The sequence below is a fragment of the Chionomys nivalis genome, chromosome 12 (assembly GCF_950005125.1).
Source record: "Chionomys nivalis chromosome 12, mChiNiv1.1, whole genome shotgun sequence".
NCBI classification, from domain to species: Eukaryota; Metazoa; Chordata; class Mammalia; order Rodentia; family Cricetidae; genus Chionomys; species Chionomys nivalis.
In genome coordinates this window covers 72,177,517-72,321,695 of record NC_080097.1, presented here as the reverse complement: position 1 = coordinate 72,321,695, position 144,179 = coordinate 72,177,517, and the positions used below count along the sequence as shown (strand labels likewise).

Genomic DNA, 144,179 nt, shown 5'->3' with positions numbered 1-144,179 from the left:
ATGAGGAAATATTTAAATAAGAAAAGAAGAGAAGAGAGAGAAAGAGTGATATCCAACATCCTCAGCAAGTTGATAAATAAAATTCTGTGATGGAAGAAAACAAAAGGACCTCCAAATAGCTGTCACTGGGTGTGCTATAGAAGAAGAAAGTGCAATGAAATACTGTCCAGTTAGTTTGTTTAAATGACATTAATTCCAAAGGGAAGCAGAAAGCAAGCCCTGCTAGCCTGACTTAGAAAGAAGAGTTAGACAACTAGAGAAAATAGGTAGGTTTGTGCTTTGCCAAATAAAGAGCAATCAAGGAGGTAAAGACAGGTGCTTTTCCCTAACTCAAACCTTTCACCAACTTCTCAAGCCAGACCAGGCACCTGATCTGGAAACAAAGAAGGAGGTTGTTTTTATTAAACAGTCTTATCTCAAATCACCTGACTCCTTCACCTCCGGCTAATTTGGGTCAATCGTCTCTCTGAGTGACTATAAAATCCTTCTTTTCCTCCATAAACCATCTCATGAGGAAGTTTGAATTTTCTTTGTATTCCTGTGGTGGGGGTAGGGGTAGGGGGCAATGGAGAGAGCAGGGAAGCAAGTCCAGTTATGCCCAGAGATGGCGTTTTCAATCAAGATGCATGCCGCCAATCTTCAAGACCCAAGTTCGACCTCAGAGACCCACATGGTGGAAGCAGATAACCAACTCCTGAAACTCGTCCTCTGGCCTCACCCACCCACACACACATGCAGCAATAAAATACAATAAGTTGTGAGTACAGGGAAGCAAAGAAAATACAGAGATCTGCTCTTTACCCCTCCGGGGACTATTATATAATCTTTACTGTGTCTATGTCTCAGTTCTTTAGACTAAATTAGCCCCTGGCATCTTTCTGGTGATCTTGGGTTTGTGTCACTGCCGGGCAGGGATTTCTGTCATTTCTTAAGGTCACGGATGTATTTGGGAATCTAACAAAAGGACTGGATGGGTCCACATTTGTGGCTGTTCATGTATTCTAACAAATGACCCCTCAAGCCCTTCCTTGGGTCTCATGTTGAAGTGGGGAGCAGAAGCCGCTTCAGGGGAGTGCCCTAGAAGCTTAAGTGGTAATGTTGGACTCTAGTCTCCAAACACCAAGGAGGAGTCGCCCCCAGAGACCATCTCACACATCATAGGCAATGCAAAAGCATGAGGATTTTATTAATTCTGTCATGAAAGGGTCCCCCAGCATTCGGGAAGCCGAAGGACCCCGAATAGCTGGTACAGTCTACTTTTAAAGGGGCCACAGAAGCAAGGGGGATTGTTCTTTGGTTATTATGATTGGCTTATTTGAAAGGGCTATTACCAATAATTGACCGGAGAGCTGTTGCCAGATCAGGTGAGGTAAGAGGTCATTTTGACCCCGTTTCCCAGGCGACCGAATGAACCCATACGTATATGGGTAATTGTTCAGGAACTGAGTACGTGCATGTGTAGCTGTTAGGTCCTTGGTTCCCAGGGGAGGAGGGGAAGCACTATGGCACAGAGGCTGAGAGGATTCAGAATTGTCAAAATGGCTTCAGAATTGTCTTAAAGTCTTACAGTAACACCTAATATTAGGAATATTCCTGAGACGAGCCTCTCTGCAGAAGCAAATAACCCCAATCAGACTGAATCAAACTGAATTAAAAGATACCCAGGTTTAATTGAACATCTGCACTTTCGGTGGTCCAAGGGGAAACAGAAAGCCGACCAACATGACCACCGAAGAGGAAGAGGGAAGACCATGTGTTTATTTTCTGGGGAGCAGTTTAAATAGCCTGTGGTCTTGACCTTTCCCGGGGAGGGGTCAGGGTTTGGTGGGCTCAGGGGAGGGGGCTTCCAAAGATTGATGCCAGGGGCTGGGATTACACCTAACACTGCCCACTTTGTACTTTAAAGGGGGGACCTCTGTGCACTCCCAGGAGATGCTCGGAAATGACCAATGATTACATCCTAAGACCTTAAGCAGTGCTTCTCAACCTGTGGGTCACGACCCCACCAGGGTTCTATATCAGATACTTACAGTATGCTTCATAACAAAAGCAAAATTACACTCATGGAGTGGCAATGAAATCACTTTATGGTTGAGGGTCACCACAACATGAGGAACTGTATTAAAGGGTCACAGCAGGTTGCATGAATGGCTGGACACCCAGGAAGGTAGCACCAAGGTCTTGTGAGAGAGTGTGACTCTAAAGGATCTTTCACCAAGATAGAGGAAGCAGTAAGGTGGGACAAAAGATGAGCAACCAGACTAAAAGGCCCTTGTGGTCCGAGGGAAGCCAGCACAGGTTTCAGGGACGAGGAGTCCACCAAGCAAGATTCAGAAAGGGCAAGATGGGTAAACAAGGATCTGTTAGCACCGGCCAGGGCCAGCGCACACTGAAGGGAGGCATATTAGCGGCTGGCTTTCACCGTGCCTGACAATGACAGGGTCGGGTGGGTAGGGTGACATGGTCTGTGGAAGGAAGAATGAGCTAACAGAATCCAAGGGCTACTTCTGGGGCTTTCCATGCACCATGTCCTCCCCTCTGCTCTCTTTCTATGCATGTCTCCCTCATTCTGCTTAGCTCTGCTTTCCCCAGAGGCAGCCTTTCAGCCCCACCTCAGTCTGTTCCCCTAGGTGTGGATATTCCCGCTGGAGTTTATACAAAGGGAGCTCTTGGAGTCCTGGCAGCAGCACACCAGGGAAGCTGGTAGGACAAGAAAGGGATGTGGAGGCTCAGAGTTATGCAACATAGCCAGGATACACCGCTTATTGGAGGCCACCGCTTATTAGAGGTTTTCAATCACGAGTGGGAACTGGGCATGCTCTTATTCTGAGAGGACTGGCTTGAGGAGAATAATCAAGTCAGGGGTAGAAATATCCCTAGTTCTCCTGTTCTGTCCCCAACCGAAGAGGGACAGGATACGGTGCTTCGCTGTGGATGTGACCACAAGGGGGCAGTGGCGCCCCATGATGACGTGCCGCTGCCTGGCTTGAGGTCTATGGAGGTGAGCCTGGAGACTAGGCTTCAGGGGGAAATTCCTAGATGTCCCAACCTCCCTTGCCCCCTCTCAGACCCTGCCCATCCTCTCAGAGGTGCCTCAGCCTTGGCACGTGCCTGACTCCTTTTCCTTAGTTTCCTGAACTAGGCTTGATGCTGGAGGAATCGCCCCCATCCCTGGGTACCTCAAACACCACATTTAGCTCCAACTCAAAAGTCCTGGAGCCCTTCACCCCATTTAGCCTGGACCATGCTGTCTATTCCCGGGCACCGCGCACAAAGAGAGCTTCTCATCCACCGTTGTCCCTTTCTGGGAGCTAAAGATTTAAATCAGGAGAGAATGGACCCTACAGGGCTGCCCCCTGGGAACCCGCGAGGGAACAAAATAAGCACCAGTTTTCTCTCTCCTCCTCAGAGGTTCTGTTTTGTAAGCAGCTTCCTCTCCCTCCCCCCCCCCACTTTTTCTCTCCCTCCCTCCCCTCCTCTTCCTCCTTTAAGAGGGTCTTTGTTCTGAAGCCTAGAACTCACTATGTAGACCAGGCTGCCCTTGACTTTTTAAGGATTCTTCTGCTTCAGCATCCCCACGTGCTGGGGTTACATGCCTGCCACCCTGTCTGGTTATTTTGAGCTATTTCGGGTTTCCTTTGAAGAGAGCTCTTGGTGGATGACGCAGGGGAATCTTAAGCTCAAGGCCAACCTGGGCTACACATTGTCTTAGGGAAAACAAGCCGCTTTGAAGAAAGGGCTCCACCGCTTGGGGGGTAGGGGACAGTCTTTGAACTACTCCTCATAGCAGATAAAAATCTGAGAACGTCAGAGATTTGCCCGGCCACAAACTATGGGAAGGGCCCAGGTTACCCTGGAGCCCAGGTCTCCTGAGCACCTGGTCTACCCGATGACCCTACCCCCCACTCCCTTGGGCCTATGAAGTGAGGGAGAGGTTAGGAGAAGAAACTTGCAGCTGTTGAAAGCATAGCAGAACAGAGCCAAGGGGACAGCTCAGGAGCTAAAGGGATTGTGTTTCATCCCTAACAACCATGTACAAAAAGCCCAACTTGGTACAGGCTTGGAATCCCAGCACTGGGAAGGGAGAGACAGCCTAGTCTAGTTTGACTTCCTGGCTCAAAACTCAAACAAAATGCCTGAGGAACAGGATTGTATCTTGGCGCCCCCCCCCCCCAACAGAGAGAAAGAGAGAGAGAGAGAGAGAGAGAGAGAGAGAGAGAGAGAGAGAGAGAGAAGGAGGAGGAGGAGGAGGAGGAGGAGGAGGAGGAGGAGGAGGAGGAGGAGAGGAGAGGAGAGGAGAGGAGAGGAGAGGAGAGGAGAGGAGAGGAGAGGAGAGGAGAGGAGAGGAGAGGAGAGGAGAGGAGAGGAGAGGAGAGGAGAGAGGAGATAGAGCACCCTGACCCACCACAAAACAAAGCAGGGAATGAAGGAGGCACCAGCTGGGAAAAAATGGGAGTCTCAGAATCAAATCTATCCAAGGTACATGGGTTAACAAGGAGCCCCTAGGTTCAACCTTGCACTCTAGAGCAGAAAAGCAACACTATGCCCTAGAAGGTTCCACGGGAGCTGCAGCTTGAAGAAAGAGCTAACCTTTCTCACGTGGTTAGCTGGGAAAACCTGGGAAAGCGGGCTCATCACACGCTTATGGAATGCATATTCTCTGGGTGCTGTGGTTTCAGTGTGCCTCATTCCCAGGAGGGGCAGAACCTCGGGGATCCCCAGTGTGAAGGAGACAAGACCTGTCCTCAGGAGACCTCCGTGTGAAGATCAGCATCAACAGGGTGAGGGAGATACCTTACCTCTCTTCTGAGGGTCTCTGCAGGCCCTCTGCCTTCCTATACTCTTCTGTCTGTCTGCACTGACAGAATGGCAATATCGTCCATGCTAGGGATTAAACGTCGGGCCTCACACACCGAGCTGTAGGCCCAACTCCTGAAACAAGGTTTTTATTTTGAACCTGCAAATCATCCTTTCCCGGCCAGCCTCCCAAGTCCTGGGACACAAGTGTTGTCACCAGGCCTTGCTAGAAGGAAAGCTTCAATGCCCTCCTATCTTAATTAGTGCCAAAGGGCACAGCCTGCCAGCTCCAAGAACCCTTCCTGGGCAGTGAATCAGAGCTGAGGAAGGCTTTGAACTCATACTGCTAAGGGTGAGGCTCCAGACTGTATTTGAACTCAGGGGCTTTGACCCCCAGGGCACCCTCTGAGCCTTGGGGAGCAACAGCCTTCGGGAGTTGGTTTGCACTCTCGCCTGTGGTAACAGGGACTGTATGAGAGCACTGCCCTCGCAGTTGCTTCCTCCCAGACACAGACAGGTTCGGATTATTGGCCTGGCTGCTAAGGAAATTGGGCTCGAGGGGAACATGCATGGTGGCTGCAAACACTGGAGAGACTGGAAACAAGAAAACCAGAACTGACTACCCATATGTCCAAGCCCTCCCAGGGAGGCCAGACTGAGAAGCAGGGACCACTATCATCCCTTGCCAAGGAGAGCACGTGTCTAGATATCCTGCAGGAACTTGCTCATCGGCCTTGGCTGGGCTTCTGTATAGGGGAGGGCCAAGAGTATGAGCATGAGGGGACCCCAAATATGGTTCCAACCCCAAAGCATTTGAATTTGCACAAACATAGTCACTTCCTGTCTCAGGAATAGGAACACCATGGAAATCAGAGGCTGTGGCCTGGAACGCACCCTATCCAATGAGAAATAAACAAAGGGACAACTCCAGGGTACCAGCCCTCTTCCCTGCAGCCCAGGGAATCTAACACGTATACCCATAGAATCACAGAATGACAGGAGCACCTGTCCCTGAGTGACAGGTATCTGTGTCTATTGGAGCACATGCTTGCAGGACTGCCCTGGCTTGGCTGGTTGGCTTGGCCTGCACAATATGGATTTTTGGGCCACTGTTCTCCACTATTACAGGTGGGCCTGGTAAAGAAGAAGACAGGGTGCTGACGACGGGGAAGCCACAGCACATTCCTAGGAGCACAACTTTAGATTTGACTTTGCTTGGGGGACCTGCTTGCATTGTTCTCACCAGCCGGATATGAGACCATGTGGTAGAGTCATACTGTAGCTGTGACATAGGTAGCTCAGCTCTGGCCTGTCCTTTTCCATTGGCTGGGAGCCGAAAGTGGACGCCAGGGACTGGCGTGGAGCCTCTTGCCTTGGCCTTTCCCATGCCTGGATTATGTTTTGGCTAGACTTCCTGTGCAGCTCAGGCCAGTCCTGAGCCCTGGAGGAACAGGAGAAGGTATGTGAACCTTGGGACTACTCTGCATGTCTGATGGGCCAGCCAGGTGCTTATTCAGTGAGGGAAAAGTGGAAGAAAGGTGAGTTTCTGATGTTTTTGCTACCTTCTCCTTCTAGTGGTAGATGCCCACTCCAGATCTCAAAACACTAGAGAATTCTCGGGAGACACGAGGACATAGTGACATCAACACCAAGGACCCTTGATCTCACACACACACACACGCACACACACACACACACCATACAACCAGGAGGGCCCTGATGTACACGAGCCTAAAACCTACATTCACTTTTCTGATATAATCTTGCCATAGACAGATAGGTAAGGAGGTAGATAGACAAATAATAGATAGAGACTGAGACTTTGATTTGTTTTTATTGTTGTTGTTGTTTGTTTGTTTGTTTTTTTGAGACAGCATTTCTCTGTAGCTTTGAAACCTGTCCTACAACTAGCTCTTGTAGACCAGGCTGGCCTCAAACTCACAGAGATCTGTCTGCCTCTGCCCCCTAAGTGCTGGGATTAAAGATGTGTGCCACCACCACCCAGCTGAGACTTTGTATTTTAAAGTCAATAAAGTTAATTAACTTGGAAAAAGAAAATCTTAAAGCATGACTCTGATCCAAGGATGCTCTAGCTGCCACCAATACCAAGGTGGAGAGTCAGTCAGGAGAAGGAACGAGTGGCACCGGGAAGGAGTGGAGCAATGGAAGCAGTTGCAGTTTGCGATGTGCCATCTTGATATAGAGGCTGGCAGAACAGAACACCTGCCTCCCTGAACTAAGAAGCCAGGCTCTGGGGCCCCAGCTAGGGACCACCCTCAGAAAGTGTGTGGATAGAATGCTCTAGATGAAGGCAATCCGAGGCCTTCTGTGGCCAGTCTACTTGAAAGTTTGGTTCCTGGATACATTAGTTACTATTCTTGTTGCTGTAACCAAATACCTGGCTAGAAAGGAGGGAGGTTTCATTTTGACTCAGGGTTTGAGGGAATACAGTCTGGCATGGAGGGGAAGACATGGTGGCAGCAGCCTGTGTGATGGCAGGAGACACAGTTGGGCTCCTCATCTCCTCACAACTTAGTGGAATGTGAGCAGTCTCAGACAGGTTTAAATGAGGAGGGAAGACCCCCACCCTGGACTGCAAAATGGGTAGAACCATCCCACTGTCTTTAGTCTCAGAATAAATAAAAAGTCGAGAGTGAGCTGAGCACACACATGCATCTCTGTCCCTCCAAGAGCCTCCAGTCATGATAAACTATAGGCCCTCACATCACAAGCCAAAGTAAACCTTTCTTTTTAAGTGATTTTTGTCAGGTGTTTTATCATAGCAACAAGAAAAACAGCTGATGCATAGAGGCTTGTGGAGAAAACACCTTGTTGAAGGAGCTGCGGGCTGAGTTCCTGCCGCCCGGCTCCCAGCCACTGGCTAGCTTTACCCAAAATAACAACACACAAACTGTATTCATATAAACACTGCTTGGCCCATTTCTATTAATGTGTGTAGCACCACGAGGTGGTGACTTACCAGGGAGATTCTAGCCTACGTCCATCTTGGGTCGGAGCTTCATCGCATCTGCCCTGGAGAGCAGCAGCCTCACATCTGTCTGAGGCATCTTATCTCACTTCCTCTTCCTCCCAGCATTCTGTTCTGTTTACTCCACCCACCTATGTTCTAACCTATCAGGGCCAAATAGTTTCTTTATTAAAGGGCCAATGACCTTCCTCCATCAACACCTCACATTGCTCTCATAAAAAAGTTTGTCCATGGTTCCTTCTAAGATAGCTCAGTGGAGGTGAGGAGGCAGGGGTCTGTCCTGGAACTAGCTCTTGTAGACCAGGCTGGCCTCGAACTCACAGAGATCCACCTGCCTCTGCCTCCCAAGTGCTGGGATTAAAAGCATGCGCCACCATCGCCCAGCTGAGCCAGGGGTTTTCTAATCCGTACTGTTGCCACAAGACAAAGCTTTTGTTTTGTGTGGTCCAAGATGATTGCCCCTGCCATCATTATACCCTTTCTTTCTAAAGGCTCCATCCATATAATATACATGTCACTATCATTCCTATCTCCTTGGCCAAAATAGTGTCATGTGGTCATACCTAGCTGCAAGAGAGTCGAGGATAGGTGACTTAAAATTGAATTATTATTTAAGAAAAGGAATTTGAGGGATTGGGGATACAGCTCAGTGATAGAGTGCTTACCTGGTCTGTGCAATGCCTTGAGTTCCATCCCCAGTACTGGAACAAAATGGGGATGTTGGCGACTGGGGGAGCCTCATGGGTGACCCGAGGTTTGTAAGTAGACTTAAAACTGGGCCTTTCATAGTCTCTCCCACAGGGGCTGCGTTACACAGGCCCATGTTTCTACAGTGTATGGCACCTGCTCACAGGGGGTGGTCACCTAGCCTTTGAGACAAACTGACACCATCCTAAACAAAGGGTCAGGATATGCTAATGTCACTCGGATCCTTCTTTGTAATTTGGGAGGTCACCTGAGGAAGAGATGTTAATTCGGTCTACATGACAGAGCAGGCATACAGAGTAGTCATAGACAGCAAGATGTGACAAAATGGGCAGAGAAAGGTGTGGACATGACCACAGTCACTCTCCCACCTGCCTAGGAAGCAGAATGCTAAAGAATTTCCCCCGCAGTTTACGTTTTGGTATGAAAACTGTTTGGAGAATAAATGTGGGTGAATTTTCAGGGTATGAGCTCAGGATTTCATGAGGGATCACTGAAAACTCCCTCCCTATAAAGTCATATGAGTTGTGTCTTTATTCCCACACAGTGGTTCGAGAAATAATTTATGGCCCAGGCTGGTCCTGGACCCCAACACTCTCCCTCGGCCTTGGGCTGCTCTGTCTTCCTTCACCAACCTCATCAGACCCAGGCTCCACCCTGGTCCTGCTGACCTCAGGAAGTGGACTCAGCCTGTGGAGGCTTTGGTAGTATAGGGTTGCTGTGATGGAAAGTAAGTCTGGCGCTGGCTTCATCTCTCCCACACTCTGTGCTGGGTTCCCGCGAGCTTCCTAGCTGAGGCAACTTCCCTCTCACCCAGCTGGGGTTCTCCCCCTTCTGTGGCTCCTTGTATCCCCTTCACAGGGGTAGAGGCGAGTGGGGTGAGTGGTGGTCCTGCTGTGTGGTCTTTTTCCTGAACCAAGGCCAATCAGGTAAACAGCTGACATCAGCAAATGAAATAATTTAGGAACTCTTTCCCACCAGATAGACTGATCTTGCATAGGCCAAAACCAACAGCAGTCTGGAGACTGCGTCCCGCCCACTGTCTGGGCTGCTCACCCCAGGCTGCCGCTACCGGTGGTTCCCTCTCTGGGCCTCTACTTTCCACGCATGTTTTTCTGAGGATTAGGGATATGTGTGAAATAAGGGTTACAGGAAAGCAGCAGTTCTCAAATTGCTCACAACTGACACTTGGGCCTGGAGATTCTGTCTTGAATGGGACTGTTCTGGGCCAGACGTCACCTACCAGATGACAGTAGCACCCACTCTACCTAAACCTGAGGTAATCAATATCTTCTAGGAACTCAGAAACCACAGATGTGAATTGAAAAGGTCCTAAATTATCAAAGTAAAAAGTAAGGGACAGATGGGGAAGGTGTGGAAGTGGGGTGAACAGTATCACGTACTCAGACCCAAAAGACTGTACAACTATTGGGAGATTGGATAAATCTTCACTGGCTAACCTAAGGAACAGAGGTCATCAACAGAATTCTAGTGTTGAGGTCAAAATTGAGGCTCTGGGATGCCCAACCCTTGTTAGCCAAGCAGCAACTTTGAAGAAGCCAGTCCTAAAAAAAGAAGTCAGCAGACCAGGCTGCCCTAGCTTCTCCCAAGTCTCCTGGTATGCCACTTTCCTGTGGAGAAAAGAGAGAGTGTAGGGCCTCCACAAAGTTCCTCCAAGCTTCCTGTCATAGCTAGAGGCCAGGCTGTTACTGGAGATGCACTGAAACCGAGAGCCCCTCAGAAACAGCAAGCCAGTCCCCACCAGACAAGTGTGAAATTGTAGGGTGTGTAGGGTTTCAAACTGTGACAAGCACCTCAGAGAAACATGTTTTTAACTTTTTGCTTTTATGAGCACCTGGGATAGAAGCCAACACTTTGTACAAGCCAGGGAAACCCTCTACCATGGAACTACATTCCCAACCCAAAAGCCTCTCTCACTCACGTTTTCTCTGGATTTTTAAAACAATATTCTATTAAGGGTTGGAGAGATGGTTCAGCAGTGAAGATCATTTGTTGCTCTTACAGAGGACCTGAGTCCAGTTCCCAGCACCCACATGGTACTCACAACCACCTATAACTCCAGTTCCAAAGGATTCAGTACCCTCTTCTGGTCTTTTAGGGCACTAGGCAAACACATGATACATAAACACATAGGCAAGCAAAGCACCCATACATGTAAAATAAAAAAGAAATGAGTCTTTAGAAAAAAATTCATTACATTTTATCCATGTGTGTGATAAATAAACAGTGCAAAGAAACAATAGAAAGAATATAATAATTTCAAAAAAACTAAGGCATCTGCCAACCATTTGAGACCGGGTAAGATCCTGCTGTAAAAGAACCAGCTTCTGAGGAGAATATGGACACAGTTGGGGGAGCTGAACTTAGAGAGGAGGGAAAAGACATTAGTTATGCATCTCCACAGACATTTTAACAGTGGTGTGATCATGCAGCAGAATTCTTTAATGTTAAGACCTACAAATTAAAATAGATTTTCCCCCTTTTTGAAGGAATGGGGAGTGATTTGAATATGGATCCCTCTACACAGCCCTGACTATACTGGAACACACTATGGAGACCAGGCTGGCCTTGAACTCACAAAGATCTGCCTGCCTCTGCCTCCAAGTGTTGGGATTAAAGATGTGCACTCATGGCTTGAAGTAGTTTTTATTTTTATTTGTAAATAATAATTATATTTATTAGTGCATGTACATGAGTACATATGCCAGGACTCATGGCTGCAGGGCCAAGAACAACTTGGAGAAATTGATTCTCTCCTTCTACCTTTACATGGATTCCAGAAATCTCACAAATTTAAGTTTGAGTTTGAGAACAGACTGGTCTGCATAGTGAGTTCTAGGCCAGCCACAGCTGCACAGTGAGACCCTGTCTCAAAGGTGGTGGAGCATGGAGGGAGAGCACAGTTGGGCACATTCCTGATAGCTGTCCAGGCTTTGTCCTCTCTGCAGTGTCCACCTGCCTCTTGAACTGAATACATCATGAGTATACAATGCACACTGGATTTCAGCTTATCTTAGAATGGGTTCACTAGCAATTTTTGTAGTCAGTGCGCACAGAAAGTATATTGGGGACATGTACACAAACATACACTAAATAAATGTATAAAATCCGAAAAGACAGGCAAGAAGGCTCAGAGGGCACAGGACCTGCTGCGTGAGACCGACGGCCTGGGTTTCATCCCTCAGGACCCACGACAGGTGGAGAGAGTAATCCGGTGCCACAGAGCTGGCCTCTGACCTCATGAGCACTGGACCCCCATCATGTACACATACACAATATTCATTTTAAAATGTAGACAAAATTATTTTTAAAGTAAATAACATATTGTTACAATCAATTCCTTTCATGTGTGTGCGTGTGTGTTGTGCGATTTCCCTCTGTATGCCGTGAATACCACTGGTGAATTAAAAAACTGCATTTGGCCTGTTGATAGGGAAGAACTTAGGTAGGTGGGGAAAATGAAGCAGAATGCTGGGAAAAGGAGGGCAGAGTCAGAGAGAAGGCATGGAGCCACAGAGACAGATGCTGGGAACATTAGCCTGTGAGTCACTGACACGTGGCAACACATAGATTAATAGAAATGGGTTAAATTAATATGTAAAAGTTAGGCAATAAGAAACTAGAGGTAATGGGCCAAGCTGTGATTTAAATAATATGGATTCTGTGTGATTATTTCAGGTCTAAGCTAGCTGGGCGGCCAAGAACCAATAAGCAGTTCTCTCCTTCTACAAATTGACCTGCCAATGTGGTGGACAAAATCCATGTAAAACCTGAGAAAGCTTTAAAAAAAATCCTAGACACAAAAGAACAGAGTTATGCATGATTTGGTAGCAGCATTTTTTTGGGTGGACTGTTTGCTAGAAGCAAGCAGAGGCTTGGCTCCTTTAAGAGAGGCTTTCCTGACTCAATGATAGCAGAAAAGCCGAGCCATTTTGAAATGTCTGCTTTCTGGGTTGTGCTGCCAGTGCAAACTCTGACTCTTTCAGGAAGGAGTTCTGGCTACAGAGCATTTAAGTGGGGTTTGTGAGCAGACTGATGCAGCTTGCTTAGTGGTGACATGGACTGGCTGTGTGCCTGACAATGGGGCTGTGTGCATGGCTCTCAGAAGGGCTAATGATTCCACCATGCTGGACTGGGAAGTATCACATATACCATAATGGTGCAGTTTAAGTTTTAGACTGTGGAGCAAACAGAAAGTACATATATACCCTAGTGATGGCACAGCTTAAGTTTTAAGAAGCACTTAGCATTTTAAAAGGCTCTCTTAGACAGTAAACAATGACAGATATGCAAAAAAGACTAATCCAAATGAGCCATAGTATTGGATAAATGTACACAGACTTGGAAGAGAGAAGAAAAGGAGTAAAATAAAGTTAATGCTTTTTTAAAAAGGGGGAGAGTAAAGTCTTTAAAGAGACAAAGTATAGATAGTCATAGATTAAAAGGAGTAAAGAAAAATAAGCCATGTGAAAATGTAAAATTCACAGAGCATCTAGATTAAGTATATTATTGTGTTATCTTTAAATTTTTTGACTGTGAATGAGTTAAGTACAGAGAGACATTTCATTGTATGGGCTGCTAAGTTAAACCAGCATGTATATTATAAAGGTATCATGACTTCCAAATTTGAGTCTAAGGATATGTTGCATTGGAAAAGAGGTTCTTCTCTTATTTCCACAGAGGATGAGAACCTGTGAATTGCTTCCAGACTGGTGTAGTTTGATGAATCAAGATCCCCTAAAAGGTTGCCTTGAACATCCCTCAAAAATTACTTCACCCAAGCCGGGCGGTGGTGGCACACGCCTTTAATCCCAGCACTTGGGAGGCTGAGGCAGGTGGATCTCTGTGAGTTCGAGACCAGCCTGGTCTACAAGAGCTAGTTCCAGGACAGGCTCCAAAACCACAGAGAAACCCTGTCTCGAAAAAAGCAAAAAAAAAAAAAAAAAAAAATTACTTCACCCAATAAACAGCAGGAAGCAGTTTGGAGAATAACTATGCCCATATTCCCAAATATTGTCTATAAATGATTCTTTATATGTAAAGGGGGATATGCTGTAGGGATTTGCATTGGCATGGATCTTGGTTTATTGATGCAAATTTAAGGTCAATCTTGTTATATGTATATTTCTGCTCTTGATTAAGGTATTGTGATTATGTAGTTCATTTTTAAAATGTAATGTATAATTAAGAAATATAGGCTAATAGATAATTATCTATAATAGTAAAGCTTGTGGTCATGTTAGCTAGATTTTCTAGATGTACAGAGATGTATTTCAGATGGATAGGCATTCTTCAAACCTTTCAAAGACTACAAAATATGACATTTAAAATGTTTCAAGAGCTTAAGACTTTTCATGACAGTTAGACACATCTGTTCCTGGCAACACCAATTACTTCAAGAGGAAAATGGGCATTGAAGAGGCTCCTTATGGAATTGGTTAGCCATTTGGGCAAGAAACTGCTCTTGTCTGGACTGCTTGATGAACTGAACATGCAGGACCCACAGAGAAATGACTGCTGAACTTGCCTAAAGGTGAGATGGTCCTTTGGGGTTCCTGCTACACAGAAGAGTCTGCCAGACATTCTGTAGGACACATAAGAAAGTGACTGACAAACTGCCAATATAAGCGGAGCTGTCTTTGAAACTTCTTGCTTCATGGAAAAGTCTGCTGGATATTATGGGCCTGTAGGCTGAAGATTGATGCCCCAATGGTACAGAAGAACTTTGAGTGACTGTCCAGGCAGCAAGATGTCTCTGTCATTTCTAGAGATTTGGAAGCTGCTTATTATGCACTTCCTGTTTACAGAAGGTAATATATCCTTCTGGAGTCTTTGATGAAGTTGAAGAATTTATAATTATAGTTTTAAATATTGTGACTATAATTCTTACTTGATACCTGTTTTGTTATATGTAATTTTACTATATTTAAACAGAAAAGGGGAGGTGATATGGAATTTCCCTCTGTATGCTGTGAATACCATTGGTGAATAAAGAAACTGCCTTGGCCTGTTGATAGGGAAGAACTTAGGTAGGCAGGGAAAACTAAATGAAATGCTGGGAAAAAGAAGGGCAAAGTCAGAGAGAAGCCATGGATCCTCTGGAGACAGACACTAGGGACATTAGCGGTAAGCCACTGTCATGTGGTGATACACAGATTAATAGAAATGAGTTAAATTAATATGTAAGAGTTAGCCAATAGGAAGCTAGAGTTAATGGGCCAAGCAGTGATTTAAATCATATGGTTTCTGTGTGATTATTTCAGGGCCAAGCAGCCAGGAACAAAACAAGAGGCCTACCTCCAACACGTGTGGGTGGGTGTTTATGTGTTTGTGCACAGGTGCACACGCTTGTGTGTGCACATACACGTAGAGGCCAGAGGATGATAACTTCAGATGCTGTTCCTCAGCAACACCCCCACACACACCACCTTATTTTGAAACAAGGTTTCTCTTTGCCTGGTACTCCACAATTAGATGAATCCCAAGCATTCCCTTGTCTCACCTTTCTAGTGCTGGGACTCAAGTGTACACCATTATTCTCAGTCATTATTTTTATGTGAGTTCTGGGGCATCAAACTCAGGTCCTTGAACTTACATGGAAAGAGTATTTTACCAACCGAGCACCTCCCAAGTCCTTTAAGGTTATTATCTTCTGTTTCCATTTATCTTTCTAATGTGGCTGCTAGAATATTTTTTTAACTAAGAACCAGGGTATAACTGATTGGTAACACTCTTGCCTAGCATGCAAGAAGCCCTAAATTCAATTCCCAGCTCCATCAAAACATAACAGTAAGTTTCATAAATGGCTCATTTATGTAAATAGCACTGACCTAGATGGAGGGAAAATGATGGTAGATGTGCCACCTTTTTGAAAACTTTTATACAGAAAGGGGTGACAGGTATATGATTCTGAATGTAAAAATCTGCTAATTGAATCACCACAATAGCGAGGCTGGAGGATGCAGCACATGTGAAATCCAGGACTAACAGTGTCTCTGAACTTCACAGGTACATCAGAGGCTGGAAAACAAAAAGAAAAGGCTTCAGAACTCCAACATAATTAGATACCCAGCCAAACTATCACAAAGATTTAGGGTCAAGAACGAGAGAGAAGGCTCAAAGGTTTAAAGCCCTTGCCACTCATTGAGAGAATCCAAGTTCAGTTTCCGGCACCTGTATCACCAGCAAGAGAGAATAAGGCATTCTTTGTGAATGTCAAGTCACACATACACAGACCTAGGTATGTGTGCTCACGTGTGCATGCGCTCACACACACACAAGTAAAACAAATCTCAGCACTTGGGAGGCAGAGGCAGGCAATTCTCTGAGTTTGAGGCTAGCTTGGTCTATAGGGTGAGTTCCAGGACATCCAGGGATACTCAGAGAAACCTTGTCTTGAATAAAACAAAACAAACAATCAACAATAAAAAAAAAAGTAAAATAAATTTTGAGGCTAGAATGATGGATCAGAAGTTAAGAGCACTTACTGCTCTTCCTGAGGACCTGAGTTCCTTCAGTTCTCAGCACCCATGCCAGGTGATTCATAGCCACCTGTAACTCCAGCTCTAGTCTACAAACACACACACACAATGTAATTAAAAGCTAATTTTACCCCCTACATCATTGTTCAGAAAACTGTTTAAGGAAGAGAGAAAGAAAAACAAAAGCATTGTGTTTTGAAGACAGATTATAATGGAAGAAAGAGACAAAGGGAATTCCTAGTTAGTGGTAAAAGGATATTCTAGTGCAATCAATAAGACCCTGATAGTAACCAACCAGCCAAGAGCAGAAAGATCATAGAGGCTAGAAGAGGTGTTTATATGGAAAAAATGAACAGGACTGATAGATAATCATTTTGAGAGCTTTACAACTAGCAAGGACTTGGGGAGTGAATGAGTAGCAGGAACATACAGATCCAAGTAAGTAGAAAAACAAGGAGAAGAAAATGTCCTGGGAGAAGGAAGACAGTGGAACTTCAGAAGTTGTTTTTGTAATGTACATATTCATAATAATGTAAACACTGAACTATGATCTAACCGTAAATTAGCATCTTATTATATTGGCTAAAGAAGCTATGAGTGTATATATAGGATATAGAATAGGGCTATTCTATATTCTATTTGTTTTACCTTGTTTGTATTTTTTATTATACTGTTATTTATTTTGGGTGTTGTGTGCTGGTGTGTATGCACACCTGTGTGTGTGTGTATGTGTGTGTGTATCAGATGACAGCTTGTAGGAATCAGTTTTCTCCTCCCTCCATATGGGTCCTGAAGACTGAACTGAACTTAGGTCATCAGGCTTGTCAACAAAAACCTTTAATTAGGTTCTCACCAGCCCTAACTATATTTTCTTTTGTTTAAATAGTTTAATTGTTCTTTAAGAATTTCACACAATAAGCTTTGTTCATATTTACTCTCCTTCAACCACCTCATCCCAGATCCACCCCTTGACTTCTCGCCCAGTTTTGTGTCTTTTCCTCCCATCAATGTCAATTTGTGCTATCCAAATATCCTTGTTAAGTGTGACCCTCCACTGGAGCACGGCCAGCTTACCAGGGACTATACTCTTGAAGAAAACTGACCCTTCCCTTTCCCAGCGACTAAGAATTGTCAATAGCTCCTTGTCTGTGGATGGGATTTTGTGACAAACTTCCTTCTCCATGCTGGGGTGTGTCTTGGGTTTGCATGAACTTTGAGCATGCTGTCACAACTGCTGCATGTTCCCAAGAGCATCTGCACTGTTGTGTCTAGAAGACATTGTAGTTGTCCACCTCTTCTGACTCTTGCCCCCTTCCCTTCCTCTCTCCTGCAATAATCACTGTGCCTTTAGAGGAAAAGATGCATATATATATGTGTGTGTGTGTGTGTGTGTGTGTGTGTGTGTGTGTGTGTGTGTGTTTCGTTTAGGGCCGAGCATTCTGCAGTCTCTTATTCTCTGTGTCTTGGCCAGTTGGAGGTCACTATATCACCACCTACTGCAAATTGAAGCTTCTCAGATGAGGCCTAAGAGATGACTTAATCTATGACTATAATGAAGGTCATTAGGAGTTGGCTTAATATTGTAGTAATTTAGCAGAATAATCATAGTATGTTCTTCCCTAAGGTCTATGACCTGTCTACCCTGCGTGGTCAGCTCTAGAATGATGGTAGGTATGAACTTCATCTTATGGAGTGGGCCTTGGATCTAATTGGAAAGTAGTTGTGTATTTTTAATGTTGGGGAATGAACTTAGGGCTTCACAACACTAGGTAAGTGCTCTGTTACTGAGCTGTTGAAGGAGCTGCGGGCTGCATTCCTGCCACCCAACTCCTGGCCGTCTGGCTAGCTTATGCCCCGAAATAACAACACACAAACTGTATTCTTTTAAACACTGCCTGGCCCATTATATCTAGCCTCTTCTAGGCTAATTTCTCATGTATTAATTTAGCTCATTTCTAATAATCTGCGTAGCACCACTAGGTGCGCTTACCGGGAAAGATTCAGCATGTCTGACCTGGCGGCTGGCTGCATTGCATCTGGCTCTGAGAGGAGCTGCCCTGCATTTGAGCTCACTTCCTCTTTCTCCCAGCATTCTATTCTGTTTACTTCACCCAACTAAAGGCTGGCCAATCAAATGGGCCAAGGCAGTTTCTTTATTAGTTAACCAATGACCTTCCTCCATCACTGAGCTACATATTCAGTCTTGTCATAAGAAGAGAATCTATACTAACTAAAGTAGAATGACAAAAGAGAATTATAGGAAGGGCTGCAGAGAAGGTTCAATAATTAAGAGCACTTGCTACTCTTTCAGAGGTCCCAGGTTTGATTCCCAGCATGCGTATCACAACTGCATGTAACTTCAGATCTAATGTCCTCTTCTGAGCTCTACAGGTACCTACATGTATGTGGTATACATACCTGCACTCAGGCACACACACACATACATACATACACTAAATAAATAAATATTTAAAATTTATGGGAAATTTTTATAGAAGCTAGATGTTGCTTAGATGTTGCTTAGAAAAGTAAGGGGGAACTAGGAAGAAAAAACCCTTTGAAGCATAAAAGTGAGGAAAGCAGTTCCTATTTCCCATTGTGCAGCATAAACTGACTTTCTGAAAATGTTTATACCTATCACTTTGCTAAAATAAAAGTTGACTTTTAAAGATAAAAAAGAAAGTCCAGATCATACAGGGCAAGACTGGGAACCAGCAGTTATTCCAGTTGCCGCCTGCTGGAGAAACTCCATCCGGCCTTACCTCATGACTCACAGGCTCCCATTGTTCCATAACCCTGCCACTCTCCTGCTATGGGATGTGCATGTGCCCAGGTGGGAAGGGGGCAGCACGAACTCTCTGGTACCCTTTGTTTGCTGTGCTGCTCCACAGCAGTCCCCAGAGGTGCAGGCTTCCTTGCCAAGTGTCAGGCTTGGGGCACTGACTGCCAAGAAGGAGCAAAAACAATCTTAAAATACCCCCTCCCCACCCACTGTGGAAACTCGGATCACATGGTTGAGTGTGACCTTTGAGACCAACTTGTCAACATCTGCAATAGGTAAACATCTACTCTTAAGCTGAGTAATTTTAATGACAGAAGACTGAAAAGTGCACCAGGGTTCTTTACAATGATAAATTTGTGGTATTCCCTGTGGGGCAAGACCTTTGTGTATGCTAGGTCCTCTTGTGTGCATGGCACACACTTTATTGGGCCATCTCCCCAACCCCTTCCATGCCTTCTGCTCACTATAACTCAGTGGGGATTAAAAGACTCCCCCAAAGATCTCCAGCTACTAGCCAAAGTCTCTTAAACCACCACCAGCTTTAATCCCAGCACTCGGGAGGCAGAGACAGGCGGATCTCTGTGAGTTCGAGACCAGCCTGGTCTACAAGAGCTAGTTCCAGGACAGGCTCCAAAACCACAGAGAAACCCTGTCTCAAAAAACCAAAAAAAAAAAAAAAAAAACCACCACCAGGCTTGTGCCCAGGTCGTTGGTGACTGTCAGCAAGGGACTGAATACACGAAGGGGAGGAGCAAAGCGCAAACTTAGGAAACACCCCCCCCACCCCCCCCACCCCCCCGGACATCGCGGCATTCCTAGGCTATTTACCTTCCTTTGTCTGCACAGAACACTAGGATGCTTCCACAGACACCTAGAATTCAGCCTGCAATGCAATCAAACAGTGACATACATACCCAGGATCACTTCTGATGCTTTCCAGCGTAGCCCCATCATGGCATCTGCTTCTTGGAGAACCAGAACTAAAATGTAGCACTTCCAACAAGTCCTTAAAAATGCAGGATTTCGTGGGCTGTCAGGATGACTTGGCGGATCAGGCACTTGCAGCCAAGCCTGATGACTCCAGTCACCCTACTGTCCTCTGACATCCGCTCATCTGGCACATGTGTGTTGCCTCCCACATATACAAATAAATAAGTAAAATGTAAAGATCTCTGTCTTAGGGTTTCTATTGCTGTGAAGAAACACCATGACCATGGCAACTTTTATAAAAAAATTTTTTTTAATTGGGGTGACTAACATTTTCAGATGTTTAATCCGGTCTCATCATTGTGAAATATTGCAATGTGCAGGCAGACATGGTGATGGCTTTGTTTTGATCAGCAGACAACAGGAAGTGGTCTAAGATACTTGGCATGGCTTGAGCATATATGAGACCTTAAAGCCTGCCTCCACAGTGACACACTTCCTCCAAAAGGTCACACTCACTCTAACATGGCCACACCTCCTAATAGTGTCGCTCACTTTGGGGGCTATTTCCTTTCAAACCACCACAGTCTGTAATTCCAATTTCTCTCTCCACCTCCACCTCCCAACAGACAGACAGACAGACAGACACACACACACACACACAGAGGCATAATTTGCATCCTCTGGTAAAGAAAGTAAAAGAGATCTTTCCCCTAAGACCCCCTGTAAGGAGCCACAGCCTCTGGTTGAACTATAGCACCCTAGGTTTACCTGAGGATCCTCAATGAGTTTTGCACAAGCAAATTCTCTAAGGATCCAGTCCTGAGATGTATCCAAGTAGCTGTACCTACTAGGGACACAGATTTGCATGAGACTCCAGATGCGTGGACATGGCAAGCGGGTATGCAGCAGAATGCCTGCTACCATGCTGGTGGTACTATCTGGTTTGGGTGGAACAGAGGCTGCAGGATTCTGGGGTGGGGCTGAGGAGCCTGAGCTTTTGCTGTGGCCATGTCTGCCTAGGGCCATGATAACCTGTCATACCACAGCTATGAACCCCTTGGTGACTAATGTAAGTTGTTGGATGCCAACCAGAACGTCCTCCCTGGACTCATCAGGGAACACAGGTGTGTGGCACTGCCTTTTGCCTATCATAGCATTACTTGAGCCTGGTGGAAGAGAGGCAGCTGGGACAGTTTAATTACATATTTGCATAATTTAACTTAATTCTTTTGAGGCAGGATCTTGAAACATATATCCCAGGATGGTCTTGCATTCATCATACGTGTGTGTGTGTGTGTGTGTGTGTGTGATAAAGCTTTCTGCCTCAGCTTCCCACTGTCCAATCTTGGTAGTATTTTTTGTACTATGCTTGTGTGTATGTGTGTGTGAACACACACATATGTGTGCAAGTGTGCAAGCACAAGGGTATGTATGTGGAAACAGAGATCAACCCTAGCTATCTTTCCTCAGGTGCTAGCTACCTTGTTTTTTGAGACAAGGTCTCTCTCTGACCTGGAGCTCCTCCATTAGACCTGACTGAGATCCCAGAAATCTCCATTTCCCTGCCCTGGGATTACAAGGATGAGCCACAGTGTCTGGGTTTCTTTTTATTGGGGTGCTGGGGACCAAACTCTGATCCTGCCTTCTGAGCTCCCTCTCAGTCATGCGATGTAATTTTCTTTTGTTCTTTTTCTTTAAGCAGCTCGTTTGATTGCCAGCTTGTAAAAGTTCTATAAAGCAAGCCACTTGGCTCCTATGCGATAGCATAAGTGGACCTGTCTCCTGAGTTAGAGTCTTTCTCCAAAGAGTGAACTGTTGAGGGTAGAGAACTGAGCATCTAGAGAGACGGACAAAATCTGACCTTCCTCCTCAGGCGCCAGCATCAGGTGTCCTAGGCAACTTCCCTGAGACCAAAAAAACACAGGTTATATGCTCTGAGTTATGTGATGTCAACAACCCTGACAGAGCAGCTCAGCTGGCCAGAGCCACAGGTGAAGAAATCAGGGAATGGAGAGGTAAACACGGATGTCAGTGCAAAGCAGAAACACAAGACAGCTTGGCAGGGGTGAGGGAAACACAACAGCCCCAACCTCTGAGCCCTTTAGCCAGGTGTTCCCAGGACCTAGGTGATTCTGGGCTTTCTCCCACTGCTCCAGAATCAAGATCTTTCTAAGCCAGAGGCCAGAAAACCCCTGGTGTGACTGTGTGTGCATGGGCCTCTGTGTGTGTGTGTGTGTGTGTGTGTGTGTGTGTGTGTGTGTGTGGTGTGCATGGGCCTGTGTGTGTGGTCCACAGAGGCCAGAAGAGGGTGTCAGATTCCCCTTAGATCTGGAGTTATGTACAATCCTGAACCCCTTAGATCTGGAGTTATGTACAATCCTGAACCATTAAAAGTGGATGCTGGGATTTGAACTTGGGACCTCTAGAAGATCAGGAACTGAGCCAATTCTCCAGTCCCAAATCACCTTGGTTTTTAAGACAGGGTCTCTCACTGAACCTGGAGCTCATGGATTCATCTAGGGTGGCTGGCCATCTACCTGCCCAGCGCTGGGATGGCACGGACACATTGCTGAGTCAGACTTTTCTTGGACAGCCTACACTTTATGAACTGAGCCATCTCCATGAGTCCTCCTGGTGAGGAATGAGTTCTGCTCACTCCACTTCACTGGTCTTGCACAATATCTGGGCTGTGACTGAGATGTGCAGACAGGACACTGTCTCTGGGCACCCTTCTCTTGGAGCGGGTGAGCTGTGCCCCCCAGCAGGCTTTGTAGAGTAGCAGATACTACAAGCTCGGGGTTCTCGGGTGAGAACCAGGGCTCTGCTTCTTGCTGTGTGATGTCAAGCCTCAGTTCCCAGCTGAGGATGTTATTACCAACCATATACAGTGTGCTGGGTGTTCACCACCTAGATGTAGGGGCTCCCACGGTTGGAGTCAGCCTGGGCTTGGCAACTCTAATAGCTGAGGCAAAACCTCCTGCCCTCATTAGATCAGCTAAACAAAATAATAGTGAAAAGAAGAAGGGATTTTTTTTTAAAGTGATTTTATTCACTGGGAAGAGAAGCAAAAAGATCCAGTGACACCCCATCCCCCCACCAATCACCCCCCACCCGCCTTCGCATCCTGACATGAGGTTTGGATTTCAGTAGGTGGCAGGAGCTGTCTATTGTCACCTAGGCCTAAGGTGCTGCTCTGCCCATTCGCATTGCACCTTCTCCATCTCCCTGCACTGTGGTCTGACGAGTTGTAAATCTCTTCCCTTCAAACTGTTTGTGTTGTTCCTTCTTCCAGCATAAAATTACAGATAAAATCCCAGTTTCTTGAGGACTGTTGTTTCGATAGTCACTGGCAAGTATCTCTTTGAAATATCTTCATTCCTGCCAGCAAGGTAACATCCCTGTAGGGTTTGAATAAGAATGACCCTCGTAGTCTCTGCTTGGTCATCAGATAGTGACACTACTCAGAAGGAGTAGGGGTGTGGCCTTGCTGGAGGAAGTGTGTCACTGGGGCTCTGAGGTCTCAGAAGTCCACGGCCAGGCCCTCCTGTCTCTCTTTTTGTTTCCTGCAGATCTGAATGTAGACTTCTCAACTACTTCTCCAGCACCATGTCTGCCTGCGTGCTACCATGCTCTGTGCCACGACAATAGTGGACTAAATCTCTAAAGCAGTGGGCCAGCTCCAATTAAATGCTGTTGTAGCTCGGTAGATAAGAGTCCTTGCCTAACATACATAAAGCCCTGGGGTTCAATCCAGGCACCCTATAAACTGTGGTAGCATGTGGGAAGAGAGATAGAGGTAGGAGAATCAGCAGTTCAAGGTCACCCTTGTCTACAAAGGGAGCTCAAGGCCAGCCTTGGTTAGAGACCCTGTTTCAAAAAATAAAATAAAAATAAAGTTCTGTTTTCTTGGCTTGTTCTCATTTTCTCTTAGTTCTCTCTCTCTCTCTCTCTCTCTCTCTCTCTCTCCCTCCCTCCCTCCCTCCCTCCCTCCTTTCCTCTCCCTCTTTCCATGTGATGCTATCCACCTGAAGCCCTCACTAGAAGCCCATGTCATTACTATGCTCTGAGATTCCCAGAACTGAGGCGAACAAATCTCTTTTCTTTATAAAGATCTCTTTTCTTTATAAAGTACTCTATCTCAGCTGAGCAGTGATGGTGCATACCTTTAATCCCAGCACTCAGGAGGCAGAGGCAGACAGATCTCTGTGAGTTTGAGGTCAGCCTGGTCTACAGAGCTAGTTCCAGGACAGCCAGGGCTGTTACACAGAGAAACCCTGTCTCTAAAAACCCAAAAAAAAAAAAAAAAAAAAAAAAGAGTACTCTATCTGAGACATTTTGTTATAGCAACACAAAACAAACTCCAACAACCATCACTTATTCGCTCATAAGTCTTCAGTTTACAGCATAGCTGGCTAGGTTCCTTATGACATCACCCGGGCTGGGACGTTCAAGACGTCTCAGCTTGGCCAATCTTCTCACCACATGGTTGGAGGTAGGTTTCTTCATAGCTTGGGTCTCAGGTCTCAGGGTGCTTGAATTTCTTAAATTGTGATCACTCCTCCCCCACCCCTCCGCTACACCCAGCACAGAAGTGTCAGGCTTTCCTAACACACGTCCAAAAGTGACAGAAATCTCCTCTCTATTTTATAGATCAAAACAGCCCAGGTGGACTGGAGATGTCCCAGAACTGCAAGACAAACAAGCAAATAAAAGTTAGCCAGGTTTAAGGGGGCTCCTCTTGTTGGAGGAAGTAGCCAGTTTTCATTGCTAACAAGTTAGCAAGGGAAAGATATTTATTTGTCTGGGGCATCTGGCCAGTAAGCCTGCTCCATCCTTCACAGTGGAGGAAGGTAGGCAATCGTAGGTGAAAGAAGCCCTCCTGTCCAGAAAAATCAGCCTGAGGGGAATTCCTGCTGGGTCTTGACAGAGGTGCCCCAGCAGGATGGAGCTCAGGAAACCCAGTGTGCACCCAGACTGGGATGGCTCAGCAGTTTAGAGCCCTTGGGGAGGATCTGAGTTCTTTCTAGCACCATGTTGAATAATTGACTATTGCCTGGAACTCCAGCTCCAGGGGCTCCAACATTTTCCTCTGGCCTCCTTGGCCATCCACACAGGTATGCTATACACATACACACAGAGGGGCGGGGGCACATAAGTCAAACTTTAAAGTATTTTTTTTGTTTTTTGTTTGTTTTGTTTTGCTTTTTGAGACAGGGTTTTTACATAAAGCCTTTGTTGTCCTGGAACTCACTCTGTAGACCATACTGGTCTAGAACTCAAAGATTCACCTGCCTCTGCCTCCCAAGAGCTGGGATTAAAGGCGTGTACCACCTCCACCTGGCTCAAAATATTTGTTTTTAGTGTATCTCTATTGCCTCTTCTTCTTTCTCCATTATCACCCCACCTCTATTTCTGCTACTTCTGACCATCCCCCAGATCTTGCCTGAGGCCTTGCTCTCCTGGACCCCAAACCAAGACACCAGATTTCCTTGTTTGCAAAAATATCCTTCAGTCGGGCTGTAAAATACTGCACCTGTCTGCTTCAACTTGTTGAGCAATCCTACATAGGGATGGGTGTGAAAGGGTTTTATAAACCAGGAGGCCAGGCACAGTTGTGCATAGCCAGGGAAGGCAGGGGCATTCCGGAGACACACCAGAAGTGGGGTGGGTGGTGGTGGAACGGAGCTTCATTCCCATCATCTGGAAACACTGAAAAGTAAAGATGGGGTGATGCACAAGAGAGGTTTGGAGCAAACAGTGCTCTCAGGTATGCTGTGCCCTGGTCCTGCCTTCTAGACTCAGGTGACTTGGCAATCAGGCCACCTCATTCTGCCACAAGGTCTCTCAAGTTCATCCACCTGGCTTTGTTGAGACTTGCCCTCATGGAACAGGCTTTGTCCCTGCTTTGGCCTCTGCCCCAGGAACAGAGGGACTTGTGGGACATTCACCCTGAATTTTCCAAACACCAGAAAGCAGAGCCCATGTCCACATAGCCAGGCCCTGGTGGGAATGTGGACATGAGCAATCCAGGCCTGGCTACCCCCAGTGAGTGGCTCTCTGCCAGGGGAGAGGGCACAAGAGTAGGAGACAGGAAACTTGAACAGGTCACAGCAGTTTGATCAGAGCTGGTTTCCTGAGGGGCCATTACCACACAGGGAAAGACACCCAGTCCACACTCAGGGACGGGTAACTAGAGGCTATGGAAGTTTACGGCAGATAGCTCCATGAAGCACAGGCTGGTGGAGAAGTGGGTCGGTGAATAAGATGACACCCTGGAGAGTCAGACTAGCTAGCACTTAGGGCCTGGGTTGGTTGGACCTGGCTTTCAAAATTGGGAATCTGGGGGCAGCAAGACAGTTCAACAAACAGGCACTTGCTGTCAAGCCCTGAGTTCGATCCCCGAGGAAAACACATGACAGATTTGTGTCTTGTAAATTGTCCTCTGACTTCCACAAGTATTTCCCCAAATAAATGCTTTGCTTGTTTTGTTGGTTTTTCGAGACAGGGTTTCTCTGTAGCTTTGGAGCCTGTCCTGGAACTAGCTCTGTAGACCAGGCTGGCCTTGAACTCGGAGAGATCCACATTCCTCTGCCTCCGGAGTACGGGGATTAAATCAGGAACTTGTTATTCAAGCATAGAGAGCAGATGGGCAGGGCTGAGACCAAACATGAGGGTCCCCCAAACCATGGGGGTTCCCCAAAGAAAAGTTGTCTTTCCAGAGACCTCTCCTTGGGCAATCTGCCCAACCTGCCCACTGTCTCCCCAAGCAATCACCTTTGCCAGGCATTTCCAAGATGAGGTGACACCCAAGTAGGTTGTTCTCTCCTCTCTGCACCCTGGCATAGTGACTCTTCTGGGGTCTCACAGGAAGGCAAAAAGGCAGTTGAGACAGAACTCTCCACTCCTGGCCTCCCAGCTCCTCAGACTGAAGACTCCTTGGAAGTCAGAGCCTCAGTCACCTCCATCACAAGCTAAGGTGTTTTCCTTATCAGATCAGGGACTGCCAGAGGGTGGTGTGAGGGACAGGAACGCAAGCCTGGACAGGTGTTTTCTGCCACCTAACAGCTGTTTGAACTTAGGGAAGATTACTTTCTTCGGCTTCTTCATTTGTAAAATGAAGTTAATAATACGTTAGGCTTAAAAGGTGTAGATAAAAGAGATCTTGAAGCTTTCCAGCACAGTGGATGTTGGAAAACAAGTGTCTGTGGGGTGCTCAGCCACAAATGAGACATCTGTAGCATGACCCCTACCTCAAGGCTCAGGGAACACTGTGGAAGAGGGGGGAGAAAGATTTTAAGAGCCAGAGGTCAGGGAGAACTGGAACAAACAGTGTCCTTTAGACATGACAGGGCCATTACACGCATAAACTCAACAAGATGGCGGCCTGCACAAGACCCACACAAGATCAACCCAGTCAATATTCCAGCATGGATCGGGGTGGGGGCTCGCCAACCTCCATCACTGAGGAGCTATTGACATCTGATGACTACAAGGGGAGTGGCCCTTGGTAGGTACACCGTGCTCCAGTGGGTGGTCTCCCACCCAGATGCACAAATTGGACTCGGTGGGTTATTTTTTTAAATGAGGTTATACCGGGCTGTGGTGGTGTGCACACTTTTAATCCCAGCACTCAGGAGGTAGAGAAAGGTGGGTCTCTGTAAGTTCAAGGCAAGCCTGGGCTACAAAGAGAGTTCCAGGACAGCCAGGGCTACACAGAGAATCCCTGTCTCAAAAGAGGGGGGACAAAAATGAGGATATGAAGTAGGGAGGGGAGTGAGAAATGAATCTGGGACTAGTTCAGGGAAGGAATAGGGTAATATTCCTAAAGCAAATAATAAATATAATCAAAATATGCTGAATGCATGCATGAGATATTCAAAGGATTAATGAAATGCTGTGGTTTGTTTTTGTTTTCAGTTCTAGGAGCTGGAAAGAAGGCTCAGCAGTTATGAGAATGCTCTGCTCTTGTAGGGAACCTGAGTCCAGTTCCCAGCACCACATCAGGCCGCTCAAAGCCACAAGGGATGTGATGCCCTCTTCTGGCCTGCACAAATACCTGCACTCATATGCACATATTTACACAAGACACATATATTTAAAATTAGACACACATAATTTAAAATTAGAAAATAAATCTTAGAGAGGAAAACAAAGACTAGGAACTACCAAAACAAATGAGTATCAATACCCATCACACACTCAGAAAATGACCAGCAAGCAATATTCTCACTCCCTGGATGCAGGGCCATTTGTCCATCCCACCTAGCAGCGCTAAAAGTGCCTGTACCTCACCCAGTACAGAGCAGTTGACCAGTTAACAGTGACTGCAGAGCAGTGAGGGCAGCCATACTGATGGAGAGAAGGGAACTAACTATCTTATGCCAGGCAGAAAAGCTTCTGGAGGCAGCAGGGAAGCAGCCTGTTGAAATAGGAGAGACACCAAGGACTTCTACTGAGTCTGTGGGTCTCACTCATCTGAGACACTGGCCTAGGGGCTTCAGTGGGGGCTGTCCCTCCCAGCCTCAGCTCCTACAGGATGCCCATTCTGTCCATGACCACTCAGGAAGCTGGGGAGTGCAGGACTCTCCTGTAGCTGAGGTTCAGCCTCTCCTACTTGTTCAGAAAGCCCCAGATTAAGTTTGAGCACAGGAAGAACACAGCCTGACCCTCTAAAATGTATGTTCTGCAGTGTCTGTTTCAGCTCTGGCCCCGAAAGTCACTCCCTGAGTCCCAGTTCAACTTCTCAGGGCACAGTAACTGCTGCTGTTGGGGCAGAAGGGTTATGCTAGGTTTTAAATGGCAGCTGTCTGAGGATTTTGTGAAAAAACCCATGCAAAATATAGGGTTTTCATGTTATGGTGCCCTTATCTTAAGATCAAACCAGAAAGCCTTGGATCTATGCACCTGAGTGCATGTGAGTAGATTGGGGGTGACATGGGGAAGAGAATGGATAGGCAGACAGGAAGGATGGCTGTGAAGATGACTCAGGGGGTTAAAGTGTTGCAGTTGGCTGCATCTGTGAACCATGCTTTCGTTAAAGATGTTCCTTTCCGGATGCCCCTGCTTTGGCCTCCTGAGCACTGGGATTACAGGTATGAGCAACCATACCAGGCAGTTTTTGTTTCTTCAAGACAAGGTTTTTCTGTGAAGCCTTGGCTGTCCTGGAACTCACTCTGGAGACCAAGCTGGCCTTGGAACTTAAGAGATTCGCCTGCCTCTGAGTGCTGGGATTAAAGTCATATATGACCACCACCCAACTCTGGTGAATATTTTAAGATTTGTGTGTGTTTATGAAAGTGAGCATGTATGTACAGATTGGTCAGGACTTCTCCAGAGTAGTTCTCTTCTTCCATGTAAAACCACACCGGTTCCATTCTGTGCTCTACTCACTTGCCGCTACGGCCACTAGGCTGAAAAATTAAAATTATGCACACACACAGACAGATGGAGCCATGGGAACATCCTAGACACAAGAATGCCAAGAATGCCCACCTTAAGGTGCTCAGGGGCAGCTTATGTAGGGCTCTGGCCACGCCCCAGCACCCGGGATCTTTCATCTGCAGACTGCTCAGAGCAGAGGAAAACAAGTAGTTTACAAGAAATTCAGGGTCTGGGGGTCTGCAGTCCCCAACACTTCACCCTAATGTTTGAGGCAGGGTCTCACTATCTCTGCCACTGTGCTGTGCATAGGAGCTTCCATCGGATTCTCCAGCTCCCATCCCAATAGGATGCTAGGGTTGGAATTAGACTCCAGCCTTTAAAAGTTGGCTTTTTAAACTGTACTCTGGGGATCAAACTGCAGTCAGGGCCACTTGGTAAATGTTTCTACCTGTGAGTAATCTCTCTAGCTCATATTAAAAAACAAAAACAAAAACAAACAAACAAAAAAAAACCAAGGTGTCCATGCCCTGGCTATATGCACACTCCTTGAGTTGGGAAAGTCCTGATTCACCTCCTGGTGGTGGGAGGTTCTTTCAGTGATGTCAGACCTACCACAAACCTATGAGCCATCTTCTCATCCCATCACAATGGCTGTGGACAGGCCAGGAACTGTGCTGCCTGGGTTCAAAGCCAACCTCCCCATTTTTACTAATGTTTACACAACTGTGCCTCAGACACCTGTCTGCTTCCTGCTCCATTCACTTTTAGGACTGAACCACTGCAAGGTGAAGGTTTGTCCTTTGTGTTTTGTTGGTGTTAAATCTGGAAAGGTTATCTGGAAGCTAGTGAAGGGCAGACTTGGCCACCACCATCCTTACCTGTCCTGATGAGCCTTGTCAACTTGACACTATCTAAAAGGAGAGCTTCCACTGAGGAATTGCCTAGATCAGGCTGGCCTGTGGGCACAGCTGTGGAAGACATGAAGGAGAGCTCAACCCTCTGTAGGTAGAGCCATCCCTCGGTGGTCCTGGACTCTACAAGAAACCCAGGTAAGTGAAGTCAACAAATGATGTTCTTCCATGGCTCCTGCATCCAAGTTTTGAGCCCAGCTTCTCTTGATGATGGACTATGGCCTGGAAGTGTGTAAACCAAACTTTTTTTCAGATTGCTTTGGGGCAGGATATTTGTGACGGCAGCAGATAGAACAGATTATCTCCTTGCCTGTGGGCCATGCTCCTGACGCTCTCGTTGGAGTTCTTGATGGCCACACCCTTTGCTCTACTGCAATCCTTCTGACCTACTGACTGACATCAGATTGTCCTAGGTCTGACATGAGATTGTCCTGAGTCTTGCGGCCCATCCCACCCACCCCACCCTACCCTGCTCCCAGCCCCACACACCACACAGTAAGTGGGCTTGTTCATGTGTTTTATTGTAAAAATGTTAAAATAAATTACATCTGCCTTCACCACCAGGACATGTATACAGTGTGGTTAGTGTGGCTCCAGGACATTCAGCATAGGACACTTTTCACAGGAGCCAGGCTATCCCTCCCACCCTGAGGCCAGTGTGGCCTCACAACCGCTTAGAGAATAGTGGAGGTATGGACACACACCTCTCACTGACATCATGTATGGGGCTCTGGCCCTATATGCCCCTCGGTAGAATATACATGGCAAGGGAAGGGGCTGAGGCAGGTTATCATCTCCTGCCCAGCACCCAGTGACCTGCAGTGGTGTTGTCCACCCCCCAGCTCTGCATAAGGCCTTGACTGGCATTACCACAAAAGAACAAGCTGAGTTGGAAGGACAACAGAGTGCCCTCTACAGATATCCATCCCACTTGCAGGGACCCTGTTCTTTATTGGCTCTGAAGTCAATGACAGATTCTGGGTATAAAAAGAACAATTCATTAAGAAATATTAATAACAAAAACCATTTAGGCCAGAGCAGGCTAGCTGGAGGTTGAGCATCAAGGATTTATACAGCAGCTAGTTTCCAGACCTCACCAGGAATATCTGGTCCAGTAAAATTCACATTTTCTTTTTTCCCCAGCCCAAATGCGCACACACACAAACCCACTGGCACCCTGTACACACTACTACCACACAGTGGTTGAAGAAGGGAGCTCAATTCACAGTTCTGTAAGCCAAGATGTGGCCTCACCCCATAGGACCCACTAAAAGAGGGGTGAGGGGGAGAGGCAGTGAGGGAATCCTCAGGGAATGAGATGGTGGGTTGGGAGTGTGGGTGCCCAGACTGGGGCTGGGACTTGTACTTCCATCAGGCAGGAACTGAGGGACCTGGACTTCACGTCTAAACTCCCTGATCATGCCCAGAGTACTAGTTTCCATAGTCATCCATCTTTCTCCTGCACTCCCAGGATACAGCATTGCTGTTGCTCACAAAGGGAATCTGAGAAGGGACAAGGCTCTGGGACAGATAGAGGACCCCCACCACCAACACACAGATACAGCCTCTGCCCTGAGGTTTGCGGTAAAGGGCTTGCTGGGCAGAGCAGTGAGTGGATGAGCAGATGGGTCCTGCTCCTACCAAACCCCATCATACCTGTGCCTCCCCAGAAGACTCAAGAACTCCTACATGACAACTCTGGGTCTTACAAGCTCCTCCTTCCAAATGCCTAGCTCAGTGCCAGGCATGCAGGAGGTGCCCATTAATACTGGTGAACTCAGAGAACCGTGTGACAGTCAACCAAACAACGGGGGAGACTTAACCAACAGACATAGGACCTCCAGGGTGAGTGCTGCAGCCTCCATGCCTCCAGTCAGCAGATATGCCTACCTACAAGGCAGGCCCAGGACAGCAGCCTCCCCATGGGGGCTGTAGAACGGAGGCCTGTCCTGGGCCGACATCACATCCCATGGAAGCAAGCAACCAGCTGGAGAGGACAGAGGAAAAGCAGGGCCCTGGCTCCCCATCTCATTTCCAGGGCCCTCTCCCCAGGGATCTGGCCATCACAGGACAACCCAGGTGAGGGGAAGAAGCCACTGGAGAGCAGGTGGGGAGCCAGGCCTGCCTCACGTGCCTCTAGGGCTATCTGTCTTATTGTACTCGTTCATCAGCTGCTCATAAGGCACAGAGAGCTCTGACTCGGTGCTGGTGAAGGTGGACTCATCTGATGAAGGGAATTCACCCGTGCTCAAGGGTGCCTCAGCCACAGCCTCCTGTTGAGGCTGCTCCTTTGAGGCCAAATTGTCCTCCATGGAAGACTTGGAGGTCTCCTCATCTGAGAGGCCGGTTTCCTCATTTTCAAAGGTAATGTTGGCATTTTGGAAGATGAGCGGATGATAGTCCAGGGCTTCCCATGGCTCAGCCTCCTCGCTGATACGGTCCAGTTGGTTAATAAATACTTCAGAGCCTGGGTAGCCATCTTTGGGAGCCTGCGCTTCAGCCTCCACACCAACTGGCCTCGACACATGCCCTTTGCTTCTGAGAGTCTGAGATACCTCTTCTAAGCTGGGCACTCGGTTTTTGGAATAGACCACCAAAGGTACCAAGGATGCAGGGATGTCAGATAGTCCATCCCCTTGAGGTCCCAGCCCATGTCCAGATCCTGGAACCCTCTCCCCACTTGTTTTCATTGCCTTCTTCCCAATCTGTTTGATGAGGTCATTGTAGGTCTCCTCTTTTTTGGAGAGGAAGCTGAAGATGTTAACGTCTTTGGAGGCTGTACTTCCAGCCATCTGCAGGGCCTTCCGGGAGTGTGGGGAGCTCTCAAAAGATTCCTTTCGCCGCCGCCGCCTCTTCTTAATGGCTTTGTGCACTTCCACAAACATGCTGACCTTCCAGTTGACAAAGAGGGACAGCCAGGCCAATCCCAGGTAGATCCAAAGTTCCACAAAGTAGCGGTACAGGGCATGGTAGTTGGCACTGGGATTCACACCTGTGAAGACAGGAAGCCCAGAGTCAGCAGAAGCCTACCAAAATGGCTGACGCCGTGCTGTCCTAGTAAACCACACAGAGCACAGTGTCAAAGAAGAGACCTGGGGAGACAGTCCAGGAGGACCCGAGCTCAACATCAGAATCCACGTAAGGACAAGAGCACTGGTTGTCCTCTTAGAGGACCCATGTTCAATTCCCAGCACCAACATAGCTGCTTACAATCATTTGTAACTCTAGTTCCAGGGGCTCTGACACCCTCTTCCAGCCTCTTAAGGCATCAGGCACACAGACATACAGCAGGCAAAATCCCCCTGTATATTTAAAAAAAAAAAAAATTATTCATTTATTTGTTTTGTTTTGTTTTTTTTTTAAAGATCCACATGAAAGGCCAGGTGTAGGGGACCACAGCTGTGACACCAGGCAGGGCCCTGAGGCTAACCGGCCAATCACCAGTCTAATAGATGAGCTCCAGGCAAATGACATTCTGTCTCAAAAAACCCAAGGTTGGAGGGCTTCTGAGCAAATGACACCCAAGGCTGACTCTATACACTTGAGTGTGCACACAGGCATACGTGCACAACAGAGGCCTAGACTACGTCATCCACTTCCTTCCTGAAGGACTGTGGTTCCAGCACAGCCCAACTCTAAGCCCCAGTTTCTCTAATTGCAAAAAGTCGAAACTGAGGCTACTTTTGAGTTGAGGGGAGTTAAAGGGGCTCTTGGGGCGACTGTTAAATAACCAGCTCACGCGTATGCATTTTTCTGCTCCTCCCAGCCAGGGAGCGCATCTCAAGTCAGTTAAAAACAGAATGGAAACTCAGCATTGGGGGTGCTGGCAGCCTTAGATGGGGAGGGACTAACTGATTTACTGTGAATGATGCTGATGGTTGGGTCAAGATGACCTATGAAGCACTGACCTGGCAAGAACCACTCCAAACCGTCTTTACCCTCCTCCAAGGTGGAGTCAGCCTCCCTATCTCTGCCCTCGTCAGGGTAGCTCTTTGATTGATTGGCCTGGACTGGACGGCTCCACCATTCTGCATACTCCTCTGCAGCACCTTCACCTCACGGCCCCAGAGGTTCACCTTTCTTCTACAATTAGTCAGGATTCCCTTCATGGTCAGGTGACGTGGCTCAGTGGGTAAAAGTGCTTCCCCGAGGACCCGAGTTTGCACCCCAGGACACTTGGTAGAAGGAGAGAACCAACTCCTGAAACTGTCCCCTGACCACCACATGCGCCACAGTCTTTGTGACTTTTTATTTGCAGCTAGTTTGACCTGCATCCTGCCTTCTAAAGTGGGAAGTAACTTAACTGAAGAGCCTAGAAGAGGCAACCTCAACCTCCAGCCCTTATTAGGGTCTTTCCTGGAGCAGGAGCTAGAGTCCCCGACTGAGGAGGCACCCTGATCTGAAGGCAATCTTGCACAGGGCTTCTGATTACAAGTGGAGTCGGATAATGGCAACAATGCAGTCCCAACCTCCCATGGCTGATTTCTACCCTCAGCGCCCAGGAACCAAAGCAGATTCAAGTGTGTAACTTTTCTTACGGATCACTAAAGAAAGGAGGATGGGTCTAGTGTCTCACTGGAGCTCAGAAGTACGGCTAAAGGTACCACAGGCTCATCCTCAGCAGCCTCTGGGGCCCTGAACTAAACAATGATAGGGTTGTGCCTGTAACTTTGTGTTCAGACAGCAGGCGGGTCCCAGGAAGCTGGGATCAGAAGTGTTCACTGTAGCAAGCGTCTTGTTCCCTCCACCTACTCAGCTGCCCCCTCGCAGCATTCCACACAAAACGGGGCAGAGGCATGACCTCCACTTGCCCTCTGGGCAAAGCAGCTGGCGCGGTGACCTCGGTGACCTCTGGGAGCAGAGGTGGAGGTCAAGAGGGAGGGGCACAGACTGACATAATTAGGAATCAGGAGGCTGTACAGGACATAGGCACAAGGAACTGAGCATGGGTGGCTGGGACAGGCGCAAGCCCTCACACAAAGGGGACAAAGAACCTCTTCATTGCTTGTGGGGATTAAGCAGAGGAGGAGTGCAAGGCTGAGGGGGCAGGGCAGTGGGGAGAAGGCCTCCCTTGTCTGGGAGCCACCTTGGTTCAGCTGATGGTGTGTGTGTGGTTGCATACATGCAGAAGGCAAGAATCCAGCTGTGGCTTGTGTGTGTGTGCGCCCTCCGCTGGGGGGGCAGGGCAGGAGAGAGATAAAAGACTAACAACCAAGAGGAGAGGATACCCCAACAAAGGGCCGTCTTCAGACTGAAACTGGAGATGGTGATGTGGCAGAGGTGGGGGGAAGGAGGCAGGGACTCACCAGCCACAAAGTCCCCAAAGCCAATGGTGGAGATGGTGATGAAGGAATAGTAGAGGCCTTCGATGTAGTTCCAGTCTTCCGTCACCATGAACACAAAGGGCGGGATCACCAGGTGGACCAGGACGCCCCAAACGATGAAGATGGCCGTGCATGTGATCTGAGCCTTCCGCTGGTGGAGTGATGGGAAAGCAAGTCAGCCATGGGAAAGGACTCTAGGATCCCAGCTGGGACACAGAGCCCAAGGTGCTCCAGCAGATCCAACAGGACGGCCATCATCTGTACAGACACCTTCCTCCCCTTTACTGTGCATCTAGGGTTTGAGACATACCAGGCTCACTCCTCTCCTAGTAAGAAACTGGCCCAGCCTCTTGGCACGTCCCCCGAAGAACTTGCCCAGGGCACTGATCCACGTCAAGCACAGCGGCACCCCAAACAGACCATAGAAGACACAGAAGAGGCGCCCAGCTGGGGTCTTGGGAGCCACGTTGCCATAACCTGAGAGAAGATAGAGTCAAGTAAGGGACACATCACAGCCAAGATTATGGAACCATAGCTTGGTTCTTGTCTCCTCCGTGCATGCACCCACACACACACCAGCTTCAGAAGGACACACTCTTTAAGACAACCTGATCCTGTTCTAGCAACGTAGATATTTAAGCAATATTTCCCTTGATCAAGCTCTGACCCTGCTCATTTATACAACTATTTCTACACTAAAGGCTTTGTGTCTTCCATTATACTGGGTGCTCCCTGTGGACAGGCACTAGGCCCACTATCACTAGGTACTCCACTTGCTCTTTTGGTACTGTTATGCAAATGAGACAGAGATGGCCCGCCCTCAATGACTAGACAGACTCCAAAGATGGCCACTCCTAATCCCTGTGCCTTTATGCATATGCTCATGTCAAGCCAGAGAGGAAGAAATGATATGGCAGGTGAGGCTGGAAAAGCCCACTGCTACTCCCTGACTTTATGCACTTAGGAGATTCTTCCTTCCAGCTGCAGAGATACGTGCAGAGGCCCTATGTGTCCAGCCTCAGCCAACAGTCAAACAATGGGTAGGAGAAGACAGCATGGACTCCAGGCCGGCGGGCAGTCACTATTAGATTACCATCTACTGGAGAGCCCACACAAGAACTGTCAGCTGAAACTAGCCAACCCCCAAAAGGTGGAAGATTGTAACTGCTTTATGCCACTGACTTCTAGAGTGGCCAGCCACATAGTCAGATAATATTGGTGCTTTGGGCAGTGAGCAGTCTAGCTAACCTGTGTGGCTCTGGCCACCAGACCATGCCAATATTGCTACCTAAAGAGACCCAGCAGAATTCAGAATCCAAGTAAGGGCTGGGTGGGTGTGGTGGCCTGCCTATAACATCCCAACACACAGGTGGCAAAGACATTGGATCCCTGGAGCAAAGAAAATGGTGAACTTTTGGTTTGGTAGAGACCATGCTTAATACATAGAGAGCAATCCAAAGATGCCGATGTTAACCTTGGACTCCCACACATACATGTGTGCCCATGCAAATACACATACACTCTCACATGCATGCACACACTACTCATACATACATATGCAGAAATAATAAAAATACCAACTCCAAATCAGGACCTACGGAAGTAGTTGTACTGGTATAACCAATTACCCAGGACTTACTAAGTCCTTCCTAATCAGGACAGGGTAAAACTGTGTGTACTTGATGGCCAACATGGCTTCAGTCACCTAAGCTGGATTCCTCCGAGGTTCTGAGGAGTGAGGATGTGGATGTGGGTATACTGAAGGTCTAAGGGGACTCACCAATGGTGGTGATGACCGTGGCTGCAAAAATCATTGCATTAGGCCAGTTCCAGTTGTTGAAAGTCTGGTTACCTGTAATGGCCACACCCTGATCTGCAGCATCAGACACCACCTAAAAAAAAACAACAAAACACGGGGAAGGTCAGGGCTGAAATGATTTCTGGGTGCTAGAGAGGCAGCTCAGTGAGAGTCCTCCTTGCCTGGCATGCATGCATACTTTGAACTCCATTGATCCTTGCCTGGCATGCATACATACTCTGAGCTCCATTCCCAGCACAGCATAAACCTGGCACCATGGCACACACTTATAAAAGCTGATACTGAAAGGGAGCAGGAGGAGCCGGGCGGTGGTGGCGCACGCCTTTAATCCCAGCACTCGGGCAGAGGCACGCGGATCTCTGAGTTCGAGGCCAGCCTGGTCTACAGAGCGAGTCCCAGGACAGCCAGGGCTACACAGAGAAACCCTGTCTCAGAAAAACAAAAAAGGGGGAATGAACAATCAGGATCAAGACCATCCTTTGAAGTCAGCCTGGGCTACCTGAGACCCTGCCCCAAACCAACAGCAGCCACACACCTCAGAGTGTCTTCACTTAACGAATATCAAAGTTCCGAGCAGTGTCGTTGCTATACAGCTGAAGCATTTTATAGAGAGGACAAGGAAGGTTGAATGATCTACCCAGGTCCACGTAGCTAGGGAGAGGTGTGAACTAGGCACTTGGCTCCAAAATTTGACAGAAACATGTTTCCAAATCACCCACAAAGCTAAGAAAGCTTTTACCACAGGCTGCCAGGAAGAGGGCTTTTCAAAAGAGTTCCCTGGTGGTGCTGGTCCCAGGACTGAACTTCAAGAGCTCTGTACGCAATGCAGTTACCTTGGAAGACTCCTATACCTAAGTCCTCTATGGCCTGGGAAGAAACCTCCAACCGTTTTCCCTGTGGGACAGCCACTGAGTTCAGCTCAATATCTCTTGGCCAAGGATATGTGTCCTTGTCCTTGGGGATATGCAAACCAGCTAACCATCCTTCCCCCTACACACACACACACACAACACACACACACACACACACACAGGGTGGGATGGTGCTCATGTGACCTCCTCCTGACAGACTGCCCTTCCCCGAAGATCCTTTCTTCTCTCTGCCCTGGAATAAGCAACTGTTGGGGCAGAGACAGATAAACTGGTGGTGAGTACCCTTTGAGGTGATCAAAACTGTGTTACCAGTCCCACAGAGTCCCAGTAGGCAGGGGGCCCCAGGGCAGGCATTCTCAAAGCACCACACCTGCTCCACAAACCTCTATCCGCCTTACTCCAAACTTCAGCTCTGCCCATCACTCAGCTCTCATCCAACCCATGGCGGCACCGGAGAGCCCCTTATGGGGAATAGGGGGTTTCAAATTCTGTCATTCAAGGTCAGCCCCAGGGTTGACCCATCAGACTAGAGACCAGAAACTCAGCCAAATTTCCTATAAAATCCAAGCCAAGGACAGCAGGGAACAGCGAGAGCTGGAAACAAAGGCAAAGTGGAGAAGCCATCATTTCTAAGCCGCCCGAAGCATGACTGAGGTTTGGAGGGAAGGAGGAACGCATGGATGGCTTCGAAGGAATGCACAGTTTGCAGGAGCAGCAGAGGCCGTGTAAATGGATCTGCGTACTCAGAGAAGAATTTTCCATGATGACATGCCTGCCCGACACCCCATCAGACCACAGGCCGCTTGCTGTTCTACCTCCCACTGTCATTCCCAAGCCTAGGAGACATGGGAAACAGGGGCTCTCACAGTGACATTACCCAGGGCACTCGGAGGTAGAAGCAGTCTATGATGCTAACAGACCTGTAGGACCATCCAACAGGTTCTTTCTTCAATTCTGGGGGACTGAGTCCAGGGGCTCACACCTGCTGGAAGATAGCTCTGGTAACAAGCCACACCTCAGCATCCAATTTTTAACTTTTAAAAATCTGTCTGACCAAGAGAATGAGGAAATTCTAGAGCCCCACGTGTTGACATTAAACAGATGAGGAAAAAAGGCAGAACCATTTCAGCCCCCACCTGTTACCTCAGATAGAAATCTTAAGCCAGACAGCCTGAAATAAAACAGATAAAGTGTGCACGAATGGGGGTGTGACTTGACTGTAGAGTGCTCACCTCGCCCAGGTGGCAACTTGCCATCCCAGCACTTGGAAGGTGGAAGCAGCATTAGGAGCTTAAAGTCAGCCTACGGTAGAGACTCTGTCAAGGAGCCGGAGAGAGGGCTCAGAAGTTAACAGCACGTCTACTCACGGAGGATCCAAGTTTGGTTCCCGGTCCCCGTATCAGGCTGCTCACATCTGCCTGTAACACCAGATTCAGGGAGATCCAGTGGTTTGGCTTCCAGGGGCACCTTCACGCATTTGCACACACCCAAATGCACACACATACATAGAATTAAAATTTATAAAAATTAAGTTTAAATAAGCAGATAATAGCACTCAGGAAATAAAGGGAGGTGGGTCTCTGAGGTTGAGGCCAGCCTGATCTATATCACAAGTTCCAGACTAGTTAGAGTTATATAATAATACCCTATCTCGAACGAACAAACAAAAACCCAAACAAGCAAATCAATCAATAGAATGCCTTTGATTTGGATCTAAAATGACATTGGGTTACCACCTCTGATCATTCCCATTGAAAGATGTCGGAAAACAAGCTGTTTGTGTGTTTACAAAAAGAAAAAAGGGTAAACTCTAGATATTTTGTTTTTGAAACCATCTCTCTATAAAGCCCAGGCTGATCTCAAACTCAGTTTTCCTACTTCAGTCTCCTGAATGCTGGGCTTACAAGTGTGTACCACCAACTCTGACTCCTGAAACCTTCTGGGAGAGCTGAACATTTGGAAGAAGTTGAGTACACTTCCTTCACTGAAGGGTGCAGAGCCTCGACATCATGTGTAAGGCACTCAACGCCAGAGTCAGCAAGGCAATCTGCAGTCACCTTCAACAGGAAGAATGTCTCAGCCCATTCAAAGGCAGTTCAACATCCCTAAACAGTACTCTCATCACCAGTCAACAGAGAGAGGTCCCCAGGGTCATGCCCAAGGCCTAGCCTCTACAATGGTTCCTTTCATTTACTCAATGGCACAGCCAAGTCATCAACAACTTACCACTCCCTTGGGCAGAAGATGCAAATTAAGAACCAGTGCAGAAAGGGAAGATGACCACAATACCACAGTGAGAAAACATGGTCAGAATTAATACAAAATGAGTATATTTTCAGTCTTCACACTTTGAATCAGAAAAGGCCAGTGGAGAAGTAGAGAGGAGACTGGAGCGATGGTTCAGTGTTTGCCAGGTGGGGGTTGGGGGTTGTTGATCCAGTCTAGCTGAAACACTTAGTTCCAGGTCCATTAATTGACCCTGTCTCAAACAATGAGGCAGAGACAGAGAAAGACACTCAGCGCAGACCTCTGGCTTCTACATGTACATTCATATACCACCACCACATGCACATATGTGCAAAAAAGAAAAAAACTGAAAAAATTAGCACAGGACAAAGGGGAGAGTCCCTGGTCTCAGCTGACCACAGATCAGCAAACACCAGGGTGAAAAGTAAACCCCGAGATGGATTATCTACCCAGGGTTGGAGATACCAAGTTCATTGCATTTCAGGGTCAGTTCCACTCTGTGTTAGACTACACACATCATGTAACCAAGAGCTGACAGTCGAGAAGAGCCACCAGGGAAGCTTTTGCAGAGAACAATCTGCCGCTGAAGTTAACAGCTCCTGGTACTGAGAAGTCCATCAGGGAATTACACATATATGTACCATATGAAGAAAGCTCTGCTTTCTGGAAGGTTGAGAGACGTTGTTCCCGAGGTGCATTGCATGTCAGGAGGGGGATTCAGTTGTCAACAGACAGGATCTGTCTTCTCACAGGTTTTCTCTCATGGCTGACAGAGATGAGGCTGTCATGACATGGACGGCGGGCCGAAAGCACGAAATGCCACAGGATTCACGGACAGCCCTACCCAAGACGCCTCGTGGCTCAAAGGCCACCTGTGATTTGGAAGTCTTGAGAAAGAATTAAACAGCCACCCAACACAGAGTTGAAGAATACAGGAAGACATGGAGAATGGCAATGCTGGCCTTCCTGTCCTCACCCCACTGGTGGCAAGTCTTTCTGAATAAGAACTTGCAGCCTCAGCCTCTCCCTCCCTGGGTTAACAAGAGCCACAGCTCACCTGCTTTCCCCGTGACTTGCCTGAGTTCTCCTGAGTCATCTACCAAGGACAGATATGGAAGATAAGGAAGGTAGGCCTCTTCTGACTCAGAGTCCCTAGCCCCATTAACCTTCACGAAGCCTTGCAATGGTGGGAAGACACAGTACTGTGGAAGGGTGGTAAAAGGGGTAGATGGGCATACGAGGTAAAGACTTGTTTAGAATCTGTGGCAGCTCCAAGCTTCCCTCCCTCCACTGCTTTAACAGACCTGGGGCTCTCCAGTGCCCCTCTCTGTTGCTTCTCTATGCACCCTTCCCAAATGTGGCTGGTTTGGAATCTGCATGGCTCCATGCCAAAGCTGGAACAAAGATGGGGGTGGGGAGGGGATGATCACAGAAGGGGACAGAGTGTTGCTATGGCCAGACACCCATTTGCTTGGACTTTGACACATACAGCACCTGCCTGACTCTTTCCAGTTCTCCCAGTCATCACTTGGCACAGAGCGGAGTCTAGATGTGAACTTGGGGAGGGCCAGCTACCCATGTTCCCACTGTGCAGAGCCACGGTTCTGGTGGAGACGCATGGCTGGCCATGGCTGGGATTCCACAGGGTAAGGAGGAGGCCTGAACCAGTCTCCCAGAACAGAAGGGCTGACCCAGGATGGAGGTCATCCCTGGGTTAGGAGAAGGCCATGGGGGAGTCAGACAAACCCTGTTAGACAAGGCGTCCTGTTCTCAGGGTTAGGGAAACAGCTTTCGCGGGAGGAGGTGGCCCCTGCTCATTCGCAGTATTCTTTAACTTGGCTCCTAAATCCACAAGAGACAATATTTTCATTTTCCTCCTAAGCCTGGAGGATGATAGAGAGAGGGAGCCGAGCCTGCACAATCTGGGCCAGGCTCCTGTTTGGAGTCGGAATCGAGTTCCCCACTTGTCACCTTCATCATAAAGCCAGCGTGATTTATTGAGGTCTTACTACATGCCAAAGGTTGTGCTCAGCATTTTACATGCCTTTTAGCTCATTTAATGAGGACAGAATTCTGCTGGGAAAGACACTATCATTTTTTCCACATTGCAAATGAGAAACCAAGGCTGAGACAGCAAGGAAGTAGTACCAGAGGTAGCGGTACTAAAAGCTACAAGACTGGGACTAGAACCCAGGGTTCTAGTCATGGTGATCCTAATCCCTTCCCCGACAGAGGGTGCAGGAAGAAGGACTATGCACAGTTCCACTCCTTCCCATCAGCTGAAAAAACAGTGCCCTAAACCCAGCGCGGCCATTCCCATCCAGGCCTCCGGTGAGCCAACATCTATGCCCCGACTATGAACTGCGGACACCAGCCATGCACACCATCATACAGTTTAGGACATTTCTTTGCATAGGGCAAGGGAAACTGCGGCCAAGGCATGAGCCACATCCATCTAACCAGCAACCATGCAGTTATGCAGTCTTGCCTGCAACTCCTATGGCCACTATGGCTTCCCAAACACAGAACCCTCCTCTACTGTGTAAGATACAACCCGAGTAACTGGCCTCTCTTCTTGTCCCTGCAGAACTGCAACCTATGGTGCTCTCCAAGAACCAGAATCTTTGCACTCTCCTTGGCTGCTGCTGGATACCTTCCCATGTTCGCGTGGTCCCACTGGCCTGGAAAGCCACCTCACCTGCCCAGACTGCAGACGCTGAAACCCTTCAGTCACTTAAAACACTTTGTTCAGGGAGTGGCTACGCCTTGAAAAGCAGGGACCACTATTAGTCTATTGTTAAAGATGAGAAGCAGGCTCGCTGGGATTCGAACCCAGGTAGTACCACTATAGTACAGAGGGAGAGGGCAGGACACGTGTTAAGCTGTTCAGCACGATGATGCCAGGCTTATAACACATCACCCCAGGTAATAACTAAGACAAGTTAAATGTCACCAGAAAAGGCGGGTCCTCTGCAGTATAAGCCCCAAGAAGGGAGAGATTTTGTATTCCTGGAGCATAGGCTCTGCCTAGCATAATGTAGCTACACAATTAAATACTGTTTCATGAGTATGAATACAGAAGGGGTTCATTTGTCTTCTGATGCCTACACACCCAACATCTTTGAGCATTGTTCTAAAGTAGTCTGCTTTCCTTTTAGGTAGGAACTCTACCAGGTGTGGCCCTGGCTGGCTTGGAATTTGCTATATAGACCAGGCTGGCCCCTGCATCTCTGTGCTAGGATTAAAGGCTTGCACCATCATGCCTGGCCATAATTGCGCTTTAAACAATTTTATCTACAACAAAGTAGAGATTTTTGTCCATCATAAAAGGGGGATGCAAACCCCAAAAACAGTAGGATGTTCAGGATAAGGCTGAATACTGGGGCGGGGAAGACTGACGACAACCTCTAACTGAGGGACAGTGGTTCCCCCAATGTAAGGGAAGGGAAGGAGAGGGGATGGGGGGGGTAGAGACAGAAAGAGCAAAGGAAAGGCTACAAGACAGCAGAGCAAGCGGTGACTGAGCTAGGGGTAGGGGAATACCCATAGGGTGACCAGATTGTCCTTCCTGCAGGAAGATCACCGGACACCTCCGGAAACCCTCACAAAGGCGGTGGCTATGGAAAGACCAGGAAAAGGAAGGAATATAGAAGTCAATGCAGACTGATGTATTTACTACCAGCCTGGCATGACTCCTTGCCAACACCTCGCTCCAAATACACTCACCCCTAGTCACAGACAGTCCACTGTAGCGATGACAGATTGAGTCATCTCAGATACAAGCGGAACCAGTTGGACCCACCTGGGAATGAGCTGGACAGGGTCTCTCAAAGGCCCGCAGCCTTGGGTAAACTACTTGGCTGCTCTTGGCCTGTATTTTCTGAACACACAAGGAGCATCCAGGACCCAGTGAGAGTTGGCCAAGTGTGTCTGTCATCAGCATGACAGGCTCATCTGTCTTTCTCTGTCTAAAGTAAGAGCACAGACACTGTAGACAAGTCAGATCCAAGTAAAAGCCACTCGCCCACAAAAAGAAACAGGAGGAAGTGCCAAATCCTGGACAGGGCGAGACGTTCAACCTACGCCTAGAAGGCAGGGTCAGTGAGAAGAGGTGGCAACTGTCTATTCCTTTTTCTTCCTCTATCTTCTCATCGCTTGGTTTCCTCGGGGCACATGGAGAAATCAGTGTTTCCATAGCTGGGCAGGGAGAAACCAAGGCTCACCATCCTTCAAAAGGGAACCTTATCAGCTGCCTCTAGTTTTGAGTCCTCCACACTGAATGCCATCCAACTAAGCAAACAGGTGAGGTCAAGGCCAGAAGGGACAGATGGCTACTTCTCTGAACTTAATTCCTAACTATCCCAGCGTCAAAATCAACAAAAGTCTGTCTGCCACTGGACTCACACTCTCTCACTGTCCATACCCACTGGTCTCTAATATGATCCCTTCCAGACAAGAAGCCAGGGGGAAGCAGGCCCCCAACAGAAATGGAGGAGTTCTCTGCAGAGAAGTCACAGTTGTTTGGGCCTGAGTATAGCAACTGTTTTTTGTTTTGTTTTGTTTTGTTTTGTTTTGTTTTTAAGCTACAGACAGGCATAGGTCAAAGAAGGGAGACCATCCTCATCCCTCAAAGCAGTTTAGGAATCAGGGTGGGAAGTGAGGAGTCAATGGGGAGTGTTAGTATGCCCAGCTGAGCAGTGGGCCCCCACTCAATCTGATAATCCCCACTGAGACTGGGGACATACCAAAACTATCTTGGAAGGGCTAGTGAGTGGTACCACTGCCTCCCCTGGCCACCACCGCCCAGCCTGTTCGCAGATTTTTAAAATTTCTCCCAAAGGTTACCTTGGAGGTGGTGGTGCACGTCTTTAATCCCAGCACTCGGGAGGCAGAGGCAGACGGATCTCTGTGAGTTCAAGGCCAGCCTGGTCTTCAGAGCAGCCAAGGATACACAGTGAAACCCCGTCACTTTGCGGGGGGGGGGGTCCCCAAAAGTGAGGCATGGTGATGCACACTCGCAATCCTGACACTCCAGGAGATAAGGGGAGAATCACACGCTCATGGCCAGCCTGAGCTATCGAAAACAGACACACACCAAACCAAACCAACAAGAAAACAAATTTCTTTCAAAGCACACTAAAAACAAATGAAAAACTTTTGCAGCTGCCTTTAGTGCAGGGAGTGGGGGCAGAGAACTAGGGCCTTCTATCTTTCTATCTGAGTGGAGAACATAGGGCAGGGAGGAATTTCTGGTATTTTCTTCACTGCTTTCTCCCTAGCGCAGGGTGACTGGGGTGTGTCTCAGAGGGCAGCCACAGCTCAGATCAAGAGTCCAGTCGTACCACCTTCCTCCCCGTGCCAGCGGGAGGCCCAGCTCACAATATCTTGTCTTACCCAAGAAAGGGCAGATGGTGGGGGGCCTGGGGGAGCAACACCATGCTGCTCCTTCATCAGTTGCTGCAGTTTCAATGGGCTAGATGACATAGCATCCTCTCTACCAAGACCTGGAGACTTTCCAGGAACCTTTAGCCTCTCTAACTACATCTCCTCTACAAAAGAAGATCTGACCATGACCTCCTAAAATTCCAATTTTCTACCGCCCAGACCAGCGCCTTTCCTCACCCTACCCCTCCTCTTCTTTGGCATGTTCAAAATATATATTGCTTTCAGCATGGAAAATCATTACTCCCAGGTCAGGAGCCCCACTGCCAGGCCCACAGTTTTCTGTCTTCTTCCCATACTCTCTTAGACCAGAGAAGGCCCTTCCTGTCATACTCATGTTTCATCCTTGAAGAAAAGTGCCCGGCGCCCACACACTGAAAGAGCAGCCATCTATAGAAGACCCCACAGAGTACAGGCGAGGCTCCACCCCACACACGGCCATGGTAGCCTTGCAGTGCCTCATACCAGATTCATACTCCAAGCCCAGAAACCCAGGCAGCCCATGAGGCAAGGTGGAAAATGGCAGGCTTTAGGGAACCCACTTATCCTCCAAGAAGCAGCGAGCCACAGCACAGTGACAAGTAAGTAATGGGTAGGTAGGGGATACAGTGTGGATACACTGGATGAAGAGTGGGGATGATTCACATCCTAGGCAGGAAGTAGCAAAGGGCATGAAATTCTACCACGTGACTCAAAACAGTGAGTTAAAGTTCATGAATTACTTCTGGAATTTTATGTTGAATACTTTTGGACCACAGTTGACCATAAGTAATCAGAAATTTATAGAAAGTGAAACCACAAAGGAAGATTACTGTGCTGTGGCTTCTTGACCTGGACAGTACCTAACATAGGGGAGGGGAAGCAGTTAGCTAGGTCTTACACCCATGTGTCGGTGTGTGAAGGCCAGAGACTGTCCTCTGCTATCTTCCTTGGCTCCTCTTCACCTTCATTTTTTTTAGGCAAGGTCTCTCACTGAACCTGGAACTCAGATTCAGTTAGACTGGTCAGCTAGAGGGCTCCAGGAACATCTGTCTGTGCCTCCTAAGGGCTGGAATTACAGACATGTTTCTGCACCTGGATTTTCACTTGGGCACTGGCTGTGAACCCAGGTTCTCGTGTTTGCATGGCAAGCATTTTTAACGGTTGAACTAGCCCCCCATCCCCTCAACCAATTTTCAAAAACAGCTACCCTGGACCCAAGGTCTGTTTGTGACTGTCTTCCCATCCAGCTTTGGGATTCCCCTGCTGCCCTCCCCGCCCTCTCTCAGCAGCCTCTGTGGAGCTCAGAGACACCACCGGCAAGGTCTCACGCTCTCTCGAACTCCAGAACTCCTGGGAGCAGACTTGTGCCAAAAGGGAGCAGCAGGGTTTTCAGCAGTTACGTCTGGGTTTCCGACTTTCACAGGCCTGGGAACCCTGTCCTCACTTGGAAGGGACAAAGAAAACATAGCAGGTGGCCCTGTCCCCATTGTTCTCACCCTGGGATAGTCACCTGCCCTGTTCCCGGCAGCCGGCCCTCCTCCCATGAGTGCAGAGAGGGCAGAGCTTGGCATGGACTGACCGAGCCAGGAGTACAGGGAAAGACTGCAGGGGTCTGAGCTCAGGATGGAATGTCAGCAAGGACCCTGAGGCACCCGGAGGGCTGGAAATCCCTGTGTGTGGATAGAGTCACAGAGCACAGCTGCTTGCCCAAGAACCGGCCATGGGGAGCTAGAAAGGGCCCTTCCCTCTCCGGCACTCCAGCAGGCTCCTCTTGAGCCAGCTGCTGGAAGACAGGACGGGCATCTTTCATGGCCCTGCAGCATCTGAGCCCCCAATTCACCACCACTGCCCTCCCAAGTGGTCCAAGCCCCTGCTCTGTACTAGTATGTGTGTCCATCTGAGATGCTGGGCCTTGGGTTTATGACATCATCCCTTTCCACTGCCAGAATCTAGACCTCCAGGTGCCCTGCACCTGATGGTGATGGAAGGGGGATTAGTTTTCTTAGTGACTGGGCTTCCTGGTAGGATACCCATGTGCACATCATAGATAGTACTAGTTAGGGGGGCATGATGGCAGGAGGGGCACATGTTGGCAGGGGTGGGTGGCTCATGGAGAATGTGGGAGAATTATGGTGGATATGATCAAGAACATTGTATGCATATATGGAATTGTCAAAGAAAGTTTCTTTGTAAAGTTGAAAAAGACTCGAGATAGACATGACTTAGCATGGTAGGAGCATGGTCACACACTCTGACCTAATCTTGACCACATCTTTAGGGTGCACACATACTTAGGCTCCCTACTTTATTCAATTCAGCATGACCTTGAGGAGAAATGGAAGGAGTGACCACAGGAAGCCATCCTCAAAGTTTCTAAAAACAGCACCTTGAGCAGGCTACAAAGGAGGTCACCGTGGGAACCGCTGACTGGCCATCTCCCCATCCATAGCAGACATCTGGGAAAAAGCTGGTTTGCCTGCAGCTGAGCTGCCCTGCCTCATGGCTGCTTGCATCCCGGCCTCTATAACCCAGGTCTATACAGAACTCATATGTCCAGATGGCCAAATAAGATAACTTCAAAGTTCCAAGTGTCCAGTTTGGAGTCTTCCTTTGGGAGAAACTCCAGGGCAAAGATCCTGGCTTTGGAGCAGATGGACCACACAAGCAGGTGCAGCATGACCTAATACCATGCCTGGCTTATTTATTCATATCTATAAAACAGGAGGATCATGGTTCCATTTAGGCTGGGCTGGGAATCATGGTTCTGGAAAAACAGCATGTTCTAGAAGTGTGTCCTGGAAAGGAAAGTGGATGTGGCCATGGCTGTTTTACACACGGAACAAGGGGCCTTCTATTCTATGTCTATGACTGTTGTATGTGGCACTGCCTTTGGCCACCTATCACCACCCTGAAAATCAGAGACTGGGACAGTGGCTTGAGCTTGGCACATTTCCACCCACGTTCCCGTAGGCACCTGCCATGGCTCATGATCTCCCTTCAATCATTTCCACACGTTTCTGTAGACACCTGTCACGGCTCACGATCTCCCTTCAATCAGGTTTCATCTCCACCCTCTCCTTCTCTGAGGGCCATGCTCCAGGGCTTCATCAGACTTCATCAGGCCTAAATGGGTCAGAGCTCAGAAGGCAGACTCCACTCACACCATTAAACCCAAAGCAGGGCCTCCCCTGGAGAGCACTCCATATTAACCAATGAAACGATGGGGTCTCTAAGACATCTGCTCGCTGGGGCATGATGTGAGCGCCCTATGGCTCAGGGGGTGTGAGGTGCACAATCAGTGCAAGTGGTGGTGACTACTTCCAGGTCCCACTGGCTTTCCCCATCCCCAGAGGTCCTAGCCTAGTCCTTGTGGACGTTGGAACTAGATTCTAGAGGAAAGAGACTGGGTGGAGATGGGAGGGTAAGGCTGAATGAGGGATGTTCAAAGCGGTTGAAGGTCCACTGGCCTTCTGGTGCATGCCATACCTCAGGCTCTCCTGGAAGGAGAGAGAGAGCCCTTTCAGATCGTGCAGCATCCCAATCCCAGCAGCTGTTAGTTCTACTCCACTGTGCACAACTCTAGCTCCTGCCTCCCCAGTAGGATGCCTGCCCCTAAATCCTGCCACATGTTTCTTCTAGGTTATACCTGTACCCTTAGGAGTTTGATTGGCTCTGTCCCATTGTGTCCTTCAAGATGTCACAGACAACGCAGCAAGCGTCCCAATCCCACTTACACATTCCTCCTTGTACTGTGGCTGGCAGCCTGGATAATAAGTAACTAACTACCCATCCTTAAAGGCGGGGGTTCTGATGATAAAGGGTTATGAAGAACCCCATTGATTATAATTTGTTTAAGATGACCAAGTGGTTAAACTGTAAACCTCTTCACTAATTAAAAAATCAAAGCCTACAGGGTGCTAGGTGGTGGTATTAACTCCAGGAAAACAGCCTACCTGATTGCTTGTACCCTCTCACCCAAATCTCGCCTCCAGAACCTGTCTGAGAGGCTGTCATTCAACCATGCTCCAAACATGATCTCGCTCCATCTTCTCCACAAAGCTCCCTGCCCGCTCCTTCTGAAAGCCACCTGTCACAAAACCTTTCCCTTATTGCCCGACTCTAACCTAACCCCCACCAGCCCCCGGCTGTGGTCCAAGCCCATTTCCTCTACTTTAGTCACTGGCTGGAGACAGACAACAGCTGGCCTCCATCCTCCCTGGAATAAATTGTACAAGAAACTGCCAGGAACCGGGCACAGGCATCTCGGCATAGACGTACTCTGGGGGTCAGGGGAAGGAGGGGCAGTGCAGGAATGCTTTCTCTGCCTCAATGGCTTCTGAGGAAGAAGACTGAGTCACAGCTGAGACTGACACCCCACAACCCCAACGCCACTGCAGAAACAAGGAGGGCTATGACTATCTGTAATATAGGTTCTCCCTCTCAAACCTCACACCCGGAGTTCTGTCCATAGGACCCCCCCCACACACACACACACACATACTTAGTGACCACAGGAATGACATATAGTATGTGGGGAAAAGTGACCACTCAGGCATGTGAAGAAAGAGGGGCCACCCAGAATAGCTCCCCCGCCCACCTATCGTCACTACCAAACACAGTGTGGGATGTGACCAGGTTAAGAAGCATAAGCCATTTGGTACTGATATGACAGAAAAACCCAGCCCGTGTTCTTCCAGGACAGTGGGGCTAGGCTGAGGTGAGGGTTGCGGTAGGAGCCGAAGAAACCTCCCACTCTCACTAACCTGGGGCCCAGGACCAGGGACAAGCTAGGCAACAGGAAATGGAAAGTCTGCTGCTGGCATAGCACAGGAATCTTACCAAAGACAATGGCCTACTGCCAAAACTAGAGGCCAGACAGAAGCAAGCAGGACCCTACCCTGCTCACACGCCTCCCCCACCCCATCCCACCCCAGGACTCAGTAGTTTTGTTTTGTTTTGTTTTGTTTTAAACAGGGTCTCACTAGAAGCCCAGACGAGCCTGCAATTTACTGTGTAGGTTCAGGCTGGCCTCGAATTCTGTGGTCTTCTTGTCTCAGCCTACAGAGTGCATGTTGTGTTCTTAATCAAGAATATTCCTCCATATCAAGCATGTGTCACATCTTAGCACTCAGGAGACTGAAGCAAAAGGACCCTAAGTTCAAGGCCAGAGCAGGCCACATAATAAGTCCTTTTTTTTTCCAAACAACTATCACAAGCAAAGAGACCTTAGAATGTTAAATCCTTAACTCCCTGAGTTTCCTACTGAGTGGTGAACACTCAGCTGACAAGTCTGCCCAATGTCAGCTACTGTCTGGTCCCCTGAATCATGGCCTCAGTTTCTTCACTTATAAAATACAAACACTACCACCTGCTCACTATCCCGGGACAGTCCTCAGTAAAAGGGGCCATGGCAAGCATGAAGCCAGGCAGAGGCTCCTGAGCCACAAGCTTACAAAATACAGACATTATGGATTGTGGGGAAAGGTGGGCTGGGTGTGGACATGGGAGACGGAAGGATGAATAAATGCGCTGTGTTCCCAAGTCACCCGAGACTCGAGAAGAAGAAATCCTCCCGTGAGCTTAGTTTCTCTGACAGCAGCAGGAAGGGCTTTCTGGGAACTGCCAGAGGGTCCATCTATCAGCACATCTACTGAAGCAGAGAGGCTCCTGAGCTGGACCAGGTCACTTAAAAACTAACCTAGAAGCTGGAGATGGCTCGGAGCACTTGCTGCTCATCCAGAAGACCCGAGTTCAATCCCCCATGCCCATGTGGCAGTTCACAATCATTTGTTAAGTCCAGTCCCAGAGGATGCAATCCCCTCTTCTGTTTTCTGGGGGATCAACCATGCAGGTGGTGCACATGCAGGCAAAACACCCATACACATAAAATGTTATTAATATAAAATTAGTCCAGCATCAGACATCAGGACATGATCTACCATTTTCATGGCCCTTAGCCCTCCCCATTCTAACATGAGGCTTCTGGCCAATCCTGTGAGAGACAGCATGAGACCAAAAGGAAAGATGGAAGAACAAGAATTTTTTTATTTTTTATTTATTTATTTATTTTGCCTTCAATCTCCCCAGGAGCCTCTGAGCCATTCACCTCTATGGAGGGACAAAGGGACTGTGTCTGGCTGCTGCAAAGGCCACGTACAGCCAAGGACCAGTACCCCACCCATGTGTAGGGCGGTCACTCAATCCATTTAACCCAAAGAAGGTGGGACCAGAGCCATGACTGGACATTCCCTGTTCCGTGAAGCTTGGAACAGAGCCAACTGATTCATCTAAGTTTTTGCTGAGCCACAGCCATGTGCCCAGAAAGGGGCAAAACAAAGGAGGGCAAGCCACTGCCTGCCCAGGAGGATCAGTAGCCTAAGCAGAGGCCAAGCTGCTGGATGGAAGAGTTATGCAAAAAGATTCTATGAGAGGCCAGAGAACACGAACACTGAGGCTAGGACAGTTCCTAGGGCCCACACTAGCCCCTTAAAGAATAAGCAAAAGGTACAAAGACAGCAAAGGCAACTAGGCACAGCAGCACGCGCCTGGTATCCAACACTCAAGAGGCCAAAACCTCCAGGAGGTTCACAAGTCCAAAGCTAGCCTGGGCTACATGGCAAGAATTTGTCTCAAAAATAAAACAAAGCAAACCAGACAGGAATAAACTAATCTCGCCTCCCTTTCTCCCCACTTTGGGGTCTTCTCATCTTGCACATGCTGCCAGCCCTCCTTAGAGCAGGAACACAAGATGACTAGGCACACACAGGTATGTGGGATTACTAGCACCTTCATATTGTACTCCTGTGGCTTAGATATGATGTGAGAGCCCCCAAGGAATTATGGGATGAAATTTAATCCCCGTGGTGAATTGTTAAGAGGGTGGAAATTGTGGAAATTTAATCCAATTTGGTGTTCTGAGTTGTGCCTTAGGGAGGGGATCAGGACTGGATAAGGTCATCAGGGTGGAGCCCTATGACTGAATCCTAGTAGCTTTTTAAGAGTGCACACGCACACACTCCACATCAGTCTCACACTCTGGTACTTATTTTAAACACGTGCTATAATGCAACACTTCAGAATCCTGCCAGCAAGAAACCCATCTTCAGATAGAGGCCCTTGGTGGTGGGCCAAAATAAACCTCTTTTCTTCGCAACTTACGAAATTATCTGTGATATTGCACTATGAGCAACAGAAAACAGCCCAGCGTGCAGTCCAGCAGAACTCTGCATGTTGAGATCCACTCATCTGTGCGGTCTGGTGTGGCTACTGAGCACCTGAAACTTGTCAATGCCCCAGTAATGTGATCTGAACTTTCTTCATTTATTCATTTAAACAGCTTCAATGAGCAATATCATATTAAGAAATAAAAGCACATCTTTGCATATCCCATTCATAGAATCTATATCAAGCATACCTGACCGGCATCTCCCCTAGTATGTGCATTCCCTGGACTGTCCATAATAATCTAATTCATATCTTGCCTGGGCTCCTGTTTCCTGTTAATCTCAAACACAGGGTGAGATTTCTTGGGCCCCAAGGAAGGTGGCAGGGTTGGAGTTGTATAGAGGTCAGGACTTCACTTGTTCATAGACCTCCAGAAGAGTGTTCCCCACACTCACTCCTCCAGAAGAGTGCTCCCCACACCCACTCCTCCAGGAGAGTGCTCCCCACACCCACTCCTCCAGGAGAGTGCTCCCCACACCCACTCCTCCAGAAGAGTGCTCCCCACACCCACTCCTGCAAGACACCAACCAACCCTGGGGAACAGCCACCTGGAAGTACAATGGAATTATATGCCTTTCTTGGCCCATGTCAGGCCAGTTGACCAGTCTTACACCTCGTGAGTGTGTGTGTGGGGGGGGGGGGTATGTATTTATGTGTGTGTGCGCACATGCCAAAGTTGATTTGGGGTGTCTTCCTCAATCACTTTCTCTTTATTTTTGCAGATGGCTCTCTCAATAAACCTAGAGCTCAGTGATTGGCTAGTAGGGATGGTCAACAAGCCCCATGTATTCTCTTGTCTACTTCCTCAGTCCTGGAATTAGAGGCACACACTGCTATGGCCAGCTTTTTACATGGTGTGAAAATCTAAACTCAGGTAAGATGACGGAGCCACCTCTACAGCCTGATCTCAAACCTCCACACCTGTTTCCTCCAGTCCCTGCCACTATTCATCAGGCTTTCTAGAAAGTTCCTGTCATCCTGAGCACTGACTCCCCAGCAGGTTACACTCATGCCCACTGTTCACTGACTACTGAAGAGACTCTGGCTTTGTGCTCCCCACACATGAAGAACAACCAGTGTGCAACTGGTGAACAGCACATGCATGCATTTCATGCCATAAAAAAACTAAGTTCTTTGTTATAAACACAATACAACTGCATTACAGAAAATGCACGAGGCAGAAAGAGAAAAAGTCATCAACAATCCAGTCTCTAGAGCTTGGCCCAGCCTAGCTTCTGTTTTTTAAATTGAATTTCTGTGACTCAGTGCTAAACTTTACACCCCCTGGCTTGTTTTTGAAAATCTCAAGTATGGCTAGAACCTCAAACCTGCTTTTAAAACCACTTGGCGAGAACCACCACGGACCAAGCAGCTCAGGCATCAGGGTTTCCATACCCACGCCCCAGGCTGAAACACACCACTCTGATCAACAAAGGCAACCTGCAAAAGCAGAGCCACCAGGGCAGGGTGTGCAATAGTATGAGGTCAGATAAGAAACTGGCTTCGGGAAGCTTAGTGTCCTGAGAAATGTTAAGGTACAGGAACAAAGGGCTGGGGGACAGGACACCCAAGGATACAGAAGGACCCCAACAGAACAAGCAGGGGAACTGATAACATGAAGTCTCAGTCCCTGGCATTCTAAAGACAAGAGTGTCAAAACACATCTCTGTTAGTCTTCAGTATACGGTGTAGCAATAGGAACTTTCTAGAATAGTAGCCAGAAGTGCCCTCCACAACTCTAGAGCTGCACTTGCCCTGGTAGGGGTGGGAGGGCACTGCCAGGCAAACTCTTAGGGAGGTGCTGAAGTCCTCTCACCAGCAACCTATGGACCTGCCTCATGGACTGGTGTCCTGGCCAAGACTGCTGGCAGCCCCCCAGGGTGCTAGATAGATGGAAGGGCCTGCTTAGGTCATCTTCTGGGTTGGAGGTGGGCACAGTGAAATTTGCCAAGGGAAGTCTGGGACAGCGCTGCCTCTAGGCCTGGAGGCTGCAGGCAGGGAAAGAGGCAGGAGACCAAATTCGCTTGGCTCCAGCCATTCATTAATGGTTGTTCATGAACGATTACCTTCCTATAGGGTCCTCAGTTTCAGATGCAACAGGGCACAAGTCAAGAGTCCCGTGTAGAGCAGTGAGAAAGAAAGAGTGGACACGGCAAACCCAGTGAGAGATGAGGTCCAAAGGAAGCCAACCCCCAGACCCAGCATCAATCAGGGCATACCATAGCATCCGGACCTACATTCATTTGCTTACTGGGAGAACCTATGGGGGTGACAATATGCTATGCTTGTACCTACCTCTGAGCACTGTACAGCACCACCACAACACACACTAACCCCACACACTTCAAAGGGAGATATGTGGCATATAGCATTTCTCTTCATTCCCACTGCCTTTCAAACCAGTACTGAGTCTGCAGTTGGAACTCCCTGTTTAAATGGCCTTGGTGAACAAACCCTTGGCTCAGAGAGGTGCAACAGCCCCGTCACACACTGAATCTTCTGAGGCTCCCCAAACCTAGGTTAGCTTGTCCCACTCACTGGGCCAGTCATTCCAAGGGACGTAGGGCTGGGACCAGAGTTTAGAAGTTGGGTAGGGGGTGTGTGGAAAAGCTATTCTTCAAGACACCCTCCTTCTTCCTGTTACCTACTTTGGGGGTGCTGACAAGACACTCCCGCACCAGCCTGCCCCACTTAGTCTGCTCACTTGGCAGCTTTGGAGGGGCAAGGATGCTGGGAGAGGAAAGGCATCTTTCCAAAGCCAACACTGGCAGAATGCATTCCACAGCCCAGGGGACATGAGTTTTATTTGAACAGCAGTGATAGGGAGAAATGGGTCTGACGTTCCTTCTACTCCAAGGTCCATGGACAGGTGCCTACTTCTATCCTGCATGAGGAATGGGGCACAGGAGCAGTAAGGACCCTACAGCAGACACAAAGGCCACCCTGGGCAAAACAAACACCCATAAGCTCTCTTCCCCTACCCAGCCTTCAGCATACAACAAGCAACCTAGCTGTCCCTAGCAGGGCTGTGTCTGGGTGGCATGTGAACCATCGGAGGAAGGAAAGACAAGATTCTCTACCAAGTGCTAGGCAGTGTCCTGTGAGGGGTGGGCATCACTAACCCTGGGGAAGTCAAGTGGAGGTGCCTATCACAAGTGTGGCTCTAGCTGACAGAGAGGTGACAGGTGACATCTTACAACTAAGTGATTACACCTCTCCTCCAACTCCTTAATTCTCTCTTGTGGGGTCCTTTCTGGGGGTCCCCTGGCCCACAATCTGGCCAAAGGACAGGAGGCCGAGGTAGCGCACTGAGTCCAAGGGCCCCTGAAGGACATTGGTAAGAGGGGTGGGGACAGGCTGGAGGCAGGGGCACCGTTGACAGCTCTGGTATAACCTAGGTGTTCCTGATTTAAAACTTTTTATGCCTAAGATGGTAAACACGCCTGCAGACATGGTCTATTTGGGCGTAACAAAGTTGTACCTGGGATATCAGAACCCCAAAGGCTACCAACAGCAATGCTCAGCGCAATTCCTGAAGCCAGGAACATCTAGGAAGTGTGGAGAACACAAGGGTCTGAGAACTGGGGATGCTATGCAGTTAGAATGCTGGCCTAGCATGTATGAAGCTTTGGGCTCCATGACCAGCAATAAATGAGAATGGTCATGGTGGTGTACTTGTCAGCAATGCCAGCACTCTGGAGGTAGAGACTCAAGGTCATCCTTAGTTAAAGGTCAGCCTGGGCTACCAGAGACTCCGGGGAAGGAAGAGGGGAGGGAGGGAGGAAGGGAGGGAGGGAGGGAGGGAGGGAAGAGGGGAGGGAGGGAGGGAGGGAGGGGGGGAGGGAGGGAGGGAGGGAGGGAGGGAGGGAAGAGAGAGAGGGAGGGAAGAGAGAGAGGGAGGGGAAAGAAAGAAAGAGAGAGAGAGAGAAAGAAAGAAAGAAAGAAAGAAAGAAAGAAAGAAAGAAAGAAGAGAGAGAAAGAAAGAAAGAAAGAAAGAAAGAAAGAAAGAAAGAAAGAAAGAAAGAAGAGAGAGAAAGAAAGAAAGAAAGAAAGAAGAGAGAGAGAGAGAGAGAGAGGAGCAAGTCTCTAAAAATAAAGCGAGGCTTTGCAGCAGCGCTCTGGCTCCAGACTCCTGCCTGTGTGCAGCGCAGATAATTAGCTGGACGATCCTGGCTCAATTATTCAACTAGTGTGCAAGAATCCTTATCTCACCTCATTCAGTGCTGTGACTCTCTTTGCTACTCCTCCCTCAAGTCACCTGTTGTTAACAGTGGATCTCAAGGTCACCAAAGGTCACCAGGCACAGGCCTTTTAACTCCAGAACTCTTGAGGCAGAGGCAGAAGGATCTCAGTGAGTTCCAGGCCAGCCAGGGCTACACAGTGAGACTCTGTCTTAAAAAGGAATAACAACAACATAAACCTCAAAGGTCTTGGCCAATTGGGGGGCACGTGCCACAGGCATGCAGGACTGCAGAAAATCTCTCCTCCCACGGAAGGTCAATTTCCACTCCTGTCTGCACCAGGGTCCACCAGGATCAGCAGAAAGAATTCTGAAATCTCAAAAACAACAGTCCACCTCCTTACCCTACCCGGGCCCCAGACCATTGTGAAGGAGGAGTGGCCTGAGGCTTTTCCAGTTTGGGGGCCAAAATACCACCAAGCTGCTGGGGCGGTGACCAGGAGAGCAGGTGTGGTCATCACCTTTGACTGCCTGACCTGCCCTCTGAGGCCGCTGTTCCCAAGAAGCCCTTCCTTAATTGCCTGCCCCCCAGCTCTAATTGCTCTTCATTGCAGGTCCCCACCCCTGGTAAGCAGTCGTCTTAGACCAAGTTGTGTAACTTTCCCTAAAGGGCTGGGCCTTGGCTCCAGGAGGCTGGTTAAATAACTCCTAGGTTCCCCCAGCCTGGTGCCCTCAATGTGAATCATCTCCTGCAACCTCTAGGACGGGCTGGAGACACCGGTCCATAGCTCCTGGGATGCAGAGCCCGTGCTGGAGAAGTCCCCAGGAGAGTAGGGTAGAGGCTGGGAGTAGGTTTCAGACAGGTCCCCTCTACACCTCTGGGAGCTTCCCACAGGAGCAACAGTTACCTTTTCTCCCATCAGCAGGCAAGAAAGCCCCCCCCCCACCATCTCAGGGAAGGGTGTGCTGAGCAGGTTAGGACAGGAAGTAAAGCAGGCTCTGCACCCCCAAATACAATCAATACTTTTGCGCTTGCGACTTCCAGGCAATGCTATAAGGATGTGGATGGATGGGCTACAGAGATGGCTCTTGCATCCATCATCCAGTGGATGGATCCCCAGTAACCAAGTCACACCTGACAAGGCCACCCTAATCTCAACACTCTCTGAAGTGAGATGGGAGGCAGAGACAAAAATCCAGGGTCAAGCGACCCTCCTGTGCGAAGCAGCGGGAGACTGGGTCTCAGGTCGGGTGAAACAATGAGAGGACTGACCGTCTGTGCTGCACCAAGGCAGGCACACACCCGCTCACACACAAGCATGCAGACACAGACGGGTGTGTGTGTGTGTGTGTGTGTGTGTGTGTGTGTGTGTGTGTGGAGAGAGAGAGAGAGAGAGAGACAGACAGACAGACAGACAGACAGACAGACAGACAGACAGAACTGGGAGAATTATCTCTATGAAGAAAGGTCCACAATCAGTACTGCATGACTAACCTGAACTTGCCTCTACCCAAAACATCAACCTTCAGACCACAGGTCACACGCATCCCAGGATAGCTACGCATATGGCCCAATACAGCTGCAGATTATAATGCCATGTAATGTGAACAGGCTAGACACCATGCAAGACAGTTTTGCCACCACCTTTAGTTACTCCTTTCCAGGCCCTGGTTTCCAATCCAACAAATGGGATAGCATACTTAGCTACGGGGAAAGAGATTCCCTGCCAGTGTCAGGCCTATGGAGGAGGCAGAATGGAAGAGTCAAATGAATGGTTCTGCAGATCCTTGGAAAAGTTAAGGAAACACCCTGCGAACACTTCTACTCTCTCCCTGTGTAGGTAGTAGGCCAAGGGGTGGAAAAACCCAGTGTGGCTGCTCAACCACCGGACTATCAGCTAGAGAGCCTCCTCCTCCCAGGCAAACAGTCCTGGCCTTCTCAGAGCCCCTCCTTGCAAGGCTCTGAAGATTAAACAAGGGCAGGGGCAGGCATACACACAGGTGGCCCACCCCAGCCCATCCCAATTTCCCCACAATACAGCCTTAAAAGCAGTCCCAAAATTGCAGGAAGGATCAGGACTAGGCATTACTTCCTTAAAGAGATCCAGTCACACACCCGTGTGTGCTTCTTAACTGCTGCAGGAGGGTCTGGACACGCATGCTCTCAAGTTCCTTGAGTAGAAACCACAGCTGGTAGCGGTGGTGCACGCCTTTAATCCCAGCACTCTGGAGGCAGAGGTAGGCGGATCTCTGTGAGTTCAAGGCCAGCCTGGTCTACAGAGTGAGTTCCAGGACAGACTCCAAAGCTACAGAGAAACCCTGTCTCAAAAAACTAAAACCAAACAAACAAACAAACAAAAAAGTAGAATAGTGGTCTAGGTTGTAAGGCACATGTGTGACTAGAATTTACAATTTATTATTGAAGGCTCTAAGAGGGAGGAAACGGAAAGGGTTTGGAAGCATTGTTACCCTTCTTTGCTACCCCACATCACGCACCCTTACTGAATTATCATACTGTATGCACACACACATACAACTTCAAAAAAATGAGTTTGTTCTTACCCAGTGCCCCCAGATGTAGTTTGGAGGAGCAGGGTGGGGTGGGCTGGGAATTCTTAGTTAGGGTTTATACTGCTGTGATAAAACACCGCAATCAAAAACAATCTGGGGTGAAAGGTTACTTGGCTTATACTTCTACACCACAGTTGATCATCGAGGAAGTTGGAGAGGGAGGACCTGGAAGCAGGGGCTGATGCAAAGGCCAGGCAGGAGCACTGCTTACTAGCTTGTTCTATGGCTGGATCAGCCTGCTTTCTTATAGAACACAGTACCACCAGGCCAGGGGTGGCACCACCCACAGTTCCTTCCCACATCAACCATCAATCAAGACAATGCGTCAAAGGCTCGCCCCCCCCCCCAGGCCAGTCTGGTGGGGACATTTTTTCCATTTGAGGTTCCCTCTTCCCAAATGGCTCTAGCTTATATCAAGTTAACATAAAACTATCCAGCACAGAAATAAACTTTTTATTGCCTTTAAATTTTTTTATTATGTATGGATATGTGCAAGGCACGACACACATGTAGAGGTCAGAGGACAACTTTCGGGAGTGAGCACCTTCATTGCTGGGCCACCTCACTACCCATAGACATCCATCACTTCCTTGCACACTTGTGAGAGACCAAGGCAAGGAGTACAGCTTTACCTGGCTGGAATCACCTGGCTTTGATCTTGCAAGAGGCAAGATCCTCATCAGACTTTCATGGGAAGGTGTAGGCCCCTGGGCACCTGGGCATGACAGAACTTGAAGCGAGTACTTACCTTCATGCTGGACATCTTGAGAACTGGACCTGGTTGCACAAGACTGGGGACAGAAAAATGTTCAGCTCTTATGGTCAAATTTAAAGGCACTCCAATCCTTCAATAAATGGGTGAACATGGAGTGGTAAATAAAATCTGACGTGGGTCACAAGATTAAGACTCCAGTTATGACCAGTTTTTGTCTTCACAGCGGCTCAAATGGTTTCCTTTCCCCATCCCCACGTATGGGTTGGCTCAGACAAGTGGAGGAGCCATGGGGTGCACAGTCCTCCAGACAAGGCTGATGATTCCTGGCGGCCCACAGGCCAGCCTCCAAGTTACACAGGTTCTCCTGGACTCCGGACAAGTATCCCCCTTGCAGGAAGGAACTGGTTAAACAGCTGCAATTAGATTACAGTAGGACATGCGGGAGTGGGTGACAACGGCCAGGGAAGTACACATTCCTTCCTAAATATTTCAGCAGGAAGCCTAAATATTTAGATGGATGAGAGGAAAAAGAACGCATATTGCAAAGCTAATCAAAGAGCCCTGGCCACCAAGAGAGCCCCAGAAGTGTTGGTACTGTTTTGCCTCTAGGGAGGGCTCAACGTAGTCTCCAACGCCACCACCTAGGAAAGACGATCCTGAGGTCACCTGGACCCAGGATTCTCTGGGAGGAAAGATTTAACCAAGGCTTGAGATTGGAAGGGAGAAACCACACTTTCAAGCATTGATTATACCCATCATGGAGTGAACTGTGAGTTAATTTGAAAGGAATGGGAAATAGTGGTGACCCAAAGAACACGGGCTTGTTGGGTTTCACCATCCTCCTTGCTACCAACCTCTACATTCAGAACCCAGTGTATGGTGAGGCCTGTGGGGCGGGATCAGAGACAAGATGCTCAGTGAAAGGGCGTAGGGAGAGCAACTGATACTTAGGTCACCTGCTGTTTAGTATAAGTACCCTGATACAGAGGCTGAGCCTGAAGACAGTGACGCTACGGTCCCGTCTAAAGAGGAGACAACTTGCTCACACTCATAGCCATCAACAAATACCCTGGATGCTTAGCCCCGTGCACCGAAAGATTCTGAAGACCCCACCCAGGAAAACGTGGCATTTCTCCATTTCTTAACCTTCCTCCTTGTTTCTTCCACTATCAACACAACAGAATGTATAGCAAATGTTCCAAGCTTGAGGGCTAGGTGTCAGTCTTCCTCATTCTCATTGTGAGGCCCTAGATACACTACAGCCTCTGTAGTTGTCTTGGTTACCCTTCTTGCCACCGTAACTAAACACCTGACAACACCTCAGGTGCTCTCACAGGCCGCGAGCAACAGGAGGCTGTCATGGCAGGGAAGGCGTGTGCACTCTGGCCTATAAGCTCTATTACAGCCAGCAGAAAGTTCTGGGGCTTCTCACGCATACCAGCTTCAAAGACCTCCAGAAACTACCCTCAATTCCTGGTACCAATTTATCTTTCTCAGCACTGCGTCCACTAAAACAACTTTAAAAAGGAAGGGTCAGGGGTGGAGATGGCTCAGTGAGAACAATTGTGGTTTTTACAGAGGACCCAGGCTCAGTTCCAAGCACCGACATGGTGGCTCACAGCCATCCATAAGTACGGTTCTAGGGGATCTGAAGCCTCTTCTGACCTCTGTGGACAGGGCACCAGACAGTCAGGTGGTGCACATACTATACATGCAAATAAAAAATTGTGCCTATATAAAAATAGAAATAACTTTAAAGGGGCTCACTGTAGCTCAGTTTGAGGGTACACAGCAAGGGAAGCAGGACAGCGGGAGCATGAAGCAGCTGTTCCTATGTTGTCCTTTGTCAGGAAGCAGAGACGAAGGCTGGGGTCCAGCTCACTTTTTCCTTTTTCATCAGTCTGGGCCCCAGCATGATGATACCGACTTTATCAAGGTGTGTCTTCCCTGATCAGTTAGGTCTTTCTGGAAACACTCTCTCAGACATACCCAGAGGTATATTTCCAAGGTGACTCTAAAGCCAGCCAAGTTGACAATGAAGGCCATCAGTGATCTATTCTGCTCCTGTTGTGAGGTGATAGCACCTGCTTCAGAAAGCCAGAGGACAAAGACTCGGTGAGATTCTGCAAGGCCGTGGTTCTCTCAGTTCATAGCCAAGGAACAGTAATGGTCTCCTCCTGGCCTGTGTCCATGCTGCAGCCACTGGCTCTCCCATGCATGGGCGAGACCAAGGTTCAGTCGACAGGAGAGAGAACCTCAGCCCTTTCCCTTGCTCTGTCCGTTTGGGCAAGGAAAACAGCAGTAACTCCTAGGCCAGTTCTGGAAATATAGAAAGTGTGCCAGTCCCGTGCCTGGCATAGATGGTAAGAGCACACGGAACACTCACAGTCCTATTAGCCAACACACCAACTCACCACTCTCTCTTCTTGAATCAGAGTAAACCCATGTGTCCACAATCCACAACTGGATGTTCCAGGTACACTCACCAACACCAACCTCCCAGAGGCTCCTTGCTCTTCCTCCTGCAGACCAGGATGTCCCTGAACATAGAGGCTGGGTTTTGCTCAGAGCCTGATTCCCCCAGAGAAGGGGTTCTTTTACAGGGTTCTGAACATGGGAACCGAAATCTTCAAGGCCCCGCAACCCTATCCCCCCTCCAGCCTCCACCATCACTCAGCACCTCAGCCTGCATTTCCCCTCACTTCAACACCCCAGTAAATTTCCTCTCCCTGGCAAGACTGAGCTCAAGAGCTCAAAGACACTCCAGATTCTGAGGTTCCCCTGCACAGAAATACTGACCAGCAAGAGAGGGCACCTTCTCTGTCCCTTTAAGGTTTCCGGTGGCTTGGGGTTGAGCCCCACAAAAGCCGATAGACTTCAAGAAGCAGTGCAGAGCTCAATATTCCCTCCTCTCAAGAACACAAAGGGCACGTGCAGAAAGTGGAGTGTCTGGGTAGACTATCCCAGACCTGGACCTCCACATGGACAGGCCCATAGCAGGGAAAGAGGCACCTTAAGCAGAGGCTGGGGTGAAGAAGGGGGCTGAAGTGTGGCTTTCTGGGAAAAACCACACTCCATTTCACCACAAGTGGAAAGGAAGGAGGAGGCGTCCTTATCAGAACACTCACGAGGTGAAATGGCTCGGCCTACGGAAATTTAATTTCAGTCAGAATATTCCACTATTTGCAAGTTGTAAATGGCTGTGAAGGAAAGAACTTTTTGTAACATTGTCCACTCCCCTCCTTGAAAACGGCAAACATTTGATGGAGTTCAAATTCTTTGGCTAAGCTCACAAGGCTCTGTCATCTGACCCTCACCTCCCTAGCCTGTGGCTGCAGCCCAAGCACTATCGTGCATACACCTCTCTAGGGGATATGGGAAAGGAGACCCACGATCCCCTCTCCACAGCCTTTCATCCAGCTCTTCAAAACATTCAGCTGAGGGGCTAGAGAAACGGCTCAACAGCTGAGAGCCCTGAAGACCAGGATTCAACTCCCAGCAGCCACACAGCATCTCACAGCCATCTGTAACTCAGTTCCAAGGAACCCAAGGTCCTCTTCTGGACTCCTCATTCACCACTCACACACACAGTGCAGATATACAAGCAGTTAAAACACCCGCACACCCACACAAAATAACAATAAAATAAAATACTCAGTTGACAGTTGGGATGCGGCTCAGTGGCAGTTCATTTGTTTGGCATATACCAGACCACATTATATGGCAGGGCTATCTTTAACTCTTTAAAGAGCCTCCCTACTGTTTTCTAATGGCTGTGCCATATTACACACCAAAAGACAAACACCACACCATTCAGTCTACCCAACACATTTGAGGGCAGTGAATCCACAGAAACAGAAAGCATAATGGTGGTTACTGTGGCAGGGTAGAAAAGGTGGGGAAATAAGTTAAGTAGGAAGTTTCAATTCTTCAAAAAGAAAAGAAGGTTATTAACACAGATCTGAATCCCAACAGTGTGAACGTAGCTATCATCACTGAATAATACACAAAAATCTGTGAAGATAGTACAATCTGACATCTGTTTATTTTTTAATATTTACTTATAGTGTTTTAATTACATCCCAGGGGGTCAGGTGCACATGAGTGCAGTAACCCTTGGAAGCTGGAAAAAAGCAAGGATTCCCTGAAACTGGAGTTACAGTTTATAGTTGGTTGCAAGCTCCATGCCAGTGCTGAGAACTGAACGTGCGTCTTCTACAGGAACAATTCTTGCTCTTAACTGCGGAGTCATCTCTTCAGACCCTATGGTTTTTTTCTTTTAATTAAGAAATAAATTCAGGACTGAGGAAGCTGCTCAGTGGCACGGCATGTGTGCCTAAGATGCACGAGGCCCTCTTGTGTGCTCTACGAAGTCTTGGGTCAGTGAGATGGCTCCGTGGGTAAAGATACCTTGCTGCCAAGCCTGACAACCTTGGCTTGATCGCTGGGATGCACATGGAAGACAAATGGGATCAGCTGCCCTCTGACCTCAGCCATGTGATCATAGCATACATACTCATGTGCACCCACATATATACACATAAAATAATGTACAAGTCCTTTTGATTCTTTAAAATACCATTTAGAAGTTCACTATGTCTGTGCATGGAATGCTCCACGGCAGAAGATCTGGGAGTTACAGTCCTGAATAAGCTGGCTACCCTCCCTCTGAAAATCTAAATTCAAAACTTTGAGTACTAAAAGTGATGTGACAAGTGGAAAATCCTATATCCAACCTTATTGGTTGAATCAAAACACAGGTGCTCTACAGTTCATAAAAATCATCCTCTGGCTGCGTGTACAGCTTGTGTGGAGCACGCGTGCGGCTTGTATGGAGCACGTGTACAGCTTGTGTGGAGCACGTGTGCGGCTTGTGTGGAGCACGTGTGCAGCTTGTGTGGAGCACATGTACACCTTGTGTGGAGACACGTGCGGCTTGTGTGGAGCACGTGTACACCTTGTGTGGAGCACGTGTGCAGCTTGTGTGGAGCACGTGTACACCTTGCACAAGAAACAAAAGTTTCATGTTTTGACTTGGGCCCTGTCCTCGAGCTGGTCATGTAGCTGCAGACACTCCAAATCCGTGAAAATCCAAATCACTTCTGATCCCAAGCACCCTGGTTGGGCAATGACATCTGTGACTGAGGCCAGCTCTGAGCAAGAATGTACTACGGGCTACGCTCTAATGTGCGCAAGCAGCCACCTGCCTATGATGACGCAGAGAAAGATCTCTGATTAGGGCAGCTTAGACTCAGTCTACCAACCTTCTCCACCTTATTCTAGGAGCAGGGGAGGAGGTGGTACAGGAGCAGGGCCCGGGAGGGATGGACACAGACAAGTCAGAGAAACTGGGGGACTGGACTCAGCGAACAATGGAAAGAGATGGCTGTTCCCATGCTTCCTGGCGGGTCACCCACCTCACTTCTCGATGGGTTCTTTCTCAGAAGCCTGGCTCTTCTGCTCCCCAAAACTTCCACATTTCTCTTCCCTTCCATGTACCCCTCTCCAAACACAACCTCACACAGAGTTCAGAGGCTGAGCTCAATTTAACAGCAAACAGTCAAATTCAATATGAAAGCCTTTGGCCCCAGGTCAGGGTTAGCCAAGCGCAGCATCCAAAACCAGGGGATCGTGTTTCTTTTAAACACCAGTCTATAAATAGGGCAAAGTCCCAGGAAAATACTTAGAAGTGACAATCATCACCTCCTCTAGGCCCCTCCTGGAAGCTTCTGCTACCCCACAGTCAACCTTTCAACACGTGCAAATAAATGTCTGCCCTGGGATGGCTCTCCGTGACAGTGTCACCTGAGCATCCCAAAGGCTCCATTAAAACTCTCAAGGCAGCTTGATAAAAACTTACTTTAACTGGTAAAACTCTAACCTGTACCATTAACTAAGGCAGACTTATGTATTTGAGGTAGTGGTTTTGGCTTTTTGTTTTGTTTTCAGTCTTTAACTTAAATGCAACTTGAGAAAGCAAGCCATTAGAAAGGATTGGCTTGCCAAGCATTGGTGGCGCACACCTTTAATGCCAACACTGGGGAAGCAGAAGCAGTCGAATCTCTGTGAGACCAAGCTGACCTACAGAGTGAGTTCCAGGACAGCAAGGCCTACACAGAGAAATCCTGTCTTGGAAAACCAGTAAATAAATAAAGGGAGGGAGGGAGAGAGGGAGGGAGGCAGGGAGGAAGGGAGGCAGGGAGGGAGGGAGGGAGGGAGGCAGGAGGGAAGAAGGCAGGGAGGAAGGGAGGGAGGGAGGCAGGCAGGCAGGCAGGCAGGGAGGGAGGGAGGGAGGGAGGCAGGGAGGCAGGGAGGGAGGCAGGCAGGCAGGGAGGGAGGGAGGGAGGCAGGAGGGAGGCAGGCAGGCAGGCAGGCAGGCAGGGAGGGAGGCAGGCAGGCAGGCAGGGAGGGAGGGAGGAAGGGAGGGAGGCAGGCAGGCAGGCAGGCAGGCAGGCAGGGAGGGAGGCAGGGAGGGAGGCAGGCAGGCAGGGAGGGAGGGAGGCAGGCAGGCAGGCAGGGAGGGAGGGAGGGAGGCAGGCAGGGAGGGAGGCAGGGAGGAAGGCAGGGAGGGAGAAGAAAGAAGTGTACCCACTTTCCACCTCTGCAGCCCCAGGCTGTGAGAATTTGAGCAGAGCTGGAGATGTGGAGACCTCCAAAACCAAGACTCAAAAGACTTAGTGTGTTTCTCTAGCAGAGGTGGGTGAAGAGTCATGAGCCTCAGCGTCCACCTGTATTCATTTTAACCCTCTGTTCCCCTAAACTGAGCCCAGAGAACTTTTTCTTCAAGCCCCACAATATGCCTCATTTTAAACATTTTGGTAAGAAGTCATTATGACAGAGTCCACAGTTTTGTTTTTTTATAATTTGGGGGAGGGCAGGTGTTAATAATGGTGTCAGAATTCCAAGACTGGGATGTGTTACTTCTGTTGAATATGTGTGGAGAATTCAAGGGTTTAGAAATGAAAAGGGGGTGTATATGGAAACCCCTAGAATATGATCAGCTTGGAGGGGTTGGGGAGAACGTGCCCAGCATGCAGGTGGCCTTCTGGTCCATCTCAAGTGCCATAACAAACAAAAACCAAAAAGCAAATTTTGAAATTTGGGTGGGAAAGATCTACAACTTTTTCACAATGGGTCAGTCATATCCGCTGTCCAAGGAAACCCAGGGCTCAGTCTGGAATACCAGAGCAGAAAACAAAATCAATCCAATTGCCACCTATCCCAGTCCCAGGAGACATGAGATTGCCAGCAAGAAGCCTGGTGACCCTTCCTTGCTAGGAGAGGGACACGCACGGACACAGGCAGGCAGACGGACAGACGGACAGATGGACAGACAGGAACACACACACACACGAACACACACATACACAGTTAGAGCTCTCTCTCTCTCCCCAGTCCAGGCCCCGCTCTGGCTTGAGCTTTCCTCCTATGATCCCTGACTAAATTCCACATTAAGTCGCCTCTGAGAACCCTCTGTAGGGATGCCTGATGGCTTGTTTAACCTTCTCCCTAAAGACCGGGATGGATTGTCAGCCTGCCTATTCAACCCAGTTTTCTACTTTGGGGGAGGGAAAGGGAAGAGGGGCTTCCTAATAAAGCCGTGCCAAGGAGCGAAGGGCAAACTGAAGCACAAATTCAGTGATGTACAAGTGCCAGGTCAGCCAGGCAGCCACACCGGAGAAGCCTGCGTGCCAATGCCTGTTCCAGAGGAAACACAAAATAGAATTTCCCAGCTGTCCAAAGTCAAGCTGAACCAATTAACTCAGCTCACTTAAAGCAACACCCCTGAGGTGGACTGGCAAAGGTGGGTACTGCCTGGGGATGATCCCAAGGTTCTGTCCTTGTGACCACTTTAACTTCCACCCTAACTGAGTGTCGGTTGCCTTATCTTAATGCATGAGGTCATTATAAGCACTGGAAGCAGGTAAAGAACTTGGCAGGATGCCCTACTCAGGGAGCACTCCATAAAACTCAATAAATGTTAGCGGCAAGAGCCTGCTTACTTCCAGTCCTCCCTTCTTTCCTGGAGCCTCACCAAACTGCTCATTTTGCAGATGAGGAAATTGAGGCTAAAGTAAGTTAACTGGTTTGATGAGGAAATGGCTTAGCCAGGAGACAATACCAGCTTATGCCTTTCCATAGAATAAGGACAATTTTAACCAGTGTCCAGTCTCCAATACAATAGATGTACTATCAATGCTAATTCCCCTTGCTGGGTTTAAAAAAAAAAAAAGGAAAAGATTACACTTAACAAACAGCTAGAAAAAAACATGGAGGTTCATGCTTATAATCTCAGTATCCAGGGGGATCAGGCAGGATGATCCAAGGGCAACCTGGACTAACAAACCAGGACCCTATATCTCAAAAAACTAGCTGGACAGTGTTGGCTCACACCTTTAATCCCAGCACTTGGGAGGCAGAGGCAGGCAGATCTCTGTTGAGTTTGAGGCCAGCCTGGTCTACAAAGCAAGTTCCAAAGCTACACAGAGAAACCCTGTCTCAAATAAAAAATAAATAAATAAATAAGACCATATAAATGAACCAATTTTGAGGCCAGCCTGCTCTACATAATGAACAGGACAGCCAGAGCTACCTAGTAAGATCCTACTCAACCAATCAATCAATAAGCCAATAAATAAATATGATCTATTAAAAAAAAACTAAAACCAGAGCTGGAGATCCATCTCAGTGGGTAGAGTGCTTGCATAGGGTACAACTGCCATGAGCCCCCCCCCCACACACACCTGCATCACAGCAAGTGGTATAGTAAGTACAAGAGGTGAAGGCAGGAGGATTGGGAATTCAAGGTCGGCCTCCCTACAGAGTAAGCTCTAGGCCAGTGTGAGCTTCTTAGAGTCTACCTTAAAACATAACAACAATAATGAGGTGCCATTATCACTTAAGTGAGAGTTCAGAAAGCAGGAAAGCAAAGAGAGCAGCCATGGGGTCCCGGGCTGGTGGTGGGTGCAGGGCACTTGGAAAGCACAGCTCACCCTCAGCAGGAGCAGGGGAGGGCAGGTCTGACCCCGGTAAACCCCCACCCAAGCATAGCTACCTCCTGCTCCCACCCCAGGAATTGTCAACTAAGGGGCTTTGTGATGACCAGGGCAACTCAGACCAGCTAAAATCCAGTATTTCAGGTGGAAAATACCCAGGCAGCCATAGGCAGCCAGATGGGAAGGAAGATTTTCGAGTTTTCGTTTTTTCCTTAAACCAATTTCCTGAGGCCTGAGGGCAGCACCCCAACTCAGATCAGAAAGCCGAGAGAGGCTGGCTTTCACTGATCCTTCATATCTTGGGTTTTTCCTTTCAAAGGAGGAACTTGCCCAGTTGGAGTTGACAAGGCTTTTTGGGGGCTGGTGACAGGGCTGTCTTCATTCATTCAAGCAAGCATCTAGAATCTGTTCCAAATCACACTGGCCTGATGTTGCTCAAATCCTTTTTTCTGAAAGTTACCTGTCCACTTTAGGGGTGGAGGTACCGCTGACAGACCTCAAAATAAAGAGCATTTTGTTTTATCAAACACCCTATGGAAGCCGCCCGGCTTGTAAAGCTACCACCACCAGATGTACCCGGCTGCGCAACCCCTACCCCCCTCCCTTCTCCTTGTGTTTTGAAGTTTATTTTCCCACATTTAGCCTTGAATTCTTTCCTTCCTTCCCCTGCCACGGCAAGGGAGCAACAGGGAGGGGGGGCACTTTAAAGGCAGCTCAAGCCCCTTAATCCTCCCCTGCCCCTCCCCCCTCTAAACAAAGCCCTAAGGGCAAACTACACAAAAAGTCTCCCCCAGAGATATTGTTTCCTCCAGAGAAACCATAAACTGACCACCCTCTTCTTTCAGCACACCCAGACACAGCAGACCCCCAGCAGGGGGTACTTGGGTCTTTCCAGAACCCCTTGGGAAGACCAAATGTCTTTTGAAACTCACCCCCAGAAACTGTATGGGGGATAGATGACTTTATTCAAATGCAACACCCCACCTGGTAGTGTAAACCAGCCTACACGTCTATCTCTGTGAATGTCCATCTGCAAACTGGAGGTAAAAAAGGTTAATACCAGTAAGATGTGTTCAGGTTTTCTCAAAGTTTTCAACAGTCCAGGGTAGGACAAAGATGAAGTTGTGTTTGTTCTCATTTGACAAAACAGGAAACTGAGCCCAGAAAGTGAGAGACAGGGCAGGTGGAAATAATTCGGGAGGTGATGTCTGATCAGATCTACAACAGCTTAGACAATCTATCCCTGCTCCAGTCTAATCCTGCCATTACTGATAGGGGGCCATCCACACAGGAATGGATGGTAGGGCTGAGCCCTCAAGAAACAGGTATTGAGAGACCTCTGACCCCAAGTTGGCTCAAGGTTCTGGTTGAGATGGTCAGCCAAGTTTACCACGGTAAGGTCAATGCCGTCCTTCCTGGGTGTGTGCATTTTCAGATAAAAGACTCCACAAACCAACACTGAAAAACTTCCTCTCACCCGCACTCTTCTCCCTCCCAGCAAAGGGACTCCCTGGGTTTGTGTTCGTTTGTGCAACCTGCTACTTTGACAAAGTTTAACTCTGCGTCTTTGTGGGACGTCTTAACTTGATAAGACTTCCCGGAAGGCTGGGAGCGTCCGCAGCATTCCAGCCACAGACCTTCCTCCGGGGCACTCAGGACACGTCAGAGCCCCCTGCCCAACTCTTGAGAGCAGCAACCCGCGGGTTTAAGTCTTAGCCCGCGACGGCTCTGGGGGCTTCTTAAGAAAGGTCGAGCGGGCGCGGCAACGGCCCTGAAGCAGGAGGTGGAGACGCGAGGGGTGGCACCCGGCTGTGCTCCCGGACTCCGGGAGCGTCTCCAAGGAAAGATAAACGCCTTTATCCGCCCCACAGCCTCCCTCCGTAGAGGGAGGCACCCGCACACCCACACTGAGCCACCACAAGGCCCAGTTCACCCTGGATTCAACCCCAAAATTTCTCGGAACGTACTAGGTTCTGACCAAGTCTACGCGCGTGGGGAATCCCCTTGTCTCTAGCCTAGAGACACAGATCTTTTCAACCAGACACCTAATGGGGAATTTTCTCACCACCCGGGACCTCTCGTTGGGGCTGGGAGGGTGTCATCTGAAGTCGTAGGAGGGGGAATCTCCCCTAAAACGCCGCTGTAGCCCCAAATGTTTCAGGTGCATGTGGGGGATTCAGGCGACCAACGGCTCACCTGTAGGATCTTGTCCAGGCCTTCCTGGCTCAGGCACGGAAACTCTTTCAGTAGATGCAGTTTCTGTGTATAGTAGTTTTTCTTGGCTTCCTTCCAGTGCGGCTCCTCCAGCACTTCGAAGATCGCCGCCCCGATGGCCAGGTAGAAAATGATGGCCGAGGTGAGCAGGGGACCCCGGTCCACCATGGCTCTTCAGTGGCCACCTCCTGGTGAAAGCGTCCCCTAGTTACAGCGGTCCACCAGTCCAGCAGCCCTGACACAGCTGTTTGAATTTGGAGCTCCGCATGCGCAGTGCCCGGTGCCCCCCGCGCGCCGCTCCCGGGACAGTTGCTTGACCAAGTTGGCTCCGTGAGCGCAGTGAACTGCGTGGATCACGCTCACGCAAGCCAGGGTGAGCGTACACCAAAAGGGGTCTGGGGCCACCCACAATCTCTCGATTCTGAGCGACAGGGTGAAACTCAGGACCCACACCGGTAGACACGTGTGGTGCCCTGTGCGCGCGACAGTATGGTGAGCGCGCCTCCGCACCGCTCTTTAAGCAGTGATCAGCCCGCCCGCGCCAGACCCTGAAGTGGGTGTGGCCCAGCTCAGGACCCGCCCTTCTCCCCGCCCAGAGAACGCCTGAGGTCCCTGCCCCAGGCACCGAGCTCTCCACGCTCCAGGCGCCTGTGTGCAGGTCAAGGCTGAGTGGTTCGCCCAGACCTCCACGACCCGTATTGTCGCAGAATTTACGGTCTACAGGAGTCCAGTTGTCTATTAGCAATTGATATAATTAGCTAAAACGGCCGTGCACCTTACTGCCGAGGTCAGAAATACATTGCTAGTGTTACTCTCATGTACAGATATTTCTTCCCAGAGATCTTAGGTTCCTCACCTATTCCTGGGGCTCACACAGTTACCTACCAGTCTAGAATAAAGGGAACCTATTTAAATTAGGATTACCGGAAACTAATCTCAACTACAGAGAGGCGAAGAACCCAACCAGATGGTCTGTGTTCTCTCAGCATCTGAGAAAGGCAGTAGGCAGCCACACCCACATTGCTAGCGCCTTACTCCCAAGTCTACTTAAATTACAACACCTCTTCCCCCCGCCCCGCGCCCCACCTCCCTACCACAACTGAAATACCAACTCTCAGAGAGGCTAGAAATGTCTTCTGCTCAGTGATGCATCTATCCACAAACCAACAGGTAACAACTAGTAATAAACACTCAGTCAGATGCACCTTTAGTCCCAACTAGAGGCAGGCGAATCTCTGTGCACTTGAGGCCGACTTTGTCTACACAGCCAGTTCCAGGTCAGCCAGAGCTACATAGTGAAACCCTAGTTCAAAAATAAACAAGTCGAATCGTGGTGGTTCTCACCTTTAACCCCAGCACTCAGGAGGCAAACACAAGCATATTTCTACGAGTTCTTGGCCAGCCTGGTCTACAAAGAGAGGTCCAGGCCAGCCAGGGCTACAGAGCAAACCCTTGCCTCAGAAATAATAAACACTTGATAATAAGTACAATGAAGGTGTGAGAACATATGTCAAAAAAAAATCTGGGTTATTTCTCACTTTGCTTGCTTTTCTGGACAGGTTTCATGTTTGGGTTTGTTGTTAGAGCCACTTCCCAGTAAAAAAAATAGAAACCCTGGCAGTCCCCATAAGGGCAAGTCAGAGGTTGGAGGTGCTGGAACCATAGACTGTCTCACCTCAGACCTCTGTGGAGGTAGGTGCAGCAGAAGCCAACCTCCCTAGCACTGTCCTTTTCTTTTTGTGGAGACAGATGATTAATCTTCACAGGCAAGAGTTGCAAGGATTTTATATGTGGATCTCCAAATCTTGCTGCAGCTGAAGGACTAAGGATGTATCTACATTGCTGATCAATCATTAACTTTTGTTTTGTTCTGTTTTGTTTTGTTAAGACAGAGTCTCAGTATGTAGCTCTTGCTGTCCTGGAACTCACCATGTAGACCAAGCTAGACTCAAACTCACAAAGATCCACCTGCCTCTGCTTCCCAAAAGCTGGGATTAAAGATGTTGCCACCATGCCTGGCATGAGGCCCTGGCATTTGTAGATCTTGTTTGTAGATTCAGAGCATGTCCTGAGGGAGAAGCCTAAACAGGAAATAGAGAAAACCCAGGCTTCCAGGGCAGGAGACATGACTTAGCAGTTAAGAGACTTATTTCTACTACAGAGGACCCGGGCTCAGTTTCTAGCAAATAAGTTGCAGTTCACAACAGCCTGTAACTCCAGTTCCAGGGGGTCCAATGTTCTCCTCTGACCTCTGTGGTTACACACACACACACACACACACACACATTGAATAAATAAATTAAGTAAATAAACAAAAAAGAAAACCCAGGCTTCATAATTTTGCATCCCAGAGACCTACAGTGCCTGTCTGTTCCCTTGGAACTAGGCTAACCCTGGACCTGGCCTTAGGGAGGACCCTTTCCTATCCTAAGCAAGTTTCTCTTCTCTACCCTTTTCTAACACCTAACCCTCCAACATCCCTCATGTAGTCTGAACCCCAATCTCACAGCCTCACTCTCCAGAGCTCAACTGGCTATGGAGACCAGATGTCTGTTGCAGGTGTGCCCAGACCTCTCCAGGGCTAGAGCTCATCCTCATTGTGATAAAGTCAGGAGCTGCGTGGGATGTGAACGCTTCAACAAGTTTATGGTAAGCACAGGTGGAGAGGTCACCTGACCCTCCAGAAAATTATCTACCATTTCTGTCTGCCCTGGCAGCTGTACTCTCCTCCTGGGAAGGAAAGGGGCCTCTCTTATTTCCACTTCACTGCCTTACAAAAACGCTGCCGCATACACTGTGTCGAACTGATCTTTATTCAAAGTTCTCACCTCTCTCTCTCTCTCTCTCTCCCCCCCCCCCACATGAGGGCACATACATGCATGGAGGTAAGATGTCAGCCTCAAGTGTAATTCCTTAGCTACTTTCTAGATTTTTTAATATTGCTTACTTTTATTTATATGTCAGTGCGAGCCTTTATGAATTTATATGCACCATGTGGATGCAGGAGCCCACAGAGGCCAGAAAGTGCACTTGATCCCCTGGAACAAGCAACCCTAAGCCCCCATATAAGTGCTGGGAACTGAACTCAGGTCCTCTGCAAGAGCAGCATGCACTCTCAACCTTTGAACCATCACTCCAGCCCCCAGTTTCACTTTTTGAGACAATCTCTCTCAGTGACCTGAAGCTGGCCAATTAAATTAGACTGACTGGCCTAGGAGCCCCCTGGAGATCACCCACCCTCTCTTACTTGCCAGTGCTGGGATCCAAGCACACTGCCACCCTCTGCTTCTCCTTTAGATGCAGGTCCCGGGTGTTGACACCAGGGCCTCATGCTTATGCAGCAAACGCCTCTCCAACTGACAGCTGTTTCTCCAGCGCCATTATTCAAAATGTTTTCATTTTGAGTTTCTCTTCACTTCCTCTCTGCGCCGCCATCTCCTGTTACATTTTTCTTTCTGGCCTTCCCTGTGTCCAGGATATTGTCTGTCCATCTTCCTCTGTGGTTCCAGCCCTCACCTTTCTGTATCTCCCCACACTCCTTGGCTTTCTCTTGTCCTGCCTCTTGCTCTCTGGTTTGTCTCTTTCCCACTTGAATATTTTTTTCGCTCTTTTTCCTCTCCCTGGTCTCATATTTATATCATGCTTTCCCCAGGATACCAGGAGCATGGACACTGCTAACACGAGCTGTGTCTATTCTCTAAACAGTAGGGCACCTGTTCTGTCCTGTCCCTTTAAGAGACAAGTTCCCCCACTCCCCTCCACCCCCATTCCTCACCCCCACCCCCATCCACTGCAAATCTTCCTTCCTTCCTGCTTGCAACTCAAGCTTCTTCCTTTCCTTCTCTCCCCCGAAGAGGTAGCTGTTGCTGTGGCTCCTCTCCCCCCCCTCAGTTTCTCTCTCTCTCTCTCTTCCATAACCCACTAAATAAATATCCAACCTCATTCTACACTGCATGTCTGTCTGGCTCAGTCTCTTACCTACCATGCGGCTCATGACCTGCTGGCCCTCATGGCCTGAGGGCCACTCGGGGGCTCCCTTCCTGGGACCCAGCTGCCTCCGTAGCCTGCCATGGTCTTGGGACCAGCTGCCCACTGCCCACTGCTGCCACTCCGGTACAGCACAGAGTTTTTATTTAAACTGTAACATTGGTGCTTAGTGACTCGGCCAGGCTCTCCACATTCCCTCTTGCCCACAGGTGGGCCGGCTGAGGACTCATGGAACCCTGGGCTGGGGAACCAGGTTTCTTTACAACAGCTCTGCATTCCATCTGCCTGAATGCTGACCTCTACACACACCAGCAGCTTCGGTGGTGAGTTTTCCCCTTCCAGCCCCCAACAACAGCCTTCATGGCTATGGGTATCATGTTTTAAATTGGTATATACTTTTAAGTCTCTTACATAAAATACTATATGTTTAATCCAACCCTGCTTTACCTGTTAAGTTGAGAGTCAGTACGGTCAAGCTCAGACTCAGCTTTCCAGGCAGATTCTATACTATAGTTATAACTCATCTATATCTGGCAAACAGCCTTCATCTACTCAGAGATCTGGGAAATATGGCATTTAAATGCTTAATTATTAAAAAATTTTTATAATAAAAAGAGGCAAGTTGGCTCCTAGCAGCAGCACTCTATTTCCTCCAAAGAAGACAGAAGAAAAATGGGCACAAAACAACATCCATTCACAATTTGCTTCAACTGCCACGCACTGACCACTGGAAAAACTGCCTTTCATCTAAACTGAAGATCTCCAGACATGGACAGAATCACTGGAATTGACAGCCTAGCTCCTCAGATGAAGGTAGGCTTGTCTTCCTACAGACTTCTAGTCCACAGGATCTTCTGGAGCCTGGCAGGCCCTGCGCCAAACAGGAAAAGAAAAATAAAATCCTCAGCAACCATGGAGGACCATGAGGAGTAGCTCTAGGTGCCAAACCAAGTAAGTTCTCTGTCATTTTTTAATCAATAACTCAAGTAAAATTTTGTCCTTCTCAAAGATCTCTGATGCAGTTTGACAACTGAGAGGTTTTGCTAGTTTAAAAGGACAGCCTCACCAAACAAATTTCAACAAAGTACAAGTACAAGTTATTAAAATGAGTACTTGCAAGTTATACAGATGTGATTGTAGAAGGAGAGAGCCGCTTGTTGGTTCCCGGCCACTTAGACCCAAAATAATCACACAGAAATTGTATTAAGTATATCACTGCTTGGCCCATTAGCTCTAGCTTCTTATTGGCCAACTCTTACATATTAATTTATTAAAACTGCCAGCAGGGGTACAGTCTCTAAGCCAAGATGTGCCCTGAGAAGAGAAATGAGGGAAGGGTTTTTAAAGGAAAAAAACACAAGAAGACTTTGAGTATCTGCATAAAGAGGTTGCAAAAGACAAAATCAGTAGTTAGTCATGTCCTAACAAGCAGATGGTCATGGCTGTATATTCTGGGTGATTGTCAAGAAATCAAAGTTATAGGAAACTCATCTTTTAGGAACTTGAATCAGAGATAAACTGCTATTAGATGGATGACCAACACAAAATGTAGTTTCTTTAGCCATTGCACGCTCATGAAGAGTTCAAGAGACGGCTTCTGGGAGTTGGTTCTTGCCTTCCACCGTGTGAATCCCAGAGACTGAATTCACGGTCTCAGGCTTGGCGGCAAGAACCTTCATCCACTGAGCCATCTTGCTGGCCCTTATTATACTAATCGTCACTTGAGAGACCATCTCCTAAAAGGCAGATGGGCTTTGAGAATGGAGTCGAGCTGACAGCAATTCAAACCACAAGATGTGCCCGAGTCCCTCTTGGAGGACTTGGCAGAGTGAACAGTTGCACAGCCTATGGTCGTGGCAGGCTCTGGCCACAGAAGTATCTACCCCCATGGGGACCCAGTGTTGATAAAAGGAGCTGTGGCTAACTGCAAGTCAGAACCAGGGAGAGGACTGTGGAACTAAACTGGAAATAACACTTGCTAAATAATAATAAATTATATTTATTATATTTTATTATATTATAATAAAAATAAATAAGCACTTGCTGCTTCTACACTGCTGTCAAGTGAAAGAACCAGCAAGTCCAACCACCTATTTATTTAAGATTGGTGTGTCTACTAATTTCCCACTGAAAAGCAAGTCTGACCAAAATAGATGTAGAAAAAGCCATGAAAAATGTAAAGTGATTCAGTAACATGTTTACTTTATTTAAAAAAAATTATATCACCAAAAACTTATGTCCTGAAAAACAAGCAACAAACAAACAAACACAGAAAGACAGACCAGTGGATGGAAGTAGTTGCTGCCAAGCCTGACAGTCTAAACTCAGTTCCCAGGTCCCATACAGGGAGAGGAGCAGGCCACAGCAAGCAAACCCACACCCCAGACACAAATAAACGTAATAAACAACAATTGCTCCTGCAGAAAGATAAAAAGCCACACTTGCTATGTGTCTGTTGGCCTGCACCTTTGCTTTTGTCAATTTGACACAAACTAGATTAATCTGGGAAGGAGAGGCTTAACTGAGATAATGCCTCTGCAGATTGTCCTGTAGGCAAGTGGGGGGGGGGGGCATTTTCTTGATTATTGATTGGCGTGGGAGGGCCCAGACTAGTATGCATGATGACCTCCTTGGGCAAGTGGTCCAGGGCTGTGTAAAAGAAGCAGGCTGAGCAACACATGAAAAACAAGCCAGTGAGCAGTGTTCCTCCATCACGTCTGTCTCCAGGTTCTTTCTCGGACTTCCCTTCACAATGGGCTATCAGTTCTACGATGAAGTAAGCCCTCTCCTCTCCAGGGTGCTTTTGGTCAGTGTTTTATCACAGAAAGCAAAAACAGACCAGAGCAGCTGCTCAACTGAGGGAGAAAAGTTGCAGAGTTTAAACTAGCTTGGGCTGTGCAGAGAGTTCAGGATAGCTGGGCGAGAAAGAGGCCATGTCTCAAACAGACGAGGAAAACAATGACCCCATTGCTCTCGGTTCAGAAGGTCAATAAGCAATACATTCAACCTACTTCCATTCTTGTTGTATTGGAGCAATATCAATGACTTATGAAATCACTTACGTTGTGAAATTATCAGTGACGAACTTACTCTGTTTCTCAAAGATCACTGAAAAACCTTGTGGCCAGGGGCTCCTGCAAAATATTCGTGTCCCCACGCCCTTTGTCAATTAGAATCATTTTTCAGCTGTGAGTTCAGGACCAAGTGGTACACTTCTTGTTTTAGATTCACCATGAGGAAACTCACAAATAGCAATAAAGTTACAGTTTTTGGAAAGGAGGAGGAGAAGGAAAGAAAGAAAGAAAGAAAAGTTAGACAGGCATGGTGGCACCTACTTGTAACCTGGCACGTGGGAAGCAGAAGCAAGAGGATGGCAAAAAGTTGAGGTCACCTTTGTCTGTAGAAAGAGTTCGCTGATAACCTGAGCTCCAGAGATCCTGCGTCAAAGACAAACAAAACAAAATAGCAACCACACATGGGATGCATGCCTATAATCTGGGAAGGTTGAAGCAAGAAGATGGCGAGTTTGAGGCCAGCTTGGTCCCACAGGGGAATCTTGTCTCCAACAGCATCAAAAAGCAACATAAGTAGAAAAACAATGTTATGCACACATATGGAATATTATCAAGTTTTCCAAAAGGGAGATCCTGACCTTGATAATGCTATATCAAGTGAAATAAGCCAATCCAAAAACAAATCCTGCACAACTCCAATCATATGAATGTTTTTTGGATTATTTTAAAAAGTAACCAAGCACTTAGAAAGTAAAAAGTGGTCATCTAGGGCTGAGCAGAGAGAAAGTAGTGACTGCCACGTGATGAATATGAGTGAGAATAAGGCTTCTTACAATGTGATAAAATTCTAAAGACCTCGAGCTCCTGTGCATCACAAAATGCAGAAAGCCATTGGTGGTGGTGATAGTGTGTGTGTGTGTGTGTGTGTGTGTGTGTGTGTGCACTTGGGAATCAAACCCAGGGCTTCTCATGTACTAAGCAAATGTTCTATCACTAAGCCACACCCCTAACCCGCTATGGTAATTTTTCTATTATGTATTTGTGTGTGTATGTTGTATACCTGTGTACATGTTCATGAATATACATACATACACATGTGTTTCTCTGGAGACCAGAGGTCATTATGTGGTGTCTTCCTCTATCTTTCTCTGCCGTGGTTTTTGAGACAAGGGTCTCTCATTGTACCTCACTGTTTCAGCCGGAGTAGCTGGATCAGCTCTTGAAGACCCTCCTGCATCACCTTCCTACCCTGTGTTGTGATTACAGTCACATGCCAACATGCCCAGGGCTTTATACAGATTCTCATATGAACTCAGCTCTTCATGTTTGAACAGCAAGCACTTTACCCACTAAACCATCTCCCCAGTTCATGTTTAGGTGTTTTAGAATCTGAAGATCTTCAAAGAAAAACTGGGCTGGAGAGATGGTTCAGTAATTAAGAATATTGATTGCTCTTCCAATGGACCTAAGTTTGAATCCCAAATGATTCCATATGATGGCTCACAGACATCTGAAACTCCAGTTCCAAGGGACCCGACATTCTCTTCTGACCTCTGAGGACACTAAATGCACATGTTGCACAGACATGTATTCAATACACACAAACTATCCATACACATACATTTAAAAAAATGTTTGAACACCAATACTCCTCAAACCATTTCATAAAATAGGAAAGAAAGAAGCACTCTGTTTATGAAGCTAATATTACCCTGACACCAAAACCAGACAAAGATCCAACCCAAAAGAAGGAAGGAAAGAGGAAGAAAGAAGCTAGGAAGGATGGAGGGAGGGAGGGAGGGAGGAGGGAGGAAGGGAGAGAAGGAGGAAGGAAGGGAGGGAGGGAGGGAGGGAGGGAGGGAGGGAGGAAGGAAGGAAGGAAGGAAGGAAGGAAGGAAGGAAGGAAGGAAGGAAGGAGAAAGGAGAAAGGAGAAAATTATTGGCCGATCTCTCAAATGAACATAGAAGCAAAAGTTCTCAATAAAATACTTGCAAACTGACTCAAAAACACATCAAAAAGATCTACTGCGGTCAACCAGGCTTTATCAGGGAAATACAGAGACAGGTTAATGGATGTAAATCAGTAAATGTAAATCACCACATAAACAGGTCCAAAGGCGGGAACCGCATGATTCTCTCATTCGATGCAGAAGAGGCCTTTGGCAAAATCTAATACCCCTTCACGATAAAGTCCTGAGGAATCTAGGGAGAAAGGGAGACATATCAACATAAAGAAGGCAATATGCAACAAGCCCACATAAACCAGCATTAAGACAAGGATGTCCACTTTCTGCGTTCCTGTTCAATACCCACAAGACTTCAAAGCCAGGAATAATAGACATTACAAATTCGCTGTAAGACATTGGAAGTTTCAAGAATCAGTCAGGCATAGAGGAGAACAATGTGGCTAAGGGGCAGTGATTAGATGAAGTAAGCTTTGTCTTGGCAGGGTTTCAGCTGCTCTGAGTGGCAAAGCTACATGCCCTTTGCTCTGAGAGCAACTCAAGCTACTACAGTCCAAAGGAGAGCCAAGCACCAGTCCGGAAGGATTAGCGTTTGAAGACTTCACGTAGGTCTCCCCCACCACCACTTTTTTTGTGTGTGTCCATTTATGTGGTGTGCATGTCTACATATAAGCACCTTCATACACGTGTGGGTACACAAGTGTGTATGTGGGTGTGGAGGTTAGAGCCTGACACTGGCTGTCTTCCTCATTCACTCTTTGTTTATTGAGGCAAGGTCTCTTGAACCTAGAACTTGTCAATTTGGATAGTCCAGCTAGCCAGCTTGCCCTAAAAATCCCATCTCTGCCCTGCAAGAGCTGTGATTACAGGTTGACTACTATGCTCACTGGCTTTTATAGTAGCTCTAGGGATTTGAACCCTCATCCTCAACCTTATCCACTAAACCATCTCCCAGTCCCTCAAAGTCTGTCCCTTAGACAGAAAATAGCAGAATTTCACCTACAATTTCTACTGACAGGAAAAAGCAGCTCAGTTCCAAGAGCACCCCACTCCAGTATGACTGATTCAGAAGCACCTGAAGAAGGTTCTGTACCTGACAGGGCATGGTTGGAGCCCCCAACCCAAAGCCTCTGTCCCCAGGGGCCACTGATTCCTGAATCCCACCCATTTGAAAGTAATTTCTTTGAAATATTGCCTCCCCCCTAAGACTTCAAACCCAGACAAGGATGTAACAATAAGACATGATAAGTTGTATGTCTGTGCTCTGTCTGTTTTCACGAGTACTTCGTGAATCTACTGCCACTGCTCCGGGGAGGGCAGTGTACCTGTGAGTCTGCACGTTAGAATTTCACACCGTTTCTGAAGTCCACAAGATTCCTAGTCTCTTCTCCCACTCTGAGCCCTTGCAAGATTGGTTCTAACTGGGAGATTCTACAGAGACCTTTGGCAGGGAAGACGGTGGAATGTACTGCCTCCAGATGGAAGAAGCGGGAAATGAAGTAAAGGATGACTACGGGGCGAATTCAAATGAACACAATTTGTCTGTTCCTATCATAAGATATTTGACTTATTTAGGTTTCTTTTATTCTTTACTTGTGTGTATGTTTGTATATACATGCCACATGAGTGTGGGTGCCCTTGGAGGCCAGAAGAGGACACCAGATCCCTCGGAGCGAGAGTTAAGGGCAGTTGTAAGTTGTCTAGGCACTGGAACCAAACTCCAGCCCTCAAGAGGATTCTTAACTACTGAACCACCTCTCCAGCTCCAATAAGATGCCTTTAAAAGGTTCACTAGAGCTTGATATTTAATAAATATGACACAAGGTGAGACAGACAAAACATTGATTCCTTATTAGTATTGTCTCATTTAATGAGAAAAGGACACCATGAGGGATAGCTAGCCTCTTGTACAGATAAGGAAACCGAGGTTTAGAAAGAGGAAACAGCTTGCTCAAGGTATTTGTGGTGAGCACAAAGCCCTTGGCTCTTCTCTGCCATGGATCATCACGGTCTCTACTGTCCTTCCCTGTGGCCTCTCTACTCCCTGGAAGCCTCTTGTTTCCTGCAACACACTGGCCCCGCCCCTCCTCCTTTCAGTATCAGGTGAGGTGACAGCTCTTAGGAACATCTTTCTTGGCTCCCTGCCCTGCTGAGAGCAGTTTTTTTCTGTAACATGAACCATCTCTTTTAAAGATGGCCTGTCCCGGCTGGTCCCTGTCAACTGGGTCTCTTTGGCAGTAGCCATCAGTGAGAATAGATGTGCTGAGGACAAGAAGGCGTTCTGTAAGGACAACCATTCTTTGGTAGCAACTGTTTATGGTGCATTGTATGTTTCAATTTTTAAAATTTATTTTGCGTGCATGAGACACACACATACACCATGGTGTAAGTGTGGAGGTCAGAGAAATACTATTTTATTTTTAATTTTTATTGAAATAGGCTGACTTCAAACTCACAAAAATCCACTTGCCTCTGCCTCTCCAGTCCTGGTATTAAAGTACACACTACCACACCCAGCAGAGGACAACTTTTCAGAATGAGTTTTCACACTGCCCCCTATTTGAGGCCAGTTTCCTCTTGTCTCCTTTAGAAAATCAGAAATAAAGTATGTAAGAAAATGTTTTGCCAGTACCAGTCATTTAACATTGTGCTCTGCATGTACTAAACAAATGTTTTACCAACTGAAGCATACTTAAACTCTGAAAAAAATGTTTTGAGACGGTTTCCTGTATCCCAGGCTGGCCTCACTATGTAGCTGGGGATAACCTTGAACTTCCAATTCTTCAGCCTCCACTTGAGTTCTGGGATTACAGGCATTCACCAGAGGCACACTGGTTTATGCAGTGTTGGTAATCAAGCCCAGTGTTTCCTGCACACAGGGCAAGCTCTCCCACCTGCGCTACAACCCTACATCCAGCCTGGAAACTTGTGATAGCTTGACTTGTAGCTTAACATAGCTGGTGGCCTTTCCAACACCGGTGTCTTTTATTTCATGTCTTTAAAACCATGATGCCCGGGAGAAATCTGTAGTTTCACCAAGACTGCCAGATGGGAAGCACATAGGAAAACTAATTTTAAAAATTCTGCCTGGAAGAGTTTAAGCAGGCAATCGTTCTGATCACGGCAGCTTCCAGCCAGCGAAGGCCCTTTAGAATGGGTGACAACGGATCAGAAGCAATATGCAGAAACCCAGAAGGAAGGATGAGACAAGGGTCACTTAGAGGCTGCTGGGAAGATTGTGGCTTTTTCTGCTTTGAGGCCTTCTTGTTTTCGCTTTGTAGCTTTGTGCTGTGGTGCAGAACCAACTGCCTTCTGGAGTTTAGTGGCAATGGCCATGTGCCTCTGCCCCTCTGCAGAACCCTCTGCTCATACCTGGATCTCTCCCTCAGTTTGCCTCCCCTGCCCTGCGGGTTCCTGGCTACAACCAGCACCCAGCAAGCCTCACTGAGTTCCACATTCAAAGCCTGTGGCAGCCTTTTCTGGCCTAGTGCAGCCTCTCCCCAGGCATAGGAAGATCCTGGAGACAATTGGCCACTTGTCTACCAGCGGGCAAAGGCCTGAGAACGGGTTAAGATGAAGGTGGGGAAGGGAGGAGGATGAAGAGGTGCCAAGAGGAAAGAGGAATTGAGATTTCTGGAATTTCTGCCTCCTTTGCCAACATCCATGAACAAGCCGGGCAATAAACAGAAGTTGGCATGCATAGGACTTTGGCCCTGGAGTCCCGGGACGCGTGAAACCCTCTGAGCAGAAGTGGCTTTCTTTGCAAGAGCTTACAAGAGAAGCTTGCTACTACAGGGGGAGATGATCAGTGTTGGGGACTGCAGACCCTCAGACCCTGAATTTTCTATGACCCCCTTGCCTGCTGGAGTAAGCAACTTGTTTTCCTGTGCTTGCAGCTGCTCTGGGCATGAGACCCTCATGAGCTTCTGATGGCAGCGGAGTGGTTTCTGATGGGTTTGCAGCTAAAAAGTCCCGGGACCTAGGGCGTGGCCATTAGTCAAGGAGAGCCCTACAGTAAGCTGCCCTGGAACATAATAAAATGGGCATTCTTGTTTCAAGAGTGACCCATGTCTCTGTGTGTTTTTTTAATCCCCAGATCCTTGCCCGATTGTGGTTCCAGGTGGTGCAGGCACCACAGATCAGCCTTGGACCTGGGGATACCAAGGCCACTTATGAGACCAGCGGCCCGCAAGTTCTCCACAGAGGAGCAGGGAGATCAGTGTCTCTCAAGTTCCCTTGAACTTTGACCTCCCTTCTTCTCCTAGGGCCAGAAGGCCTTGCAGCCTGATGCCCCTGGGGGGACAGTGTGGTTGCTGAAAGAGAGACAAGTAGTCTTCATTTATACCCAAGAGAAATATCCGACACTACTCCGGAAGAAACTTGCTAAAACTGGAACTTGAATCCAATCAAATCTCTAAATCCAACAATGGATGGAGTCCCAAGAGATAGAGGGAGTGAGTCACTGTACCCCAGGGATCTCAACACAAATGCAGGTAAAGCAACCTGGATTTGGTTCTTCCTCCCTCCCTCCCTCCCTCCCTCCCTCCCTCCCTCCCTCCCTTCCTCCCTTCCTTCCTCCTTTTTTTCCTCTGTGTATACACATTTGTGATGGCTAAGGAAACTCCATTTTATGCTAGGCATCCATCCTGGTACCCACCAGTGGTTTGTCTCTGACTCCAGTTTCTGGAAGATAAGTTCACAGCAACCCTGCCTCAGTGAACCCCCACCCAGAAATGTTCAGCCGTGACCATTTGCTTGTTATACTATGACTAACTGCTTTTTGGCTTCTGGAACCTGCTTGTGCAGACATTCAAGGAGTATTTTGAGGTCACCTTGACTACCTAATCTTGGCAAAGCAGAACACTCTTGGCTTGTTTGTGCAGATATTCAAGGGCTTCTTGTGGGTTTTGTCTTTAAAAATGTTTCCCTTAGCTGGGTGGTGGTGCACACCTTTAATCCCAGCACTTGGGAGGCAGAGGCACGTGGATCTCTGTGAGTTCAAGGCCAGCCTGGTCTTCAAAAGCTAGTTCCAGGGCAGGCTCCAAAGTCACAGAGAAATCCTGTCTCGAAAACTCTTGCTGGGTGGTATGGACACACACTTTTAATCCCAGCACTCCAGAGGTAGAAGCAAGCAGATCTCTGTGACTTTAAGGGCAGCCTGGTCTAAAGAATGAGTTCCAGGTTTTCAAACTATGCCCTAATGATTCTCTGGATTTCCTCTGAGTCTGTTGTTATATCCCCCCTTTCATTTCTGATTTTGTTAATTTGGATATTCTCTCTCTGCCTTTTGGTTAGTTTGGATAAAGGTTTGTGTATTTTGTTGATTTTCTCAAAGAACCAACTTTGTCTCGTTGATTCTTTGTATTGTTTTCTTTGTTTCTATTTTGTTCATTTCAGCTCTCATTTTGATTATTTCCTGCCGTCTAGTTCTCTTAGGTGAGTTTGCTTCTTTTTTGTTCTAAAGTTTTCAAATGTTCTGTTAATTCACTAGTGTGGGATTTTTCCAGCTTCTTTATGTAGGCATTTAGTGCTATGAACTTGCCTCTTAACACTGCTTTCATTGTGTTCCATAAATTTGGGTATGTTGTGTGGTCATTTTCATTAAATTAGTCATACCACAAGAACATATGCTCAACTATGTTCATAGCAGCATTGTTTGTCATAGCCAGAACCTGGAAACAACCTAAATGCCCCTCGAGTGAAAAGTGGATAAGGAAAATGTGGTACATTTACACAATGGAGTACTACACAGCAGAAAAAATAATGACATCTTGAAATTTGCAGGCAAATGGATGGAGCTAGAAAACATATTGAGTGAGGTAACCCAGACCCAGAAAGACAATTATCACATGTACTCACTCATAAGTGGTTTTTAAACATAAAACAAAGAAAACCAGCCTACAAATCACAATCCCAGAGAACCTAGACAACAATGAGGACTTTATGAGAGGTATACATGGATCTAATCTACGTGGGAAGTAGAAAAAGACAAGATCTCCTGAGTAAATTGGGAGCATGGGGACCATGGGAGATGGTTGAAGGGGAGGGGAGAGAAACTGAGGGGAACAGAGAAAAATGTATAATTCAATAAAATCAATAAAAAATTTAAAACAATAAAAAAACAATGAGTTCCAGGACCACCAAGGCTACACATATAAACATTGTCTCAAAACAAACAAATCATTCTCTCACCCCTCTTTCCACAATCTCTAGCTCAGAGACTGCTGCCTTGCTAGCAGCAATCAATAAATCTTTTAATTATAACTGGATTGAGCCTGTGGTTTCCCCTTGGTGGTTTTAGACTTGATAACACATTCATTTGTGTATGTGTGTGCTGGCTGGTGTGTGTTGAGGTCAGAGGTCAACATCAGTGTCTTCCTCAATCATTCTCCACCTATGATTTTATTTGTTTGTTTTTTATTTTTGCTGGGGGAGTTGGTTTTTCAAGAGAGGGTTTTTCTGTGTTGCCCTGGCCGTCCTGGAACATGCTCTGTACATCGAGCTGGCTTCAAACTCACAGATATCCACCTGCCTCTGTCTCCTGAGTGTTGGAATTAAATATCTGAGCCATTGCCAACTATCTCCACCTTATTTTTCGAGTAAGGGTCTCTTATTGAAAGAGGAGTTCATCAATTTGATTAAACCAGTTGACCAGCAAGCCCAAGAAACATTGAAATTCTGAACCCCCTGCCTCCACATCCTGGGACAGAGATTGCAGGGCTCCCCACACCTGGTTCGAATTTGGTTTGTTGAACAGGGCCTCACTGTGAGGCTCATCATCCTGCTGCTTTAGCATCCCGAGTGCTGGGACTGGCCCTGATGCACACTCTCATCCTTGGTAGTACTGCGGTTGGTTTCAAAAGACTCTCTAAGAATGAAATAAAGTTTGTCTATTCTGTGTCTTCACTGGCAAGATAAAGACCTAATTCAGTCTGTAACCTCAAGGCCCGTGCTCACCACCTCCCACAATCTCTCCTTCAAGCCTTCCAGCTCCATGCATGTATCTTCATATCAGAGCTGTGTTCTTAACTGTATTTTACTTATTTGTGTGTGTGTGTGTGTATGTGTGTGCGCACACGCATGCAGGAGACAGCATCATCATTTGTTCTCCTCTTCCACTCTTATGCAGGTTCTAGGGAAGGAACTCAGGTCCTCGGGCTTGTGTGGCAAATGTCTTCACTCCCTGAGCCATCTTCACCACCTGGCACTTGTGCACACACACTTTTGCCTGAACAAATCCCCTCTAGATTAAGGAAACTTTTTCAAATGTTAGCATGAATGTCCCCATAATGAAATGAGCTTTTACCCTCCCTAGACACTTGAACTATTTGGGAGGGGGCGTCTAGCAAAAATGCCTCCAGCTGAAGGCTTGGAGTCCAGTACTAGCTCAGTCAGTAAAGTACCATGTAAGCTGCAGAATTGAGTTTAATCCTAGAACCTACATTTAGAAAAAGACAAACAGACATGATGACGTGGCCTTGTAATCCCAGTGCTAAGGAGGCAGAGACAGGTGACTCCCATGGAGCTAAATGACCAGTTTGCCTAGCCCAGCTGGCAAGCTGCAGACAAGTGAGAGACCTTGTCTAAAAGCCAACAAGGCACCTGAGGGCTACCCCAAGGTTGGTGTCTGTCTAGAGACCCAAGCCCACATTGCTGAGGTTGAGGAAGGCTGAATGGAGTCAGACCTGCTGTACTATAAATAATATCTCTGAGGAATGACCACCTTGACAAGCATTGTTCTAACTAGCTATTTTTTCTTTTTGGGCAGCGGGGGGTAGAGTAGGGTAAGAGGAGTGTGGTGGTGGTGGATTGGAAATAATTGTCTTTGGCTCAAACCTGTGGAAGTCACAAATGCCTTCAAGTGAACCTATAAAAAGTCAACAACTCTACCCTCAGTTCATGCTAAAGCTGTCATTGTCTCATAGCTGTTCAGTCGGGAATCAGGAAGTCCTTCTGCACAGGTCCAGACGGTGGGTACCGTCCCCTCCCTTATCTCCCACAGCCTTTTCCCACACTCGTTTGTTTGTTTGTTTTTTGAGACAGGGTTAGAGGCTGTCCTGTAACTTGCTCTGTAGACCAGATTGGCCTCGAACTCACAGAGATCCTCCTGTCTCTGCCTCCCGAGTGCTGGGATTAAAAGTGTGCACCACCACCATCCAGCTTTTCCACACTTCTAACCATTATTTTTCAACTCTGAGGTATCCCAACCTCAACACTGGAAAGAGAATCGAGTCTGAGCCCTCTTCTTACATTTGGTCCTCTTATGAATAGTGTATAAACTCTTTCCCCATGTTGCTGGCTTCAGGGGTCGGCTTACTAGGTGTGAAGGGAAAGGAGCATGGCTCAGTAAGAAGATCTGTACTAGAACCTTATACACTGAAGCATTTTCTTCAAAGGACCTAAAGGTTCTTTTGCTCTTCAAAGATAGTGAACCATTTTTCTCAGACTCCTTTAAAAGGTGGACTCTGGACAAAAGACCAAGTGAGTCAACTCTGCCCCCCAAGTTAAATTTCTGTCGCTACAATGTCTCCCTAGTTCCTCCTTATCTTGGTAAATCCTACATGTCCACAGAGAAGCTTTTCCCAGACTCCCTCCAAGCCCTGTAGCTGATCATTTGCCTCTATGTACTACCACAGCTGAGTCTTCCCTCTGTCTTCACCGTCAGACTGTGCTTTTGGTTTGGTTTTGTTGTTTGAGACAGGTTCTCACTGTAACTCTGGCTGTCTTAGAACTCACTGTATAGATCTTGAGCTCACAAAGATCCTCCTACCTCTGCCTTCTGAGTGCTGGGTTTAAAGGCATGCACCACTACTGCCCAGCTGCACCCTAGAAGATTTCTAAGGGGACTCAGGAAGGAGATGCACATCCTAGTTCTTGAGAGACAGAGGCAGGAAGATCAAAAGTTCAAGAACTCCAAAGTGCTGAAGAGATTGTTCAGTGAACAAAAATATATAATGCTTTTGCGAACAACCTGAGTTCCGTTCCCAGCACTCACATCAGACAGCTTACAACTGCCTGTTGTTCTAGCTTCAAGGGAGCCAACACCCTCTTCTGGCCTCTTCAGGTACTTGCACACATGTGGACACACACACACACCCATATATGCATACATGTACAGTTCATGCACATGCACCCATTATTAAAAATAAAAATAAATCATAAAAAGTTCAAGATTAGCCTCAGCTATACAGGTCACTCTGGGCTCTACAAGATTCTGTTACATGCATATATACATACACACCATACCACACATGACTTATACATGGATGAAAATAGCACAATAAAAGCCGTTATTTGCACAACTGATGTACACTAATAATAAAAAATTTAAATTATAAATTTCTCATTGTAATAGACAATGCAGTAATAAAATGTCTAACTTTTAAAAAGATTTAGAAGCAAATGGACGTCAAGTCTTCTTAGCATGATTATATGTTAAGCAAGTACATGAAGTAATCATGTTAACTGACTGAATTTGGCCATCCACCATCTGTACACATTTTAAAAATAGCACATTGTATACTATAAGTGTGCCTGCTTTTGCTAATTAAAAAAAAATTTAAAAACCAAGAAATATTGGCTAAATATATAAATAAAAGTGGGAAAAAATAATAGTCACGTATCCAAAACTTCCAATAAGAAAAAGGAAGAGAAATCCACTAACACCCAAAACCTTTAGAGGTCGGCCGACAGGAGATGCAGGGAACAGGAAGAAAAGTGGAACATGGCTGACTTGGGTTCCAAGGAATAGCAAATGACTTGTGCATAGTACTTACATTCTAGTGTGTTCTCAATGATCAGCTGTGGTTTCGTTATTAGAAAGATTAAAAACAGAGCTGAGTATATGACTGAATTAGTAGCCTGTTTGCCGACCAGACACAAAGCCCTATTTTTGATCCCCAGCACTACACAGACTAGGTGGAGGATTAGGGATTTAAGGTCATCCTCCCTTATGTAGAGACTCCGGAACAAGTCTGGGCAACAAAAGGCTGTGGATGTGAAAACAGAAACAAGGACAAAAACAGAGCTGTTGACCGAGGTTTCTGTCCTGCCTGGTCAGTAAGTCCCAAATAAGTCACACAGAGGTCTACATTAATTATGAACTGATTGGCCTAGTAGCTCAAGCTTCTTATTAACTTATAACTTATATTAGCCCATAACTCTTGTCTGTGTTAGCCACGTGACTTGTTACATTTTTCAGCAAGGCAGTCACATCTTGCTTGCTCTGTGTCTGGGTGACCACTGCAGACTGAGCTTCCCTCTTCCCAGCCTTCTCGTTGCCCCACCTCTACTTTCTGCCTGGTCGCCCCGCCTATACTTCCTGCCTGGCTACTGGCCAATCAGCATTTTATTAAAAACAATACAAGTGACAGGATAAAAGATCATTGCCCCACAGCACAGAACTGAAGACGTGACTCAGTAGAGTGCTTCCTACGTGTGCAAAGCCCCAAGTTCTATTCTCAGAACTCCCAAGGAGGGGAATGGGGCTGAAAAGATGGCTCAGCGGTGAAGAGCACTTGCTGATCCAGTTTGATTCCCAGCACCCACAAGGCAGCTTACAACTCTAGCTCCAGGGGGCTCTGATCCCTCTGCTCTCCATTCGCATTCACTTGCTTATATACATATAACTAGAAGTAAAATAAATCGCAGGTCTGGAGGGATGACTCAGTGGGTGAAAGCACTGACTGCTCTTCCAAAGCACCTGGGTTCAGTTCCCAGCATCTACATGACATCTCACAAACATCCGCAACCCCAGTTCCAGGGGATCTAATGTCCACGTTTAGCCTCTGGGTGCACCAGGCACACATTTGGTACACTGACATACATGCAGGCTAAATATTCATACACATAAAATAATACAAGTAAAATTTAAAATAATGAACATGAAATTTTAAAATAATAAAAATAAATCTTTCTAGAAAGATTTCAAAAAATGAGAAGAGACCTCAGCAGAGGAGCACTCTTAGACAGATGTTGAAGGGAGACTCTACTCACAGGAAGATCTTTAACATGCTCAACAAATATTCATTGGTTGGGGATTGGTGACCCCAGGGCTTCAGACAGAGAGAGGGACTTTAGAGTGGAAAGTCTTGTCTGGGTGAAAGCTGAGAGGAGGGGCCTTGTTCTATTTAGGTTTCTATTGCTGCGGCAAACACCATGACCAAAAGCAGCTCAGGGAGGACAGAGTTTATTACAGCTGACAGTTGTAACTCACCCTGATGGAAAGTCAAAGCAGGAACTCAAGGCAGAAGCCTGGAGACAGGAACTCCTGAGAGACCATGGAGGAGTGCTGCTTACTGGCTTCCTCTCATGGCTCATTCGGTTTGCTTTCTTATACGCCCCAGGACCACCTGCCCAGGAATGGCACTGCTCACAGTGGGCTGGGCTCTTCCACATCCATTGGCAATTAAGAAAATGTCCCATAACTTGCCTACAGGCCAATCAGATAGGGGAATTTTCACAACTGAGGTTCCTTCTTCTCAGATGACTCTAGCTTGTATCAAACTGACAAAAAACTAATCAACACAGACCTTCCCTGTCAGTGGAAGGTGAGAGTTGGGATCCTTTTGGAGTTAGGATAATCTGGAAGCCGAGAAAGAAACAGGATTAGTTTTTGCTGGATGAGCAGGCAGGTTGCAAATTAGGAAATAACATGTAGCTGCTGTACAGCACAGAACAAGTGTCCTTTCGATGAGCGCCTATGGCTCACGCATCAAAAAGACCTAAAAGGTCAGAGAGATGGAGTAAGGCACTCGAAGCCAAGCTCAAAGACCTGAATTTGATCCCTGGGACCAACATTATGGAAGGCATGAGCTGGCTCCTAAAAGTTTTCCCTGACCTCCCAACAAATGCCAGGCCTGTACATGTTTATGTACACACAGCAATTTTTTTTTTTTTTTGGATTTTATGAGACAGGGTTTCTCTGTGTAAATAGTCTGGCTGTCCTAGAACTCACTCTGTAGACCAGATTGGTCTCAACCTCACAGAGGTCTGCCTGGCTCCATCTCCCAAGAGCTGGAATTAAAGGCATGCACCACCATCGCCCACAGCAATAATTTTTCAAAGTCTTTAAAGCAGGGCTGGTGGAGACTGCAGATGTAGCCTACAGTGCATAAAACTCCGGGTCGATCCCTAACACCCTGTAAGCTGCATGTGGTGGTGCATACCTGTGACCTGGGTGCTTAGTATGCAAGAAAGCATACCTTGGATGGGCAGTGACAAGGAGTCACCTGGGACATTTGTGTGGCGGTGGTAGCAAGCACTCTACCTTCAAGCTACATCTCCAGCCTTTGTTTTTGGAGACAAATCCAGGCTGGCCTCAAACTCTTACTCCTCCTGAGTGCAAGCATGACAGGCCTGGGCTCAGGAAGCCTGGAACACCTTTGACTCTCCTTTGTTTCCCTTGAAAGACAGAGACTCATGCAGACCAGGCTGACCTCAAACTTACTATATAGCTGAGGGTGGTCTTGAACTCTCAGTTCTCCTGCCTTAGTTCTTTCAAGAAGTCCTGTGATCACCAGTGTGTGCCATACCTGCATTTAGTTTTTTGGATACTGCTTGTGAGAGTATTACGGAACATGTTTGGTGGGGTGTGAGACTCAGCATAGTGGTAGTCCTCAAGTGGAAGGCCCCCCACTTTTCTAGGGACACTGAATGGGGCTCTATTTGAGTCTAAAGCTATCAAGGACGAGCCACTTCTCAACTACCACCTCTTCATCTGCATTAACTTTGATGGAGCTCTGCTTCTCTGAGATGCAGACGTTCAGGTGGCCAGGAAACTTGAATGTGGTTCTATTTGGGGCAGGGCTGTTTGGTTGTAACCTCCAGTTCACTCCTGCTTGATCCGGAAATCTTCACTCCTCACTCTTCAAACCCCACCCTCTCAGAGAATCTCCAACAGAGAATGGGTGCCAAAAAGCCCAGTTCCATATTCTTGGCAACTGTGGAAGCTCTTCCCTTGAAGTTGCCAGTCACCCAAGACCCCGCCTAGTGGTTACCATTTGACCATACATGGGCAAAAACTCAACTTGTGGAGGACACATCATCATGCCTGCTTACAAAGTATATAAACTCCCTGTTTTAGTTCAGCCACATTACTTCTCCAAGCCCAGGCTCTGGGGCTGAGGGCTCAGCTGGGAGTTGCTTTGCTCAAATATACCTGTTCTTTTGTTTCTTCAATTCATCTGACGTACTGCATCAGTGGAGAAACCTGGTTTCACGATACACAGAAAACCTGCTGAGGGCCTCAGTCACACCTTCCTTTTCCTGCAAGTTGGGACAAATAAACATAATGACCTTGTCACTATGAACCCTAACCCCTGTACCCTGGAGTTTCTCAAAGGTACCTACCTGTCTAGAGCCTAGTCTGGGGACAGCATTGGGATCCGAAACATGAAAATCCACCAGAAAACTGTATCCAAGACTTCTTAGGGGAACCCATGTAGGCAACAGGCTATATTCGCTACCACTGAGACTGCTGTTCATAGCCATTATGTACCAGGTCCCATGAGGACTGAGATCTGGCAGGTTTAGTTAGCTGCAGATCGTTAAGGGCTTAAATGTTTGTTTGTTTGTTTTGATTATTTTATATGCTTGAGTGTTTTGCCTGCATGTGTGTGTGCCATGTGTGTGCAGTGCCCACAGAGGTCAGAAGATGGGGTCAGATCCCCTGGAACTGAAGTTAAAAGGATTGTGTGCTGTACCACCATGTGAGTGCTGGGAACTGAACTCAGGTCCTGTGCAAAAACAGTAAGCAGTCTTAGCTGCTGACCTAGCTCCGCAGTTCAAGGTTTTCGTTTTGTTTTGTTTTTTAAGCGTGCCAAGCTCTTGGCTCACCTGTGAGGAACAAGCACAGAGAGCAGAAATTCAGGAATCTAAAAAGGCAGATTCTGGGTGGAATTGGGCGTCAGGCCACCTGGTGGGAACTGTCTTCTCCCAAGAGAATCGCCTTGCCCTTGTTCCTGACAGTCTAAAAACAAAATCAAGATGTTGGGGACTTTTTCTTCAAAGCTCTTGGAGAGGATGAAGCAGTTTCCCCCAGAGAAGGATGCAAACAGATTCAGGGGTGAGACAGGAAATGGGGAGGGCAGAACTAAGCTCTCTGCCTGGTGGACTGGCAACAGCCATCAATTACACACAGTGAGTCACAACCCAAGCTGAAGTTTAAGAAAACAAAGAGGACACATACAGAGGCTGAGCAGGCTGCAAGAGGACATTTTGGTGAGGCAAGAGTCACTGGCTTGAAGTAATTGAGTTGTCTTTCAACTCAGGTAGAAGTTAGACCCACTTCTCATTCTGAGCATGTGAGTTACTGGAAAAGAAGATTTAATTTACAGCGACTGGGTTGGACTGCACCTGGGACCAAAGTGCAGGGTGTGCCTGAAGACAAGCCTTCCAAGTGCAGCAGCTGGAGCTCCACGGCTGCGGGACACTGGACCCCACATCTTGATATGCAGGGTGACATGCCTTTGGGTGAGCACACAGCCATGCCCAAGGGTCCTATTTCGAAATGCCCCCTCCATTACAGGCTGTTCACTGGCTAAGAGAACTTAGCAAGCTTTTCTGCCCTTTTTTATCTTGAGGGTTAGGTGGTAACTCTTGAGACAAAGGAGCTTCTTTGGGAGAAGAGCACACTTGTCTGTCATTTTCCTTTTTATTTTCTTTTTCTTTTTTTCTTCTTTTTTTTTCAAGACAGGGTTTCTCTGTGTAACATGAAATAGCCCTGGATATCCTAGAGCTAGCTTTTGTAGACCAGCTCGAACTCACAGAGATCCGCCTGCCTCTGCCTCCTGAGTGCTGGGATTAAAGGTGTGCACCACCACCACCTGGCACTGGTCTGTAATTTGAGACCTGATAGGGAAGAGGTGTCAATTCGTTCAATTCTTTTTTCCCCCTTCCCTTCCTTCTTTTTTTTCCTCCCTCCCCTTCTTTCTCTCTCCTTCTTCCTTCTTACCTCCCTCCCTCCCTCCCTCTTTTCCTTCCTCCTCCCGTCCCTTTTTTTCTACAGTTTCATATAGTTCAGGCTGTTCAAGCTCACAATGCAGCTGAGGATAATCTTGGGCTTTCTGATCCTCCTGAATCCTAATCCGAATGTTAGGATTACAGTAGTTGACCCCTTACCCAGTTCCTGTGGTTCTGGGGAGCCGACCGTGACCTCATGCAGGCTACCAGAGCATCCTATCAACTGTGCTACAACTGAGACCCCTCCCTGCCTGTTTTCTTCATTAGCATTCAAAAGGCTGGAAAAGTGGTTTAGTGCTTAAGGGCACTGATGATCTTACAGAGGAACCAGGTTCTATTCCCAGCACCCACAAAGTCACTCACATTGTCTGTAATGCCAGGTCCAGAGGATCTGATGCCTTCTTCTGATTTCATACAGATTACAGGTTTTTTTAAAATTAGTGTACAAAATAATGGGCTTCATCATGACACTTTCATACATATGTGTCGTTATATTTTGTTATAAATTGTCCTCCTCCATTGCTCCCGTTTAGGGTTTATATTGAGAGCCATGGGCATGGAACAGTGACAGGATACAGCATACAGAGGGGAACTGTCCTAATCCAAATGTATGCAGAATGTCAGAGAGAGGTCCCCGCTAATCAGATTCTTCTAGAAGTTCACATCCTCCCTTGTCATTAGTGCCTCTGGAACTGTTCTCAGGGTAGCCCTGGTATGCTCAGTAATTTCTCATCCACCCACCCCCAAATCTATTCTTAGCCAGAGCCTTTCTTTATACTTCTGTGTCTTTCAGGTTTTTTGGTACATATACTTCACTGAGATAATTATATAATTATACACAGACATATACTTCACTGAGATAATTTACACCTGTTGTCAGCTCAGGGAGAAAAAGCCCAGCTAGAAGTCACCTGTTACTTCTTAGAGTAGCAAAACGCACTAAGTAAAGAGGGGCTGTTTTGCAAACAGTGTACACAGCTCACTCCTTCAGAAGCCCAAATTTCAAGACCACATAGCATGGGTGCTGGGCCCCCAGCATGGGAGCGTGTGTGTGTGTGTGTGTGTGTGTGTGTGTGTGTGTGTGTGTGTTGAAGGGGATATCATATGCTGAGGCAGGAAGCTAGAGAGTGGGGTAGGTATGGGCTAAGTTTTCTATAGAAACCCTTTCTAATGAGCACTAACTCCCTCTGTAAGACAGTATTAAACCCTTATACACTGTAGCAGTTTTAACCACCAACTTGACACAATCTATAATCAATCATATGGGAAGAGAGTCTTTCTGAGAAATTGTCTAGATCAGGTTGGCCTGTGGGCACATCTGAGGGAAGATTGTCTTGATAGTTTATTGACATGAGAGGCCCCAGCCCATGGTTGATAGCACCATTCCCTAGGTATAAGACATTATAATAGCAAAGAAATCTAGCTAAGAGAAAGAAGGGAACAATCAGGCATTCCCGTGTGTATTCTTGTTCTGCTCTTGATGTACATTTGTGTATTAAGTTCTTTCCCTGACACTCCCTCATTATTGGTTTGTCACCTGGAACTGTGAACCAAACAAGCTATTTCTTTCCTAAGCTGCTGTGTGTCAGGGCATTTTATCACAGCAACAGAAGAAATAAAGCTCTAACCCAAGGGCAGCCCTACAATGAACTCACCTTCCCCCACTAGACCTCGCCTCTCAAAGCTCCCATCACCTGTCAACTGAGCTTCTAATACATGAAGTTTTGGAGAACAAACCATATTGGAACACAGCACTCACCATGTAACAGGCATAGCAACCAACCTCAACAGCTTTTACAAGCAATAATAGCATCCGCAAACCTCAAAGAGCTCTGCAGACAGCTGTGGTCTTTGCAAGTACCTACAGGCTCTGCAAACGGCTGCATATTTTAAACAATCTTCATTTTAAAATGTAAGCTCAAAATTTTGACGAAATTATAAATGTGAAGTTCTGCAAACAGGAATAGCTTCTGCAAATGACAGTGGAGTTTGAAAGACTGTAGACTTCACAAAAAAAAAAAGTGATAGACTCCAAAATACCTCTAGTCTACCAACAACTGTGGGTACTGCAATAGCTGAACCATAAAAATATAATTTAAGTAACTGGGGAAAAGACTCATCGGTAAAGTGCTCATTGCACACGAGGATGTAGCCACAAGGGTTGGAGGCACACAGACAGGCTGATCTCTCAAGTTTGTTGACCAGCTATGCTAGACAAATTGGTGAGCTCCAGGTTTAATGAGAGACCTTGTCTTGAAACATAAGGTGGGGAGTGATTGAAGAGGGCACCTGACATTGACCACATGTACATAAAGACCTGTGTGTATATACCCACATGCACATGTCCATATAATACACATGTACACACACACACACACAGAGAGAGAGAGAGAGAGAGAGAGAGAGAGAGAGAGAGAGAGAGAGAGAGAGAGAGAGAACAACAATCAGAACAGGAATACAATTGAAGGTTCCAATCCCAAAAGACTGCTAGGGTTTTTGAAGCTGTTTATCATTTACTCTTTTCACAAAAAAAAAATCTCTTAGATGCTGGGTGGTGGTGGCACACGCCTTTAATCCCAGCACTCAAGAGGCAGAGGCAAGCAGATCTCTGTGACTTCAATCGAGGCCAGCCTGGTCTACAAGATCTCAAAGGCCCCAATCTACAGAGAAACACTATCTTGAAAAACAAAGGGGAAAAAAGTCTCTTAGGGTAAGGATATGAAGGAGTGGAAGACAGACAGACATGTTTGGACACATAGAGTCAGGGATATAGATCAATGGCAGTGCACTTCCCTAGCAGGCAAGGGGCTTTGAGTCTGGACACTGGTCAGGGGTTCTGTTTATGTTGGAAAGAGGTCATCTAAATGAATAAACACAGAGGGAGCTGTTTTTATGTTAGCATGGTGCCAGGAACAGTGGGAAAGGTGAAGAGCCATGTCCCCTTATTGTTTGTAGAAATTCAAGCAGCCCTGAGCCTTTTCTGCAGACTGTTCTGAATACCTGCACGAAGCTCAGATTGATTCCTCTGAGTCATGATTACTGTGTACCTAATACCCTGGTTAGCTGTGGCAATAAAATCCATTATAAACTACCTGAGTATTGCATCTAAAGGTGATTGACACTTCTGCTGAAGGTTGCTGGCATCGGGCCTGGAAACACCTCTGTACAGACAGAAACACTTTAAGTGTGGATCCAGACTCTGTGTGGGACTGCACTGCACTGTTCCAACCCATGATCCCCATGGGTTCCTGAGTATCTTTGTGTGTCCATAAGAATGAGAGTGAGGCTGAGGCCACTGTTCCATTACTGCACAAGAAAAACAACAAAAAAATTAGATAGATAGATAGATAGATAGATAGATAGATAGATGATAGATAGATAGATAGATAGATAGATAGATAGATAGATAGATAGATAGACAGATATGATAACAATGACAGTGTCAAGGATGATAATGATGGTGAAGAAAATGGTGATAATGAAGATTGAATTCCTTTTCCAAAGATGTCATGAAAGCCCCCCCCAAAAAATAATGGGTAGAAAGTCAGTATTGAAGACCAGTTGTGAAGCAATCTCTTTGTACACTGTGAAGATGTGTCACTCTGATTGGCTTAATAAAAAGCTGAATGGCCAATAGTTAGGCAGGATTTCTAGGAAGAGAGGATGCTGGGAAGAAGCCAGAGTCGCCAGATAGATGTGGGGGAAGCAGAATGGGCAAAATGAAGATGAGGCAATGACTATGTGGAAGGACATAGATTAAGAGATATGAGTTACGGTATAAGAATTAATTAGGAACAAACCTAAACTAAGGATGAGCATTCATAATTAACAAGAAGTCTCTGTGTGGTTATTTGGGAGCTGGCAGGTGGGACAGAGAAAGACTGGTTATAAAGGGGCCCAATGTGGAACATGTATTTTCACATAGGCCCTGAAAAAAACTTAAAAAAAGAAAACTTACCAAACACAAAAACAGAGCCAGATGCAGCATCCTACTTCTGCAGTCTCTCAGTCATTGTACAGAGACAGGTCTCCTGGCCACTGCCTGTGGGTTTGAGCCACCAGAATGCCTTGAGCTAAGCTGTACAATGGGTTTGAGGTTTGACTCATGTGGTCAGAAAATACTGCAGGTGCCTAGTAAAGCAAGGTCCAGGCAGGAAAAGAAAAAAGTAAAGACAGTCATAGAAAAAATAGATTAAAAATAAGTCTTTGAGGCCTGATCCAGGACCTGTGTGGGTCCAGGCATGAGTCTGGGACCTATGAAGGAGTAGGCCTGAACTAGAGACCTCTGTGGGTCCAGGCGTGACTCTGGGACCACCGAAGGAGTAGGCAAGAGCTAGGACCTCTGCGGGTAGGCCTAGGCATGAGTCTGGGACCTCAGAGGAAGTAGTCTTGAACCAGAGACCTTTGTGGGACCTCCACAGGAACAGGCCCAGACCAGGAACAGATCTGAAACAGATCTGAGCCAGCAACTTAGGCTGGAGCAGACCTGAGACAGCAAACTCCACAGGAGCAGGTACAAGGGAGCAACTGTGGAGGGACTAGGCCAGAACCAGAGACCTCTGTGGGTCCACATGTGACTCTGGAACCTCTGAGGGAGTAGGCCAGAGCCAGGACCTCTACCAGAGCAGGCCCAAGGCAGCAACCTCAGCAAAAAGAGCCCCAAGCAAGCAATCTCTGTGGTAGCAGGCCCAAACAACCCTTGGTACTGCAGGGCAAACCTCGTGAGTGCCAAGCAACCTCCAGGAACATGGAGTAAGCAATGGGGTAACTGGAACTGTGGCCCTGACTTCACCATGAGGAACAACCATCTGGGCCTTGAATCTACTGGCACCTGAAAGATTGATCACCAGAGTCACAGACAGTCCCAACTACACCAATCAGAGAAAAATATGGGTAGACAAGGTAAAAACACACACAACACCAGTAAAAACTAGTGGCCCTACAACAGCAAGACTTGAACAACCAAATATAGATAAAACAGAAGAAAATGATCCAAAAATTATCTTTAGGAGAATGTTTGAGGCCCTTAAAGAGGAAATGAAAAATTCCCTCAAAGAAATGAAGGAAAAGACAAACAAAAAAATTAGAAGACATCAACAAATCTCTTAAAGAAAACCAATAAAAATAATCAAACATATGAAAGAAACTATTCAAGACTTGAAAACTGAAACAGAGGCAAAAAAGAAAACACAAACTGAGGGAATTATGGAAACAGAAATCATGAGATGATCAGAAACCACAAATGCAAGCATAAAGAGAAGAATACAAGAGATGGAAGAGAGAATCTCAAGCACTGAAGATACAATAGAAGAAATAAACTCATCAGTCAAAGAAAATATTAAATCTAATAAAAGCTTAACACAAAATATCCAGAAAAGATGGGACACCATGAAAAGACCAAACCTAAGAATAGTAGGTATAGAGGAGGAGAAGTCCAACTCAAAACCACAGAAAATATATTTAACAAAATCATAGAAGAAAACTTGCCCAATTGTTATGGTTTAAGTAAAATGCTGTAAATCCCCAAGCGGCTGCAGTGGGCAGTGGGTCCCAAGACCATGCCACAGTCTCCTGAAGTGGCAGCAGGTAATGGGCCACTATGGGCAGCGAATCCCAGGCAGGGAGCCACATGGTGGGTGAGAGACCTCAATGGGGCAGCCATCCCATGAGGAGAGACAGACAGATGGGCATGCCACAAGACCATGTTGCAGGTCTCCAAATGTGGATGGTCCCAGTCAGGGAGCCATGTGGTGGGCAAGAAATAGACAGATAGGCACGCCATGCACAGTGAGCTTGGATATTTATTTAGTGGGTTGTGGAGAGGAAAGGGAAGAAAGGGAGAAAGCAGAGAGAGGTGGGGGGAAGGGGAGAAGGAAAAGACAGAAGCTTCCTGTTCCAGAGAGAGACAGAAAGGGGGAGGACTCAGGTTGGAAGCTGAAGATCAGCTTGCCTCAGCAGACAGAGGAGGGAGTGGGCATGGCTTGCCTCTTAAAGGGACAGAGCAGACCATTACATTCTCATCTCTTTTTTATAATAAAAAGATGGGAGGTTAGGCGCAACACGTTAAAGGAATTGGGGCGGCAGATTCTCAAGACTGCTTTCTACTTATTTGTGGGTATTGTCGGTGGGGAGGAATCTGAGAAGGCTGGATGCTGATCACATCCTGGAGTAGCTGGTCCTTCTGCTCCTGTCCGGTGTTTGTGGTATGGAAATGTCTGGTGTCTCTTACACCTGTTTAAGGTATTGGCAGAACAGAGGACAAAGTTAAGATTAGGAAAAAGATTTTTAGGACCAGGGAATTGTTTGAGGGGAGTGTATCTGATCCATTTAAGGTGGATCTTTCAATTCGGCTCCCTGGAACTCACAAGAATTCTTTGAGTTTGTGAAAACAGAAGTTTTAAACATATACATTGTATAAACAATAGCATATTTATATTAGAATGACTGTGACAGATATTTTTGCACGATGAAAAGTATTTTTAAGACTATGGAATGCAGCATGAGAGAGAAATCTGATAACTTGTATTTGTCCTCACACCTTTATAACTTGCAGGTCTTGTATTTGTATTGGTATTTTACTGAAATTTGTTTGGTGAGGTTGTCCTTTTAAATGACAAAACCTCTCAGCTGTCAAACTGCAACAGAGATCTTTGAGAAGAATAAAATTTTACTTGAGTTATAGATTTAAAATGACAGAGAACTTACTTGGCTGGCACCTACCACCTGAGGAGATACTCCTCAGAGAACGCCATTGTCACTAAGGGTTATATTTGCATTTTGCTGTTTAGCACAGGGCCTGCCAGGCTCCAGAAGATCCTGTGGGCTAAAAATCTGTAGGAAGACAAGCCTACCTTGACCTGAGCTGCTAGGTTGTCGATTCCAGTGATTCTGTCCGTGTCTGGTGATCTTCAGTTTAGATGAAAGGCAGTTTTGCCCAGAGGTCAGCACTTGGCAGTTGAAGCAAATTACACATGAACATTGTTTTGTATCCACTTATCTTCTGTCTTCTTTGGAGGAAATAAAGTGCTGCTAGGAGACAAACTGTTTCTTTTTGTTATGAAAAGTTTTTTAATAATTAAATATTTAAATGTCATATTCCCCAGATCTCTGAGCAGTTGAGGGCTGTTTATCAGGTGTAACTATAATATAGAATCTGCCTGGAGAACTGGGTCTGGGTTTGATTGTACTAAGATTTACACTCATAAAAAGACAGAAAGAAGAAGAAAAACTGCTTGTAATGGAAGGTTAACGCAAAACTGACAATAGTAGAGAATATCTTAATATATTTTAAATGAGGGATGCTGATCACATCCTGGAGTAGCTGGTCCTTCTGCTCCTGTCCGGTGTTTGTGGTATGGAAATGTCTGGTGTCTCTTACACCTGTTTAAGGTATTGGCAGAACAGAGGACAAAGTTAAGATTAGGAAAAAGATTTTTAGGACCAGGGAATTGTTTGAGGGGAGTGTATCTGATCCATTTAAGGTGGATCTTTCAATTCGGCTCCCTGGAACTCACAAGAATTCTTTGAGTTTGTGAAAACAGAAGTTTTAAACATATACATTGTATAAACAATAGCATATTTATATTAGAATGACTGTGACAGATATTTTTGCACGATGAAAAGTATTTTTAAGACTATGGAATGCAGCATGAGAGAGAAATCTGATAACTTGTATTTGTCCTCACACTTATTGCTTTGTAGTCTAGAAGGAGATGCAATGAACAGACAATTACAATATTTAACAGTAAACATAGGTGCATTTAAATTACATGTATGAACACACACACACACACACACAGAGTGACCAGGAATTGGGTGAAGTAGATGCTCTTGGAGGGCCCCACCAAAGGCATGCCACTGCACAAAACACACTCGCAACAGAGTCAGCAATAGGAATTTAGAGACAAAAACATAAGTAAACCAAGGGACCAGGCAGGCAGATGAAGGGTCTTGGTCACCTTACCTGGCTCTCAGTTAAGATGGTGGTAAAGTCACCTGACCTCAGTTAAGATGGCAGTAAGGTCACCCAGGGGATACCTCAGTGAAAATGGTGGAACTTGGTCACCTGACCTGACTCTCAGCCAAGATGGCAGTGAAGTCAACCGACCTCAGCCAAGATGGTTGGCAAGGTCACCTGACCTCAGTCAAAATGGCAACAGTCACATGTTGTATGGAAAAATCACTATTTTTGAGCTGTGGGGATTTTAAGCTTAATAATAAGAGAGACCTAGAGATGTTATCTGCCCTGTCACTGAGCTGTCATGCCACAAGCTACAACAGGGAACAAAAGACAGGAATTGGAAAACAGCCACCTTGTGGATCAGACCAATCTTGTTGGCAGCAGTAGTGGTGGCAGAGATAGTTTGAGGAAACTCCTTCCATTTGCCTGTATGCTGACAGTAGTCAGAAAACTCTTATAAAAGTGGAGCCAGAGGGACACTGACAGAGTGAGGGTAGGAGCTGAAGATGTAGGGCATTAAGGCCTGGGGTTTAAGGGCCTCTAAAAGGCATCCATCCCAGGGGGAGGCAGGATTGATGGACAATGGATGACTTGCTACCCGTAGCTGAAACCGTGAAAACCCAAGAAAACAGTGATATGACAAGACCTATAGGAAGACGTCTCCCTTCTATAGGTAGGGTGTGAATTGGTGGCGAACACCATAGGGCTTGTAGGAGAACGTCCTCTGCCTACAAGAAGGGTGTTAAAGCCTGACCACATCCAGTCAGGGTGACTCTGAAGCCAGATAGGCCAGAGACTGCTCCAAGCAGTCTTTAACCCAAAAACTAAACAAAAACAAAAACAAACAACATGGCAGGGGAGTAAAAAGAAGTCCCAGGCAGGGAGCTACATGGTGGGTGAGAGACCTCGATGGGGCAGTCAGTCCCATGAGGACAGACAGACAGATGGGCATGCCATGAGACCACACTGCAGATCTCCAGGCATGGAGCCATGCAATGGGCTAGAGACAGAGACATGGATAGGCATGCCATGCAGAGTGAAGTTGGGTATTTATATAAGTGGGTTATGGAAGGGAAGGAGATAAGGGGGAAGAGCAGAGAGAGGCAGAGAGAGAGACAGAGAGAGACAGAGACAGAAACAGAAGGGGAGGGGGAGAAGTGGAGAAAAGGGAGAGACAGAAGCTGGCTCTTCAAGAGGGAGACAGAAAGGGAAGGACTCAGGCTAAAAGCTGAAGATCAGCTTGGAGTGGGCATGGCTTGTCTCTTAAAGAGACAGAGCATACCATTACACCAACCTAAAGAAAGATATGCCTATGAAGATACAAGAAGCTTAAAGAACACCAAATAGACTGAATAAAAAAATCCCCTTGCCACATAATAATCAAAACACTAAACATACAGAATAAAGAAAGAATATTAAGAGCTGCAAAGGAAAAAGGCCAAGTAACATATAAAGGCAAACCTATCAGAACTATACCTGACTTCTCATTGGAGACAATGAAAGCCAGAAGGTCATGGTCAAGTGTTATGCAGACATGAAGAGACCATGGATGCCAGCCCAGACTACTATACCCAGCAAAACTTTCAATCACCATAGAAGGACAAAACAAGATATTCCATGACAGAACCAGATTTTACCAATACCTAGCCACAAACCCAGCACTACACAAAGTACTAGAAGGAAAACTCCAACCCAAGGAAGTTGGCTACAACCACAGAAACACAGATAATAGATGATCTCATTGCAGCAAATCCCAAAAGAGGGGAAAACACACAAAATAACATCACCAACAACAAAAACTAAAATAACAGGAGATAGCAATCACTGATCATTAATATCTCTTAATATAAATAGACTCAACTCATCTATAAAAAGACACAGGCTAACAGACTGGATATAAAAACAGAATCCATCCTTCTGCTGCATACAAGAAACACACCTCAACCTCAAAGACAGACATAACCTCAGAGTAAAGGGTTAGAAAAAAATTTTCGAATCAAATGGACCTAAGAAACAAGCTGGTGTAGCTATCCTAATATCTAACAAAATAGGCTTCAAACTAAAATAAATAAAAAAAGACAAAAACAGGACATTTCATATTAGTCACAGAAAAAAATCTATCAAGAGGAAATCTCAATACTGAACATCTATGCCCCGAATACAAGGGCATCCTCATATGTAAAAGAAATACTTCTAGAGCTTAAATCATACATTAAACCCCACACACTAATAGTGAGACTCCACTCTCTTCACTGGACAGGTCTGTCAGACAAAAAATTAACAGGGAAATAAGGGAACTAACAGATGCTATGACTCAAATGAATTTAACAGACATCTATAGAACATTCTGTCCAAACATAAAAGAACATACCTTCTTCTCAGAACCTCATGGAACCTTCTCAAAAATTGACCACATACTCGGTAACAAAACAAACCTCAACAGATAAAAAAAAATGGAATAGCTCCACGTGTCTTATCAGATCACCATTGCTTAAAATTAGAATTCAAAAGCAACACTAATTCCAGAAATCCCACAAACACATGAAAACTAAACAATGCTCACCTGAATCATCAATGGATCAAGAAAGAAATAAAGGGAAAAATTAAAGACTTCCTAAAATTCAATGAAAATGACCACACAACATACCCAAATTTATGGAACACAATAAAAGCAGTGTTAAGAGGAAAGCTTATAGCACTAAATACTTACATAAGGAAGCTGGAAAAATCCCACACTAGTGAATTAACAGAACATTTGAAAACTTTAGAACAAAGAGAAGCAAACTCACTCAAGAGATCTAGATGGCAGGAAATAACCAAATTGAGAGCTGAAATCAACAAAATAGAAAACAAAAAAAATACAAAAAATCAAAGAGACAAAGAGTTGTTTCTTGGAGAAAATCAACAAAACAGATAAACATTTATCCAAACTAACCAAAAGGCAGAGAGAGAATATCCTAATTAAAAAATCAAAAATGAAAAAGGAGACATAACAATAGACACGGAGGAAATACAGAGAATTATCAGGTCATATTTTGAAAACCTATACTCCACAAAATTGGAAAAACTTAAAGGAAATGGACAACTCTCTGAATAAATATCAATTACCAAAATTAAATCAAGACCAGATAAGCAAATTAAATAGACATATAACTCTAAAGAAATATAAACAGTCATCAAAAGTCACCCAACCAAAACAAGCCCAGGACCAGATGGTTTCAACTCAGAATTCTACAAGACTTTCAAAGAAGAATTAATGCCAATACTACTCAAATTGTTCCACACAATAGAAACAGAAAGAACATTGCCAAACTCTTTTTTTTTAATATTTATTTATTATGTATACAATATTCTGTCTGTGTGTATGCCTGAAGGCCAGAAGAGGGCACCAGACCTCATTACAGATGGTTGTGAGCCACCATGTGGGTTGCTGGGAACTGAACTCAGGACCTTTGGAAGAACAGGCAATGCTCTTAACCTCTGAGCCATCTCTCCAGCCCCCCAAACTCTTTTTATGAGGCTACAATTACCCTGATACCCAAACCAAATAAATATATACTAAAAAGGAGAATTACAGACCAATCTTACTCATGAACTTTGATGCAAAAATGCTCAAAAAAATACTGGCAAATCGAATCCAAGAACACATCAAAACCATCATCCACCATGATCAAGTTGGCTTCATCTCAGAGATGCAAGGAAGGTTCAACATACAAAAATCTGTCAATGTAATCCACCATATAAACAAGCTGAAAAATAAAAGACACATGATCATCTCATTAGATACTGAAATAGCTTTCAACAAAATACAACATTCCTTCATGATAAAGGCCTTGGAGAGAGCAGAGATACAAGCAATATACCTAAACATAATGAAGGTAATATACAGAAAGCCAATAGCTAACATCAAACTAAATGGAGAGAAAATCACAATGATCCCACTGAAATCAGGAACAAGACAAGGTTGTCCACTCTCTCAATATCTATTCAATATAGTTCTTGATGTCATAGCTAGAGCAATAAGACACCAAAAGGAGATTAAGGGGATACAAATCAGAAAAGAAGAAGTCAAACTCTCACTAATTGCTGATGATATGATAGTTTACAGAAGCAACCCCAAAAATTCTACCAAGGAACTTCAACTCATAAACACTTTCAGTAATGTAGCAGGAAACAAGATTAACTCAAAAAAAAATCAGCAGTCCTAAAAAAAAAAATTTTTTAAAAATTTTAAAAATCAGCAGCCCTCCTGTACACAGATGGTAAATGACCTGAGAAGGAAATCAGAGAAACATCACCCTTCACAATAGCCACAAATAGCATAAAATATCTCAGAGTAACTCTGACCAAACAAGTGGAAGACCTGTATGACAAGAACTTTAAATCTTCAATGAAAGAAATTGAAGAAGACATCAGAAAATAAAAAGGTCTCCCATGCTCTTGGGGGTAGGTAGAATTAATATACTAAATAGGACAATCTTACCAAAAGCAATCTACAGATTCAATGCAATGCTCATCAAAGTCCCAGCAAAATTCTTCACATACCTTGAAAGAACAGTACTAAACTTCATATGGAAAAGCAAAAAAACCCAGGATAGCCAAAACAATCATGTACAATAAAGGAACTTCTGGAGGCATCACAAACCCTGACTTCAAACTCTACTACAGAGTTACAGTACTGAAAACAGCCTGATATTGGCATAAAAACAGACAAGAGGACAAATGAAACCGAATCAGAAAACTGGATATTAATCTACACACTTTCAAACACCTAATTTTTGACAAAGAAGCAAAAAATATAAAATGGAAATAGAAAGCATATTCTTTTTTGGTTTTTTGAGACAGGGTTTCTCTATAGTTTTGGAGCCTGTCCTGGAACTAGCTCTTGTAGACCAGGCTGGCCTTGAACTCACAGAGATCTGCCAGCCTCTGCCTCTCAAGTGCTGGAATTAAAGGCATGTGCCACCACTGCCTGGCTAGAAAGCATATTTAACAAGTGGTGCTTGCATAACTGAATATCAACATGTAGAAGAATAAAAATAGATCCATGTCTATCACCATGCACAAAACTTAAGTCCAAATGGATTAAAGACCTCAACATAAAGTGAACCACATTGAACCTCATAAAAGAGAAAGTAGAAAGTACACTTGAAACATTGGCACAGGAGACCACTTCCTAAATATAACCCCAGTAGCACAGACACTGAGAGAAACAATTAACAAATGAAACTAAAAGCTTCTGTAAAGCAAAGGACATGGACAACAAAACAAAACAGCAACCCCACATCAGACAGAGGGCTGATCTCCAAAATATAAAAAGAACTCAAGAAATTTGTCATCAAAAGAACAAATAATCCAATAAAAAATGGAGTATAGACCTAAACAGAGAACGCTCAACAGAGGAATCGAAGATGGCTGAAAGATATTTAAGGGACTGCTCAACATCCTTAGCTAACAGAGAAATACAAATTAAAACAACTCTGAGATTACATTTTGCACCTATAAGAGTGGCCAAGATCAAAAACACTGATGACAAATTATGCTGGAGAGGCTGTGCATTGCTGGTGAGAGTGCAAATTGGTACAGCCCCTTTGGATATCAGTATGGCGATTTCTCAGAAAATTAGGAAACAACCTTCCTTAAGATCCAACAATACCACTTTTGGGTATATACCTAAAAGATGCTCAATCATACCACAAGGACATGTGCTCAACTATGTTCAGAGCAGTATTGCTTGTCATAGCCAGAACCTGGAAATAACCTAAATGCCCCCGCGGTCGGCCCAGGAATGGATAAGTGTTGTACATTTACACAATGGAGTACTGCACAGGAGAAAAAATTAATGACATCTTGACATTTGCAGGCAAATGGATGGAGCTAGAAAACATCATATTGAGTGAGGTAATCCAGACCCAGAAAGATAAATATCATATGTACTTGCTCATAAGTGGCTTTTAAACAAAAAGCAAAGAAAACCAGCCTGCAAACCACAATCCCAGAGAACCGGTGTGCCCATATCCACAGAGGACCTGGCTCAGGCCTGTTCCCTCAAAGGTCCCAGACTCACATCCCAGACCCACAGAGGTGTCTGGTTCCTCCCTGCTCCTTCAGAGATCCCAAACTGACACCCAGACCCACAGAAGTCTTACCTCAGGTCTACTCCCTCAAAGGTCCCATATTCATGCCCAGACCCACAGCAGTCTCTGAGTCTGGCCCACTTGCTCAGCAGTTGCTCCCCTGTACCTACTGCTGTGGAGTTCACTGTCTCAGGACGGCTCTGGCCTGCTTCTGCAAATGTTCCTGGTCTGGATCCGCTCCTACTCCCTTGGAGTTCACCGTCCCAGGCCTACTTCGGTCCAGGTGGTCCAGGTAGTTGGCTCGGTCCTGTTCCTGTGGAGTTCACTGACTCAGGTCTGCTCTAGCCTAGGTCACTGGCTCAATCCTCAGGTGATGTATATTTTACCTGCTCAAACATAAAACAAAAAATTATCTTTGGCTGACTTATGTACAACATATAGTCCACACTTGTGTTAACACAGACATGTATGTTACCTTTGAAATTTTACGTGCTTTCAAAACAAGGGAATTAGACACCAATGATCCAGCCCCTCAAAGTGCCTCTATTGCAGTTTTCTCAGAGTTCTACATCCAGAACAGCTTCAAGGCTGCTAACTAAGAAGGTCCAGTCTTACAGACTATTCTAGCCAGGACTTGACCATTACCTTAATTTTCCGAGAGTCCTCCCAAAATGCTATTACTCCCATACAACAATAAGCAATCTAGAGAACATGATTCCCACATTCCTAAGTGGTAGAATGGGTAATTTTTGGTCTTTCAGTAGATTATGAATATTTACCATCATTGGGGGTTTGGTTACAAATTGGTACTGGTCATGTTCAGGGAGAGAGCTTAACAAAGGACATTAGACTCAGGGATCTCTTTCTTAAGGGAAAAATAAGGATATAGCATAGAAATGATGTAATAAAATGGTGGATCATTGAGTGTATTTTTAAACAACTAGTAGTCTCAAATATTTTACATTGGTATGTATTTTTGTATGTTGACTCAAATTTGAGGTTATTTTCATTATATTATTTAAATGGTTCTACTCTTGTTTAAGATATTGTACTTATGCAGCTCATTTTAAGAGGTTATACAAGGTTTTAGTCTTTAAAAACTATGTAGGATAAAAAGAATGCAGCCTAGTAGTTAGTCAACTATAACAATCAAACTTTTAGTCATGTTAAGTATGCTTCAAGGTCATATAGAGATATATTTTAGATAGACATGTGATCATCAAACATTTCAAAGACCTACAGAATATGGCATTTAAAAGTTTTGAATAACATAAGACATTTCATGACAGTGAGACATGTCTGCTCCTGGAAGCACCAATCTATTTCACAAAAGAATGATGAGCATCAAAGAACCTCCATATGGAGTTTTATTTCAGTGTAGCAAAGCAAGTTATCTGGGCAAAGAAACTTCCCTTGCCTCAACTGTTGACAGTACGCTGTCCAAACCGGACAAGTAGGACACAAAGAAAAGTATCTGCCTAGCTTTGCAAAGAGAATGTAGGACAGTTATTCAAAATTCCTGCTTCACAGAGAAGTCTGTCAGATATTCTAGGCCTGTAGGTCAAAAATGGATGACCCAATGTTGCAAAGTGATCTTGGCTGACTGTCCAGGCATCCAGATGTTTCTGTCATTTGTATAGCTTTGGAAATCGTTTGCTTTGCACTTCCTGTTTGCTCAAGTAATAGTTTATCCTTCTTGGTCTCTGATGGAGATTGAAGACGATATAGTTATAGTTTTACAATTTTCCATATCATAAAATTCATAAAAAATAAACTTACATAGGAGACACAAAGTTTATAAGGTTGAGAGACATAAAAGCTTAAGTTGTTTATTTAAAAAATGTTTTAAGATGGTAATACAAGTTATAATAGTAAATGGTTTAGGTATAAAACTTTAAATTCATCAAGGTAAGGTAAATAATAGAGCATTTTCCCTAAATAAGCCAAATACAAATGTACTGTACAATGTGACTATAATTCTTACTTGATAATTGTTCTTATTGTATATAGTTTCATTTGTTAAAATTACTACCTTCCCTTTCTATTTAGATAATAATATATTGTATATAGTTTTACTATGTTAGAGTTAAAACCTTTCCTTTTGATTTAGACAAGAGAAGAAAATGCTGTGGAATAATCTTTTGGTACACTGTGAAGATGTGTCACTCTGATTGGTTTAATTAAAAGCTGAATGATCAATTGCTAGGAAGGATTTCCAGGCAGAGAGGATTCTGGGAAGAAAAAGGGGAGTTGTCAGCCAGATGTGGAAGAAACAGAATGGGCAAAATGGACATAAGGTAGCAAGCGTGTGGAAAAACATAGATTAAAAGATATAGGTTAATTTACGTTATAAGACTTAGTTAAGAACAAGCCTAAGCTAAGGCCAAGCATTCATAACTAAAAAGAAGTCTCTGTATGGTTATTGGGAATTGGAAGGCAGGACAGAGAAAAACTGATTACAAGACCAAAGTCAAGGTGTTGACAAGGCTGGTTCCTTCTTGGAGTTATGAGGAAGACTGTGTTGCATAACTATCTCTGGCTCCTGGTAATCTCTGGCCTTCTTAGGTTTGTAGATGTATCACTGATCTCTGTTTTTGTGTTTACGTGTCTTTCTCAATATCTAATTTTGGAGTGGGGGCTATTAAGACTGGGTTTCTCTGTGTAACAGCCCTGGCTATCCTGGAACTAGGTCTTGTAGACCAGGTTGGTCTCAAACTCACAAAGATCCACCTGCCTCTGCCTCCAAAGTGCTTGCATTAAAGGAGTATGCCACCATCACTCAGCCTAAATTTCTCCTTTTAAGTAAAGATACCAGTCATGTTGGCTTGAGGCTCATACATGTAACCTCATCTCGGCTTGATTTTCCATAAGGATTTTGTTTCCAAGATCATATTCTGAGGTACCAAGAGTTAGGATTTTAGCATCTTTTGAGGAGACTCGGCATAAAAGTGATGATGATGGTACTAGTGGTAGTGATGGTGACAGTGGTGATGGTGGTACTGGTGATGATGGTAATGGTGATGATGATAATTGTGATAGTGGTGGTGATAATGATGATGGTTGTGATGGTGGTAATAATGATGATGGTGATAACAATGGTAGTGGTTGTGGTAAAATGGTAGGAGTGGTGTGGTAATGGTAGTGGTGGCAATTGTGATGGTGATGGTAAATGTGGAAGGAGTGATGGTGGTGGTGGTGATGGTGGCAATGGTAATGGTGGTGATGGAGTTGTGGTAATGGGGTGGTGGTGACAGTGGTGGTGTCATTTGGTCAGTGAAGCTACAGGAGATGATGGTTATGATGTCAAGGAAGACAAGAATATTCTTCAAGATGGAAGTATGGGTCTTTAAGTCTTTAAGACTTTAAGTCAGTCTTCACACTTCCAAAATAGCAAGGATCTCAAGAAGCCTCTGCCTGGAATGCTCTGACCAGCACTCCCAGTTTTCCCACTTTGTTACTTTTCTTCCTCCTCCAGACTGAGCTTCACTGTTAGATCCATAAGAGAGGCCACCTAGGCCCTGTCTGCGGCAGCTTCCTCCCTTCTGCTTACATGGGGTTATGAGTTACATGATCCATGACTTGCTCTCCAGTAGATGCTACCATGAGGGTAAAGCTCATGTCTAGTTTCCACTTGGTTGCTTATTAAAGCTTATTTCATTGTTTAATGTATCATTTCTAGTGCAGGCATATGTGTGTGTTCATATGTGTGCAAGCATTTATGAGGGGTATGTGCGGGTAGAGGCTTGATGACAAGCAGGAGAACTGGCCACTTATTTGGTGACAAGGTCTCCCATTGGCCTGGAGCTCACCAGTTACATAGACCAGCAAACCCTAGGACCTGTCTCTATCTCCACACTGGAAATCAAGCTAACTCCCATACTCAGTGTTTGTGTATGGGTTCTGGTGATCAACACAGGTCCTTACACTTGAGTGGCCATTTCTTCAGCTCCTGGTCATCAATATTTTCTGAGATAAGATCTTCCTATGTAATCCTATCTCCAAACTAATGATTCTCCTTTCCCAATCTTCCCAACACTAGGATCACAGACAGGCACCACCTTGCCTGGGTTTAGCATCTTGTCTGCTTTGTTCTCTAAAGTATATCCAGTTGTTAACACTATGGCTAGCATACAGTTGAGGTTTAATAATTTCTCATTACATTAAAATAATGAAAATAATGAGGGAGAACTGAGTGTGGTGGCACATGCCTGTAATCCCAGCACTTGAGAGGTGGAGATAGGAGGATGAGGAGTTCCAGGTCAGCCTTGCGTACATATGGAGTTCAAAGCTAACTGGGGCTATGTGAGACCCTATATGTGAGACTCTGTAGTGGGGTATTCACCAGAGAAAACTGCTCAGACATGGGTCTAAGTCAACACAAAGTCTTTATTAGCTGACTGGTGGCTACATTGGGTGTTCAAGATCCCAGTGTATCCCCGAGTCTTTCTCAGGGTAAGCCTTTAAGCACAAAAACTGTGTTCTGATCTGTCATACTTCAGTTAATAGGAACAGTTAGACAGAAGCAGAATTACAGAAAACAAAAGGCCGGATTAGTACATTTAGAGATTTTCTCAAAAGTATGGGCTTTGTTTTAATTTTTAGCAGGTGATCCTGTCTACACACTGAGTTTTACAGCCTGAATGGTACTCCCATCAGATATGCTAAGGTCTGGGACCTGTTACAATCTCGGAAAACCAAAACAAATGAAGAAGTTCACAAGAAAACAGGGGTGCCAAAAAAAAAAAAAAAAAGCAAGCCAGGTGGTGGTGGCACACGTCTTTAATCCCAGCACTTGGGAGGCTGAGGCAGGTGGATGGATCTCTGTTCAGACCTTGCCTTTCTGAGAACCATAATAAATGTGTGGGTCACTGAACTGCAGTTGGCCTTCCACTTGCCGTGACTCAGTGACTTGAGGATCATGATTTCCAGTCCTATGTTCTGGGTCCCCACTTTCAAAACGAAAACAGAGGCCCACCAAGTGATGGGAACATTCAGCCAGGAAGGCAGGAAGCGAATTACAGCAGCCAAAAGCCCTGTGTGGACAGTTCCCAGGATCTGAGCAAGCAGGGCTCAAGGCCCTGTTGTTTGACACATCTCTGTATAAACAGACAGCGGGGTGGTGCTTTGGTGACTGTCACAGAAGATAAGGCAGGAGAGTCATAAAGTCTCCTGGCCAGCCTTCATTCCAGCTGAGCCTGTGTCTGGTGTTTGCTCAGGTGTGGCCCCTCCCTGGTTGCAGCACAGATTGCAGCAGTTGTCCTGGGGAAGAAGGGGTTAATGTGGGGGCTGGACAGTAAACAAGCACACGTGCAGTAGGCTCCCCTATGCAAGCACCTAGTCTGGAGCAGTCCCCATGTTTCCCAACTTCAAGACACTCTGCAAAGCACTGGTTACATTTCATTCATTCATGTGTCCATCTCTTCATTCCTTCCCTTTTTGTGTCTCAGTCTGTAGCCCGGACTGGCCTTGAACTGATTCACGGCCTGTCTGAGTCTTTAGTGTTCTGAGAGCACAGGTATGCACCACCACACCCAGATTTTACTTTTTATGTTTTTACATTATCGTGTGTGTGTGTGCACGCACGTGTGCGTGTTTGTGCTTGTTCCACAGCGATGTATAGAGGTCCCAGGACAACTTCCAGGAGTCAATTCTCTTCTTCCACCTTGTAGGCCCTGGGGATGGCGGGGTCATCAGGCTTGGCAGCGAGCACCTCCTCCTGATAAAACATTCTTTTCTGACTTCTTTATGTTTAGGACTGTTTGCCAACATATATTCATGTGCACCACATGCATGCAGTGCCAGTGGCAGCCACATTCATGCTGGTAAACCTGAGTCCTCTGCAAAAGCAACCAGTGCTCTTAACTGCCCAGCCATCTTGGATTAGCCAATATGAAACCATGCTCCAGGGAGAAACACGAGATCAGGCTCTTGTGAGTCAGCGGTCACAATATTTTTTTAATATTATTTGGACATATAATCTCATCATGTGTTTCTACTTCAAGATACTTTATTTAACACTTCTTTCTGATACACCTTGAACTTGTGGTTGGATTCCTGAGTAAAGCTGAGTCCAGCTTATGTGATTTCCTGTCGGCTACATCACAGTCTCCTGTGCTCAGATATGCCAGACAGTTCCCCTGCCCTGCATTTGAGGCTGTTTTAAGCTTTAAAATACCAACCCAAAGCACACACAGGCATGCACGCACACACACACACACACACACACGAGCATACAAAGACGCACACACATGCATGCGCACACATGTGCATATATACACACACACACACGTGCATGCACACGCCATCGCCTGGATTTTAGGAGGCCCATTGTTGACAGCTGAAATAAGGCAGACTGTCAACTGTCTCACTTTGGCTGGGAGAAACTTCTGGGCAACTCAGGTTTTCCACACATGCTGTTAAAGAGGAGCACTGATTTTGGAGTAACAAGGAAATTCTAACCAGTAAAGACAGATTCCTAAGACAGAGTCTGCAGAAGGGAGAATGGTGTGCGTGTGTGTGTGTGTGCGCACATGTTTGTGCTTGTGTGTGTGCGTGCTTGCATACAAGCAGGTGGCAAGAACACTCCATACACAACCCTACCTATTTTAATGTGCTGTATAATATAACCACAGCTAAATTCATACCCGTACCACCCTTATTCTCCTTTCCAGCCCTCCCCACTTCACCTGTGAGCCAAACAGTTCTCTGATGGTGAGGGCCTTAGTTCTCTGTGTCTTTTCTTTTTTTTTTTTTTTTTTTTTTTATCATGGAATTTTTTTTCCTCCTTTAATCAACATTAATTTGGACGGGCACCTATGGTGTCATAAGATTTATGGAATATCAGTCCAGGCACTTCTTGTTTCAAGGTTTCCATGAAGGATCAGGTTTTATTGTGATGGGTCCGCCTTTGTGACTTGATGATTCTCACCCATCATTTTCTTTTTTCTTTTTTTTTTTTTTTACTTATTTATTTATTTTTATTCTTTTTTAATTAAAATTTCCACCTGCTCCCCATTTCCCATTTCCCTCCCCTCCTCCCAAATATTGCCCTCCCCCCACTTCCCTCCCCCTATCCCCACTCCTCTTCTCCTCCCCCCACTCCATTCCCCCTCCCTCTCGTTACCCCAAGATCCAGTAATACCACTATTGGGAATATACCCAAGAGATGCCACATCAAATGACAAAAGTATCTGTTCAACTATGTTCATAGCAGCATTGTTTGTAATAGCCAAAACCTGGAAACAACCTAGATGCCCTTCAATGGAGGAATGGATGAAGAAAGTGTGGAATATATACATATTAGAGTACTACTCAGCAGTAAAAAACAGTGACTTCTCGAATTTTGCGTGCAAATGGATGGAAATAGAAAACACTATCCTGAGTGAGGTACCCCAGACTCAAAAAGAGGAACATGGGATGTACTCACTCATAATCGGTTTCTAGCCATAAAATAAAAGACATTAAGCATATAATGTGTGATCCTATAGAAGCTAAATAAGAAAGTGAACCCAAAGAAAATCATATAGTCATCCGCATGGAGAGGGGGAAGTAGACAAGATTCCAGGGCAAAAACTGGGAACTTGCGGGTGAGGTAGCATGGGGCAAAGGGGAAATGGGATGAGAAATATGAGAAGGGGAGGATGGGAGGAGCTCGGAGGATTGGGATGGTTGGGATATAGGAAGGATGGATACGGGAGCAGCGAAGTATATATCCTATCTAAGGGAGCCATCTTAGGGTTGGCAAGAGACTTGACTCTTGAGGGGTTCGCAGGTGTCCAGGAATATGTCCCCAGCTGGTACCTTGGGCAACTAAGGAGAGGGAACCTGAAATGACCCTATCCTATACTGATGAATATCTTGCATATCACCTTAGAACCTTCATCTGGCGATGGATCGAGGTAGAGACAGAGTCTCAATTTGGAGCAACGGTCTGAGCTCTTAAGGTCCAAATGAGGAGCAGAAGGAGGGAGAACATGAGCAAAAAATCAGGACCACGAGGGATGCACCCACCCACTGTGACAGTGGAACTGATTTATTGGGAGCCCACCAAGGCCAGCTGGTCTGGGACTGAATAAGCATGGGTTGATTCCGGACTCTCTGAGCATGGCGGTCAATGAAGACTGATGAGAAGCCAAGGACAATGGCACTAGGTTTCGATCCTAATACATGAACTGGCTTTGTGGGAGCTTAGCCTGTTTGGACGCTCACCTTTCTGGACGTAGATAGAAGGACCTTGGTCTTCCCGCAGGGCAGGGAATTTGGACTGCTCTTCTCTGTGTCTTTTCTGTGTGTGTTTACTTGCTCAGCCAATTCAATCTCCTGCCTGTTGCTTCCAGGCTATGCTCTCCAAATTCCAGTACTATTGCTTCTGCAGGGTACTCTCGCACTCCTCAGTTGCCCCCAACATGGAGAGGGAGGAAGGAAAACCCAGGAGCACCCTGTTCATCTCTCCCTACCTTAGGAGCACCCCTGTTCATCTCTCCCTGCCTCAGGAACACCCCTGTTCATCTCTCCCTTCCCTCAGGAGCACCCCTGTTCATCTCTCCCTTCCCTCAGGAGCACCCCATTCATCTCTCCCTACCTCAGGAGCACCCCTGTTCATCTCTCCCTTCCCTCAGGAGCACCGTGCTCATCTCATCCTTCCCTCAGGAGCACCCCTGTTCATCTCTCCCTTCCCTCAGGAGCACCCCTGTTCATCTCTCCCTTCCCTCAGGAGCACCCCTGTTGTAATACTAGCGGTGGGCTGCGTTCCTGCCCAGCTCCGCACAGCTAGCTTTACCGGAAATAATTACATGGAAACTATATTCTTTTAAACACTGCCTGGCCCATTAGTTATAACCTCTTATTGGCAAGCTCTTGAATATTGATCTAACCCATTTCTAATATCCGTATTGCCACTTGAGTGTGGCTTACCGGGACGAGTCTAACAGGCATCCATCTCGGAGAGAAGAATCATGGCGACTGCTTGACTCGGCTTCTTTCTCCCAGCATTCTGTTCTATCTACTCTGCCTATCTAAGCTGCTGTCCTATCAAAGGGCCAAGGCAGTCTCTTTATTTAACCAATGAAATTAACACAAAACAGAAGACTCTCCCCCATCACACCCCTGTTTGTCTTACCCCACCCTCAGGAGCATCCCTGTTCATCCCACCCTTCCCTCAATAGTACCCCTGTTCATCTCACCCCGCCCTCAGGAACACCCCTATTTTTCTCACCCTGCCTTCACATTGGTCATGGAAACTCTTTTCTATCAACTTTTACACCTGATTCTCAAAGCAGGGACATCTTTGAGGGTAGAATCCAGGCCCCACCTCAGCACCCACAGGGCTCTAAACCCCACTGAGGTTTGAGAGAGAGTGAGCTGTCCAGGGAGGGCTGCTGGTGTGGGTTCATTAGAAGCACTCTAGGGCATAACTGTGCAGCCGGTGCTGAGACCCACTGCTTCGAGTGCATTTCCTCCGAGCCACCTCTGTACAGTTTCCTCACGACTGTACTAATTTGCATTCCTGCCTCAAGCACATGTTATTACTTGTCTTTTTTTCTTTGTAAGAATTGTTTTCACTGGAACTGAAACCTTGTTTTTGGTGGTGGTGGTGGTGGTGGTGGTGGTGGTGGTGGTGGTGGTGGTAGTGTTTTTGAAACAAGGTTTTGTGTGTAGAATTGAAATTCTTCTGCCTCCCCCTCCAGAGGGCTGAGGTGACAAACATATATCAATCACCATGCCTAGTTCCTGTGATTTTTGGCCTGAGTTTCTTCAATTATTGTTATGTCTCAAAAAGCAAGAAGAAAGGATACAGAAAGTTTTTCCATGAAGATATGACACAGGAATAGTGCTGGGGTGTGGTACCCTGGGGGAGTACAGGCTTAGAATGTGTGCATTACCATGTGCCAGGACCAAAAAACAAAAAGCCCAGTGAATCGAATTTGTGCTGCCCATATGCCTTTGGATACGCGACCTTTGCTGGAGTGTGGTCACCCACCAGGAGACACACCCTTAAGAACCCTTCAGCTGTTTATGCCCAATAGCTCCTCAGCTAGGGGTGGGACTTCGTGCCCACCTCCACTCACACTAGGATTTGACTCGATCATATGCAGGTGCTGGGTACGTTGTCGTAGCTGCTGTGAAGTCATATGTGAACTGCCCTGCAGAAAACACTCTTTTCTTCTGGTTGCCTGTCGCCTCTCACTCTTACATTCTTTCCAGCCTCAGCGGGAGGAGATGTGATGGAGATGTCTCATTTAGAACTGAGCATCCTGTGATCTCTTATTCTCTGCACCTTGATCAATTGTGGGCCACTGTGTTACTTTCCAGCTAATGGAAGTTTCTCGGGTGAGGGTAGAGAAAAGCACTAATCTACTGGTGTAAGAATAAGTCATTTAGAATACAAGGCCTAGTTAGCACAGGAATAGTAGCAATGGTACTAGGTTTTCCCCTTAGGACCTATGACCTTTCTAGAGGAAGAGCCAGGGAGCACATTTAAAATACATTGTATGGCATTTGCAAAGAACTAATAAAAAATGAGCAAAAAAAGCCCCAAACAAAAACATTACATAACATGTATGTTTTAATATACATTTATAAAATTATCACATGGTATTCCATTATTATTTATTATTTTATGCACTAATTAAAAATCAACTTGAAGCCAGACATGGATGCATATGCTTTTAATCCCAGCATTCAAGAGGCAGAGGCAGGTAGGTCTCTGTGAGTTTGAGCCTAATCTGGTCTACATAGCAAGTTTCAGGCCAGTGAGACCTCGAGAGAGAGAGAGAGAGAGAGAGAGAGAGAGAGAGAGAGAGAGAGAGAGAGAGAGAGAGAGATGGAGTATTCTCCAGCAAAGTTGAACATTTCATGTAAGTGAGGACAAATTTGGCTGCTTGAGCTCTTTCCAGGACAGGAAAGAGATTTTCTGTGTGTGCATACATTGCTTTACACACATCTCAAAATGTGTTCTTGCTTGTGTATAGCACCTTACCCAGGGAGATCTTGTTATGCTAGTGTATTATAACAAAGGTATATTGAGACTCAACCTCAGCCTGGACCAATCCCTCAGATCCCTCACTATGGTAGTTACTAACTGTGATGATTCATCTTCACCGTCAACTTAATTAGACTTGGAATCACTATGGTAACATACTTCTAAGTATGTGTGTGTGATGGTTTGAAAGAAAATGGCCCCCAAAGAGAGTGGTACTATTAGAAGGTCAGGCTTTGGTGGAGGAAGCATGTCACTGTGGGGGTGGGCTTTGAGGGCTCTTTTGTTCAATCTTCCCTCAGTGTGACAGATTTCCTATTCTCTGAAAGCCGAGATGTAACCAACACATCTGCCTGTACCCGCTGCCATGCCCCCACCATGATGATAATGGGCTAAACCTCTGAAGTTGTATGTGAATCACCCCAATTAAATGTTTTCTTTATAAAGTTGCCATGGTCGTGGTCTCTTCACAACTGACGGGAGTAAATTTCTGCAGGATCCCCGGGGGCTACAGCTGCAGAAACACTGCAGGTCCCCGAGCGGCAGCAGTGGGCAGTGGGTCCCGAGAGCACCCAGTCCTAGGCAGGGGCTGGCTACAGTGGGCCACGAGGAGAGAAAGACAGATGGTCATGCCACGAGACCACGCTGCAGGTCTCCAAAGGCAGCTGATCCCTGGCAGGGAGCCGTGTGGTGGGCAAGAGATGGAGACATGGATAGGCACGCCACGCAGAGTGAGGTTGGAAATTTATTTAGTGGGTTATGGAAGGGAAGGGGAGAAAGGGAGAAGAGGAGAGAGAGAGAGAAGGGAGAGATGGGAGAGTCAAAAGTTGCCTCTTGGAGAGGGAGAGGGAAAAGTAAGAGACTCAGGCTGCAAGCAGGAAGGAAGATCTGCCTGCCTCAGTGATTGGGGGGGGGGGCGGAGTGGGGGGGGCTTGTCTCTTAAAGGGACAGGACAGATCATTACAGTTAGTACAAGGGACTGGGTAATGTGTGATAAGTCTGACTGTGTTTTGTTTGGAGTATTATGGACTTTTTGACTATGAATTAGAAAAGCAATTCAAAGTTGTAAGAGCTTCTTATTGGGCCATACTAGCGAGCAAGGAACTGTCAGGGCTGCTTCAAGAGGTTTAAGAGCAGAAGAATTTTGGTTTATTGCCTAGAGATCATCTTTGTGATATTTCAGTGAATAAAGTGGCCTTTTGCCCTTGTCAAAAGAGTTTGTCTGAGGTTAAAATGAAGAATTTTAGATTAATCCTGTTGGCAGAGGAAACATCAAAACAGCCTGGTATAGACTCTGTCACATGGTTCCTAGTGTTAACTCTGATGAAGATATATAACGAAAAGGAGCAAGCTAAGCAAGGAAAAACATTTGAGGCAAAAAAGGGCACCAGAAAGTGGAATGGAGCTGAATCCTGTCTTCAAGGAAGTAAATTGATTAAGAAATGGAATAAAGGGAGTGGTGACCTCAGGGCAAGACCCCACCCAGCTAAATTTCCAACCTGTGAAAAGGAATTAAAGAAAAGTTTAGAGTTGGGTGTGGTGATACACACCTTTAGTCTTAGTACTGGGAAGGCAGAGGCTGATGAATCTCTGAGTTCCAGGCCAGTCTGGTCTATAGAGCAAGTTTCAGGACAGCAAAATTTAGACAGTGAAAGACAGAAAGCTAGTGAATATATAACTGAATGAGAGGGCCAGGTTTCAGTCCTAGCAAACAGCAGAACTTGGCAGCTTCTGCCATGTGGACCGAAGAAAGGAGTTATGGAATGAAGCCACTGAGGCCAGGCATGTGTCAGGGATGTCCCTGAATAGAGGTCTAACAGAGAGGCCTTGTCACAAAGCTGTGAAATTGAAGCCTGGATTGATAAGATGTTAGAGATGCCAGGGTCACAAGATAGCTGTCGAGGAGAGCGGCTAGAAAGGAATGAAACCAGCCCAAGAAGTATGCTGTAGTCAAGAAAGTTGAACAGAGTTGTACATCTGAAGTTTGACATCAGCCATAGAGATGCAAAGTTTGGACTTTGCCCAGATGGTTTTCTGTCTTGCTTTTGTCCAGTATTCCCTCATTATGCTCTCTTTTCTGTGTTTTGGAATGGTAATTATATCCTGTTGTTGACAGAGGTTTCTGTTCCACCAGGTCCTGCAGTCATTCAGTCCCAAAGAAATACACAGAGGTCTGCATTAATCATAAACTGGTTGGCCTAGTAGCTCAGGCTTCTTATTAACTCTTATAACTTACATTAGCCCATAATTCTTGTCTGTGTTAGCCACATAGCTTGGTACCTTTTTCGTGTCTGGCCTCCTCTGTGTCTGGGTGACGACTGCAGACTGAATCTGTCCTCTTCCCAGAATTCTCCTGTTCTCCTTGCCCCACCTCTACTTTCTGCCTGGCTAGTGATATAAGTGGTTATAAGCCTTTAGGGACCAGGGACTGTAATGTGGTGGTTTGAAAGAAAATTGCCCCCAAAGAGAGTGGCACTGTTAGAAGGTGTAGCCTTGTTGGAGGAAGTGTGTCATTGTTGGAATGGGCTTTAAAGCCCATTTGTTCAAATGTGGCAGTGCTGTTCCTTCCAAGATGTAGGACTCTTCACTACTGCAGCTCGTCTGGTTGCACACAGCCAAGCATCCCATCATGATGATAATGGACTGAACCTCTGAAACCATAAGGGAGCCACCCCAATTAAATATTTTCTTTGTAAGAGTTGCTGTGGTCATGGTGTTTTTTCACAGCAACAAAAGTACAAAGACTCTGTGTGTGTGTGTGTGTGTGTGTGTGTGTGTGTGTGTGTGTAGGCATTTCCAGAAAAGAGCGAAATGTGGGTGGCACCATACCATGGGCTGGTGTTCTTTACTGCATAGAAAGGAGAAAATGGGTTGAACACCAGCACTTATGTCTCTGTTTCCTGACTGAATGCCACGTTACACCTCACACTCATGCAGCCATGCCTTCCCTGACGTGATGGACTGTATTCACTGCTCACCCCACTGTGAGCTAAAATAGACCCCTCCTCCCTGAAGCTGCTTTTATTAAGTACGCAGTCACAGCAATGGAAAAAGTTAACTGGCACAAGCCAGTCTATATAAAGCCTTTTGCTTTTATTTGCTTGCTCACATTTTGCTTGCATTTTGCCTGACTTTGTGATCCAGTTTCAACTTGATCATTCCATAGCCCACACATACATTAGAATGTTGTAAGGAGTCGCTTCTTTGTTTCTGGCCACCCGGCTAGCTTAGACCCGAAATAATCACACAGAAATTGTATTAATTAAGTCACTGCTTGGCCCATTAGCTCTAGTTTCTTATTGGCTAACTCTTACATATTAATTTGACCCATTTCTATTAATCTGTGTATTACCACGTGGCTGTGGCTTACGGGCTAAAGTTTCGGCATGTCTGACTCTGGTGGCTCCATGGCTTCTCTGACCCCACCCTTCTTTCTCCCAGCATTCAGCCCAGCCTTCACTGCCTACCTAAGTTCTGTCTTGCTATAGGTCCAAAGCCATTTCTTTATTCATTAATGGTAATCACAGCACATAGAGGGGACTACCACATCATTAAAATATCAGTTTTAACCCATTAATATATGCAATTATTTATCAATTGAAATCAAAATAAGAATCAGGGGAAGGAGCACTGGACTGAGCTCTAAGGTCCAGTTGAAGAGCAGAAGGAGGGAGAAGATGAGCAAGGAAGTCACGACCACGACTGAGACAGTGTGCCTGATCTAATGGGAGCTCACCAAATCCAGCTGGACTGGGACTGAACGAGCATGTGGTCAAACCGGACTCTCTGAATGTGGCTGACAATGGGGGCTGACTGAGAAGCCAATGATAATGGCACTGGCATTTGTCTCTAATGAATGTACTGGCTTTTTGGGGTCCTAGTTTGTTTGGATGCACCACCTTCCTAGGCCTGGATGGAGGGGGGGAGGGCCTTGGACTTCCCACAGGGCGGGGTACCCTGCCCTCTCTTAGACTGGAGGTGGGGGAGGGTGAGTGGGGGAGCGGGAGGGAAATGGGAGGAGGGGAAGAAGTGGAAATTTTGAATGGTATTATTTATAAAGCAATAAAAATTTTTAAAAAACTGTTTTAATTGAAATGCTCCATTTCTGAATCAAGCATTTTTTTAATCAGTAAATATTAGCAACTCAAAAAAAAAAAGAATCAGGGGGAATAGATCAGTGGTTAAGAGCACTTGCTGTCCTCACAAAGGACCAGAGTTTGGTTCTTTGCACCCACATAAGGAGGATCATAACTGACCCTAACTTCAGACCCAGGGGATTCAATGTCCTCTTTCGGCGTCTTCAGACAGTGCTCGCATGTGGCATATTCTCACACAAATACATGCACATAAATAAAAGAAAAGGATAAAAGAAAAGAAAGAATACACACCACACCTTTTGTGAACTATACTATCTTGAGTAAAGCCCTAATACTCACAGATACTCAGTTTACTTGCCTATAAAATACAGTGAACAGTGCCCACCCTAAATGTTTAGTTTTGTGCTCGAAGCATATACATTTTGACTTCTCTCAGACAAATTTTCTATAATCCTGGCTGGTTCCAAAGTTGTTATGTAGTCAAGGATGACTTTGAGCTCCTGATCATCCTGCCTCAGTCTCTTGGTTACTGGTACCGTGTGTGTACCAATATACACAGTGTGTAACACCACAGGGATACCTGCAATGACTTTATACCACGAACGTCGCTGACCCTAAGGTCCCTTTTTACCTCCCTGTACCCTATCCTCATGATGACTCTCCACAGATCCAGGAAAGACCACTAGACCCGTCCCTGGGGGTGTTTCTAGCCACCACACTTTCCACCATTGCTGTCTTGCTTTTCAGAATCACATTTACCCAGACTTTTCAAATGTTTCTTCCTCCAAAAGACCTTCCTAAATTGGCTGAACCTTTATTTCATTCTTCAGGGTACTGTGTGTGTGTGTGTGTGTGTGTGTGTGTGTGTGTGTGTGTATATACTTGTGTGTGTCAGGTAAGCTAAACACTCTACCTCTGAGCTACAGCAGCTGTGAGTCCATGAGCTCTGAGGTCCTGTCATGTCCTGAAGATGTCATTCCATCCTGGTCCTTCCCAATCTCTGCCTCTTAGAATATACCCTCCCAGGATTTGGGAGGCAGAGGCAGGCGGATCTCTGTGAGTTTGAGGCCAGCCTGGTCTACAGAGCTAGTTCCAGAACGGGCTCCAAAGCGACAGAGAAACCCTGTCTCAAAAAACCCAACCCCCCCCCCACAACAAAGGTGTGGGGAGGGCGCGATAGAAGTGTCCTATTTGTGGCTCACTTCCTTGGCTTCTGAGTGTGCTTGAGTCAAAGGACATTCATTTGCAGTACCACTCACCCATCACCAGGATGTGTTTACAGAGCTTGTCTTCATCCTACACGGAAACTCTAGCCACGAAGCAACTACCCACACCCTCCCCCGTGACCTCTAGTCTGCTTTCTGTTTCTGTGCTCCTGGTAATGCCAGATGTTTCTTCTGAACAGAGTCACACTGCATTTGCCATCCCCGTCTTGTTCCCTTCACCGAACACCGTGTTGCCAAGGTCAGCCACGTGTGGCAAGAATCAGAGAGCTCTACCTTTCCATGGCTGAGTGTCAGCCCATCACATGGCTCACGCCCTTTGTTCCTCTGCTCCTCTGTCAATGGATGCTCAAGTTTTTGCCACCTTCTCATCCCGGTAAATAATGCTGCTGGGAATGAGTGTGTTTGAATCTCAAAAAGAGAGTGTGTGTGTGTGTGTGTGTGTGTGTGTGTGTGTGTGCATGTATGTGGAGGCATTGTGTATGCATGATAAAGTCCTGCCTAGCAATTTAAAAACCCTGGATATATACCCGTGGGGAAAAAGACTGGCAGTGGGGAAGATCTATGCTTTGGAGGCTTAACTATTCTACTGTAATTTTTTTTTTCCAGAAAATGGCGCCAGGTCTCATTACAGACAGTTGTGAGCCGCCATGTGGTTGCTGGGAATTAAACTCAGAACCTCTGGAAGAGCAGTCAGTGCTCTTAACCGCTGAGCCATCTCTCTAGCCCCTTAGTATAATTTTTTAGAGCACTATATTCACCTGATTCAGTTAGACGTCTCCTCCCAACACACACATTTTTTCTCTTCTTGTCTTGGTTCCCTTTTCAACATTAGTGCTTTTTTGTGTTTTGGTTTTTATTATTGTGAGATGGGCTCTCACTATGTAGCCCAGGCTGGCCTCCAGTTCACAGCGATCCTCTTGTTGCAGCCTGTCAAACCAAACAGCTCCCCTCTTCAACAGGCCAGCTGTGCCCACTTGGAAGATGCCATCGCATTGGGTCTGGGACTGTTGGCGTTCACTCACAGAGGAAAGGGTGGGAAGTATAGACAGGGAGAGTTAACTGGCCAGGGGATCCATCTATGAGGTTATGGGAAAGCCATCATCCTGCTGGCTTCCCTATACCACTACTGCTTTAGAGTCACTACCACACCTGTCAATCATCTCTCATCCTATACTTTTATTGGTTCCCAGAAGTGTACTCAGGTAGAATCATGCTTTGGTTTGTCCTTGGGGCCTTGTAAGGAGGCGGCTGATGCCCTCCAGGGAAGGGATATTCCCAAGTCACCAGGCCTAGCACTATATGCATCCTAAAGGTGGTTCTGCCAGTACATAAAATTTTCTCCATATCCCATTTGCCTCTCCACTGCTGTGATAAACACCATGACCAAAAGCAATTTAGGGAGGAAAGGTTCATTGCATCTTACAGCCTCTATTGTCCTTACGTCCTGTCCTTACTGTCCTTTTTTTCCCCTCAAAATAGGCAGGCAGAAACTAAAGCAGAAGCCATGGAGGAGTGCTACCTACTGGCATAACTCGCTCAGCTTGCTTACTTATTACCATCAAGAACCACTTGCCGGGGATGGCAACACCAAAGTTGGTGGGTCCTTTCCGTATCAATGATTAGTCAGGAAAATCCCCTACAGAATTGCCTGCAGACCAGTCTTACAGAGACGTACTCTCAATTAAGAGTCCCTCTTTTCAGATGTGTCAGGCTGATGACAAGTGGCCAAAAACAATCAGTCCACACCCCAAGTTCTTGTCTGGGGGTGGCATTGCCCCCAGTGGGCCGTGTCCTTCCACAATCATCAACCAAGAAAATGCCCCCACAGATGTGCCTAGAGGCCAATCTAATGGAGGCAGTCCCCCAGTGGACAGTCCCTCTCCTAGATGACCCTAGTTTGTGTCAAGTTGACAAAAACCCTAACAAGTACAGGCCCTATTCTTTTACACAGCTGTGTAATGTTTTGTTGCTTAGATAGATCATCATTTTGAACCAGTGACCTACTGATGGGCATTTAGTTTGTCTCCAACTATTGTCTGATATTTACAAGACTTCTGTGAACAGCCTACAGGTACTATTGTGTGTGTTTACAATCTGCAGGATAAATTTGTCTCAGGACATTGAAGGGAGCGTGAGTCTTGGACATTGGTCCTGTTTGTGTGTTTGCTTCCGGTAGAGCTGACTCATTGTTTTCCATGTGTCTGGGATAGTCTTGGCCTTTATGGCTCGGTGGTTCTTAAGAAGAGACTTGAGGTAGCTTGGGAAAGCAGGGGCCCTTGGAGAAGCCTCTGATGGTAAATAACCAAGTGCTAGGAGTGCGTTGGTAGTGGGAAGGGACGGGGTCAGACGACTGCATCCTCAGAAGTCCGATGGTCAGAAAACCGCGTCCTAGGCCTGACTCAACCAACTGAATAGGATGAGAGTTGCGGAGGGTGGGGCTCCTCTCTTGGGACATCTCACTTTTACATTGCCTAGAATGACTCAGAGCAGGACCATGGAGTGGACTTTGCCAGTCTGGCCTAGGCAGCTTCTTCCTGGCACTTGCGGAGTGGGACAGAGCCATGGGGTAACTACCCACTTCAGTTTAGAGTCTACACTTCCTTTTTAATGTGTGTGCTATGCTATGTGTGTGGATGATGTGTCTGTGTGTGCACATGTGTAGGCATGCACATGCCAAGGAACACACAGAGGTCAGAGGACAACCTGGAGTGCTGGTCCTCATCTTCCACCTTGTTGGTTTTTATTTATTTATTTTTATTTTAAAATTGTTTGAATTGAAAATTGTTTTTTCCATACAATATATTCTAATTATAGTTTTCCCTCCCCCACTCTTCTCAGTTCCTCCCTTCTCCTCTCCCATCCAGATTTGCCCCCTTTCTGTCTCTCCTTAGAAAACAAACAGGCAGCTGAGCATGGTGACACATGTCTTTAATTGCAACACCTGGGAGGCAAAGGCAGGAGAATCAGGCTGGTGGCTACCTCGAGCCTTCACCCCAGATTGGCTAGTGTCATTGGGACTAGAAGGTAGTCTGCACGCCATCAAAAGAGAACACGAACCTAGCCACAAGCATTTTGATCTACAATGGTGTTCTGCCTGCAGAACACACTAGTGCAATGGCAGCACAACGCTCATGGGAGTAACCACATCAGCATCTGATTGACTTAAGGACCATTCTGTAAGATGGATCCCATACCTGATGCTTCTCAAATGATCAGGAACTTGAGAGTAGATAGCCCAGGGACCTTGGATAAAACTAAACTCAATTCTATTCTAAGAAAAAAGGCAATAAAACAACTTAAACAACTCCTAATGGCATTCTACTCTACTCCTTGTTGATTTTTACTTTTAAAGATGTATTTATTTCTATTTTATGTGGTTCAGTGTTCTGCCTACATACATACATGCCTCCCACCTTTCTGCAGAACAGCAAAGATTACACATGCTCACCTGCATCCAACTCTTACATGGGTGCTGGGGGTCTTACACTTGCAAATACTTTACCCACTGAACCATCTCCCTGCTCTGTATCTGTGCTTCTTGCACATGTCCATCATACTTCCTGACCTCTGCCTCCAACAATAACCCTCTCTACTGCCATCCTCAAATCTTAATCATTTACCAGAGCTAGTCAAGTGGGGATTCAGGCACTGATGACCGCAAGACTCACGAGGTCCAAAGAGCAGAGGTCAACAGAGACCTCTGGGCCCTCTGCCCCCACCTCTGCAGCCTTCCTGCCTAGGCTCCTTCCCAGACTCTGGCCACCCTGGCTTCTCTGCCGCTCCTCCCACCCCCAAGTTTTGAGACGTGTTAGTCTTCTGAGATTAATATGGGACTTGCAATATAGCCCAGGCTCTTCCTGAACTCTACTTCCCAAGTGCTGAGATTACAGGCATGCATCACCACACTAAGTGTGGAATCTGAGCCTCTTTAACCACAAAGATTCTAGATTTGTCTTTAGAACACAAAAGAAATGATCTATAATTCCAGTACTCAATAGGCAGGGACAGGGAGAGTTCAAGGCCACCCTTGTCTATATAGGGGATGGGTGGGGAAGGGAAAGAGAGGCCACGAGCTGCTAATCACATGTTAACTGACCACAACCTGATGTGGTTTTATGGATGTGGCATAAGTCTCTGGAGTTCAGTGTTCTTATCTATAAGGTGGGAATAACTAGATGATAGACAGACAGACGCTGAAAGTTTTTCAAAACTCAAATGAGAGTTCAAGTATTTATAATTTACTTATGAAAGGAAACAGAACATATCAGCAAGAGATCCTTCCTCTTCACAGTGTTCTTCAGGAGCTCCTCTTTAGAGTGTGTTTAGGCAGCTTGGACAGTTAAGCATCTGCATCTCTGACTGTTAGGTCAGAACAGCAGAGTTTACAGTTGGTGGAGCGCTTGCCTGTTATGCCCAAAGCCTGGGTTCAGTCCCTACCACTACATCAACTGGGCATGGTGGTGCATGCCTATAATCCTAGCACTCAGGAGGTAGCAGCAGGAGGAACAAAATTTAAGGACATCCTCAGCTACATTGTGAGTTTGAGGCCAGTCTGGGCACATGAGACCCTGTCTTGAATGAATGAGCAAGCAAAGAGGGAGGAAGTGATACACCTGTAGGGTAACCCTGAGTAGCAATTCTCACAAGGAGTCAGTGTTAAGTTGGGAGGTCTCCCTAGCCCCTGGCATCCATCCCATCCCCCCTGGCCTGGGAGTTGCACTGGTCTGGACTCCAAATCCCAGCATGCCAGGTCCTGACCCCTCCCCAGGGGAGGGCCAGGACCACTCCCACAGGGTATTTAAGTGGGCTCCCAGGGGAGGAACACGTAGTCCCGGGTTTGCAGGTGCTCCATGGTTTTCTGTCTCCCCTGCCATGCTCTTGGCCAGCCAAGAGCGCTATCCTTAATAAAAACATGGGCATTTTAATTTGGTTTAATCTGTTTTAATTGGACTTTTGTGCGCAGGTGGAGCAGCTCATCTTAGGATTTTTTTCTAACGGACAACAACAGCCTAAGCTTGCTGCTGTCCACACCCAAAATATTAGTGGTTGACAGAGGCAGAGCTGCCAGTGGTGCTGGCCCTCCAGGCCAGTGCCTCAGGCACTTCCTGTTGGTTCCCTTAGAGAAACAGGTACCGCTGGGTCAGGGCTGGGAACCCAGTGGGTAGGTGAGGGTCATGAGTGCGAGTTAACCAGTATTCTTACAGCGAGGTGTATGTAGTGGGGATCAGGGTCAGGAAGGAAGACGGTGGAATGTTCTGGGAAGGAAGGAGAGAGGGAGCAGCACCCGCAGTCAGAGGATCCTCACTACTGCCTCCTCTTCTTCCTTATCCTCTTGTCTTCCCAGGGTTCCCAACCAGCAAGTCTTTCCAGATTGTCAGCAGTGCCTGGGCCACACCTTAGCGCTGCAGCCTCTGGGAATTTATGGATGTGGTTAGCTAGTTTACTCTTTGCCTCACTGGTTTGTTAACCTTCCCTCCCCGAAGCTGGACTCCCAGGGACTCTGTTCCCTGATACTTGCCACTCCATCAAACAGCAGTGGGCAGTCAGAAGACCTGAGTTTGGATCCCAGCACCCAAACTGGGCAGCTCTCCCACCTGTAATTCCAGCTCCAAAGGATCTGACCTCTCTCGGCCTTTTCAGGCACCTGCACTCCACACACATGCACATAATTAAAAATAAAATAAGATCTTTAAGATGCCTCCATTCTAAAGTATAGATTGTTGCGACTTCTGTCTCCCCCACCTTGTCCAACTGCTGACTCAACGCCGTCACCAGTCTCCTTCCCATTGTGCACGGGGGAAGTGTGTGTTAGTGTGCCTAAAAACCTGTGCCCTGGGCTGGCAAAATGGCTTGGCAGGTAAAGGTGCTTGCTGCCAAGACTGAAATTTTGTCTTTGATTAGCAGGACCCATGTGGTGGAACAGGAGAATTGAATTCAGAAAGTTGTCCTCGAACCTCCACATGTGGTACAATATATACATACACTATTTATTTATATTTATTAAAAGGGAATTTTAAAAAGGTGTGCAGGCACTTGGGGAAAGCGTCTAGAAATTTTTCTGAAGGTGAGTACTTGTATACTCGAGGACGTGGAGACTGACCCTGAGACCATTCCCAGCTTGTGAGAGCCCAGGTTTGGGAGGGAGACTCTGGAAGCATCCCAGTGAGAATGGAGAAGTAGCTTTATTGTCCAGCAGTAGGAAGAAAGCTGAAGGCAAGAGGTGATGATACACGCCTGTGTGACAGATAAGTCATGATGTTCCATGTTCAGTCTGAGGGGCTCTTCGCACTCATCCTCTCCCCTAACTGGTGACTGAAGCATGCTGGGAAGTTACAGGTGGTCTTCTACATGACTGAGTGCAGGTTCAGAAAAGGAAGCAATCATCTCAAGGCCCAGATGTCTTCATTAGACAAGACTTTGTTCTTGAGCCGATAGGATGGAGAACTTGGGAAAGGGACTTTCCGGGAAAAACCAAAGTTGTGATTCTCTAAATTCCCAGCCTGTGGGGAAGATCAGGGATTTGGAAAAACTAGTCTTGCACCAAAGACTAAATCATCACCAGACTCTTTTTTTTTTTTTTTTTTTTTTTTTTTTTGAGACAGGGTCTTACTATGTGGCTCTGGCTGATTGGATCCCCTCATCTTAAGGGTCTTGTTCTCCACATCTGTAATCCCAGCTCTTGGGAGACTGAAGTTAGGAGGGTCATGAGTTCCAGGTTAGCCTGTGTGCACAGAGAAGGCCTGTCTCTAAAACAAATGACTACTCCCACCACACACAAATCAAAAACCAAAGAAAGAAAAAAAAGAGTAATTATCATGTGTAATAATTAGGAAGACACTCAAAACCATGTTGAATTCAAGAAAATGCATTCCATCAGAGACATACCTGTGACTCAGTTTACAAGAAGTTGCATTCCATCAGAGACGTACCTGTGACTCGGCTTACATCAAGTTCACACAGCAGGGATTAATCTACAGTCTCCGTATTAGGACGGTTAGCATAAACAGAACACGTAATGATGGGACATGCAAGCAGAACTCTGTGCCACGTAGTTTTGGTCCCTGCTCAAGCTCAAGGCCCTGAAGGGCAGGTACCTTGAACCTGCCCAGGACCCACAGTGTGCCAGTGTTTAAGGCTAGGAAAACAGGGGTGGGCCGTGAGAGTCGTGGCAGACAAGGGATTTCAATTCTGAGAAACAGAAAAAACTTGGTAGGCCCGGGCGGGCTTGACAGTCAACTCTTCGCCGATCTGAGCCAGGCTGACTAAAAGACTGGTGAGGACTCAAAGATCTCTTGTTGGAGTGCCGCAGTCACCAAAGCAGCTGCTCTGGCCAGGCTCAGACAGAGCTCCCTTGGATCTGAAATTCATGGAACTTTACCATCTGTGGGAGAAAGACATATCGGGAGATAAACAGGAGGGCAATACCTACCTGTGTCACTCACAGAAGCCCAGAGAAGGAAGCAGGCATCTGATGTGAACTGGGAAGATGACACCACACTGGACAGGCAGGAACTAGGAAACGCCCAGGTGTTTCCAGTGGGTGGCCTGGCATTTTCTAAGAGTTGGTGGCAGGGGCGAGCTGGGCACTTTTGTTTCTGTCTAGAACGCAAGTTTGTACACTGGGGTTGGAGGAAGAACTCAGTGGCAGGACACTGGCCTGTCCCACGTTCCATTCCCAGCACAGAAAACAAAACAAGGAAGTAAGAGGCTGCCACTCTGGAGGGGTGAATAGGGGTGCTCCAGAGTGGCAAAGGATTGGAAGTGGAGTCCTGGGGACATTGGGCAAAGAGCCATTTAAATATTGTCACCCTCCTCCTGTCCAAATGGGTGTTTTGCCTGTAGTTCACAGCAGACCAGCCCTGTGTCCCTTGCCGTCAGCTCTTGGTCCCCACCTTTCACTAGTCAGGCTGTTCCTATCCAAAAGGTTCCTCCCAACCCTGGTTCTTGGTTCTTGGGTTTTCTTCATCATCTGTCTCTCCCTGTCAATGTTTCTGTCTCTGTCTCTGTCTCTCTCTCCTCTTGTTCTTAGAGAAGCAGATATTTTTTAACTTGCTGGCAGGGAGCCCAGCTAGCTGCCCAGCCCAAGCTTGTATGAGCATCTCAGTTTCTCCCCCATCTCAGGGTATGTGGATTGTCCCAGCAGATACCACTAGGCCCCCAGCCTCACATTTTCCTTTCTTGTCTCTGGGGTACGTGCCTGCCGAGACACCAGAAGCCCTCAGACCTTTCTTTCTTGCACTAGGGATGGAACCCAGAATAAACTAGGCAGGCACTCCACCATGGGGACCCCTACCTGCAACTTTTTGAAACTCCTCCAGTCCCTTCAGGAGTTCCTCAGTGCTGTGCCCCCTACTCCTCTATGAGGACACACAGAGCATTTGGGTCTGATCTACACAGGCCAGTCATGACCCTTGCCCAGATACTGCAGTCCACCACAGGGCTGAACAAAGAGGACAGACCCTGGACCTGATCCCTTCCTGGTCCCCTTCTGAAGTCTGGCACACAAAGAGGTTCTCAGAATTCAGCAGACATGGGGACAAGTCAAGCCTCGGTCATCCACAGAAAACCAGATCTGATGAAACTTCCAGCTCATTTGTGTATATTAATCCTTCAGAAAAGGAACAAGCTGGCAAACGAGGGTGGGGTGGGGGGAGTGTGGGCATCTTGAAAGCCTGGGATAGGGTGTGGAAATTGAGGATCCCAGGCAATAGAATATAACTAAGGTAGTACCCAGTCTAAGGGACACGTAAGGGTCTCCTTCTGTTCCATGCCTTGGCACCCCTTACAACTTCTCTCTGTAAAGCGGTACTGATTTCCATAGTGACCCCATTTGCAGCAGCAGGTAATAAGGATTGCTTTCAGTAGAAGAGTTAGAGACCTTCAAGGTCTTCTGGAAGGCAGTATTCAATGGCAGAAAGGTGCCTCAGGGCCATAAACAGGCTGGACCTTTTGCAGTAATACTGACCACTGGGGCTAAGCAATACTCTCGACAGTTACCGACATATGAGCCCCTCTTTCCTTGGACATCAAAGAATTGGGAAGTGGGAAGAATGATAGCTTTTTAACTGCTTCGCCAGCCAATCTTAGGCGAATCAGCTTATATCCCTGTACCTCAGTTTCACTGTCTGTAAAGTGGGATCTAGGAACAGCCTGGGATATGCCTATGAAGGTTAAATAACACAGGGAGGAGAGGAATGGAGAAGGTGCCTGGTGAATGAGTGGTAGCTACTGTTTCTCTATCTCTAGAAGAGGGTATTTCTATGTTACCTTAAATCTGTGACGTTCCAAGCCTTACAAGTAGTCCACCCACTATTAATAACATGCCAAGTCCTTAATCTGTACGGGAAACCTACTGGAGCAGGTGTCAATGGGGCATAATAGGCACGAGGTGGCTTTTTGGTTTTTGGTTTTTTTTTTTTAATCTTTTTTGGTTTTTTTAAGATAGGGGTTCTCTGTGTATATTCCTGGCTGTCCTGGAACTCACACTGTAGACCAGACTGGCCTTGAACTCACAAGAGATCTACCTACCTCTGCCTACTGAGTGCTAGGATTAAAGGTGTGCACCACCACTGCCAGGCTTCGAAGTGACTTTTGTGGTAATGGCTGAACCATTAAGTGGATTGGGTGCAGACAGAAGCTGCACATCCAGGGTCCTTTTGAGACCATTGTTCAGGCTGAAGACTCTGCTCTCGAGCCCACAACAAAGGCAGCTGCCTGAAGAGAAGCCAAGGAGATGGAATGGAGCATACCGAGAATCCACAGATCCCAGTGCCAAGCCGTGACTCCACGGTGTGCATGGAAGCTGGAGGGCTGCCTGTCCTCCGGAATTAGGAGTGTTTGGACTGCGTTCCAAGGTAACTTATGCAAATAAGCGTGACGGATTAATCTATGCAAATGAGTTTGTAACTGGACCTATTATGTAGGTCCACAGACCTGTTTTTCTCTGCGTGTCCAAGGTGCTTCCCAGGGGGGAGACTGGCACAGTGGCTCATGCCTGTGATCTCAGCACTTGGAAGGTCAAGGTGGGAAAACTGAGTTTCTCAGGAAAGAAAGAGGGAGGGATGGAGGGAAGGAGAGCGTTCAGAAGGCTATCCATCAAAGTATTAGCTGTAGTTCATTCAGGGAATAAAATAGAACCCATTTAAATGCCTCTTCTTTACAGTTTGTTGGTTTGTTTTCTCTGGCTTTGTGCCCTTGGCTCCACGCTACAGGTGGACGGAGGAGCAAGTGGGTGACGTCAACAAAAATTAATGAAAACAAAAAGACACAGGTTTAGTTACCTTGGGGATGAGGCCTGAACACTTTCACAGAGAGCAGGCATCCCTACTGCCAGTTTATGGCAGCTAAAAAACTTGAGCCAGGTATTCAGTGAGGCGCCTTACCTGTTTTATATTTATTCTTGTGTTTTTGAGTGTGTGTACATGCTCATCTGTGTGTGTGTGTGTGTGCATTGCCTGCATGTTGAAGTCAGAAGACAACCCCAGTGTCATTTTACACCTGTGTTTAGAGTCAGCTTGGAGCTTGCTGATTGGACTGGTCAGCCAGGAAGTCCCAAGAATCTCCGTGTGTCTCTCCCTCCTCAGTGCTGGACTTATGGTGTGTACTACTGTGCTCAGTGAATGAAAACCAGAAATAAAAAGGAAAGAAGAAAGGCTTATTGTAAATAAGTGGGAGAGCATAGCCAGAGGCAGGGACAGCTGGAATTGTCTAGAGTGGACATGACTGTGAGCCATGTGGGGGGGAGGGAGGCAAAGAACGGGGAGAGAAGAGAACCAGGCACAGAAGCCAGGGGGGCCAAAAGAGGAGGGGTAACCAAAATGTCTGGGTTATATAGGGAAGGGCAGCTGGGAGAAGGGCAGCCTAGCCCCTAGGCTGGAGAAGTTTGGGGGAGGGGAGGGATATGCCAGCCATACCCATAACAGACAGGGACTGAGGGATGCTGAGAGAACCAGATGGCCAAGTCTGCTTTGATGTTATATACATACCCTAACCATTAGTCCCAGGTTAGAGACTTAACTCCCAACTTTTGTCTGTGGGTTCTGGGGATTGAACTCAGGTCCTCATACTTTCAAGGCAGCCAGGTGTCCCAGTACAATTCAGAGAAGCCCCCGCCCCCATGGGTGGGTAGGACTCTTCAGTAACCCCAGGCCCAGCTCCTCACCCCAGGGAGGAGAGATAGTTTAATAAAGTTTTCAGTTGATCTCCCCGTTCCCCTGAGTTCTCTCCCTCTTTCAAATTCTCTTTCCATTGCCTAAGTTTTTTCAGTGCCCCAAAGTTCCTGGCCCCAAACCCTACATGTTCCCCGTTGTCCCTTCTCGACCCCAACCTCCCCTTGCACTTATATATTTCCCTCACTGCCCTGTTCCTCGCTGAGTTTTTGCTAAGCGTGCAAATGACCACTAGCTCATACTACAGTGCAAAGTACATTAACATTCACAAACAAAATGCTGAGAAAGCAGCTTAGCGATGGTTTTAGCAACTCACCTTCTTGGTGCTACAGCTTGCGTCTGAAGTATTCTCCAAATATCCAAGTGTTCAAGGCTTGGTCCCCAGCCAGAGTGCTGTTGAGAAGTAGTACAGAGTTTAAACTTCCTGGGGCTGTGCTGACACAAACCAGCATAGCAGGCAAATCATGATGCATTGACCCCTCTGAGACTGTAAAACAGACTAAACCTTTCTTCTTTGTAAGGTGATCTACATCAAGCACTGCATTACAGTCACACACACTGACTAATGTGCTTGGGGGCTCAGTATGAAGGAGGCAGGATCATGCTAGAATCGTAAGATCAGCATTTCCAGAACAGCCCTCCAGTCCTCCAGTCTTGAATTTTAGATCGTTGGCTGACCTTGAACAAGCACACTTCCTATTTTCTTGTTTTGTGGGCTGTTCCGGGGATTCAGAAATTCAGCCTCCATGTGTTCTGCATACTGCCCATCATCAAGTCAGCTGGCCACATTGACCAGTATTGTTAAGCAACCTAGTAAAAGGCCGTTAGTGTCTTCATGAGTGTCCCTAAGGACACACTGGGTAGGTCACATCCAAGGGAGCCTTGGTAGCCCCCAGTCAAGGCTATTTCTGTAATCTCCCAGACGCCAGTATCTTCCTTTTGTAAGTAGCTAACCCAGGCTGGCACCTAGTAGACACCTCTCTTTTCCGGTGTTAGCTCCTGTCCCTTACCTCCAGGGCGACCAGGTAAAGCATTCATTTCTGCTATAGACAAGTGAAGGGTCCTGGCCCCGGCCCCTGGCACTTGCAGCCACTGTAATTTCTCTGGAGACTGTGTCTCCTGTGCCCAGTGTCTTTCTTTCTCCCTGGAGACTGAGGGAGACAGCAGCATCTGCGTCCTTGGCAGTGAAAAGCAAGGTTTGGGGACACAACAGTCTCAGCTCTATCAGGTGCCGGCTGTGACACCTGGGCAGGTCACTGTCATTCTCAGGCCCAGTGTCTTAATCCTTTAAAACAGTGGTAATAATATTAACCATCTCGCTGGCTTACTGGGGACTTAATGACCAGCTAGATAACCTGTAATGACAATTTTTTTTACCACCTATGAATACCCATAGGTAGGGACAGTGGAGATAACCTGGTGGATCCCATTCGTGCCTGGATGCCAGCTCTGAAGAAACCCAGGGCTGCCTCAATGGGCAGAGGTAGCTGGGCCCTTTTGTTCTGCTGGCCAGGACGGAGTGTCCTAGAAACTTATCTAAGAGCCAGGACAGGGATCTAGTTCAAGGTTTGCAGCAGTTGCCAGCCCTGGCCAAGCCTTCTGGTGATGAAATGTGCCCACCCTGGGCGGAGCCTGTTAGCCACCGCCATGGCCACCCCGCCCCATCCTACTCCACTAGAGAAGCTCAGAACGGCATGTCTCCTTATGGGTTTTAGTCTGGCCCAGAGCCCAGTGTCCAGGTACCAGGGAGGAGGGTCAAGCAAAGGGAAGGAGCCAGGGGACTCCAGCCTCAGACAAGCCCTTCCCTGCCCGGAGCTTTGTTTCCAGGTGGGTTCAAAGGACCCTTTCATCTTACAGATGTGCCCTCCTCTCGCACTCTTGGGGAAAGGAACAGGTCTAGAGTTCCCTGTATGTTGTACCCCCACTTTCTGTTAAGAAAATTGGAAGTTTAGACTCGGTTTTTCTCTTGTTCTTCCTCTCCTCTTGTTCTTCAGGGTCTCATGTATTCCAGGAAGGCTGCCATCAACAATGACCTTAAACTTCTGAGCCTCCTGCCTTCATTTCCCCTTTTCTAGGCTCACAGGTATTTACTATGATGTCCAGTTTATGAGTCCTGCTGGGGATTGAACCCACGGTTCCATGCATGCTAGGAAATACTCTACCAATTGAGGCACATCTAGTCCTGTTTTCTCCAAAGCTAGATCCATTCTGCTCCAGGCAACACCTTTTCTTGAGGTTTCAGAATTCAAGTGAGAACTTAAAACACCCACAAATATGGCCACTCAGACTAGAGCCTGAGGGCAGCTCTGAGGGAGTCAGGTGTGGCTGACCAGGGCAGATTCAGGAACTGAGAGGGGCCTTACATAAGTCTCTGTCCTTTTCCCACAAAGCGGTTTGACCAGCAGCCTGCTGGCCAGGCCACATGGCTGGACTTTTGTGTCTGTACACAGCTCCTGCCTGAGTAGAGAGCCAGCCCTGCAGCCGGGCTTCTTGAGGACTGGGTGTCCTCTAGGCCCAGATCACCTCATTGCTTCTGGCAATGGTTCCTATGGCTGTGGTGACCAGTTGAGCAAGGCCTAGTAACCACCCAGACTGTGTCAATAGATCCTCACTCGTTACTGTCCCTTTCAGTTTGCATCTCAGGCTTACTGGGCTCACTCCAGAGCTGTGATTTTCCTACGGCTGAGTCTCCTACAAAAAGACAATAAAGTAGGTGACTAAAAAGTGCTTCAGCTCCTGGGCTTCCCACCTCTGTTTACAGGAATCCGGAGCAAAGACAGCAGTTCCTGCCGTGACTGAGACAGAGACCTATGCAGAGGCTCCTTCGGAGTAGGGTGTCCAGAGAGCCTAGTCAGGGCCATCCTATCCTCATAGTGCTACCTGAAGACAGGGCACATCTCCCTCAGACTGGGGCTCCCTGAGAATAAGTTGTGTCTCCCTCATACTGAACTTCCCAGGGATTGAGGCCAGGTGGCAAAAACCCACTATGTCGGAGGGATGTTAGTGGTCCTTGCAGTGCTACTGAACCTGACTGGAACAGGGCACACGGCTCTGTCTTCACATCAGTAAAGACAACAGTCCATGAACGTTCTCATCTCTCCCATGTGCACTCTCTTCCTTCCCATCTTCTTTTCTTAGACCACACTGGGCTCTACCCCTTGCCTCCAGCCCCTCACCCCAACTAGCATGTGTGTTCCTCGGGCAACCCTTTGTTCTCCTCTTCTAATCTAGAACCACTGGTACTCATTGACAAGGGGCAAAGGGCAAAGTGGTAGACTTGGGCACTGCAGGCAAAGCCAGAACCAACACAGACTGGCCAGGACAAGGTCTGGCTGCCCCCTTCCAAGTCCTCTCCTGCTGACTGCTGACCAAAGTCCGCAGGGGCTGGCTGTGGCCCAGTGGGAATGGAAGGTAACAGGGATTGCTCTGTGCAACCAGAGGCAGCAATAACAGGAAGGATTCCGGGAAGAAGTCTTCTGGAGCAGCTCCTATTGGCCGGCATCTGCGGTTGCTATACCTGGAGCACAGAGAGGTGACTTCTCTGTGTGGAGCCTGAAGCTCTGTTGACACAGCAAGAGCCGTGTGCAGAGCCACCCTGGGGAACTGCGGGTGTTAAGGAACTCTGTGGTATTTCTCCAACTTTTCCACAAACGTCAAAGAGTCCAACCACATTCCAGAAAAAGCTTGGCTTTACACAACCAACCCCGAGTCCCTGTGAGAGTGGTCTCAAGTCCTTGCTCTCTGAAAGCCCACAGATCAATTTTGCATTCTAGTACGTCACGTGGTTTTAACAGTTTACACATATTTTATTATTTAAATTTTTTTGTTAATTTTAGTTGTGTGTGTGTGTGTGGTTATGTGCCAGGAGTGCAGGTGTCTGGGGAGGCAGAAGGTGTCGGATTCTTCTGGAGCTGGTGAACAGCTCAGTGAAAGTGTAGGAACAGAGCTTGGGTCTTTCAAAGAATAGCAGATATGCTCAACCACCAACTTGTCTCTCTAGCTCCTATCATCCACCATTATGATTGTTGTTATTTTTATTATAACATTACTATTATTATTTGTGGCAGGGTCTCATTTATCTCAGGCTAGACTTACACTTACGATCCTCCTGCCTCTACGTCCCCAGCACTAGCATCACAGGTGTGGCCACTGTTAGACCTAGCTGGTTAGGAGCCACCAGAAAGGAGAAAGACAACACTTAGAAATTCCAAAAATTTTAACAATTCATGACGTAAGGGTCACTGATGGACCAGGGCTGCAGGACAAGGACTCAGGAGCCCTGTTCTCCCGACAGTTCCGAGCAGGGGCAGAAGTGGGGTTTATAAGCACAAAATTCAAGAACATTTGTTGCCAAGTTACAACTACGATTTTTACCAATTAGGATTTAGAGATCAGGGACTTCCTTGATTGCTTCATCATTGTCAACCAATAAACAATGCAAGCCTTTTAGTACAACCAATCACATTCATTTAGGAACAGCCATGATGTTTCTAAAGAGCTAAAGATGCACAACAGCTACTCCTATGGTTTAGGGAGGAGGTGGATCAGCTATTGGAAGAGTCCCAGCTGTAATGGTCTGTCCTGTCTCTTTAAGAGACAAGACATACGCACCCCCCTCCATCCCTCTGCTGAGGCAGGCTGATCTTCAGCTTCCAGCCTCCTTTTCTGTCTCCCTCTCAAAGACGCAGCTTCTGTCTCTCCCTTCTCTCCCTCTGTCTGTCTGTCTGTCTCTCTTTCTCTCTCTCTCTGCTTCTCTGCCTCTCTGCTCTTCTCCCTTCTCCCTTTCCCCATAAACCACTAAATAAATATCCAACCTCACTCTGTATGGTGTGCCTATCCGTTTGTCTCTCGCCCGCCTTGTGGCTCCCTGCCCAGGACCAGCCGCCTTCGGAGACCTGTGGTCTCATGGCATGCCCACTGCCTGCCGCCACATTGACCCGCTGCCATTACTTGGGAACCTGCAGCATTTCTGCCACTGCAGCCATGGGGGATCCTGCAGTATTTTTAATTAATCCATTACACCAACTGCCCTCAAGCTTGGAAGCCTGAACTTTGTTTCACCCTGCAGGTAAAATGGCAGCGCTCAGGACAAGGTGCTTTGGCCTCCTCTCTTCACCACCACACCAGCTTCTGCAGTGCTGAGGATGGAACTCAGGGCTTCATGCAAATCCTCTACCCACTGAGCTACATCCCCAGTCCCAAAATAAGATTAGTATAAAATAATATACTCCTCACATTCTTTGAGTCAAATAGCTATTCAATGCAAGTCATCTTTCTCTGTTTTTTTTTTCTTTTCTTTTCTTTAGACTAAAATCTCATAGTCCAGGCTGGCCTCCAGCTCTTTATATAGCCCTGCATGTCCTATTCCATCTGCCTTTAGCTCTTGAGTGCTGGGACTACAGTCCTGTACCACCACTTCAACCCTCAGTAGGGTTTATTTATCCTGTGTCCTTGCTGCCTGGACACAGTGGTGTCAGCTAAGATACACAGGTCAGGGAGCCCAGGGGAGCCTGAGCTGGTTCTAGAGTGGCCTCTAAAGAGCCCCAGCTGATCCTCTTCTGCCTTCCCTGGTATGTCTACTGAAGGAATCAAAGGCAGAAGGGGTTAGACTCTCTGGGAGGGCAAGTGTGGGAGGACTGTGGTGAAGGGCTGGGTGTGTGTCCTGTCTTCATGACTTTCTCTTCTTCACTTCTTCCCTAGCCTATTGTGTCTCTGGCCCCATACTTGCTGTCTGAGAAGCCCTTTTGTTGAAGGCGGATTGGCTTTTGTCACCAGTAAATTTGCTCAAATTTACAATAAGGCCATAATTTAGGAGGCCTTCATTTTTTAATGATTGTTTTGGGGTTTTTTGTTTGTTTGTTGTTGAGACAGGGTGTGGCTGTAACTCTGGTTGTCCTGGACCTCACCGTGTAGACCAAGCTGACCTCTGCCTGTCTCTTCCTCCTAGTGCTGAGATTACAGATGTGCGTCATTACACTGTTTGCACTGTGTAGACCAGGCTGGCCTGCCTGTCTCTTCCTCCCAATGCTGAGATTACAGATGTGCATCATTACATTGTTTACACTGTGTAGACCAGGCTGGCTCTGCCTGTCTCTTCCTCCCAGTGCTGAGATTACAGATGTGCGTCGTTACACTGTTTACAAGTGTAGAAGATCTGGATAAGGCTGTGGGTGTATATGTGGGGGTGATGACTCCTAGCAGTGACTTCAGGGATTCCCCTGGTCCAAGTGTGAATAAACCCCAGGGAGGCAGCTGCCCACAACTTCCCTGCTATCCCATCATCACTGATACCCACGCTTTTTGTCTCCCAAACGCTTCTCAAAACTGCCTCATTTAACACAAAGTCATTTTTGTATAGAGCAAATCTTACTCTCTTGTTTCGCTTTGACCCCTCTCAAGACTTGCCAGACTCCATGTGAAGTCAGCTGATGCCTGTCCCTCCGTCCCCTCCTCTGTCCTACGTCAGTATCTTCTGTGGCCTGCACTTGCTATCCCTTCTCAGTACTGTACTTATGCCCCTCCCTTTTTGATTCTTGATCGTGCTGGTTTCTCCTTCCTCCTTTTTAGGGCTTCTCCATCTCTCAGGCCAGCACGACTCTCGGAGTATTTAGCTTCTGTCCGAGTAACTGTGGGATTCTGACTATCTCAGATATGATCAGACAGGAAGCAGAAAAACTCTTATCCTGGTGACCTAAAATCCCCAGGCCTTTAAAGAGGTGAGAGGATATGGCCACCCAGCCGTGAGAGACACATTTAAAATGAAGAGGTAAATAGGATATTTTATTTTCAATGGCCAATCACCTTTTTTTAACCATACACTTTTCTAGAACCTTCCATCTAGATATGACTGTTTTTTTCACGCCGATGGAACTGGCTGGGCCAGGTGAAGAGGATGAGAAGACGTCACTAAGTGCCCCCAGTCTTGGTTGTACGCAACAAGACTGTGCCTTTTTCTCAATACTCACCTTTGAGGAACAGCTGCCGTGTTGTGAGGAGCCTCCAGGCACAGGAGGAAGCCACACAGATGTGTGCTAAGGTCTCAGTCAACAGCCACCATCAAAAAACAAAGGAGTGAGTGTTCAGATCATCCTAAGATGAGTTTTCCAGCAGCCCTGCTGATGTCAGGAGACGCAAACATGACCCCACTGAGGCCTTGACTGAAGT

At 46.7% G+C, this 144,179-nt stretch overlaps 1 protein-coding gene and 1 non-coding gene across 2 annotated transcripts; both read right to left on the bottom strand.

Annotated features, from left to right (window-relative positions):
• Nucleotides 1-30,553: 30,553 nt before the first annotated feature.
• Kcnk5 (potassium two pore domain channel subfamily K member 5) lies at nt 30,554-72,051 on the bottom strand. Its single transcript, XM_057786354.1, has 5 exons — nt 71,566-72,051; nt 37,102-37,213; nt 35,632-35,798; nt 35,304-35,472; nt 30,554-32,989 (listed from the first exon to the last, which is right to left on the bottom strand). Exons 1-5 carry the CDS (start codon nt 71,749-71,751, stop codon nt 32,124-32,126), a joined length of 1,500 nt encoding a protein of 499 aa, XP_057642337.1. The 5' UTR covers nt 71,752-72,051; the 3' UTR covers nt 30,554-32,123.
• A 21,906-nt stretch (nt 72,052-93,957) lies between these two features.
• Nucleotides 93,958-94,091, bottom strand: LOC130885398 (small nucleolar RNA SNORA70). The gene has a single exon (XR_009058161.1). It is a non-coding gene; the product is annotated as a small nucleolar RNA SNORA70 (small nucleolar RNA).
• Nucleotides 94,092-144,179: the final 50,088 nt, after the last annotated feature.

Bases quoted from the DNA above. Each gene is read 5' to 3' on its own strand.
- Kcnk5 (XM_057786354.1), bottom strand. From the start codon at position 71,751: ATGGTGGACCGGGGTCCCCTGCTCACCTCGGCCATCATTTTCTACCTG. The intron at 35,799-37,101 runs GTGAGTCCCCTT...ATCTTCTCTCAG, and splicing joins CACGGTCATCACCACCATTG to GTTATGGCAACGTGGCTCCC. The intron at 32,990-35,303 runs GTGAGTCCCTGC...CTGTCTTCACAG, and splicing joins CTTTGGGGACTTTGTGGCTG to GTGTGAATCCCAGTGCCAAC.